We start from the raw sequence: 144,179 nt of genomic DNA, 5'->3' as shown, positions 1-144,179 counted from the left end.
TCTTTACACATCACCGTGCACGTCGATCTGCACACTTCTAAAAAAGAACTTGACATGCTCCTGGTCAATCCGAATGACGTCTTCTCTCCTGATTTATTGAAACTGGACGGCGGACACTTCACATTTGTGCTGATTAGTGGAGAAAATGTTAGCGCTAAATGTGTTAGCGCTGCGAAGGAACTATTGCTGTACGCGATGTACAGGCGTGGACAGAGGACAGCAGGAGGGAGGGTGACAGGGGTTAGTATGCGTCCTGGGCCGACTTCAGGGCTAAGTGAGCCGACATTCATCAGGAAAGTCCGACGGAAAACCCAGGGAAAACCTCAGAGAGCACACCTGGTGACAGGATTCGAACCTGTGTCACGTTGTATCAACGAACGTGAAATTGATTGCGGTGTATTCCCTACGAGAAATCGCAAGTGAAAGTAGGTCGAGCTTTCAAAGTAAAAACCCTTAGTAGGTGGTTAGGAATTTTAGTATTTATTTTGAGCCGGAGGACATGAAAACCTCCAATATCGCAACCGGGAATTTCGCAAAAATTCCACGCGTACCAAGAGTGGATGTTTCTCGAGGAGACATTTTTTCCGGGGGACATATTTTTCAGGGAACATTTCTTCCGGGAACATTTTTTCCGGGGACATTTTTTCGGGAACTTTTTTTCCGGTTCCCTTACAACATACATGTATCCTTCGAAACCTAGACAAGATATCAGGAGGTCGAAACTTAAAAGGCCGAAAAATTAAAACATCGAACGATCAGAAGGCTGAGAATTCAGAAAACCGAACTATCACCAGGCCGGAAAGCCAGAAAACCGAATTACCGTAAGGTCGAAAAGTAAGGAAGCCAAGATACGGAAATTGTTATTCAACTGCGATAAAAAATGAGCTCTACAAAGTAAGTAGGATAGAATTGTTGAAAATTAATACAGGGAATAAATCGTTTCATCAAACTTCCCTTTAGATAACGTACTTTCGATCACTTAGGCAGAAAACGAAAAGTAAAAGTAGAGATGACTGTGTTATTGCAAGTGTTTATTGTACACGACGACAATCACGTTCGGGTTGCCAAATATATAGAGCGACACCATCTCCTCTAAAATTCATTGAGTGGGTAGTACAAGTCATTCACTGGCAATCACCCACCAGGCACTTTCTTTTTGTAAACATGTCCCCAAGAGTCTAGGCAGCTAAGACGCTCAGACTTGCAAGTGCAGGTTGCAGTACATCAGTGCAAATAGTGTTCCGTGAATTTTGGGAGCAAGCCTTTTTCTTTTCAGAACTTGCCATTTTTTGAGTCGATACACCCAATAAGCACCCTTCTGTTGGGTGTAATATGTGACACCCCTGTTACACCCATCATTGGACCCCGAGCCCGAGAACTGGGAAGACTGAACTATCGAAAGCCAGAGGCCACCAAGAAAGGAAAAATATATATTCGAAAAGTTACATCTGCTACATCAGGTACATCCACAACGCTGTGCTCAGGACAGGCATTGGGAATTAATGTGCTAAATGCTTTTTATGCATTTAAAATAACTTTGTATGACCTTGTCCAGCGCATGCCACTTTTTGGCAGCATCCCTCGTGTACTGGGGTTGATCTTACAGCTGTGGATAGAGAAAGAGCTTCTTTTGAAAAAGTTCTGTTAAAAAGTGAATTTCTACGTGGAGTCTTTTTCAACGTTTTATTCATAAATTATTTATTTCGCAGGCATCCTCTTGGAATTCCTTATTTTTCGGCCTTTCCATAATCCAGTCTTTGACTGTTTGATATTACCTCATAAAAAAAGAAAAAAAAACTGTCTTCTGTCAACACATCGGGAGAGCGAATGATAACACCACTCGGTCTCACTGTGCCTCACCTCCCCTAACCCTACCGTTCTTTTTACGTGCATGCGATGCGAGACGAATATTGTGTGGCTGTGTAGCAAAGCATTTCCTGGTCTATGCCGCCTATTCTCCCTATTCTCACTCATGGCCTTCCCATTATTTTGCGACGACCTACTCAACGTGTATCTCTTCAGACAGGTTTCACGACCTCAATTTCGCGCTTCCGCTGCCGGGGAAACCCCTTCTGGGATAGGGTGCCAGAACAGTGACTGCATTCCGCGGAACGATATGAAGTTCTCTTCTGACCAGCAATGTGGCGCTACTGTACGATGGCAAGACGGGGCAGTTCACGGAGCCGTACATACCTTAAGTTTTTTCAATATTGTGAACAACCGGTGGCATGGACAGACATAACATGGACACGTAAATATTCAAGAAAGAATTCCGCGTAAATGCTACTGACTACATTTCACATATGTGCTACAGTAAACGAGCTACGAACTTCCAAAAGCGAGAGACCGAACTTACAAATTTTTTGCAGCTTTCGTAAGGTTTTTAAAAACTTCTGCAAAAAAAATTGCAAATGTCTCAATGCGAATTTTTTGAAATTCTAAAATCTATCGAACAAGGCCATTTTGGTCCAAATCGGTTCAGTATTAGCTGCAAAAGATCGCATTGTTTCGCCCATAGAGAATACATGGGGCCGCCGGAGGTCGTATCCCCTCTTAAGACTTTTCGGCCTTCTAGGTATTCGGCCTTGTAATTTGTCGGCCTTTCAGCATTCGGCCTTTTGACCCTTCGGCTTTCTGACTTTTCGGCCTTTTGACCCTTCGGCCTTTCATTTTTTCGGCCTCTTGAACAATCGGTCTTTTGAGTTTTCGGCGTTTTGATCATTCGGCCTTTTGATTTTTCGGCCTTTTGAGCGTCGGCCTTTTGATAGTTCGGCCTTCTGATTTCGGCCTTTTTGATAGGGACCCAAGCCTGTGGATACCAAGAAAGAAATTTTGCCATGGTACAACAAAACATATTAAATTAACAGCATGTAAAGCATTAGTCCTGAGTGGCTCGGCACTAACATCTCCATTTTTTTCTTTTACAAACCAATCAATCAAAACATTAGTTCCACCTCATTTAGAGTATGCATCTGCAGTCTTGGATCTCTGCACATCCACGCTATCCGTGAAAAAACAAAGAAAGAAGACAAAATGCAAAGGTCCGCTGGCACGGCTTATCTTGTCTAGGTTTCGAAGGACTTATTCAGTTAATGTTTGTAGCGACTAATAAATTTCGATTCACTTGCACACAGACGCAAAGTAAATACACTAAAACTGAATAGTCAGTTAAATACAAACATTGCGTCATATATACATTCCGTCCGCAAAATGTTCTAGTGTGAGAACTCAGCGCCAAAGAAAAATCGGCAGGTGAATATAAATAAGGGAAGGCCAACGAAATATAACATTAGGACCTCCTGCGCTGTGTCGAGAAAGTCAGACAAGCTAAGATAGCATAACACCAAGAAGTCACCAGATGCAGTCCACAAAGGGACAAAAGAGAAGAATTGGCGTTCGTCGGGACCTCCTTCCTTCTTTCTTTCCTTCTTTTTCTGTAGCTGAGTTGACCTTGACAACCCAAACATGACGTGAAATCCCTGCATCTTAATAGTCAAGGAGGTCACACGTGTTTATGGAACTACACAATCCCGCGGAGGAGTGAGTTATTTGTACTAAGGGTAATGGATACAGCTGCCTTCAGGCTGAGACCCGTATGTTCGTGTGCCGCCATCTACATGCGAAAAAATCGTGAATCGGAGATGCCGCCTCACTCGTATCCCCTCTTAAGAGGGCATACCAGCTCTCCGTCCCAATGTATTTCCTATGGGACAGTTTTTATGCTTTCTCTCGGTAACCGCAGCGCAGATTTTGACGCGGGTGCTTTCATCACAAAGAGGAAGACGAGATGAAGAGAATTACACGACAGGATCTCTCATATATGTCGTATGTATTTTACGGCGACGTCACGAATGCGAAAAAAAATACACAATTTTTCTCCTCCCTCTTTGAAAAGGTTTTATTAAACTTCTATAGCCATTTCGAAAAAAACTTTTCCATTACTCTCTCTGGAATTATTTCAGGAATCGATAGACATCAAATTTATATGTCTACCACTTATAGTTTTTATAAAAAAGCATGAAACGTGAGTACGCAAAATCGCCCACTCAAAGCCCCGTGAACGGCGTCATTCTGTGTTGCCATCTGGTGACGCGACAGCAAAACCGCGCGGATCGTATTCTTCCGCCGAGCAAGCGTGCGCGTGCGCACCTGACCGTCCTGTTGGCTCCTCTGTCCTCTGTACTTTCCCGGACCGCTGACTTAGGGCATGACCTTGGAGACCAGAACAAAAGGTTACTTAGCTGCTCGTAAAGGGATTATTGCCTGAGCCTGAGGCATTGTCGCCAACAACCAGAGACCAACAACCGTCTTCTTTTTTCGGTGCGCGTATAGAGAATTGAGATGAGTTTATTAGCTTCACATGAAACATCAATTTGCCCGATTTTGACGTTTCGGGTTTGTGCTTACTCAGTCAACTGTCTCATAAGGCTTACGAGAATCTGTCGTATTTACGATTAGTGGAAGGCCGACTTTACAAACATTCCAGTGACGTTCAACAGGACTGCCCTGTAATGTTCGTAATGTTGAAACAGCGATCAAGCGGATTACACACAGATAAATGTTCCTCAGGATAACTGCATTTAGAACTGCAGCTCTCTTTGTTCTTCTCTTTCTTTTATTGATCGATTTATTTTTATGTTCATCTTATTATTTTCTTCTTTTTTTTCGTCAACGCTCCACGTGAACCAATAAGAAAAATCGATCAAGCGACTGCTGCACAATTATTTCCGCCCACGCAATGGGCAACCGTCTTTTCCGGAACCCAAATTCACGTTCGCGAAAAAAGGAAAACCAATGACAATGCTCGATTGCTTCGAACGGTGATATGCCATGTTTAAAAGTCCGACATCACTATTTACCACACAAACTCAACAAATTCCGATGAAAAAATGGCTAGGAAGCAAGCGAGCTGCTGAAGATGATGCATGATGTCAAACCCCGAGACTAGGGAACACGAAGGGACAGACACGAACAGGTGTTTTTGAGACTTCGTGTTTGTGTCTGTCCCTTCGTGTTCCCTAGTCTCGGGGTTTTACATCATGCATCAAATTTCGCTATCTGTCCAAGTCATTTTAGCGAACGAGATCCACATTTTTGGCTCTTAGGCTTAGCGGGGCGGACGCGACGGAACAGCACGTTAGGTCGGTGTTTGCATTTTCATGTTCATGTTGTTTATTTTTCAACGGCGACTTCGATCACGTTATTTTGAGATACGGCCAATTTTTCGATACCGGTTCCCTGGATTTTCCATCTTTCGACACTTCTTGCTGGTTGCGCGTTGGATGACCCAAAACCTGTACCCGTCGTTCTTTGCACCGCAAACAAAGGGAAGCCTTCTGAGGAAGATAAGGAACTCTGGGTCACTGGGGATTCTCAACTGAACTAGTGACGAAACTAGTAACGAAAGGTCTGGTGTAATGTGAAGTACCCTGTGAAAACCAAGGAGTGTCTAACAATATAGTACTGAAGTTTCCGGGTAATAATCAGTTCATTATGAGACGTAATTTGTGCTCCGAGACCTCCTCGCGTACATAAAGACGGAGTTCAAAGAGTTTTAGGAGCTTCCCTTCTCCTTTTCTTATTTCTTTTTTTTCTAAATAGCTGTTGCTAAATGCAATGCATTTATTTAGGCTGACTGAGTGTAAGTATTGAGCCTATCAAAAGGCCGAAAATCATAACGTCGAACTATCAGAAGGCCGGAAGCCAAAAGACCAAAAAATCATAACGTCGAACTGTCAGAAGGCCGAAAATAAGAAGGCTGAAAATGGAAAGGCCAAAGAGACACGGGGTGAGCACTCCAGTGAATGACCACTGAATGGGATGATGTTGATTATGAAAAAGTTTTGTGGCTATTGTATTAGAAATCAAATAACTGGAATGCATAGCATTTGGTGGTCGCAAATAGATTAGCCAGCGAAGATGAAAAACACACCGATCACATTATAACCGAAATTATATTCCGAAATCCTAAGCTGTTATTTGAAGAAAAGTAATTGATAACAGTACAAACATGAGTAAGAAACATCATAAACAGCATAACAGCATTTGATCGAACGCCGTTTGGTCGAACGCCGCTTGGTCGAAAGCCGTTTGATCGCAAGCCGGTTGATCGACGCCGTTTGTTCGAAAGATGTTTCTTCGAAGGGAGTTCGAAGCTCGCAGCGTGTCCCTTAGCACCTCTTTTTCTGTAACTTTTGACTCGAACATATGGAGCAGGCAATCAGTGTCCTCTCCTTTTTTGTTTGTTTGTTTCTTGCTTCTTTTTTTTTTCAGCTAAAGACCCCACTGGTTATTTGCAGACCTTTGTCATTCACGAACAGCACAGCCTTCTGGCTTTTTACTCTCTCCCATCTGAAAATAAAATAAAATTGAATAGAACAATGTGGAAGTATCCCGCGAAATTGTAACGGGACCCATTACTTCAATCCCCCGGCGATGAACTCCCTACCCATCATCCTGAAATAAAGTTATTGTTGTATCCCGCGAACCAGTGGGACACATACCGAAGAAAATGTCTTCACGATCGTACGATCGTATGGTTTCTTTTTTTTTTTTCTTTTTTTGGGGGGGGTAGCAGAATTCGCTTGCGCGAATTCAACCTCCCCTTGTTATTTATTTATGTAACCAACCAACAACAACAACAAAATGTCTTCAAGTTGGGAGCAGCCAATAGTCTGTGCTTCTTCTGGGCATGGCACGAAAAACTGTCCGAAAACTGGCCGAACCGAAATCGGGACCGAACTTTTTCTGTGCATCACCGCGTGCTACCGAAATGCACCCCAAATTTCGGCCGAAGACTTCTGGCCTTGGGGAACATCGCCTTTCAACAATCCAGCTCAATGAGATAATCCCTGTATTCATAGAAGTAGAAATCGCACACACGGCAACAGTCGACCCGACTGCTACGTCATCGTTGCTATGGTTCTCCTTCCGGCTGAATAGCCATTGGATGCTTCTCTTTTTTCGGTTGGCGTCACTTCCCATTTCGGAGGAGAAATCTGGCTTGGTCAGATCGGGCCGACTTCGGCCCGAAATTCTGTTCCCCGAAAAAAGTCCGGTCCCGAATTCGGTTTCGGAAAGAATTCGGACGCTTTTCGGCCATGTGGTTCACGCTAAATGGGATAGTGATATGTGGACGAAAGGCACTCGAAGTCTGAATGCTAAGAAGGAAATTTCGCCATAGTATAAAATAAAGATATTGTATTAACAGCCATATAAAACTAGTTCAATCTTGTTTAGAGTATGTATCTGCTTCGAACGTGTTGCCCTACAAGAACTGTGTTGCCCTACAAGAATGGTGATTTTCCTGTCCCACATGATAAGGAGACCGAGCTGCACTTTTTGCAACACTCAAACAAGAACCTGTTATGTTGTCAGGTGACCATTGTTAATATTTTTCTATTGTGTGCCCTTTTATTTTTTGTCGAATCGTTCCTCTTGGCGTCCAGAAAAAAAAGTATATGTTGGGAATATCGCGACTCCCGCTGCGAGGTCTCGCCGCTCGACCTTTCCGTATCTTCCTTGGTTGGGTCGACCCGAAGCCTTTATCGCCCTTCATGTTCTTTGTACGGTTTTGCAAAGTGGCACACCAAGGCGAGAAGAAGGGAGTCTTCTGTCACTGGGGGTTGTCGACCGACATCATTTTTCTGAGCCGATGTGAAAGAAAAAGGAGAGGCAACATGGGGGAAAGGATTACTGTAGTTTTCTGGTAAAGAAGTCTATTCTGCGATGAAAATTTTGAAAAGTATTTTGCACCAACGCCCTGTAAATGAAGTCAAATATTTGATAATGCTTACTTACCAGAAATATACATACCAAAATGTCATTTTTGCATGAATAATAGAGTTATTATCAAGGTAAATTGCGTGTAAGCGTGTGCAGAAAAAAAAAGAAAAAGGGAATACTGTTTTGAGCACTAGATTTTCCTGACTGGCATTGTAAGTGTTTATAGCCTAATTTACAGCCGCCGGTACATCCAGTTGAGAGCCTCCGTGATACCGACATCTCGGGCGAGCTTTGATAGCATATGAGGTTACCTTTCCTTGGCCATTTCCTGATTTCTTAATTGGCAATCGCCTTGTGCTCAGACTCACTGCTGGCAACATTCGTTTATAATACCATCTGTGTGTGTGCCCATATTGCCATCCATACTATCCGATCACACCTATACGTCGGCATACACTAAGTATGCACTAGTAAAACAATACGAAGAGCAACGTAATGTTCAACGTTCGTAATGTTGAAACAGCCAGCAAGCGGATTACACACAGATAAATGTTTCTTAGGATAACGGTACTTAGAACTGCAGCTTTATTTGTTGTTTCTCTTTCTTTCTTTTATTGATCGATTTATTTTTATCTTTATTATTTTCTTTTTTTTTCATGGACGCTCCACGTGAACCAATAAGAAAAATCGATCAAGCGGCCGCTTGCACAATTATTTCCGCCCACGCAATGAGCAACAGTCTTTTCCGGAACCCAAATTCACGTTCGCGTAGCAAGGAAAACCAACGACAACCAACGACAGCGACGGGGGAGGGGAATATATTTATTAGACGAAAAGGACTTTGTCGCAGGCAATGCTATGTACCTCGTATCTTTAATGAGCTCCCCTTCGACAATCGAAGTACAAACTAAAAAAAGCGCTACGGCAACTTTATCATAGGATGTAGTACCTTTATATGTTCATGTACTGTCAAACTGTATGCCGCTGACTGCTTCAGGCCCAGTGCCACAAGCTTTTCCGCTTAGACGGGCCTGTTTTATTATATTTGTAGTTTGCTTTCTTGAGTAAAATTATTATCATTATTATTATGTAAGCGAGTGCAAAAAAAAAAAAAAAAAGGAATACCGTTTCGAGCAGATTTTCCAGACTGGCATTGTAAGCGCTGTGTGTAGGCAATGTTTATAGCCTAATTTACAGCCGCTGGTAGATCCAATTGAGAGCCTCCGAGATACCGGCATCCGTACTATCCGATCACACTTGTATATCGGCATACAGTAAGTATGCACTAGTAAAACAATACGAAGAGCAGCTAAAAATTCCATAATCAGTCAGTACAGGCGGTAGTGACTTGTGAAAACAACAATTGTAGCATGAATATATAAGAACAAAAAAAATAAAAATAAAGTACTCATGTAGCAATAGGAGACAAGCAAAAAGACGTGAATGTCTCGAATCGAACTGCGGACCTTTCGTGGCAGAGTCCGACACATTACCACTCTACAAACAGCGCAGAGGGCGCGGGCCGCCTTAATCTCGCGAGGTCAACCATGCGCAATGGGGATTATTTCGTGAGTCGGAGGCGAACGGCGTGATAAGGATCGGCGAGCTTGGCGCCATCTAGAATCGGGAAAATCGTGAATCGGAGTTGCTCCCCGACTGGTATGGCCTCTTAATCTCTGTTAATATTCGACGGATTTTCACCCGGTTTTTGTTTTGTTTTGTTTGTTTTTGTTTTGTACGATAGCTTGTCCAATGCTGCATTTGAGCTTCATTACCGATTTTTGATTTTCGCTCTTGACATTTTTCTAGGCGTTGCGAAAGCACGGGAAAAATTGAATGCAACTTTGAAGCGCTCTTGTTAAAAACTAAGAAGAGGAATGAAAAATCTGCATTGAAATTCGGATGCAGAATTCTTTCCAGTGTATTTTGATACCATAATCATTGAAATCCGCTCACCCGTTATCAAGATTAAGGGCAAAATGCAGAGGTACCTAGAGCCGTGGGAGATGGTCCTGTCTTCCCCCTCCATGGTAGCGCCATGCCGTGAATTAGAAGGTAGAAGTACCACTCCGCGTAAGGAAGCCCCCGTATTCCAAACCCCTATCCTTTCTTCTCGTGGTGTGAGTCAGAAGGGATCAGAAGCCCATTGTAGGAGACCCACTTGGTGCCTTCAAAGCGGATTAACTGATGGCCAAGGTCGATAATACCGGCCCTTGGTAGGCTCTCCGAAGTGAAAACGGGTAGCAGCCTTTTGGTCGGGGACGTCTCCATCAACGAAGGAAACGAAAAGGAGCTCACATGTTATATTATCAATTTCGCTTTAGTAGGGGAAAAGATAAAATAAAGCACATCAAAAACTGAAAACACAAAAGGTTATTTAGAGATTCCCGTAAAGATTCCAATAATTCGTGCGTTGTCAGGAATGCTTGTTCAATAAAAACCGATAGATACATGACATGTCACATTGCCTCATAACAGAGATTCATGTCCACTTTTATCGAATGATTTCTTGTTATCTCTCGCCGGAAAGGTGTATGCGAACGTTTCACGAGTATTTATACAAATTAGAAGCATGTGTGTATGGCTCAAGATGAAAAAAATGGCCCCGGAAGAAATGGTCCCGGCTGCGAGGGCGGAAAAAATGGTCCCGTTGACTTTTTTCTTTTTTTAGGATGCAGCTTCACTGTGAACGTACGTCATTTATGCAATTTGTAATTTTCGGTTTTCAAAAAGTGTCCAGTTGGGGTGTTTTGAGTATGATAATTTGGAACACAGTGAAACGTGTGCACATAATTTTTCGCCATTATTACAGTAAAATTGTAAGCAAACACATGGCCGCTTTTTGCGCATGCAGGTAAAAGGACCATTGATAATTAATAAGAGCCTGATAACCATCGCTAAATATCCTGACTTTTCAGGCATTTTGTGCGTTGGTCATTCACTCCATGCACAAAACGCACCGTTCCAGCTGACACGCATCTCTCTGTGTGGTCGTTTGTCGCCGCGTACTGTCGTAGCAGTCAGCTACTCATTTCTTATAGGTTCGAAGCACTCCCGTCTTAGTTATGTGAACGCGACGTGAAAATGTAGGTTACAATATTCTGGTACGCGCACCCAACAGCATTACAGCCACTCAGCCCCGCGCAGAGAGAAAAAAAAAAGAATAAAAGATCTCACAAAGAACGTCGACTGTTGAATTGGAAAATCCAGAAGCAAGGCGCGAGGACCGCATAGCAGGGCTGAGCTTGCTGCGGGTATGAATCACTTCTGTTCTTAGTCTTGTACGTTGACTCTAGGCTTTCGACCTTAAGTGCGTCCCTTCGGGGTTTCTGTTCCGCTGGCCTTGACTCTGAGTGTCAGGTCACTGACCCTGCTTGGACCCGTAAAATGTGCTGGTGGAAGGGCCAAGGAAGGATTTTTATTTTATTTTCAACAATACTGCAGGCCTTAAAGGGCCCATGCAGGAGTGAATACAAGAGATTGAAGGTATACATTGGCAACATCGAACTACATTATAACACAGTATATAGGCTCTGCAATTCAACTTTTAAAATGTAGCACTGATTGCTGTTGAGAAGGCATCATCAGAGGCGAACGCGCAAGGCGGTAAATTGTTCCAGTCCTCAATAGTCCGGGGAAAGAAAGAGTATTTATATCTATTAGTGCGGGCAAAGATAGGTGTTAATGAATGTTGATGGGAATGTCTTGTTGTCCTCGAGGTCAATGCACAAATATAACTGGATGGACTAATGCCTAATCTCCCGAAATAGAGAGACCGCATAAACATAAGCCGAGCAAGTTTACGTCGGTGCTTCAGTACTGGAAGTCTAGACCTACGCAAGAGATCAGTTACCGAGACTCCTCTCTCGTATCAGTTATATATAAATCTAAGCGCTAGTTTCTGTACCTTTTCGAGTTTATCCACATCCTTTTTCACATAGGGATCCCATACAATATTAGCATAGTCTAGGGATGGAAGAATAATTGTCTTATAAGCTAATAGCTTTAAATCCACAGTTGTATGCTTCAGACGCCTTCTAATGACACCAAGTTTTTGGCGAGCTATCGAAGTTATATTGTCTATGTGTCGAGACCACTTTAAATCACTGGTAATTGTGACCCCTAGATATTTGTAGTGATTTACTTTAGCAAGGACAGTTCCATCAATTGCGTATGCGAACTCCAAGGGATACTTTTTACTCGTAATGGTCATGGAGACAGTTTTGTCAATGTTAATCATCATGTCCCACGTGTCACACCATGATTTCACCATAGATAATGCATGGTTCAACCGTTGTTGATCACTACTGGAATCAATTGCAGTGTATAGGACACAATCGTCCGCAAACATGCGCAGCGATACTTCTGAACCTAGGAAGTCTGCCAGATCATTGATATAAATCAAGAACAACAATGGGCCCAAAACTGACCCTTGTGGGACCCCTGAAGTCACATCTAATATTTCGGATCGGTTCTTTTCAATTTCTACATATTGTCTACGACGAGATAAGTAGGCCTCAATCCAGCGTAAGAGGCTTACTTGGATACCAAGGCGCTGTAACTTTAGCAGAAGTTTACCATGAGACACCTTATCAAAAGCTTTTGCATAATCTAGATATATCACGTCAACCTGTCCCGCTTTGTCTAGAATCTTTGCGAAATCATGAACAGTAATTACTAATTGAGTAATTGTAGACAAGCCCCGTCGAAAACCGTGCTGACATGGTGTAAGGATATTATTTGCCTCAAGAAAACTTATCAAGTTTCGGGACACTACATGTTCTATAAGTTTACAGGGGATGCAGGTCAGCGATATAGGACGTTGCTCACAAGTGACCGGTCACCCTTTTTAAAAACTGGAACAACACGCGAAGTCCTCCACTCATCAGGAATGTTACAACCGGACAGTGATACTCTGAAGATTTCAGTTAAAAATTTTGCCACGCACTCCGCGTACCTTCTCAAAAAGGCGAGGGGTATTCCATCTGGTCCAACTGATTTTTTTACACTCAAATTCAATAACATAGATAGCACACCCTGGTATGTTATCTCAATATCAGTAACTTCATTTTCTTTATCAGGCACAAACACTGTTCCCGACCCCGACGTGAAAACACTTTGGAAGTACTGGTTAAAATGCTCAGCTATACTCTTAAGGTCCGTAATTACCGTGCCATCATGTTTAATTTCGCTGACCGAGTGCTTTCCTTGTGCCAAGTAATTCCAAAATTTTTGTGGAGACTCCCTCGCGAACCTTGGTAAGGTATTCGAGTAAAAGAACTGCTTAGCACCGCTAAGCTTTTCGTATAGGGTCGTTTTAAGATGCCTAATGACGTCGCTATCACAATTTGGTCGTCGGCTCAGACGTTTCAGTTTACGCTTCAAATGAATTATTTCACGGCTAATCCAGGGATTGTTTCTGCCAACTATTTTGTTCCTGCTAGGTATAAATCTCTCTAAGCAAAAATAACATGACTCCTTAAATCTCTTCCATAATTAAGCCATTCACGTCAGTGTCAGTAAAGGTGAGAAACACTTCATTCAGGTACTGTGTCACTGCAATATCATCTGCGTTGTTATAATCTTTAATAGTTACATATCTCTTTCGATTTGACGTCTCCAAACGCTGCAACTGATAAGTAGAGTGAACTAATTCATGGTCAGATATACCAGGACAAACCCTCGCCGAACAATCACCTATATCGTTAGTGCAAAATATGAGGTCAAGAATGGAGGATATCGTATTAGTCACCCGTGTAGGATGCTGAACTAGTTGATTTAAGTTACAAGCAAACATCATATCAAAAAGGATTTCAGAATCTAAAGCGTTACCACCAGTCGACGTTAACGATAACCAGTCTATGTTTCCCATGTTAAAATCGCCCGCAACCACAAGTTTGTGATGCTGATGTTGACAGACGTAATCATACAAATCTTGTAAAAATTTAGACCCTGCCCCTGGTGGCCTATACACCCCTATCAATACCAAGGCATGTCCCCGGAATTTTATCTTACAGCACACACTCTCGTGATTATCAATACAATCTAACGCAATTCTAGGTATGTCATTTTTGACCAGGATTGCAACACCACCGCCCCTTGACTGTCTATCCCGTCTGTAAACAGTGTACGAAGGTGGAAAAACATCCTTATCTTGTATTTCTGGCTTTAACCAAGTTTCAGTGATAATAGCTACATGCGGGTCATAGCACAACAGAACATGTTCCAACTGTGTAACTTTATTTACAATACTTTGTGAATTTAGGCAAACAACGCTAAATTCTTCACTATTTACCTCGTGTCACTTGCCGACCGTATTCTTTGTCTTAAGTAAGGTCATTTCATTTTCATCATCATTCCAGTAATATACTTCACCATTTATCTTCACCTTGTCATTAATAAGCCTTTCTTGTGCCCCATTTTTTCTTTGTTCCACGGTATTGTCCCAGAGGCATTTTCTTTTACGCAAAGTGTCCCGCGAGAGGTCACTTCGCACAAAGATGTTTGTACCTTTCAATTTTTTCGCATTCCTGAGTACTTCCTCTTTCTCAGTATAATCTTGAAAGAATAATATTACGGGTCTCAATTTGCCAGGTCTACCTAAGCGATGTATATGTGCAACGGACTTACAGTGGACTCCCAACCTCTCACTAAAGACTTCATGTATAACCTTGGTTTTTAACTCGTCCACACTTTCACCAGTCACTTCAGGTATACCATGAACTATAAGGTTAGATCGCCTGCTGTAGTCTTCAATGTCGTTAAGCCTTTCTTGTTGTTTCTTGACTGTCTCTTTCAATTGCTTAATTGTTTCCTGCAGTGCATTGCATTTCCTATGTTCGCTGTCTATACTCTCAAGAGATTTCTCGCAACGTGTAAGCCGGTCATTAATCAAGCTCACTCTTTTTTCAAGCACTTCGTGTGATTTCCGGAGTTCAACGATTTCATTTTTAATTTCACCTTGGCCGCGAAGCAGCTTCTCGAGCATCTCCTCCACAATGGGGCCAGGGTTTGTCTCAACATCACCACAGATCAATAACTTAAATACATGATAACAATCATAGACAATAGTACGACATCCCCTTGGGCACGGCAACACTACAAGGCACAGACTATTACTACAGATAGAGGAAGGAGCATTACCAACCTGAATTACAAAGAAGAATCGTTTGATTAATGCCATGTTCGTTGCCGTGTCGCCGTGCCCACTGAAGATACAGTCCCGTGGATCCCCTTTTATAGGAAGTGAATAAGATAATGTCGATGACGGTGACGTACTCGGAAAAGAGCCTTCCAGTGCAGTGTAACGCCATCAATCGTCGTTCACACCCGCTGCTGGGACCACCAACAAATTCACGTCGACAGGTGGTAAGACTGTTGTTGGCGTATGTCGAAAAACAGGAACTTGTTCCCACTTCGCTGTTACGTATCCGCCACCCGGCTTATCGTCTACCGGAATGCACGCGTGGCACGAACGTAATGCCAGGTATGAAGAGACCTGAATTACAAAGAAGAATCGTTTGATTAATGCCATGTTCGTTGCCGTGTCGCCGTGCCCACTGACTATACGTCGTGCCCACTTTGGACATACGTATTCGCCCTCAGCTCACGCTTTGGAGCAGTCACACTCGCGGAGCGTTGACGAAACGTCGTTTCACGTCCGGTGCAACTGGTAAGTATGATTCGCCATGATGACATATTATTTCTGATTACAGAATTCCTTCATGCGTTACGGAACTTGTTGACATGCACAGAGACAGTTAATTCACAATTTATTTGTGTATTTATTCATGGTGTTTCCAGCCCGGCGCGACGGTCGTTTGAATGAATGGCGGTTTTTGTAATAGGCGCGTACTTCGAACGCGCCTACCTAGTAAACTATTCGCATTAGGGCAAAAATATTTTGTGGCGTTGCATTACATGTGCTAAGGAACCGCTGTGAATTTTTTCGATGAAATCTGCGATGGTCGAGCGCACACGCTGAATCGCTGTATTCTTCTTTGATTTTCTTTTTCTAATGCAATTTTCTTGCATCATTTGATGACTGTCGGATTCTAGCAATCATTTATTGCTATCTTGCATGCATCTGCAGGCTTCTGACCCGTTTTTCCAACGATGGTAATGATAAAATCCAACAAAGGAGGCGACAAAAGGTGCGTGGATGGATACATGTACACGAGACACAAGCAGTTGGCCTCGGGAACCCGCTGGCGGTGTATCAAGAGACGCGACGGATGCAAAGGAGCTATGGTGTGCAATGGAGACGAGCACATTGTTCCCACGACAGCGGCGCCGTCAACGTTGCGAAGGCATTGTACAGGATGAAAAATATGGCCACATCGACGACAGAGAAGCCAGCAGCTATTCTTGGGGAAAAAGCTTCGCTTAGATCCGAGGAGAGCATGAAGCGTTGCATACGCGCCCAAATATCTTCGCTTTATCCTCCAGAGCCAGCGTCCCTTCGTGACCTTATAATCGATGGTGACTGGACATTAACACACGGCACCACCCCGGAACCATTCTTAAAGGTGGTGTCCGCGAAAAAACAAGTTTCTCGGACTTGGTGTCACATTGAATTCAGGAAGCCTTCCATCACGATAAAACAGCAAAAGTTTCGCGAAATACGTTCAGGTTTCGTTGCAAAACACGAAAAACGCCACTTCTGAAAGCAGACGTCTACTTCCTGTTCAAACGGCGCTCCCTCGCTTCGCCTTGCTCCTGTCTTCCGGTGACGTCACTGGCTTCTCGTCCGTGGTGGGTGGTGTCGCGTTGTGTCACTTGTTCAGCTGCGATCGCGCCGCATCCGAAACTGTCTATAGCTATGCCGACGGACGTTTCTGTAGGGATTTCATCCAGTCTTTGCGAGTCCGATGAGGATGAAATTATTATTTCTCACGGAGAATCGCCGACCCTTTGTGACCGACCCTTTGCCGCGCGACGTGAGCGTCAGCGACGCGTCGAGCGACGAATGCGCAGAGGACGCTTCACAGGGCTCCACAGATGGGTAAAAGACGTTTCCAGCTTCCCCTATACCCTTTCTGTGCAGTTTAGGCCGTAATAAAGTTTATCACTAGGTGCCTGTGTGGCCGCTGCCGAATGGTCGAAGCAGACGAGTGGCTGTGTTGCCTCTACATTGACCAAACGGCAGTTGTGTGTGACGAAGAAGGCGTCGACTGCGTCATGGACCATTCGCTGTTCGAGCCGATGTGTATGGATAGGCGGCAGCTACAAGTGCATTCGAGGATGCAGAGGTTTTATTGTCCAACATATATGGGAGAATGCAGCGACGAAAACAGGTGCGTACTCGTAGAATGTATTGAGCGTTACAGATTGCGTTTTCAAATCGTTCCTTGGTTATTTTTCAAACTGGTTCCTTTTTATTCCCTGTATGTACAGTTCACTCAGGTACACAGCCTATCGGATTTTTGTCTGGTGGGTGTGGGGTCACCTTGGACGTGGCAACCGCCAAAACATCCCGGGGTGTGTCCTGCGCAGAATTAGGGACGCCTTCCCATCGCAATGTTATCGGCTTCATAGAAACAGCTAAGTATGGTTATTATTTTGCCCTATATTGTTATAGAACTTGTCAGCAAAGCAGTGTACTATTGGATATTGTACCACGTGTTATCAAAAGCTTGGAAAAATTTTACATGAAGAAATACACCCTCCAACAGCATGACAATGTTGCAATGGCTCAGCTGCATTTTGTTTCATTGAAATCTTGTATGCAGAACGTTATCAAAAGGGCTTGTGCAAAGAGTCATTCATGGTAAGCAAGTAAATGTGATGATGATGATCAATTTTAGAAGGAAGCGTCTCCCGTGCGATATCCCCCAGTTGTACAAAAGTATTAAAGTAAGGTAAGCTGAAGTACAAAGTATTGCAGAAACCAGGCTGATGAGTAGCACCACTGCTAGCTTCCAAATGCGGTGCTGGGAAGGGGTGCCTATGACATGTTCGTTATAATCTAGTAGGCCGTGGATCAGGCATGAAGTAGTACTATGTATGCTGCAATGAACAGTAATTTCTGCTAGGAAATGCTGTGTAGCACATGCACACATAAGAAAGGGATGATGATGGAAAGATGTAGTACAACACATTTATTGATGTGTGTATTCAGGATTTTGGATTCAAAGGGGTACAATGTCCCAGTCTTGTACACACAGTCTTCTTTCTGTACAGGTGAACACGCAGCTTCATCTCCGCCATGGTGGTCAAGGCAATGGCCAACAGTTCTAGCAAGCATTAAGGATAGCACAGTGATCTCAAAACTGGTGTGCTCCACTCACCTGGGGCACCATCCTGCATAGTCAGGCATCCATAATCGATTTATCCACGAGCACACACTGCCTATAGCCGTCACTGTCACCAAGCCACATTCTTCACAATGTGCCATTTTCTCTTTGTCTGTGATAATGTATAACCATATCAATCTTAGCCTTTGTAATATCTTAGAAGGAAGTGTCTAAAGGTCCGTTGGACGGACACGATTGTTTATACATCGGGGTCCGTCGGCTCAACATTATGTCGTGTTAGGTCAAGTTAGGTTAGTGTTAGGTTAGTTTATTCTAGTCAGGTTAGTGCAAGTTAGCTTCGTGCAGCTCTAGGTTAGGTTAGGTTAGGAAACAGTCTAGGTCCTCATACCACGGACCATCCGACGGACCTCTACACACAGCCATTTTAGAATATATCATGCGCATGAGCTCTTACGAGTATCCTTACAGACTGCCACGGCATTACTTCTTCTGAAGCTACAAAGTTACACCAGTGTGTTCATCTAGCTTTTCAAGCTGTTCTAAAATATTATACTTGGTGATGTCAATTCACAATTTGCAACAGTTCCAAAATTAGTCTGCTAATTTCTCTGGAATTCCTCAAGGTGCTCAAACCTTGTGAAGCAGCAGGTTAATTGCGAACCTTATGTCCATAAAAGTGACGTCACTAATAATATGTTGAAAATTTCATGATGTGTGCAAATGTGATACTTATCTTGTGTGGGAAGGAATCCATATTTCATGGAACAGAAGTTCATTCCACTCTTGTCATTCTTTGCATAGATGTGCCATTCTTGCTTCATCTGTGATCACATCCAACTATATCTATGTTTGCTCAGTTTGCCTTCATAATGTACCTGCAACAGATAATTATACCAATGTCACACTGTGTTGTTTCTCAAGTCATTGTAACCTACTATATTTTATATGTATTAGATTGTATGTATGTGCAATACTTATCTTCAGTGAGAAGGCAGCCACAATTAAAAACAGACCATTCTTCGCATTGCACCATTTTGTCGTCGTCTGTGATAACGAATTATACTGACGTTTCCTCAGTTTGCCTACATAACATATGCAATGATATATCACATACTGGCTTCCCAGTGGTATCCTACCTGGCAATCGCGGTCATAATTTTCATCTGTTGCCCCTGTCGTGGTGTGCATGAGCTGTCATATCCCACTTGTCTTGTATCTTGTTACATGCATGTAGGATTAAGGTTCACGAAAGAGATTTTCTAGAAACATCCTATACATGCATATAATTTTGCAGATTACAATGCCTACAATCAAATAAAACCTAACCTGCAGTCCACATTTTGTCACGAGTTTGTCAAGGTCAGTTCAGGAGCACAGACACTACCATCATCACTACAGCTGATCCAGCTCACCTGCTACAAGCAACCTGCAATTATGCGAGTGTCACACACCACAATATAAATGCTAGCTAGTGCGTAAATTAGGGCCTTGTGCTGGGTGTTAGACTTATGAAAATCAGGGTGAAAATTGCATTGATTGCATTATTTTTGTTTCTCTCAGTGCTTTACGTCTAAAAGAGGCACCTTTACGTTTTGTGTGAAGTGTGATACACATCCAAAGCATCAGCTACAAGGGCATTCCTTTCATTCTTCTCTGTGTGCAGTCTCCCTTCAACTGTGATAATGCATGGTCATATCGAATCACATTACAAGATGTGATTGCACCAGCGGCCCACCTTGCATACGGGTGTATGCAAGGTGGGCCGCTCTATCTAGGTGGGCATCTATCTTTGGAATCGACTCCAATGATTCTGCCTAACTTCTTCGATGCTTGGCTTCTCTCCATAGGAGCTGCACAGTGTTGGCCGCTGCACACGTGGATTTGCCCTCTCGGCACTTTCATATGTTGGCCACTTGCTCAAACATCTGAAGAGCTCCGCGAATAGCTTGTCCACGTAGCCTGAAATGTATAGTATTTTTTTGAAACTGTGTGTAGCATGTGACACATACAACATGAAGTGTTTATAAGTGTACTTACCATATGACACATTTTCCTTCAGTGGAATGACAACCCACTGTTTCTTTGGTTTAGACCCTTTCAGGATATACTTGTCAGTTCCGTCGTCAATTTTGAGCACTATCCTGGCACTGTTGAAGTTATAGTGCAGTGCAGCAATCTGGGTCCTGGAGAATATAGTATGTCACCTTCATTATTGTTCAAGGTATACATGCAGTTAGTGGAACATCACTACTCCTGTGAACTCATGAACTGAGCTGATAAAATGAATGAACTCATTAAAGCTGAAATGCTGTAAGATGTCAGAGATTTGCAGCACATGTCAAAGGAACCCCAGATGGTCGGAATTATCCACAGTCCTACACTGTGGCATGTGCAGCATGTCGTCACACATATAGGCTGGCTCACCTTATGTGTAAACCTAATCCCTATTTGAATTTCTTTTGTTATAAACTAAGCAGTACCTTGCCAGCATGCCTTCAAATGTGTAGCTGTGCGACTTTGGTGCAAAATGGATGAGGAGGCTATGGTAGGCTTCAAGTCCATAGGTCTGGTCGCGTGGAGACAGCTTCGGGATGTCAACTAACAAGTACTTTGACATGAGAATGCTGTGAAGCTTCATGAATGGTTCTGTGCCTACAAAGCATACCAATGTTTAGTATGTCAGTCATTCACTAATTTGGCAACAAGGAAAACCTGGAATATGCTTATGGCACAACAAGGGAAGGCTCGTACACAATTTGCACTACTGCACTGCAACTCACCTTCGTGAAGCCACAGCCTTTCTCCGGGGTCATCATGAAAGCATCTTGGGTGCAATGCATTGGGGTGCGTGTGGACATTGATGACATGACGCATGACAGAAGTCCACTTGGCCAGTAGCTCCTCTCCATTGTCGGAACTTGTTTTTGCACACCAGTACAAGTGCCTTATGATGCTCTCACACCACAGGCCTAGTAGTTGGTGTGCCTTTGTTTGTGCTGCTGCAGCAATTTTCTTCTTGATGCCTTGAAGTAGAGGGTTCATATATTCAAATTTGGTGTGCGTTACGAAGAAAACATTATAGAATGCCAAATTCTACACTGATGAGGGGATTTCATTGTATTACTTCAATGCCTTGTTCGCAAACTTGCCTTTAGCTGCATGCCACACATCAAATCGATGTTTAATGGGCTTGGTCTTCATGAGTGCTTTAATCCCAGTATGCCTGTCAGTGATCAGCATGTCAACCGTCATTTCTTGTTGTTCGAGGTAGCCCAAGACCCGCTCAAGGCCAATCTTTTCCATTTGGTTGCTGGAGGATACCTCTGGTGACTGTAATATATGAAACACAGAAGCAAAGTTCATCGCACACATAATTAATCTCCGATGCACTGAATTACCATAATCTGCTCAAAGTGAAGAATCTTATTGGCTGATGTCTCCAGGACTGTGTATGTCCCCATTAGTGCGCAATGCCCCGGAGAATCACACCTGGCGTCGCCTGCAAGTGTTAGAGGTGTTTCCTTGAGGGCGCACACCAATGCTTCTTGCTCCAACTTCCATGCCTTGGAAGAGCAAATTTTTAAAAAGTTAGATAAGGGGAGTCCATCATGCTTTCTGTAAATAGGAAATTACTTGTGCTTTACCTCCTTGACTGCGGGAAAAAGGTAGCAATGCTGCATTCTGAAGTACTGGGTCTTCTTTACGCTGGCAAGCTTCATGAACTGGAAAAGTCGCAGCACCTTTGTAGGGCTACATCCCGAAAAAAGTATGGCGGCGCTCATTATGATGTTTCCGACTGGCTTTCCACCAAGCGAAGGCTGACTGTACCAAACCCTTGTGTGATTGTTTTGGCATGTCACAGTTACACGTAGGCACGAGCCCTTGCAGTTGAGTTCTGTCACAGTTTTTGTCGTCACACATTCTGGACAAGTCTTGAGCAGCTGAAGAAGGCAGGTTTCCGAAACCATGTACATTGCCTCTCGGTGTTGGTGAGTGTCGCTGGTTTCGTGCCTGCAATAAGGGATACCGATAACCATAACGTAGCATGACAGAACTGGAAGAAAACAAGAAAGGAGACAAGCACAGAGGGGCAAGATACAAGTGCTGAATGTTCGTGAGGGTTCGATACAGCGCTTGTATCGTGCCCCTCTGTCCTCGTCTTCATGCACTGTTTTCTTCTGGTTATTTTGTACCAGCCACCCTATCTCTACACCATTGTCAAGTAGCAGGACAGCTTAGGAACATAGGTGTACCCGTCATCTTTAGTAGGGTGCTCAGTAACGCTGCTACTTTCTGTGTGGCTGTGGACAGTATCACAGTGGTTGATGAACGACCTTTCACAGAGGGAGGTATCCTGTGTCCTATTATAAGGATGTGAACAGTGATAAGCTCATATGCAGGAGCAACACAAAATGAACAACTGGAGATTAACATACAAGTTTAGGTCACTTTGGTTGGGGTCATACGTAGTGTCGTGAGGATCACGTATCCTGAAATGAACCATGACAACCTCTTAGTGTCTGCAGCAAATAGATGAGCATGTGATGAATTTTTCTGCTCATGCAATCATAAACACTCACTCTGTTTCACTGTCACTTTCACTCCACACTTGTGATTCATTTGTTGGTACTGGAGTTGAAGAACGGGGTACAGGTTCAGATGGAATATAGCATGTCTGCATACCCGTCTGATGTGTGCGCATCTTAGTTTGAACACGTGAAACGTAATCATGAACAAATAATAAAATTAGGTACAACCAAAATATACGTCTGCTTGACAGGGGCATACCTGGGAAGAGGAACAATAGTGTGACTACAAATTTAGTAATGTTTAAAGTTGAACACTCACCTGTGCTTCTCTTCTTGGAATCTGTCTGAGTTCCTTTGTCACATCTGTGTATGGGAGATGGTGCTTGGGGGGGCTGAGGCATCTGAGGGGATAGACATGTTACTCAACAGAACTCCAAGCAAAACAACGTGACACGTGAAGCATGTTGTGACTGACCTCCGTAAACTGTTCTTGCCAGCTCAGGTCAACAGGCACTGTCACAGAGCAGGATGGCAAAGCTGTCTCACTATCTGTAGAAACGGAGATGTGAAGTGCCTGTGGCTGGATAGCTTCTGTAGGAACATGCAGAAACATATTGGAAACTGCATAATATTGAGCAAATGTTGGGAAGCACGCACTAAAAGCAAAAAGCACACGCACTAAACACAAATAGCGTACGTTCGCTTTGTTCGTGCGTTTTTAGCTAAACGACTCAGTCACGGGTCACATATGAAAAATAGAGTGTAAAAAACGAAATGCATGAAAAATGTTGGGTTCCCTGGAATTCCATGATGCTATGGAAGTTTCAACACACTCTTCGGACATTTCCATGTCAGCGCTGTGCAACTCATACTCCCTCACAGCGTCTTCAACGATCTGCAAACACAGCTGTTGCAGTTTACCAATAAAGAGATATAAAATTCTGAAATTACCCCCTTTCGTCGTCGTTTCGTGAGCTCCGCGCATTCGTCTGCTGGCGATAGCTCGTCACAGCCAAGAGGAACAGCCCCACGCTTCAAAGTCCTCCGAGATTTCGCCAGACCGAACTCCAACTTGAAGCGATCACTTATCTCAAAGCTACAGCTGGAGAAATGCGCGGAACAAACTCTGGCCGCTTTCGCCGGCTTCCAGCCCGGTGGTTTGCCCAAGGCGTCTATCCATGCCTTCCGTAATTTCGGCTCTCTCGGAAAACGAAAAAACGAGAGCGTCGGATCTTTCACTGAAGTCCGCGTATAGTAGTCCGAAGCACAACTCATACCAACCATGATGTAGATCAAAGTGGATGAGAACGGATAACGCAGGATAGCTATACGGTCACAATCGTCATGCCAACGTGATCAACAGCAAACAGACATTCCGTCCATGTGCGCGATCATGTGACCAAAACAGACGCCAGTGACGTTGTTACGCACATTATTGCCCGAATCCATGGTGCTGCTGGGAGCAGACGGCGCTTTTCTGTTAAATTAAGTTTGCAAATGTTTTTCAGCGTTTCTGAAGAGAATTTTTCGGTGACATTCATTTTAAGCTACCGCGATTCCACACACACCACCAGCTCAACTATGTTTTTGTTCCGGACACCACCTTTAATACACGACAACGGACCAGATGCCGAAAACCGCATCGTTGTATTTGCCGCAGCAAGTGGGCTCAGGCATCTAAGCGAGAGCACGTTATGGCTCATGGATGGCAACTTTGATGCTGCTCCAAAGCTATTCAAGCAGCTCTATTTTATTTTAGCACCTCTCGGAGACAGCACCGTATCAGTTGTCTATGCATTTAAGACTTCAAAAACCCAGGAAGCGTATGAGGAACTTTTTCAAGCAATCGTCGATGCTTGCGCTGCCCAGGGTATGATGCCTTCACCTGATGTTGTCATCACGGACTTCGAAAAAGGCGCCATGAACGCCGTGAAGTTGGTCTTCGGTGAAGAAGTACAGGCACGAGGCTGCTTCTTTCACCTGTGCCAGAGTACATGGGCAAAAATTCAGCAGCTGGGACTAAGTACAAGGTAGAAAGAAGAAGAGGAGTTGAGCTTGAGTTTATTATAGAACTCAAAGAAGAGGAGTTTCGCCACTATATTGGCATGCTAGATGACCTCGCATTCCTTCCCCATCGTGACGTAGAAGCGGGGATGTTGTTTCTTAAAGCTGTCGCTCCAGGAGAAGCGGAAGCTGTGGTCGCCTACTTCGACGAAACATACGTGAATGGAACGTACCGTCACGTTGGAAGACTCGACGAGAACCCACGGATTCGTCGCACACCAGCAAGGTTTCCCCCCAAAAGTATGGAATGTCCACGACGTCACCCTGGACGGGGGAGATCGAACAAACAACCATTGCGAAGCATGGAACAGAAGATTCGGCAGCTTGATCGGCCACTCCCACCCCACCGTATGGCGTGCAATAGATGCACTCCGCCTGGAGCATTCAACGGTAGAAGGGAAGTTAGCACAGTCACTCGCGGGAGTTCCGCTCGCGAAGAGGCAGAAGGCTTCCACCTTACAGCTGCAGGAGAGGCTCCGTCGCCTCTGTCAAGATTATGCAGACGAAAGGAGGACACTCGAGAGCTTTCTACGGGGCATCGGGCACGCAGTTCGCTTGCGAACGTGAATCACATGTAACCTTGTTGACGCAGTTAGTTGGTTAGTTAATAAAATGAAACTATGGTGATGTCAAAGCAATAAACAGGCGAATTCGAAGTTTTTGGCCCTGAGTTTGAATATAGGATATCACACATCGCTTCAAACTCATAACGTATACTAAATAATTAAGATTAATAAATAATAACGAATATAAATAATAATAAACAGATATAAGTAATTAATAACTTAACGAATATATAAGCGTATAATCAATCATTTCCAATGGTACGTAGTAGGTGAGGCAGGGAAACAAACAGGACGACGAATACAGCCTCAACAACGCCTGAAGCAATTGTTTCATTGAAGTCATTTCGTATGGTACATGCAGAGCTTTACTGTTGAGCGCCCAAAATGCTTTGTTGTAATTAACTAACTTTGTTGTAATTAATTTAAGGGCCGAGTCCTCGTTTGAACCTCTTTCCACTGCCATAGGGTTGTTGGGCTGGGCCAGAGGGCGCTCCTGATTACGGCATTCAGCGCCACTTGTGGCGATAGTGCTAAGTTTTCCAAAGTAGCGTGTTCTCTGATCACGCACATGGTATGTGCTGTGTCAAAACGGCCAAGCTGTGTTGCGATTTTTATAAGGCAAAAGAGACCGGGGATTGTTTACCCATCAAGTCGGAAGAAGGGAAACCATCAAAAGCGGCGCGTTTTTGGCGCATTGCAGGATATTCGGACAGGCTCGAAATACGAGTAAAATGCCGGTGCTCCCCAGGTGCCGTAGATCTACTAGCTCTGAGCGAAACCTAACTGAAGAATAAAGCATGAATGCATACAGTTGGATATCTCTGATTTCAAATGTTTTACTCGGGTTTACGAAGAAGGTGTGAGCGCCGGTGGAGTAATTATTTAAAAAATGAACGGATCGAGCACTATGCATACTTGTCCGTAGCCAGTAGTTGGGTCTTTTTATGAGCGTTACATTCCCTCTTTGCTTACTCGAAACCATGCTACCACTTATCACATATCCGTGACTGTTTCAAAAGGGAAGAATATGGGAGTCAGATCAGAACAGTCATCAGAACAAAAATTTAAATGTCTTTGTGGCTGGGATTATTGACTTTGAGGCACTAACTTAATGAGAGACATGTCTCGAGTGCAATACAACTTTCATAATCCAATGACCAATTGCAATGACTCCCGGTGGATCCTGCACAGGTATGATCATTTCGAGATTTACATGCGTTCGTGACATCTCATACTTGTCCTATGCTTGCCACGCACTCGCTGCCTAGGAATTTGTTCCACCTATATCTGTAGAATATGTAATTAAGAATTTAAAAAATAAATGAATGCGTAATCCACATTACTCATGATTTTCACATAGTACTACGCAGCCCCAGACATATGTCTATGCATGGCTATATACGTCTACGACAGAATGGCGTAGACGCAGACGAGCTGATGGACGAAATTCATTATTTAAAAAAACCTGAGCGTGGAGCACGAAGCAGATACAAAGGACCGAACAGTTCAAGTTTATAAGCTTGCAGAATCACACAGCTATCAGCTTGAGTTTGAATGCAAAAAATAACAGAAGAACAGATATGATACAGGTACGCTCCGGTGTTCTTTGTGCAGTTCGTACATTTTATAACAGTAACGTGGTCCAGACTTTTATTTTTCCCGTTCCACGGGCTGTACATTCCCAGATATTGCAAGGAAGGAGGTGGAAGGTCGTGCACAGCGCATGTAATCACATTCGTCGCCCGACGCGTCTACTTTGAAACTTTGCCTCCCCGTACCACCAGGGGAGAAACGCGGCGCTAGTGTCGCGCTGCCAAACTCCAGGCGAACGTCCCTATGCGGCAAACACAAAAAAGCAAAACACGGGACCATTTTTTCCGCCCCTGCCGGCCGGGACCATTTCTTCCGGAACCCTACTGTACATTACTCTATAAGAAACAAAAAAAGAAGGACAAGGAACGACGAAGCGAAGTCAATGTGGACGAAGGGCGGAGCATAATGGAAACGGAAATAAAGAATGTAGCAACCTGAAGCTTATCCGAGTTTGTGTGAAGTCACGTGATTTCCTAGTTTTGCAAACAAATTCCTCTTCTGCCAAAGAAATCCTTTTATTGCGACACTCGTGAAGAAAAATTTAAAAAGGGGAAAAAAGAAGAGGACACACAATATATGCAATTGTGTATTTCGTTGTTGCTTCCTCGCGTCTATCGCCATATTCAAATATGCCGCCGGTGTTCCATTGTATGTTTTCCTGCTCCATCGCCGTTCAGGTTAGCCGTTGCTGTGCGTCGCGTATTCCTTGTATCACAGTTCGTTAGTTTCATCCACCTGTCCATTTCCTCCGTTTTCAATTTTTCACGTTTTGCGCTCCTACCTCATTTCATGCCATGATGCATTTTCCTTTTATTGCTCAAGTTGTGAAGAGTTATGTTTATAAAAATAAAATAAAAATACCCTGTATACATTTTACACGCTAGGCAGCACACTTTATATACAGGGAGCAATGGCTGTGTCAGAAAGAAAAAGGCAATCCAGAGGCAACTTCTTGATGCCACCAGAACCAGTTTATTTTATGAAATCAATGAATTATCGGGCCTCCTTGAAGCGCGTAACACATATAGCTGTTGTGTCGAAGATCATCATGATATTCGCACCAATAATTGAATCAGCGGTTATGTTCACGAACCCTGAGCATAATAAATAAACTTTACTTCCGTGTGTCTTCTATGCCTTAGTGCAAACTCAAACACAAAGAATGTTTCTCCTTTTGGACATAGGAGAACGCCGGAATACACAGACACTGTACACATGACGTCACACGAAAGGATTTCTTTTCTGTGGGGTCTTTTAGTGCACACTGCTTCTCGCCTATTCTAATTGAAGTCTGCATGAACATTAAAAAAAATCGATCAAACGGCGTTCGACCAAATGTCCCGCGTTCAATCAAGCGACCTTCCACCAAACTGTGTCCAATCAAATGTCCCGGGACCTGAAAACACTGCAGATGATTTTCTATCGACGCACCTTTTGTTTCTGCTGCTGCTAAATTATCGAAATAAATAAGGTACTCTCTCTAAATGGCGGGATTAGGCTTTAGATCTTTTCACCAAACACTTTTCGAACGAACGCATCGATCAAGTGTCTTTCGATTAGACCAAGTGGCGTTCGATCAAACGTCTTCAATCAAACAGCGTTCGACCGAATGGGCATTCGACCAAATTGGCAGACCACGCGCTAGCCGTGTTAGCCACCACATGCCGATTTCTGATTGTCGCTAAAATGTAGTTCCGGAAGGTGTTCTTTCATTGGGTAGACGCTCGGAGACCGTCGCATGCGAAATTCATAAGTTAATTTTTATTTAATTGGCGAGAGCATGCAAATGAACGTTACACGGCATATCTTGTAGCCGGTGCATCACTAATAGCACGGTCTTTCAATACTCTCTCTGGTCTGGAAACTCCGCGAAAAGTTTCCGTAGGGCGCCGCGCCTCCGCGTGGCGGCGCCACCGATAGTCTGAGGGCGACCTTCGGATGTTCTTTGGGTTGCTGCAGCCAGTGTTGCCACATCTACAGATTTGTATGGAAATCTGCAGATTTCCGGCAAAATCTACAGATCTACAGATTATTTTTTAAATCTACAGATTTTTGACTCCTTGATGAAAACAATGAGAATGAAATACACGAACACACACGAAGATCGTTAACATGCTCAGGCTCGTTTCATGGATTTCATGCACCAGCCAGCCTGCGTTTACACTATATTGTCATATCTTCGAACAATCGTTAAAAAGTGGTGACGAGAAGCCCGATTCACCATGTTCCATTCTGGGGTGAAAAAAAAAAAAGAAAGAACAATGAATTTTTAATTTCCTGTTTGCTTCGTGGTGTGTCGGTATATGACTGTCAGTATATAATCGTTGATATCACTCGTGGCACTGAGGCTGTTTGCACTTAATTTCACCATGTAGTTACTAATCATCATGGTTAGATCGCTTATGTATTGATTTGTCTGTTGATGATACTTGGTCTTTTCCTATTCTTGATGCCTCCACTGGAAGCAAATAGATCTCACGCAGTCACCGACCCATTGGCAGCGGCCATAGCACCGACAATCAGGTGGTGGTAGTGGTGGTGTGCTAATTCAGAGTGATTTGGCTAACGGCTTGTTGCTCGGTTCTTCCCAGACAGTACAGCCGGCACCAGGATTTGAACCCGGGAGAGTCAATCCATCCTGCGCAGCTCTCCAATATAACATTTACCATCACATATTTCCGTTGTTTCGATTCGAAGAGCGAAATCCAAAATGTCAGACGACGAAACGGACTGAATCGTGGCCTAAAAATTGTGTTAATTAAGCAAATTCTATGTTTTACTGCAATCTACAGATCTTTACGGAAATATCCATACTTTTTAACAAGTGATCTCCATACTTTTCCTCCGACTGGTGTGGCAACACTGGCTGCAGCGGGCGAAGCCGCTCCTGGCCGCGTTTCTCTGATTGTATTTAAGAATACACGACTTAAAGAGTGTGTTCCAGGTGAGGTGCCGATGCACAACTTAACAAATGTACATGATAAAACCTCCTTTGCGTTAATCACGATTGATTTTACAGCGATTTCGTCGTATGCCCGCTGGCACTCTGCGAGTCGAAGCACACTTGCGTTCCAGAGAGCACTGCTTGGGGATCATATCGCACCCTCTACTCAGTCCATAGCTCGATGCGATCATGATCGCGGCAGTCTTACCAGTGCTTCGTGGTCCGCACTCATGATCGCGGTCATATAGCTTGGACAAGGCATGGCGATCATGGTCGCGCCGATCACGAACCGAGCTAGCAGCCTGTCACGTTGCGATGATTGAACTCTGACAACGACGGACAGGGAGCGGTAAGCAAAACTTCCCCCATTGACGGACAATGTTCGATGCTAACGCAGCGCTTATATTTTAGATATCTGTCCCGTACATGAACTGCGTAATTATGGTGGAGCCTCGGATATTGTGATGCGCTCGACGGGAGGAGTGCTTAACGTGTGTGCCGTAAATCGCATGGGTGAACTTGTTGAAAAGAGGCACTTCTGCCAGAAGACAGGTGAGTTACAAAATTAGGGGAGTTGGAGAGGGGTACCCTTGTACAGTATTTTAAGTGGAGTTTGTGGTGTGTACTTGGTGATTTACTAAAGTACATTTACATAGTACAAGTACATACAAAGTACTTTACTCATGAAAGAACTAACGTTCTGAGGCTGGAACAACATAGAATGGACAAATACATACAAAGCCTCAATTTGCCCTTCAGATGACGCACCCTGGAAGTCGCCGAGAAGGCGTGTTAGCTTAGCTCAATTGGTAGAGCCCTGGACCGACAATCCAGAAGATGTGGGTTCGAGTCCTACAGCTGGCTAACCTTTTCAGTGACTTTCATCTTTCATCGTTACTTTACTCATGACTGATAGAGGTGTATGCCCTTTGTGGAAACCATAGGGGTTGGCCCTGAAAAGGGCCTTTTTTGTCTTTGGCTTGCGCTTGTATATCAGAGCAACGATGTCTTCAACCATTCAGTTTGATCCTTCATGAGGTTTCTTTTGCTTTGTTTCTTCCCTCCGCCAGCTGGTGCAGTCCTTCGTACTGCCTCGTTGAATGTTGATTTTTTTGTTCTTCTCTCGTGTGAAGAAATGTAGACGGCATCGCAGGAAGAAGTGCAACACCTCTGCTGTTTTCGCAACATAGTGTTCGCTGCACCCAACTGCAGCACTTTGTAAGTCGTCATCCATAAGAACAGCCTCGATTATGTCTGCATACATGGAAAATTTGACGTGTCCTTGGGTGGATTCCTCCACGTGCAATGCCGCCAACTTGAGTAACTTCATGAGCCCTGGTGATGGCCTTTTAAGGCCTCCATGGGTCTTTAAGGTAATCAGGTCCCGCGCAGTTTCTTGCTCTTGGCTTTCTAACGATGCAAGGCATGGTACGCAATCTCCTCCACGAAATTTGTGCACAAGGCATCCGCCGAGGTACTGCAAGATGGCATCCCTGGTTCCACTTTCAGCCTCCTGGTGCAGATCCGTATCCCTTGCACATTCTGGATCGAGCAGGACATTGTCTAGCTGTTCCACCAGGGCACTGACCTAGAAGTGTAAAAATAGATAAAAGTGTAAACATATATGTTGTACAATTAGTTCCTGTAGTTCCAGTGCTGTAGTTTCCCTTACGTGGTTACTTGAAGGCGACTTCTGATCAAACAGGCTCTGGAGTGTCAGTAGGAGTTGTGGTCCCTGGGCCTGGACGTTCATGCGTTGTGGAGGTTTCACAATATTGTTCACGGACAGCATACGGTAGATATACGAGAACTGCACAGCTGTCGGGTGCCCACCATCTCCAGTGACGTGTCTGATGATACCGAAAAATTTCTGCAAGACACATATTTTAGGGTTAGCTGTGCTTTGCTGGCTTTCAACATAAGGTTCTGGTCATGGCCAGCAACACAGAACACTGTTTTTACCTCAAGGGGGTCTTGACCGAGCTTTCCCGTGAGCACATACTTGTACCCAGAGGCCCTTAGTGATTCGACTAAGTCAACAGTGCTCTTCAGAGTTATCCTTAAGGCTGCACAGGTTTGCCTGCTGAGAAAGCAAGCTTGCTGCTGTTGGTTCAGCGTTTTCCTATAATTGCACCAGTCCTCCAGCCACGTGATGCTCTCTTTGATGACCTGAATAAGAGGTATTCAGTTTGCTGTAAGCAAATGCATTGAAACTGCAACACTGAGTGTCCACTGCATTTTCAAAACCTACATTGAGCTGTCCCGGCCCAGCCTTAGCAACATCTTCCGGTCGCTGTAGGTTCAAGCAGTCATACAGGGTATTGAGCCTCCGCGTGAAAGACACTGTCCCTTCACAGTCATGCAGCTTGGTACACTCTTGTCGAGTACTGTAGAACTCCATGGATGTAGCAACCGATTCACTGAAAAGCTTAAAAAGAAAACGAATTGGTATTCTTCCTTGAAGTGAAACCCATTTCAGCGTAATGATGCCCTATGCTGACATCATACAAATATTAAAAGTTTAGCAGCAAGTATGAATGGCTGAGACTCTATTTTATTTATTTATTTATTTTATTTATTTATAAAATACTACAAACCCTGAAAGGGTCCAAGTAGGAGGGGCACAGAGAGTCCAAACTAATTTACAACAAGACACATATGTCACATCATGTAACTGCGTTTAAGCCTTTCACAAATGCCGTGACAGAGCGGTGTGAGACCTGTGCAGATGACAGAGAATTCCATTCTTCGACGGTTCGAGGAAAGAACGAATATTTAAAGCAGTCAGTCCTGCACTGGAATGGTTTGAGTGTGCGCTGATGGCTTAGCCGTGTTGATCTGGGTGCGTGTGGAGTGATGTAGTCCTGATGATTGATTCGAAATTGACCATTGAGTAACTGAAAAAGAAACTTGAGCCTATGAGTCTTTCTACGCTCTTCCAGCGGTATTAAGCCACTCCGTGCGTAAAGAGGAGTAACTGAGGTGAGACGATGGTATGACTTAAAAAAAAAACGTAACGCTCTCCTTTGTACGGATTCAAGAAGTCGAATATTCGCAATGGTGTACGGGTCCCAAACAATATCACTATATTCCAGAATAGGACGGACTAATGCTTTGAATGCCGTCAACTTAGTATGAGCTGTGCATTCACGAAAATGACGCTTTAAGAACCATAATTTCTTGTTAGCCTTCTTTGTTATGTATTGGATGTGCTTATTCCAGCGCAGGTCTGATGTAAGAAAAACGCCCAGGTATTTGTATTCGGAGACCCTTGAGAGATTCACTGAGTTAATACAATAATTGAAGGTGAGCGGTTTCCTTTTGCGAGTGACACTCATGACCACACACTTATTTATGTTAAGAGGTAACTGCCATGTCTCACACCAGTCAGCTATTTTCTGCAAACAATTATTTAAACATGCATAGTCATCACCGCCATTGATCTCCTTATGCAATACACAGTCATCGGCAAAAAAGTTCATTTTAACATCGATACCCATACCAACATCATTTATAAAAATTAAAAACAACAAAGGACCCAAGACCGAGCCCTGGGGAACACCGGATGTAACTGGTACGAAGGACGAGTCGGCGTTATTCGTATGGACAAGTTGTTTTCTATTGTCAAGGTAGTTGGAAAGCCAGGTAAAGAGTTCATCGCTTACAATTTCCTTCAATTTTAATAATAATTTTCTGTGAGAGACTCTGTCGAATGCTTTAGCGAAATCCAGAAAAATAACGTCGACTTGTCCACGAGCGTCTACAACTTTGGCAAGGTCATGGGTAATGTTCACAAGCTGTGTCACTGTGCTTAGACCGTGGCGAAAGCCATGTTGACTGGTGGAGAAGAAATTCTTACTTTCCAGATATTTTGAAATATGCTTATATACGATATGTTCTAATACTTTACTACATGTGCTCAGAAGGGATATCGGCCGGTAATTTGCAATATTTAGTTTGGAACCTGTTTTAGGAATAGGAACAACCTTGGCTATCTTCCAATCGTCCGGAAGCTCCCCACGGGACAAAGATACGTTAAAAATAAGAAAAAGGTACTTGGTGCACCACTCGGCGTACCGAGTTAGAAAAGCATTTGGGATGCCGTCTGGGCCTATGGCCTTCTTGCCGTTTAAGTTAAGAAGTAGAGTAAGGATTCCTTGCTCGCTAATGCTAAGTCGTGGCACTGGTTCTGTGGGAAAACTGGGCATGGATGGAAAGAAAAGAAAAAAGCTCACCTGGACAGCAAGCTTTACGTTCATCTTTTGGAACGCATTTGGGAACACGTGCGCCTTCGTAAGTTTTGCGACTGAGCGGAGACCAGCTTGCTGCTCTTCGTACTCGAGCAGGGCGTGGTAATGACTGTGATACACTTCTTTTCCACCAGGAAGCTAGAATTGCAGATAAAGTAGCAGTTGGAATTGGTGTTATGTAGCTATATGTATCGCATGAACTTACAATGAATTTCCCAACTTTCAGCAGGTTATTCCGAATGCACTTAAAGATGTGTGGAACATCGATGATGCAGAAAATTCGCCTGTCTGGAATACTGGGATGCTCAAATGATGTACTGGGGTCACCTCCTGATATCCCTGAAGAAAAAGACAGTTTCAGTGCAACGTCATCTTCAGCAAGGCGCTCAGTATGAGTCTCTGGTGCAGTAATGTCCAAAGTATTAAACAATGAATGTAAAACAATAGCCTTAATATATAGGAGTTACTTAATAAAAATCCCATAGCAAGTTCCTTCCCTGCTTCTATTCACAAGAACCTTTAAAATGAGAGTAAAGTTGAGTGTTATGTATACCAAGATTCCTTAGTGCAGCCTGGTTTGTAGTCGAATTGTCGCATGTGATGCTCTCTACCAGGACTGACGCATTAGAAAGGTGGACGATGCACTACAGAATGAGTTTTGCGAGAACATGGCCAGGTGTCGCTCCCGCAGTACAGAAGGTACCAATGGTTTGGGACCATCCACCAAGGAACGGTCTGAATAGGAAAACCAATACGTGGTCTGCATCTTTAACTTCGTCTTTCGGGGTCGTTTGGTCACCGTGATCCACCTTGCCAAGTAGAACCACGTCCGACTGCCGCAGATGTAGCCCTTTTCTCACGCTCATCTGGTCGAACATAAGAACTCCTGATATTGTATCAGTGTTGGTTAGATATGCTCACTCTGGATGGCGACAGGTGAATTACACAAAGTTCGAAATATGTCGGCACTTACCTTTACGCTCCCTTTCCGGCGTATCCTTCAGCTTTTCCTTTAAAAGTCCGAAGAGATTAGGACTGAACCCAAAGTTAGCATCCAGTTTCCCAATGTATGTGCGTAGTGTCCGTGGATCCGGGAGAGGCAGGTAATCATTTTCCATGAGGAAGGTGTACACGGCTGTGGACTTTATTTTCAGGAGCAGTGCATCGTATATCCACTCCAAGCTGTATCTGTAGCAGAAATTAGTACAGAGATTATTAGTCACATAGCCATGTTTTACTATTGTAAGAGTGCATTATCACTGGCCAACTGTGATTTCAGTCACGTTTTAGTGCACACCTGGGGAATCTGAACCATACCTCATTCCTTTCGAGGACTTTGCAGCAACCTTCTTGACACATTGGTCCAGTATCAGTTTCTGGCGCTCTGGCAGCATCTTCTGCTTCGAGGGTTCCTTTCTGTTTACATGGGACGTACGGCACTGTGCTGTCCTCTGAGCAAGCTTCCGCTGGAGACTGCGTAGTGCATTTTGTGCATGCCAGAGCTTGCATTTTGTCCTTTGCAACTCAGCTTTTGTGGCGTCTACTTCTTCTGTTTGGCAGGACTTGTCAGCCACTGAAGACTGACCCCTGTCAGCGTTGTACGCGGGGTCCTCGTTCTCCTTTTCGTCGCCATCATCACCTAGAGGACACACGTTCTCATTCACGTGCAGCCTCAGAATTTTGCGTAGGGGCGTAGATTTCGAGCATTGGACCTCCTGGGTGGGGGTGGTTGTAGGCAGTTTCCGCTTTGCCCCACGTCTTTCCTCGTTGGGCGAGCACTCCAGCACGCGCGCCTGACGCACGCGGCTCCGTGGCTTCGGCTTCGTCAAGTACGACGGGCAATTCGGAAAGTTCCGTGGAACAGCCCCGGGACGCAGTTTTGGCACGACGCGGTCGTGGGACACCACCTGGGAGTTTAGGACGAAGTCGTCCGTCCTGATAATGTCCGTCGGGTCAAAGTGCAGGGCGCATACTCTTGTATGCGGCGAGTCAAACCTGAAGGTTGCAGTCTCCACACATGGGATCGCACGTTTCCACCTTTCGCGCCCAGCTGGGTCCGCCGGGAAGCTAAAAAGCGACGCTTTAACCTTGCAGGTGCGCTTTCCTATATCACAACCGGTGACACAACATGTCATCGACATTCTCACACGCAATTGCGAACACACAATAACGCAAATGAACTGTCGATGCCGTCAAACAGATGTTCCGCTTGTCAACTGAACACGTGTAACGCTATGGCCGCGTCGTCTGCAAGACGAGGAAGACGCCCTCAGATCGACACGGCCGGCCCCTCGCGACGGCTCCGGACCCTACGGAAACTGTTCTATTGTACTCCGGCGGAGTTTCCAGACCAGAAAGAGTATTGAAAGACCGTGCTAATAGCAACCCAAAAGAAATTATTTCGCCAGCATGAACCGTTTTCGAGTCGTCCAGCCCGGAGATTTTAGTGAGGAGCACGGTGTAAGTCAAAAGCAGCAAGACGATACACAAGTCGGACAGAGTGCGAACCAAGGAAGAAACCACAGACACAATTGTCCCACAAAGCTGTATTCCCTTCAAGAAGATTCCGTGTTACCTCATCCACCGTGCCAGGCCATCCACCATGCCAACTCATCCACTGGTGGATGAGATGGCACGTTGGATGAAACAACTCGGTGGATGAGATGGCACAGTATGGATATTTCAGCTCTGTGGATGTCTTAACCCGATGGATAACCCAGCTCGGTGGATGAGAGGGCACGGTGGATAAGAATACTATCACGACCCTCTTTAGCTCCTTAACTGACCCAGTAAGCGACCGATCCCAAGGCGGGGAGTATGTCGAGTATGATGGATGCACATCTCCCCACTTTCCCCGATTCGATAAGTTGAGATGTGAAATGTATTTTTTTTTTTTTCAATTAACAATATGTTTCGACTACATCAGTGTCTTGTCGTGAAAGGGACTTGATTGGCAGATGTATCGTGTGGGACGGTGCAGGACAAATCATTACAGGCATAACCGCCGCGCTTATTTATAACGCATTCTAGCTCTCAAGGACAGAGGGCTGTGACACGAACGACGAGATTTGCGTTTAAGGTCTCAAATGTGCATGTGTTGTGTGAGCCCGTGCCTAGACTGAATTCGTCCAAGAGGCTTTCATTACAATTGTGTCAGGGAGCTTTATTTACCAGAGCGGAAATATGTGACAAATTTTCTGAACTGTAGAACAAACTCAACACTGGAATTGTGATGTTTGCGATAGAAATGTTTCAACATGTGGCCGCAGATTGAACAAAAAAGCTGCTCTGCAGCAGTGGGGTCAGGTAGATTTAAACGGAAGACAGCAAAAATTGTATTGTAGCAATTGGGTAAATTTAAATTGGGTGAAAAGTAAAATTGTCAGCAGTGTTTGGATAGCTGAGGATAATAGGGTGCACAGTGTTGAACCAGACATTTATGGGGACGTAGATCGAAGACCCTGCTCCACCTGAAGGACCACCAACAACACTTCGACTGCTTCCGTTCGTTGGCACTGCATCCTCAGGACGTCACCACCAGTCCCTAGATGTATATGCAGTGATTATATTTATATTATCTGCGATCCTCGGCCGTGCATATCCAGGAACGAAATATACAAAACATGCAAATCCGCAATCTGGCCATCAACTATTTTAAATATAGTAGTAAAATACAAAGGAAGTGGCACACCACCCCAAGCAGTAACATACACACAAATTCAGCTTATCTTGTTGACAACAAAAATATTTTATTGCTCAGTGCAATGTGAAAATCATGAGCTGCCACATCTGTGCACGGATACGCAAAAACAGCAAACCAATTCAGGAAGAAGGCAGTGCTCCGATCATTTGAATCCTATCAACATAATTTGTGACGTCCTGAAAATTGACAGCGTGGTACGTATAATGGGCCCTGAACAGCTCCATTTCACGTCCGAGCTAAAAGTTCCGTAGTACCACCTGCTGGTCGGAAGGTCTTGCAACAGCCATGGGGTCGCGTTGAAGTACCTGAAGTCGCAATCCCGAGCAGTTCTGCTATTTCCTCAATAATTCTATGAGCACCCGGAGCTGCGGATGCCTGTTGGGGAGTTGGTCCCGAACTCCATTATGCCATCCTTCAACGACATTTGTCGTTCGAGGACCAACTTCCCCGAACTGACTCATTATCAATCCAGAAGTTCTGGAAGTATGCAGAAAAACATTTCAGTTAACGGCCTTCCGGTCCTGGGAGGTGCTCTGATCAAGTCACTAGCGTAGTGCAACCTGAATTCATTTGGCACGAACAAAAGATGCCGTACGCGTGAGAACCACAACTTCACATCTGAATTTGCTTGAGACAGTGTTCTGAGTCCAAGGCTGTCCCTCTTTTCATTCAGTGCCTTAGCAACATGGAATGCACAACCACGAACTGTGATAGGTTGTCGGACAGGGTCCACACTGAACACAGCAATAGCTGCCTGAATTGCAGCAAGCTCAAAGTCAAACAGCCAGGTTGCAGCATGCTGTAGCGTCCTGAGATGTCCACAAAGTGCGGTCGCGGTGTTCTTCATGATTTTTTAAAAGTACCTCATATGCCTGCTGGTGGCGCCGTTTCATTAGGCAATACACCACTGGGTGGGACTCTCAGTTGACAATCACATGCAGAGTGTAGAGCTGTCTAGGATTGGTAAACTCCGGTGGGGAATACGCGAAGTTGCCATCGCCTAGGACGCAGTCTGCAACTAGCATAACCCGCAGATCTTCATCAGTGAAAAATACCAGCATTTCTTTACCTGGTGTGCAATCTTCGTGCCTGAGGAAGTCTTGGTTCGTGATGGATTTCTGCAGCTCATTTGGGACACTCCCAATTGTCATATTTCTCATGGTATGAATGTTCCGGTTATAGGACAGAGCACGACGCTTAGAGGCGTATCCATATCCAGAAACAAGCTTTGATTTTATGTCCACTCGCACGTCATCGTCGTATCCGTCGAAGTGACTGTCTACGGCCGAAAGAGCAGTGTTATAAGCATCACGGGGTCTCTTGTTTATTCTCCGGATTTCAGTCCGTACTTCACACATATATCGTTTCGAGAGAACTTCTGCAGCTGACTGCTTCCAGGATGTTGGATCGCACGAGTGGGCAGTGGTTGGATTATCCGGGTCGGTAGCTATGATGCCATTTCGCAGTGTCAGATGAGCTACAGCCAACCGCTCACCGTCTTTCCGAAGCTTTGCACTCAGCACAAACTAGGAGGTACAGCGATAATACTGTAGAGAAGGGTCCCTCGAGTTTGATAACTTGTAGGAAAATTCCAGCACGCACCCTGGCCATCGGCGACTGTCGTGTTGCAGTACGGGCTTTCCGGACCTCTGCACGGATGGCACAAACAAGCACATGTACTTGTGCACACTGCAAAGAGCGGATGGAAAAAAAGGAACGAAGATAGTTGATTTGGACGTTCAAAATACGATTACATGTACAGGCTGTCATGACCAATGAGGTAGTGTCACGAGATTTGAAAAGCTCATACTTTGAAAACCATTCAAGAGTGCTGCTTAGATAGACGCCATGAACTGCAAGAGCTTTCGCGATCGTCACTCTGGCCCCCCTCCCACCGCCATATATTATGTTCTCCTCGGATTTGCACGATTTGCCCCGGGTCGGTCCGTGGCAGGTAGGGAGGGCTCGAGCCCCCCCTAGCCCCCTCGTGGCTACGCCACTGCATGGCACAATGGATGACCTTGCACGGTGGATGAGGCGGCACGTTGGATGACCTGGCATGTCATCTAATCAGCTCAGAATGGATGAGGCAGCTCGATGGACAAAACGACACGATTGATGACATGACACGGTGGATGAGGTGGCACGAAATTGGATGAGGCGGCACGGTGGATGAGATGGCACGTTGGATGAGGCGGCCACAAGCGCTTCAGAAACCCCTCTTTTCTTAGGAGATTAGCCGTACATTCTTGTCGATCCGAACAAATGCAACAAGATCACGCGTGTTGTTGGAACTACATGCTCCAGCGGTGTATTGCGCACTTCCTGGACAACGGTACTGGTTACGGCACCCAGCGCCCCTAGCGCCATCTGGTGGCTGTCTAGACCCCGGCGCCATCTCGTGCCGAGAGTCGGCGAAACGGAGCGGCTGGTATCCCCTCTTAAAGCCTGCTTGTTGCAGAAGAGACAGGGTCTGGTCCAGGATGTGCAAAAATTCTTCAAAATTGGTAGCAAACACCAAAACATTGTCGAGATATACGCGTACACCACATTTGGGGTGACCTGTTACAAGTTTGCTGAAAATGGTGTTCATGGCTCGCTGGAAGGTTGAGGGCGCATTCTTAAGGCCAAAAGGCATACGGGTCCACTAATAAGTACCTTTCTGTGTGACAAATTATGTTTTCATCTGATCTTCCGGGCGAAGAGCAATTTGCCAGAAGGCAAATTTGAGGTCTAGGGAAGCAAAGATGCATGCGCCAGAGATGTCATCAATAATATCATCAATAGACCTCTACCTGTTTGTAAACAAATGACGTCATGATGTTCGACAGCGCCACGAGTTTGGTAGAGTTGAACTACGTTCAAAGCTAGTGGCGAACACGGTCGCGCCCGAAAGTCACCGTCTTGAGAGGATTACGATGGTTTCTGAAAATGACGCGACCTTCTGTCCTACTTTTCTTTCAATGGGAGGCAGCGAACAAATGCCCATTCGTGGAACCCAGCTCTCCCCTTCCGATCTGTTTTGGTTTCGGTGTGTCTACCAACGTCATGATGACGTTTCTCAGGTAGAGGTTTATTCTGGGAAGCGGTTGCACGTCGATCACTGACGTATGGGTTCTGCCCCATCAGATCACTGACGGTCTGCTTGTTTAATGGCACGTAGTTCACGCATAGTCGCTTTTTCTGTTCGTGTGAGACGACAACAACCGGGAACGCCCAAGGGACAGAGGCTGGTGCAATTATGCCCTTGTCAAGCAATACACTTGTTTGTTCCTCCAGAAACGCTCGATCTGTATAGCGGTAAGGCTGCCTCTTGTATGGCGTAGCATCAGGTAGCAAACGTAAGGGAACTCCTGATGAAGTAATGGCTTGGTCTGAAGTCCGCCTTGCTCGAATGCGGCTTGCGCTTTTGCAAGAGATGAATTGTGCACAAACATTGCATGAGAGAACAGTGGAAGGAAGTGTTCAACACAAGTTATTGTGACTCCCGTGGGGCGATGGTAGAGTTCTGTGGCGAATGGTGGCTTCACATGGAGTTCCATATGGGCTGTGGCCAACCAATCCTCACCCAGGATGGGGGGCACAGCATTCCTTGGAAGGACTGCCTAGTGTACAGGGGCGCTGACATCCTGTATCGATATCTGAAGCACAATCTGTCCCGATGGGCACACTTTTTCTCCACCGGCGACGACTAACGGAGCTTGGGTCCATGGGGAAAGTTGAAGATGTGATACGAGAGACTCCGAGATGATAGAGAGCTTTGATCCACTATCGGGGAAGGCCACTACTGAGCCAACGTCTTCAACTTGTGCTTGAATGACATTACACGAAATAAGAGATTCAGTGGTGGACTCTGAAGAGTGCAGACACGAGAAAGGATGGCTGTACAGGTGGTCCGCCTGGCGGGGACGATGACGCCAATTTTGGTTGTGTGTGTGTGGGGGGGGGGGCAATGCACGGCGAGGTGACCTTTTCCTTTGCATTTGTAACAGACAGCGTCTGTAAGGTCTTGGCCAGGACGATATGCAGGTGCACCATACTTATTCGCGACAGCCTGGTAGCGTTCTTCTTTCTCAGCAGCTGTTCGAGGGGTGGCCCGGTTACGCGAAGCAAGACTTTGATGTTGGGATGCTGGTGGTGGAGGTTGGTGAGGATCTCGTGGAACTGGTGTTGGCAATGGCACCACAGGGTCTTTAGTATGTGTACTCTGCATATGAACGAAAGTTTTGTCCAGGTCTGTGCAGATTCTCAAAAATACTTCCGCTGTCGAAGGCCGCTTGGCTGCGATAGTCGTTGCTACGTTGCAGAAGGTACTCGATTTCTTGTATGTCTGAGAGCTGAAGCGGCCAGCGTTTGATAAAGCGAAGCTTTGCGAACGCATAATTGCAAAGTGTCTGGTCCTTCAATTGTACGACAGTCACCACCTTGGTTTGCCATTGAAAAAGTGAAAGGTCCACGTCGAACTGTCGTAGAAAGGCTTGTTTCCAAGCAGGCCATGTTGAATGCGCATCGCCGGTTGCAAAATGCCAGTTTTTAGGAGTGCCGCGAAGCTTTCCAATGGCGATAAGACGTAAAGTAGCGTCGCTCCATGATGGCAAGCTGCGAGTGCGTTCCAAGTCTTCGATCCATGCGCGGGCCGGGATCCCTTTAGTGTCATCGAAAACGGGGACTGCGGCCGATAGATCAGTCAGAGTAGTCACTTTCACCGGAACTGACAACCCAGGTACAGCAGAGGTCGGGGCTGATGAGTCGCGTAGAGTCTGTTGTGCGTCTTGCATGCTCTGTGACGCAGCACTTGTTAGCGCGATGTTGGTTAGAAGGCGATTGATGAGGTCTTCTTTCGACCCGGACGTGTCTAATAGGGTTTATTCACATGACGTCATCCGCAGGAGACCGCCACTGTCGCTTGCAGGCAGATGTGCTGCATCGGCCGCCATATTGTAGGTCCCATCCAAGCCGCTACCCATATCGTACTCACCGTATATTTGGTGTTTCAAAGTTATTGTGCTGTGTGATTTGTAGCATATCCAAACAATTTCCATGTTTTCGACGTTAACAGTCATCCAAAAAGCATATGGCAGCGAACGAATGCGGGAACATAACTTCGAGGGACCTACAGTATGGCGGCGAGGTGACGTCAGTGAATAAACCCTATTGACGCCGGACAAGTTCTTCGCGGAGGAAGTCCGCAGTAAAGCCCACTAGCTCACCGGGCGATGCTTCCGACCAGTTGATAAGTGGCATATTGGCGGGAAGAGAAAGTAGGCTTAGCTGTGGTGATGGCCTAGTTGGTGAAGGCTGAGGTGAAGGGCTTACGGGTTCTTGAACAGGCTCTGAATCGACTGCGCCATATGTGAAGGCTGGCTGGCTGGATTACGAGGTGACATAACGAGAGAATGACTTTATTTTGTAGGAGGCATGACTCTTCACGGTAACGCGCCATGGTTACACTATGGTTACACCATAGCACGGAGTAGAAGTAAGGAGGCCGATCTCCCCCCGAGCGGTGTTAGGAGAGTTTCGTACCTAATTCATCAAATATTTGTGGCCGTGTGGCGGCGCTCGCGAACTGACGGAGGCTGGCACCGCGGCCCCTCCCGTAGTTACGCCTTGGTTAGCGCCATTTATTCCGGTTACGAAAAAAACCTTCGAAACAAGAGCTCAAGGATAGCTTGATGAAGAAACACGTCCATCTTGTGTCCATGCAATTTTCAATCTAAGCCTTTTGTCTCGAGATGCATTTTATTTAACTCGCAATACCTTTTTCTGTGCACCTTGTGGGAAAGCCGCCGTTATGGGACTCGCAGAGGTGTACAGTGTGTAGAACAGCCAAGGGGAGCCCCGGCTGTTGAACGGCTGTATACAACGGCAGGTTTTCTTATGTTGGTCGCTTTCTTTCTTTTAATGTAGTGTTACAGCATTACTGTTATCCGCAGCAGATATTAAGCCACAGCTCTACGGGCGCCTTTACATGCAAAATGTCGAACGAGAAATACCCGTGATGGAAGGTTGTTCTCAGGCTCCCTTTACAGACATACCCACCATACTTCGTACTAAAATGACTCATGAACACAGGTACGGATAAAACGTAAGTTTTTTCGTTTCATTTCCATCTGTTTTCATAGATCGTTAGCATTTGAAGATAGACCAAAAGCCAGGGGACATCATGAGAAAAATTTACACACATTGGCTTGACGTATGAAACAAAATGTAATATGACGTTTCGATGCCTGTTCGGGCATCATCATCAGAATTCAGAATTCAATCAACCATTCTGATGATGATGCCCGAACAGGCATCGAAACGTCATATTACATTTTGTTTCATTTTTACGTCAAGCCAGTGTGTGTAAGTTTTTCTCGTGATGTCCCCTGGCTTTTGGTCTATCTTCAATCGTTAGCATTTGCCTGTCACATCAAATACAATCGCAGTGTGACCGTGATTCAATATGGGGGAAAGACAGTGCAGTCGTTCACTCAGTCTCTGACTTTTGCTTTTTCTTTCATCGCAGTTTTTATCAGTTCCCAGTCGAACTCTGTCATTGTAACTTTGATTGCTTTTGCAGCAGTTTTGTCTTCCTTGCCTTGTCTCCGTGTCGTCTGTTTTCCATCTTACATCCTCATCACCGTGTAATAAGATATGACAGATCTTGTTAGGTCATCCTTGTGTTCTTCACAGCCAACCGCTGGCACAAGAGTCTGTTCCATGTCGTCAACAATGCAAAAGAGCATATCCTCATGCATCCTCCCACTCAGTCTCTTCATTATTATGTTTTCGAGAAATGTTAGCAGGTTCAACAGCTGGCCTGATGGGAACGTTAGCCTCCCCCTACTCTTTAAAACTATCAGCCTGTACTGTTCATCAAGCTGTTCGTCTGCTGTTGCGGTGAGAGCCTGTTTGCAATCTTCGCAGCTGCTAAGAGTTGCAACTTTCCTTGCGACAAATCCGCCGACATAGGCCAACACGTCCAAATTAGTGTCCGTTATGTTGTAGCTGTGCTCGTCGGCAGTTGCTTGGCTGACCGCCTCACTTTGTGATGTGTGGCCTGTGATGCCTGCTAGTCGTTCCCTGATATCTGCCTGTCCAGAGGTGGAACTTTGTGGACACTCAAAGTCTGCCAGAGCCGTCAGGATCCCCCCCCCCCTGTAATATTTGACCCCTTTGGTGGCTTCCTCAGTGAATAAGCAGTGAGCAGTCGGAACATCTGGGCGAACATTGCAGAATCTGGGTGTTGGGTTTGGCCGCAGCTGTTCCGCATCATACCAAAGAATCGCTGAAAAAGGAAACAGTATTGTGTTTGCATCATGGCATAATGCCACACTTTTGTGCGCAGTAACATCAGGTACCTCCAAAGCATCCTGGTTCAGGCGTGCTGTCATCAGGTAATTGAATCCACACTCAGAAGTCAGGTAATCCACAATCTGCAACGTCGCCTTGATCGTAACCTTTAACCCAACTGATGTCTGAGTCGTCATGTAGTTCTCCTCAGCTGTTCCCCATGGCTGGTTGTTGCTCATGGCCTCCCATTCGTTGATGAATGCCAGAAATTCCTCAAGCACCTATGAACATAGCAAAACGGAGGAAATATTGCCTTTTCCCTTTTATGTTGTTAGCCGATTATTAATGAGCTGTTTACTTCAGGGCCTGGAACATTCTTGCTTGCTTTGTGCTTGTTTGTTATATGTCAGCATGAGTTGTGTATAGAAAAGTATTTTAGGCAAAAAGCTATGGAGCTAATACAAGGCAATTCATGACACTAATGTAACAAAATGCTGTGATAGGGAAGGGAGGAAAGACCCAGTGACATCCTTTCTTTTTAGAAAGCTGCTGTGTCCACAGTCTTGGCCATGTTTATTATTTCTGTATTACTTCGTCTGTTCTTTGCTATTAGGCACTGTTGCAGGTTCCCCATAAACATGCTTCGATATGAAAGCACTAGAGCTTTTGTCTATACTGTTCCTGCACACACTGATATATAGTAAGCTCTGTTTCCATGACGTCAGTCCCTTTCTTGCCTCCGCCAGGTACTTTCCATCCTAGGGCATTACTTTAATTATATGTTTAATAAAGAGTACTGATGCAACCAGTACTCATCATCACAGGTCATCACAGGTACAAGGCTTGTACTGTATTAAGTTTATGCTTGCTGTCACTAGACACTATTGCATATTTTTTTATGAAAGTGCTGGTTTTTACCGCTTGTTGTCGCTGGCCGTTGCCCAGTGCCTGGCTCGGTGTCCTTGAGTTCATTACGTCGACAAGGCTGTCCACCTGCTCTACAAACTGGATGGTTCCGTCTGAGTCTGTTAGGTCTGGGTGCTGTGGCATGTACAGTTTCATTGCCTTTGCAACGCTGTTGCTAAAGAACTGAAAAAATCCGCAGAACGTTTCATTGTCATTTGTATTTGCATTTTGTGGATTGCTGGGTCAGCTAAACAAAAAAAACAGAGTTGTGCTAAGGGCAAGTGTAAATTCACCTGAAATGCCATTGCAACGTTCATCTTCTGAAATAGCCGTGGGTTCACATGGTCAGGTGTTAGCTTTGGACAGGCTTTTAATGTTAGGGCCTTGTGCTGGTCCATCTGAACCACTGCTTCCCTGCTTCATGCTTACAGTTCCACATGGGGTCTGCAGTATTGAGGCGGAATCACTACATTATTCACAGATATAATAGTGTAAGTTTGAAGTAGTGACGTACCAATAGCTCCCTCTTTTTCAGGATGGCATTTCTTAAGCATTTGATGAGGTGTGGGAAGTCGGAGGTGAACCACAGCCTCCTGGAAAAATCACTTGGGTGGGTGCAGCTGACGTCATCAACGTTGATGCCAAAGTGATTCCACATGTTCCTGTTCCAGGAGGCGCCGTCCGTAGTTACTGCATCTACTCTGAGACCCGCCCCTTCCAAGAGCATGACACACTCAAGTACAAGATTGTGTAGGATATTGCCTGGTGCACTTCCCTTGCTGAGGAAGCAGGCTAGAGCCTGTACCCGTTTCCCCTTGAAGGGTTGAAACATGAAGACCAGCGCATGGTGTCCCTTCTGGGCCTTCTGCTCCACCGTGGTGTATTTTCCAAGGTCGATGAAGCCATGGACCTTTAGTGCTGATTTGTCAACTGAAACAGCCTCGGTGAGCTTCATTTCATCCACGAGTAAAGCACCTGTAATTTTTTGGGTTAATGATTTTTTTTTTCTTTTTGTTGCTGGCTTATTTGTTGTTTTTAATTTGTGGTAGGTTGCCCTGTATCAAGGCAGTCATCTTTAGATGTTGCTTCACTTCACATTGGATACGTCAAAACAAACTGTATTTTTAGAGTCTCCAATTGCTACAGTAGGTGTGGTCCAAGCCATACTGAGCACCGGAAGAATGGGTTTAAGTGACAAAGTTGAAATAACAAGCAGAACTGCTACAAACTGGATAGTCTTCAGTATCATTTTAGTTACTGGAAGCTTGAGCATAATGTTTGCTCCAGTTCATGGTGTTATTTATCACTGGAACACATATGCCACGTAACACATGGTCAGTGGCACTTTTTTGAATACACAAATAGCTTCGTGAAAAACGAGTAACATACCGTGCTTTTCTTCTGAGGCCATACTGCTTGCTTTCACTCTGATGCACTCAAAAATTCTATCTTGAAAGCCATAGATGCCTTTAAGCTTGCTGATATAGGCATTAATTGTATCTACACAAGGCAGGGGAAGGATTTCACGAGCCCTCAAATGCTTGTAGAGTTTTGGGCTTTTGATTCTCATCAAAAGGCATTCATTGATCCATTCTACTGTATAGCGATGTTCATTAGGGCCCTTTCTCCTTGCAGCATCAAAGCACTGTCTTACTGCTTCTTTCTGTGCTTCAGGAAGGTCACGGAGCAATTCTTCGATAGCCTGGGCCTTCATTTCGCCACATTTTGCTTTTATTTTGTTGACGTTCTGCTTCAGCTTGAGTACCTTCAGGGCAAAAAGAACGAGGAGAGAGAGCTGTTTATATTAAACATACACAGGGGTCGTGCTCAGGGGTCGTGCTCTTGCATATGATTACCGTTTTTCTGAGGTAGTGCCTGCTCCTAACTACATTCCTTTTACTGTGCTTTTCAGGCCTCCCTTTTTTTGCACCCTTTGCGTGGCTCCTTTGGCGTGCTCTGTCGCGGCTCCGTTTGCCGTTTTGCCTGCAGTAGAAGCACCTTGATATCTTGGGTCCAGGTATCTTATCATCTTTCTCCGTGTAGAAGCCAAGGCATTGTTCTGAACGGCTGTGAATGAACAAAATTGGTACACAATTCCACTGTTCGGCTTAGCGATGTACAGTGGTGTTCAGCCTAGAGCTGTTGCTTTACCTTGTACTGTTGCGTATTCCTGGGCATGGAAGAAGGCCATCCATACACTGCAGAATTGTCACAATGTCATGTTTAGACTGGGGAGGGATGACTAGATGTGTTGGCAGTTGCACAAGCTTATCTTCTATGAATACTTTCACTTCAAGCTGATCTGTGATTATCAGACGTTTTGTCACGTTATAGTCCCTGGCTATGTACACAAAAGCTACAAAGTGTTTTTCAGCATCTACTGAGGCAGCCCACTGACTGTTTGGCCTCTGTATGCTTTCCACATCACTCAAGAGCACATTAAACAGTGGTTCTTCGTGCCTTGGGTCGTCGTCATCGTCTGGCATTTCCTCAAAGTCTCCTAAGGTATATGGCATATCCTCAAAGTCTCGTAAGTTGACGGAATCAGGATCATCATGTGAGCAGCTGGGTATTGGCTCATCGCCTGACTTGAGAGCTGTGGTCGACTTCCTCTTTGCTGCACTTTTCTCTGCAGCTGCATCTCGGTCAGTAGGGGCTTTTCGCTTTTTCGTAGAGGTGCTTAGGTAGGATGGAAGACCAGGAAATATGGATGGGATAGCACTTGGCTTTTAAATGGGCCGTGTCCTTTCAATCCTTTCCACGGTCCCGTCTTTAAGAGTGATGGTATAGAACCGTTCAATATCGTCCTCTTGGAAGTGCTGCTCACACACTTTGTCCTTTTCTGTGAACTCCCTGTCCTTCCGTGGGATTTTCTGTCGCCATTTTACAAGGACATTGGGGTCCTGTGAAGCCAATATTAATATTTAGAATGTGCTCCTTACTGATAATGATGTCACTTCAGCTTCAGCAACTGTTCATGTGTCAAGTTCTGTTTTAGCCAACGGGAGGCAGAGTCAAAGCAGTAAGCACACGCCATAAAAATTATATTTCGTACTCTTGTCAGGTGTCTGCACTATACTTTTTCCAACAACAAATAGTTAACTGCTGAGTACACATACAACAGTGAAATAAGAAAGAGAGAAGGGTGCACTGACATCGGTGGTGGGAGTAAAAAGGGAGGTTCGGGGGCCGGGACGTTTTGAGCACCAAGCTCTTATTCGTACGGGAAACGAATAAAGAAAGGGAGTGAGGACGGCACGGTCTGCTAAGGGGCCAGGACTTGTGGTTGTGCCGCCATGCACCGCGATCCTCCAAAGGAAAAAGAAACTGATCACAAACCAAAAAGTAACCTATCGTTGAGTCCCCAGGATGAATAGAGCCAGGAAGGTAGATAAGACGACTGTCGTTTGATTATTGATTCCTGATCTAATCGCAACTTTAAACAGCGGGGAGCCTCACAGGGGAATGTACCACTTTGCTGTAACCAGTCTGGCGTCTGCAGTCGGCTATGGACCAGAAGGGGCCTTAGGATCTGAGGTTGTGTAAAGGTTATAGCAGCAAGTATAGAGACATGCCCGGCAGCAGCAAGATCTGACACACAATGTAATTTGTCTGAGCAATGGGAGGGTGGAGGGGTGGAACTCTGCTACAAGAGGAAGGGTAGCACCCCTGTCTATGGAAGACGGGTTTTTCATCCTTTTTTTTTTCTTAGGACTGGAACGCATGCTTTCAGAACCGCACATGCAAGTGCTGGCCCCCTAGCCGACCATGCTGTCGCCATCCTCACACCTTTCTTTATTCGTTTCCCGTCCGAAGGAGAGCTTGGTGCTTGAAACGTCAAGGCCCTGATCCCCCCTTTTTACTCCCACCACCCATGTTAGTACACCCTTCTCTCCTTTTTATTCCACTATATTTTTTCCACCAGTGTTCCATCACTTACTGATCTCCAACATACTGGAAGGAAATAAAATGGGGGGATATGTTTATTAAAGAAGAAAAAGGGAAAAAAATAAAATGGTCAAAGCACATTATAGCCGTAATTGAAACTCCATTAACAATTCGGTTTAACAACAGTCGCTCCTGAACACCGCGATGCATCCATGACCCCCACTAACCTTACGTATTATTGTTGCCTTCATTCATTACTTTATCACTATGTGTACAGCAGCGTTTTCACCTAACTGCGTCCGTATCGTCAAGGGTCTGAACGGACGTGTGAAATGGATAATCTGGTATTGCGGTTCTTTACGTTCTCCCAACAACAATAAGCTGATTTGGAAACTGATGCTGTCAACTAGAAGGCAACATCAGCGACAGTTGTTCCCGAACACGAAGTGTAACAGTACTGCTTACCTTTGGTGCTCCGAAAAGGTACGGATTTCTCACTCCTTTCGCCTTGTTTTCCCGCTTCGAAGCTGAGTACCCAGTTTTGCAGGCAGGTATGAAGCAGTTTTTGCTCATAATTTACACAAAATCACGCGTCTGCTGTGCAGCAGACACGGCGCGCTAAACACTGGCGACTTTCGCTTTCTCTGAATTGCAGTGGAGTTGCGCAGTCAGCAAAACAACAGCGGCGTCATATCCTTGAAGTTGGCTTCACACCACAACATTCCAACTTAGATTATCATGATAACAAAAGGTATAGAGTTAAAACAGACTCAAAAGACAACTTCATTCGTTTGTAGTGTTTTATTACAGAAGACATTGCCCCTCACAGGCTTAAAGTCAGTCAGTGCTTCTTAGATGTCACTGGAAAACACATAAAGAAACATCGCTTCCAAGTTCTTCACTAAGTGCTTCTGCTGCATTTACACTGACAGTCTCATGCTAGAAGCTTCGACGGCACTAAAATAAAAACAAGCAATTGGGAAGATCATTTTTCGGCGTTCGCGTTCATCTCTGCGGAAACTTTGCTTTCGCTGTCGGTATCCCTTTGAGGTGGCTTCTCCTCATCACTGCTAGTGCCGTCAAGAAGGCTTTCCCACTAAGCTTGGAAACGAAAGCGTTTCTTGCTTCCCCGGATCATACTGTAGGGGCACAATTGACTAATGACAGTTGATACTCCCTCCAGTGAACGCGTTTATTTATCAAACCCAGTTTTAATCCCAGTATTTGACATGTTATATAAGTTCGCACGAAGCGCATTTCTAAGGCATAACTCCGGGAGGCGTATTTCCAAAACATGTCGCGCACAGCCAGCGCGTAGAGTCACTGTGTACAGTGACTCTACCAGCGCGGCCTTCCTTCTCGCACATCGCTCCTCTTGCCGCAGTGCGCATGCTCTTTGTAACCATGGAGACGACGCCGCCAAGTGGTCGCGTCAGCGCAGCAACAACTCCGCCGTCCACGCTTGACCCGCGCGCATGCGCAGTGTAAACGGCAGTGCTCACAGAAATTCCGCGCGCTTTTTAACGCCCTCGCGTAGACTGCGTATCTGATATCCGACTCCTCTGCCTCAGATAAACAAACAAGCCGAAGTGCTAGCCCCTGGCGCTGGCACTCATTGGCTTTTTCGTGAATTACTTGTAGACTTCGTCTGCCTCTGCGCACCAAATCTTTGCTTTTTCCGGTGAAAACACCTCAATCATCGAACAATACTGGGTCATGTCATGTAGGAAAGAGACAAACCCTCGATGGACGAGTTGAAGGTGATTCGTGCCGACTTGTGCTTATGTTTTTGTTGGACACGGTTTTGTATGTGGTGCTATCGATGATAACTGAAGCTAGGAAAAAATGGGGATGTACGGTCTTGTGTCTAAACAATGAACAAACACGTGTGTTCTTTGTTTGTCACCAACTACAAATGTTTTATAGTATTTATAATAATGAATTTCCTCTGGTGTGCAATATTACGCATGAAAACCCTCAATAGTGCACGCTTCTTCGGAGTGTCAGCTCGCCTTACGTTTCAGAAAATGTCGTCGCTCCTATTGCCATCTTTTTTGCTCAATGTAATAGCATCACTTCTTAATCTGGCACTTACGCACCACTTAACTCAGTGTGTGTGTTGGTGTTGTCTAGTGCTTTTTTTTTTTTCTAGCCGCACTTGACAGAGCTTTCCCGTACAAACTAAGCAATGCTACATTCTGACACCGAAGACCGAACCCTCTTCGCACAGGTCGGATGACTAAACGCGAACGTGGCAAAGGACAGCGGACATCAAGTGTTACCCCGTCAATACTTTGCCATGTGATACTGCAGAAGCCTTTGTATCTTGTGCTATTGTACTAACGTTCCGTTATTTTGCTGTGTAACTCTTCATAAAACACGCTCTTTTTTGTTTTTCCAATTATGCATTTTATGAATTGTTGTCACAACGAGCTGCTGCCCATTTTGAATATCCTACCTGGGTGGGACTAACAGCTCCATTTTTTTTCTTTTACAAATCAATCAATGTCCTACCTTTTTCTTACTTTGATTTATGAAGGTGGTGAATGCCATCAGTCACATCACTAACAGTTATATGTCACTTTGGAGGAGCACTTTGAAATAGGGGCACAGCGAAAAGGGCAAACGAGAAAAAGATGCGTCTTCCCTAAAAGAAAACAGTTCTGATGATAGCCCTCAATGTGATTCATGAATAGCATGTTAGAGCTGGATCTGTGTGGAATCGTGTCCAGAGTACAGTTAGTAGCCCTCGGACAATTTAATTGAGCTTTCGACAGGAACGAAGAGGTAGAGCTGCACTACTAACATTGAGCAAGACAGGCAAGGGCGAATCAATTTTAGAACATCATTGGAAACTATATATATATATATATATATATATATATATATAAAGACGTTAACTGACTAAATTAAATGCATGTCATCACATGTTAAGGGGCATCTCGTGTTATTTTACTGCATGTCTACTCTTGCAATTATTCCAAACGTGAATTCCTCGATAGCAATAATATAATGCTCACGGTTCGCAAATTGTGGGTTGACTGCACTGCCTGTTGATATGGACAGCCATTATAACGTGTTTTGCCGCTGACGTTTATTACATGTCGCGCAATTAGCTGTGTCATATATGACAGCAAGAGTGATATTGGTGAGTCCATTCTTGATTTGTTTTGTAACTTGCACTACGACTACAAAGAAGTGCATTGCAGGAACGTTTGAATAGACCCTTTATTATGTGTTCAAAATAGCAAACCATGAGACAGCATATATGCAGCTCGAATGGTGCAAAATGTGCCAAAGAATTAAGTCAACTGCAACGTTGCAGAAATGATTTGGTCTGTGTTACACCACAGGTGCACCATTCACGTGTTGCTACAGCATCAGCGCGTAACTTGACTATTCATTCGCGAGCTATTCCATAGCTTCGATGCCACAAAGGACGGCACAAACAGCAAGAGGTGTTCTCATCTTTCGGATGCACTCGGCCGTGCCACTCAAACACATGAATCGCCGTGCGAACAGGCGCATGCGCCTTGTGATCCCGGCGCAGCAGAGGGTGAGGAGGAGCCTCGCCGGCTGTGCGCGATATGTTTTGGAAATACGCCTCCGGGAGAGGCCTCCGACCCAGCCTCCGGCTAGAGTCACTGGCCGTGTATGCCAAAGGGAGTCTGGCCATTAATGGGACCTGCCTATACCTGGAGCTCCACCCACTTTTTGAGCTCTCTGGCCAATCACGAGGCAAAATACAGTTCGCAATTAATCCCAGGCTATCCAAGCTATAAATTATCTGTATACACTGGGTGCCGACATTTTCGGGAAACTGGATTGGATTGGATTGAATAGGATATTCCCTGACGACCAAGCAACATTATGGATTTTGCGTCCACTTTTAACGGCGCCATCTGGATGGAGAGGGGCATGTCGGGAAGACGCAGAATAGCAGAAGGCAGAAGGGCAGAAGTCCATGCTAGCAGAACTGATTGGTCGGTAGAACCGCTAGTTGTAACAGACTGCCTGTATTATACGTATTTTAACTATAAAACACAATATGATTGAATCGAGAATGGTCAAAGGTGCGTACATGAATAAAACTATGTCATAAAATGCAAATTTTTGGCAATCCATAGCGTTTTTCTCGCTACTTGCCTATGATTGCTGTCGTTACTAGGCCTAACAAGGACGACGAAACATGTTATTTTCAGGCAAACATCGACACTGGAGCGTAATTTAAAGGTGACTTGCAAGATAATTGCAATAGAATCTACACTTAGGGAATACAATTCATGTATTTTGTGAAAAAAATTGGTCATGAAATCCTCGCTTCGCCGTTCCAAGCTACGCCGCCATTTTCGGGAAAATTTTGGTGTCATGGCGGCCCGCATAGAAAACAGCAGCCAATGAAAAACGCTGAATTTGATTGACAGGTCGAGCCTCTTTTTTAGGCTCCTCCTAATGGCCAGACTCCCCTCCACGCGGCCACAAAGATTCGGTGAATTATGTACGAAACTTTCCGGCAGAGTTCGGCCTCCTTACTTCTACTCCGTGCACCATAGTTGCACACACTGATCTCTATAGTATATGGCTGGATCGCGCATAGGGTGGTCCACAGCGTGGAACCGGCCGCCATATTGGTGGACCCAACACGTACTGTCGTCTGCATTTAGTTAAGCGCGGCTGCCCGCAATTTTTTTGTTTCCTTTAAATTAGAGGGCATGCCATGCCAGCTTGTTGCAGTTTTCAGTGCACTTCACGCACGGACAGACGAAAGGGGTTAACTTTTCACAGGTAAGCTATTTATTTTGAGGAAAAACAGTGTTTATTCGTATCGCATGTATGTGACACTCGCGCTTGCTCCCACTGCTACTTCGCTGGTGCCGTTAGGTACTAAGAAATTATGTTTGGCTGCTCTATTTATGTATTTTCTACACAATGTGCTTGTGCTATACAGGTTCCCTCACAGTCGCCCAGCCGTGCTGAAGAAGTGGGTGCAGAAGATGCATCGCAAAAATTGGACCCCATCTACCACTGATCTCTATGTATAAAGGCTGGATTGCGCATAGGAGAGGGGCTCGTGGGAGAGAGGTGAGGCAACCGGCCGCCATGTTGGAGGGCCCAATGGCGCCGGCTGCTCCCATAGGAAGCAATGGGAAGCGATTCGATTTTGAGCATTTGTTACTCTTTAAAAGCTCCTCATTGTTGATTAGCACGCATCTTTCTTAGGAATCAGTGTGCTGGTGTATTCCTACCGTGCTTCGGCGGTGTGTCTGTAGTTTTCATGGTAATTACGTTATTTTTCTTCTCCGCTTCCTGTACTCCGAATATGGTGTCGTTAGTTACGTGCACGGGAAGCATAAAAATAGAGGAATTTGGTGAATGACAACTTATAAATTTAATTCCTTTTGCTTAGAAAGGGTTTGCACTGTTTGTTATTGTAAGGTAGTTTCGTTTGTGTGTGGTTTTCGTTTGTTATTGTGTGGTTCGTTAGGCGCTGGTTCTCGTTTGGCCTTTTCCATAATCCATTGGCATTCGTATTGTGTTCTACGAGTGTGTTGCAGTTGTTCAGCTGTCAGCGCAGTTCGTACAGAAATTCGAAGCGCTGTGCACGAAGAGCGCATGACGTAACAAGTGTTGCAAGAGTGATTGCACTTGCGAGGTTAACGCCGCAGTTTACTTCCACCCTACCTCACAAACGGCTTGTTTAAAGTGATACCCAGTAGAATTGGATAAAATGGCACAGTAACATCACTGCGAACATGACATGTAGAATTTATAAATTAATATTACAACACTCGACTTCTACGGCCATTAGTCATTGTCATTGATTGTTGAATACTATGATTCTTGAGAGCTTCTTTCGTAGTCGTGGTCTGTCATTCACGTTTTCTGTGTGCTCCTTTGCAAGATGGTGAAGTGGAATCTTGCCATAGCAGTTAGCTATAAGCTTTATGAGGCGAATGACGTGGTTTTCTTCAGGAGAGCACTCGAACATGTGCTCGTAGAGGGTAGGGAAAACGTTGTGTCTCAGAGATGTGGACCTAGAACCTTGAGTGCATCAAAGGCTTCCTGTGTGAAACCTGGTTCGCCGTGTATAGAGCTGTACCACGACATAAGTGTCGCCTGGTGTGGAAGCGAAAGGTTAAATGTCTTCCTGACGTACTCGTATGCCTTTGCTGAATAAAACTGGAGAGTGAGCGCAAAGCTACGCAGTGACTGGGGATACTGCTCTCTGCTTACTTTTCCAGCTTTGTTCTGTAGGGTGCGCAGTACTAAATCTAGCTGCACATCAGACAAGGTGCCACGAAGCATGTCAGTGCATTGACTTGATACGAGAGATTTCTTCTCGAGTTCTTCTATAACACTTTCCGCAGTGAGTACCTTCTTCTTCAGTCTTCGGGCATTTTCTTCAGAGCGTTTCAGCTTCTTCACGTTGTCCAGTGCTTCAACTGTGATGTCTATCTTCCTTTTTAAGGTCCGTGGACTCTCTTGCACTGTGTATGTGTGGTCAGCAGCAAGGTTATGTGAGGATCGGACTGGCTGAGGTGACAAGACCCCTGGACCTGCAGCCCATGATGGTCCTGGCTGTGAAATCTCATGGTTGACGTCCTGCTCTACCTCTATGTTATGTCTTGTTGGAGGTGGTTTTCTTGGCTGTACCCTCTGTGATGGAAAGATTAATTAATTGTTTTTAGAAGCTGTTGTTCATGTGGGATAAATGACAACATTTGTTAAATTCAGCATTTATTTCCACATTTCTTGCACATGCCAGGAACTGAGGTCATGATGCAGGTCAGTGGACACTGCAGTGAAAACCTAGAAATTATTATTTTTCCTTCATTATTATTTATTTATTTATTTTTGCATTGCATGAGAAATACCTAACGAGCTAGTATATGTATTGGTTCCTACACGCTCGAATATTACGCCACAGGACCCTGACCTTATACTAGGACTGTCTTGAATAATCAAATCAGGGACATGACTCTGCATTTCTAGGTAGTGAATGTAAAATTACATTGCGAAGAACCATAAAAGCAAAAAGTAGTAGTGTCAGTTCAGTCCTGTTGCAAATAGTCCTGTTGCAACTTGAAGACCATATGTGGAGCTGCATTTTTTGGAACATGCTCCACATAACAAGCATGACAAAGTCAGCACTGGATAGCAGGACCCCGTCCCCAAGCAGCTTTTCTCACACTGCAGTTGTATTCAACAAAAGCATATGTGAGTGCTGGAGAAGGACATTCAGTTTGGCACAACCGCGCCTGCAAATAATCAGAACAAATGAAGAAGCAAACAAACATAGAAGGGCTGTACTTCAAAAAGAGATAAGTCCTGTGTCTCAAGGAGGTGTTACCACTTTCTAAGTAACTTAATTGATTAAGCTTACATCACTACCTGATTAACTGTCCTAACGAGTGTGATCTAATTGCGTGAAGTAATTATTTGCGCTGCTTCGGAGTGTCCATATTTGCGAGGCAAAGCACCGCTGTCGTTTACTAAAAGGCTCTTTCTAAGGCGATGCTTGATATAAATCATACTAAACGCATACACGGCTAAAACAACGGCTGTGATTCTACAGAACGATCTCTTTCTGCCATGCGAGTATATCTTTTCCCGGACCGTTCTTTATGGAATAATTTCTGTTCAGAACGCAGTACGGGATATTATATACATGGTCGTTGTTAACCTCAAGTCGTTTCTTATTGAAATATTGGCTGGGAAACGTGCTGAGTACAATCCCCAGCGCTGCACTGCGGTGACGGTCTAGTTTCGGAATGCAAAACATAACGTAATTAAGAATCGAACGGCAGGACACCTGTGAAACACTGCTAGGATACATCAGTATACTGACACCTTACAAAATTGTGTGATGACAAACAACGATCAATGCTAGCAGCGCAATAAATACCCACAATCTCCGTTGCCTCCCATTGTTTTCTATGGGCACACACAGCACTTTAGGGCCCACCAACATGGCGGCCCGAAGGCACGCCTCTCCCCCACGAGCCGCGAGTCGGAGTTGTGACGTATGAGAGTCATCGTACGTCATCGACTCCAACGACTCGCATCGAGAGTCGCTGGAAGCCGACTACCGAGCACCGCTAGTGTTGATTCCTCGAATTTTAGAACGGGAGTCACTGCCAGGGCGATGACGTCACGAGAGCCGCACCAGGGAATTTTCGCCCAGCAAGAGTCGACTCGTCGACTCTCGAGTTCTTGGAGTCCAATAAACGAACACAACCATGGAGATCAGTGTTTACAACAATGGCGGGTTTGTGTCACCCCCTGTGGGTTACACGGTTACACAGAGAACACACAAGGCCGCGCACACTGATCTCTATGTATAAAGGCTGGATCGCGCATGGGAGAGGGGCTCGTGGGGGAGAGGCGTGCATTCGGGCCGCCATGTTGGGAGGCCCTAAAACGCAGTGTGCGCCCATAGAAAACAATGGGAGGCAACGGAGATTGTGAGTATTTATTGCGCTGCAGGCGTTGATCGTTGTTTGTCATCACACAATTTTGTAAGGTGCCAGTATACTGATGTATCCTAACAGTGTTTCACAGGTGTCCTGTCGTTCGATTCTTAATTACGTTATGTTTTGAATTCCGAAACTAGACCGTCACGGCAGTGCAGCGCTGGGGATTGTACTACAGTACGTTTCCCAGCCAATATTTCAATAAGAAACAATGTGAGGTTAACAACAACCATGTATGTAATATCCCGTGCTGCGTTCTGGACAAAAATTGTTCCATAAAGAACGGTCCGGGATGATATATACTCGCATGGCAGAAAGAGATCGTACTGTAGAATCACAGCCGTTGTCTTAGTCGTGTATGGGTTTAGTATGATTTATATCAAGCATCGCAGTCTTCTAGTAAACGACAGCGGTGCTTTGCCTCGCAAATATGGACACACCGAAGCAGCCCTAAATACTTCACGCAATTAGATCACGCTCGTTAGGACAGTTAATCAGGTAGTGATGCAAGCTTAATCAATTAAGTTACTTAGAAAGTGGTAACACCTCCTTGAGACACAGGACTTATCTCTTTTTGAAGTACAGCCCTTCTATGTTTGTTTGCTTCTTCCTTTATTTGTTCTGATTATTAGCAGGCGCGGTTGTGCCAAACTGAATGTCCTTCTCCAGCACTCACATGCTTTTGTTGAATACAACTGCAGCGTGAGAAAAGCTACTTGGGGACGGGGTCCTGCTATCCAGTGCTGACTTTGTCATGCTTGTTATGTAGAGCATGTTCCAAACAATGCAGCTCCACGTATGGTCTTCAAATTGCAACAGGACTATTTGGACGTTGAAACAGTTGTGATTTTGTCATTTTGGCCCTCGTGTACCCAGTCTGTGAAACGCAAACAAAAAAGTCTAACACGATATGCTTTTGTAATGAAGATCACTGATGATGAGTAAAGAGAATATACGAGTTCAAGTTTATTCAATATTTTATATCATTCATTATATTATTCAACATTTTATGTCAAGTTTATACAACATCAAGTTTATTCAAGTTCAAGGTTTATTTCTAGCACTTATGCGTTTCAGGATACAATGAACGTGCAGGGAGGTCGCAAAAGGCTACATTTATTGTTTTGTGACCTTGCTACAATGACAATATATATTTTAGGAATGACAATGGTCAGGTACGCTCTCTAAATTTGTAGCACTCAATTTTAGGTTGGAATGAGCAATGGATAGCAACTTCCCCACTGATATTTTCTCATTAATGCTAAATTTTAAATTTAATGTGATCGAATATGTGATAAATGAATGTGATCAACAGTAGATGTAAACAACATGCGTAGCCAGAGAAGTGCATTCTCAATAAATAATTGTCTTCTTATAGCGTATATGTGCATGCCTATTAACTGAAACAATTATCACAGTTCCCTGACAAGTTTTAATTTCTGAGAGTGTACTGTAGAAGCTGCTTAGATCTACAACAGTTCATACAAGGTATTATCTGTGAATGCCTTTAAAAATCCCATGTGACATATATCCCTTTACTTTCTGGAGATGCTGTGGTAGTCAAAGTTTGCGGGCATTACGCAGGTTCTGCACCCATTTCTTGAGTATGTCGAGGCAGCTGTGAAGTAACCTGCATTGATGATGATTATTCCAACTTTTATGGTGCATCGACAACAAAGGAAATAATACATCAGAACATTGGTTTGGGTGCAACCAGTTAAAAATGAATATGTTGTTTAATAAATGCATTGGACAAATGTTAAAACATCAGTTTAAAACATGGTTTACAATCCCTGTATCTTCTAATAATTAAAAAGATTAAAAACTATTCTAAAAAGAATATGGGGAACTCTTCTAAAAAGAGCCTAAAGTGTAAGGTGTGTTTCTGATGTGAACATGTAAGAAAATATGCAAAACTGAGAGAGGCTAACCACAGTGCGTGCACTGAGGTTGTTCCTTCCTGCCAGTGGATGAGGAACGTGATACTTACCTGTACACTCAGCCGTATCACACTGCACAGATTGTTCACTGGGCAGCCCTCATGACAAAACCTGTATTGAGAGACCACTTTTGCCTTAAAACTGCTACAAATAGCACGACGCGCTACAAATTATTACTATCGTAACAAGCTGACGATACAGCTCAGACACAAAGGCGTCATTCAAGTCGCGCCACACCACCGTTACGTAGGATTCTTTGTCACAAATCAAACCAAGGCACAAAACAATACCAATACATGAAAAAATGTGACAATCGTGGTCTTATTATGACGTAATACCGAACTTGTGCGCGAAGGTAATTCAAAGAAATGAATGTGGCACTTGCTTCCGCAGAGAACACCGTGTACCATGCTAGCAATGCATGCAAAAAAGCGCTCGAGTGCTCGCACATATATTGATGACAACACTACCTGTGTAGTGTAACATGTTCTTTCAAGCATATTATGCACTCAAACTGTATTTGTCGCCGGGTAAAATGCAAGTGTGCTCGATTGAACGTCGGAAGAGCGACCAAGCAACCTGCATCCAGTGCTCGTTTTGGGCAAAAAAACACTTCATAATGGTCAAATAAATGTACAGAATGGACGCCTATTTATTCCTTGATGAAGAGTGACTCACCTGTATAAGTTTAGGCCCTGTAACCTTGCCAGTACGGTTGGTACGACCGTAATTGCAAGAAGTTGCCATGATCGCTGCGGCGACTGTTGTGGGCACCGTAAGATGGCGGCCGGTTTCTTCACGCTCGCGCTCCCTATCCGCGATCCAGCCTTTTACAATCGAGATCAGTGGCCGCGCACATATAGTTGCCAGGCACTCTTAAGAGAAAGGGTTAAAAGGAGCGCTTGCTCACACAATAGGTGGCAGCGAGCAAGTGGCCATTCGTGGAACCCAGCCATCCCCTTTTTTCAGCCATTTTTTCATTATCCCCTTCAGATTTGTTTCGGTTTCAGTCTGTCTACCAACGTCATGATGACACAGGTGGTAGTGGTGACGAACTGCTTGCCGTAGTCGGCCACGCTTAGGACGGCGATGTCACGACTATCACATTTGGGGGGGACCGTGTGTCCTGGGCCGACTTCACAAGAAGCTGTGCCGACATTTGTCTGAAACCCAGGGAAAACACCCAAACAAAACAGCCGGCGCGCCTGGATTCGAACCCGGGAAAGCTATGCCGAGCCATTTACCATCACATATTTGCGTCGTTTCGGTGCAAGAAGTGAAATATAAAGTGTCAAACGATGACATGCATAAAATCCTGGCTTAAAAACGATGTTCATTCGGAAAATTATATTTTACGGCGGTCTACTGATTTTTACGGAAATCTCCATACATCTTCTCTGACTGGTGTGTGGCAACACTGCACTGGCGGCACTAGCGGAAGGAAGACGCGATTGGGCGTGATCCGCAACGAGGCAATGGGATACTAAAACGAAACTATAAAGCCGTCAATTTTGCTATTTAACGAGCGGTAAGTGCATGTACGACGCATTCTCAGTCGCGCACAAGTGCCGCTGTGATGTGTGGAACGTCCGTAATGCGTATGTCTGTATGTTTTTGGCCGAATTGGACAATCAGCAAGTGTTCCAGCAGGCTTCGGTGCGTTCCTGGCACTACTGTTGGTCACCTCGTTGTATTGTAGGTCGAGTTACGCCTTCAAAAGATGATGGTTTTGCTTGAGGTTAGTATGAAGCTTACAATGCTGCATGGTTGTGCGCCCGTCACTATCTTAATAACCTTTTGAAGGCATACTCTTCCAGTTGTAGTTGAAATCAAACCGCGTAGCTCATGTAAAGTCTGTTGTTCCATTCTCAGAGTACACGGAGTTGGCGGAGATGACCTCCAAGCTCAAGTACAAACCAAGTGAGGTTATGGTGAAGTTCTTGAAAGAGCGCGTCGAATCGAACCAAGGTATCTCCCTTCAGAAGCTAACTGGTCACTTGTCGCAATTGCCCCCAGACGTGAGAAATAAATATGGCTGCTCAGTGAAATCCCTCAAGAGTTTCTTGCAGCAGCACCCACAGACATTTAGAATTGTGAATGATAACAATGTATGTGTGACGAATGGTGAAAAGAGATCTAGCCTCAAGTCGTCTCTTAACGGAAGTGTGGAAAGTATTCCAACCTCAACGTCAGACCACGGCGGAGGCAGTAGTGATGGTCCTGCCGAATCTGCCGATGAAGTCACCACCCTAAGCAATGTAAAAGGCAAAGTATATCGCCTCTTCAATGTGTTTGGCTTCATTTCGGTGACCTATCCCATCAAAACAAGTGTTTACTTTGATGTTCAGGCATTTGAAAATGGGGAATATGCAAACTTGAGTGCTTCCGGACTACAGCTTGGAGAATGTGTGGTGCTCGATGCCAAAGTTGGTCCTCGTGATTGTGAGGCCAAGTTTCGTGCTAGCAAAGTAGCAAGACTCGAGAACGCGTCTAATGAGAGCTCAACACAATCAATGCCACAGAACGTAGACACCACAGGGACTGTCCAGAAGGTCCAGGAGAAGTATGGATTTATCAAGTTTGGCCGCAATAACAGGGAGAGGGCATTCTTTCACCTGAATAACATCCACCGGCCACCTGGTGTGGAGATTACTGCCCTTCCAGATATTCTCACTGTAGATGACAAGGTTCGCTTTAAGGCTAAACCCAGCAAAAAGTCAACTGAACAGGTGAAGTGGGAGGCGACAGTTGTCTATGTGCCGCAGTTCTCAAAGAAAGGAGAGATGACGCCCGGTGATTCCTACTCTGACGATGAGAGTGGCAATGAAGTATTCATGTCTGATGATGAGTCAGATATTGCACAATTCTTGCAACAGAAATTGGAAGATAGTCATCACGATGAAAGTAGCCCAGCAGCCACCTATGACTGGGACAGGGCATCTGTGGAAGAAGATCCGCAGGTGGAGTGCAGCAATATGTCATTTGTTGGTGACTCCGATGAGTGGGATCAGTTGCCTAAACGTAGTGGGGAAAAAGGTCAATTTGTTCCCAAGACAGACACTGAGGGTGAGATCATATTTAGAGAGGAAGTAGTAAGGGCATCATCTGATGTGACATTTTGCAATGGAGAGCCAGTCGGAAGCCTTCTTTGGGAAATACGTGACAAAGAAGAAGTATTGTTTGATGCTGTTAGATCCCAAGATGGTATTTGGATTGCTACATTGGTGTGGACTGGAACAAGGCCTACGGTGCCCCCCGTGAGCAAAGACACTTTCTACAAGAGGCTTCGTGCTCTCGAGGGGGACAAAGTGAGCAACGACAATTCCTGGGATGATGGCCTTCAAGAGCAAAAATCCTCCACCAAAGGACAGCCATGCATTTCAGTTCATTCTGATGTCAAGGGGAAAGTAGTGAAAGTCATGGAATATGTGGGATACTGTGAGTTTCAGGTAATTGATGACCTTTGAATATCAAGCTTCTCATCACTTGTTCTGTAGCAGGGGTAACGCCTGACATAGCCCCAGGCATGTTCATGGTATTGGCCCTTCTATAGAATTCTCTTGGGTTCGTTAAAATTATATGCACATGACTCCCCTTTCATTGCAGTTTGCCCATGTTTTCAACTGCTTTTAAATTTCTGTATCTCATGCTTTGTTGGCACGGGCACAAGCTCCAGCTAATGGGTTAACAAAGCTAAGGTGAAACAAAAAAATTACTGTAGTCATCACAGCCACAAGTTAAGTTTTTGTACACAGAGTATAACTTAACTTAGAAATAGGAATATTCGTTTCTATTTCACTGGTTTTAGTACTGTATTTGCTTGCCTAATCCCCCCCAAAGTTTATCTTGTGGAAAAAAGAACTGAGTCTTATCTGCTGATGCAACGAGGTGTAATGCAATAGCATTGCTTCTAAATTGCTGAACTGTTAGGAAATTATTTGGATTATTTATCCATTGAACTCGCATCTTACATCATCAGCGAACCACAAACAATGACATATTGAACACAGAGTTTTGGTTGGATTGCTCATGAATTGCTTTTGAAACTGAAGATGTGCTCCAACATATGAGACTGGATTGTCTCTGCTTGGTCTCCACTTTTGTGCAGCAACATGTCTGACACGTCCTCGCCGATGGGCCAGCAATTAAGCAAGACGTCTTTTCACTTGCTGCTTAGGAGTTTCTCTCCCTGCACATTTTTTCTCTTCTGATTAATCAGCGCAAAGCAATTTTCTTAGTTGTCCCATGACAGTCTGTTCTAGGAAAACGTGGCACAGGTCACTGAACCCACAACTACCTGGTCTGACACTATTGTGCCAGCATAGAGCCCTCCAGTGAGTTTGCAGGCTACTTTAATTTGGTACACATCAACATTCTTCGAGTAGGTCAGTTTCACAGCTCCGCTCATGAGGTTGCCACAGTGGCGGTCGCGCAAACTAACGGCGCTACGTTTGGATCTTCCTTCACTTGCTGGGGCACTCCATTGCGTTGTCAGCAGCTGGTATCACCTTTGCATCGATGCTGCATGAAATGCGGTGTCCTTTTAATTAAAAAATTATCTGTTGTCGTCTGTGCCTTAGGTGACTGCGGGATAATCAAGTTTTATGCCGCCATGCAGATGCGTGCGTGAAAATAGAATGGTTAAATATTGGTCACAGAACAAGTGCAATTAGATAAGTATTTAAAGAGATTGAAACATTTAAATAATTTATTTTACTAAAGAACAAACTTTCGGATGGAGTCCGTCCTTCATCAGGTGCGATGAAGGACGAACTCCGTCCGAAAGCTTGTTCTTTAGTTTCAATCTCTTTAAATACTTATTTTATTCACTTGCGAGTGCGAGTACTTTTCCCATTTTTGCTTGTTAACAAGTGCAATTAGCGAGAAAAAAATGCCGAACTACTTGAGCCACTATTAGCCTTTCTGTAAATAGTGTAAACAAAGGAATTTTGCAATGATGGTCTTGTTTGCCCCATATCAGAGTACTTTTTTGTTATCATGAAGACACTGCTGTTCATTTTCTTGTTCCCCAGCCAAATAAACGCATCCCATAGAACCTGTCTTACTGCTAACAGTATTGTATATGGTGAGGAGGAAATGGCTAGATATGTGATAGCAGAATCATCATTATTGTCGCACCATCTTCTAGTTTGCAGCTGCATGAGCCTGTTTCTATCCACTAGTTATCATTATTTCTTCCCCGATATGCGAGATATACACTGTGCTTTTTTTTTTGTTTGTTACAGGTTTGTATTAAAAAGATATGAGAGCAGCACAGATGCCGTTTTTGCGACCCGATTATACGGTCAGGCGAACATTCTGACAGAGATGGTGTACATCCTAATTGCTGACTATCTAAAATACAGTCAACCCTCGGTTTAGGAACGTTCAATCTGTGAATTCCCTCGCTTTATGAACACTTCGTTGTGAAACCAACCGTATTCTTCTAGTTATGTAAGACCTCGATTTATGAATTCCCTCGTTTCGTGAATGTTTTTTCGAGAAACATTTGCTGTTCATATATCGAGTTTTGACTGTACATTTAATTAATCTTTGGCATAAATGTTTTTCGGGAAATATGAGGTAGCAGAATTGCTTCTAGTCTTCTTTAATGCCACATTATTTTTTAGAAATCCCAAAATTGTATCACACCAATGTACAACTTGGCGCAGGATACATCAAAGTGTACCCAGCGCCAAATTTTATCATGCAAATGAACCAAAATATGGTGATGAATATTTCAATGTATTTGCTTGTTTCAAGATTTCTTAAAAATAGTGTGACTTTGGATAACGACTGGCTCTGATTTTGCTATTTCACATCGCTTTCTTTGACAACCTATAATGAAAAAGATAATTAATGGATCTTAGGGAATTAGTCAGCTTGTAGTTACATAATGTTGTTGACAGAATGTCCGCCTAGCCAAAAATCGACCTACAAGACCGGCATTTATGCTGCTCTCATAGCATTTTTATTAAATATAGGCAACGAACAAAAAAAAGGTGCATGTAGAGGGTATGTCATTGGAAGTGGACCAATATTTTTGTAAGTCTAAATTGTGTTTTTCCTTTAAAATTGCATCGCATTTACCTGTTTGTGATCTGAGCTACCATTGCAATTTCGACGGATAGTGCTAGTCTAAATGAGTTTACGAATCAGTCTTGTTAGCTAAAAAAAAATGTGTTGGTGGTTTAAATTACAAAATGGTCAACCAAAGCCCTCTGAGGTCTCTAATTCACAAAAATGGAAACCGCAGGACTTTATTCTACAGCTTTCTAAGTGAAACCACTGGCACATTTTCATTAATTAATGCGATTAATTTCATAAACTCATTAAGGCTAGCTCTGGATGTTCAAATTATATTACATATACGTAGCCAATGTTGCAAATAGGTGTATGTGGTGCAGTTTTGGAAGCAAATTACAACTTGGATTAATAAAAATGTTAAGACCTCTCTGGTTGATTTACTGTGCAATCGTGTTTCAATACCCCTCACATGACTGCAGGTTGTAAATCAGGGACTTGATCGATGACCATCACAATCGCAGTGCACGCGTTCAGTTACCAGTTCCGTTCATCATGCAAATGCACGGCAGCGCAGTGCGAACAGATTTCATGTTAAAGTACAGGCCCAACTGAAGTACCATTGATTTACTCTCGGTGTACCCGAATTGCAATGCTGTGACAGGCAATACGCAATAATTAAGTGCGGATAGGTGTACGACACAGCATTGTTTCCTATACCTGTAGCAGACGACGTACAGGACACGGAGAAAGACACGACCGCAGCGCCGTTAGTTCCTGCACCTCTCACTGCGGCCACGAAATTGCACAGGCGGCTATGGGGAGCTTCGAAGCTGACCTACTCTAAGAACGTTGGTATGCATCGCACAATCTATTGCAGCGGAGTGCTACCAGTGAGTCACAAAACCCAGAGAATCCTGCGGGCTATTACCATAATGCTGTCGCACTAAAAACATGGTAGTTACGCAAGTAAATGTACGCTCATTGGATGTTTGGTTACAGTTCTATAATATGAGTCATTTACAGTAGAGTGGTCCATATTGGTGAGGTGCAACTTGAAAAACTGATGATTCACTGTGTGGTTTTTAGGTGAACAACACGACGAGAAAAGAACAGTTTATGAGTGATCGCTTCTACCAAGATGGCAAGCCATGCAGTGATCTGACAAAAGTGTTGCGGGTTGGGGATGAAATTTGGTTGGAGTATATATTGGGAGTGGATGGAACAGAAGAAAAACTCCACTTGGACCTTTGCTGGCAAGGGCCTCGTCCCCCGAGAGTGGAACCGCAGATGACCCCTGAGCAGTTTGCACAGGCTCTTGGCAATTTTGGTACTTCCTTGGAGGATGATGATGATGATGATGAAGACCTGGCTCCCTTCCAAGGCATTTCTCAAGAGGAAGAACCAGGGTACATGTCGGTTTTCTCCAGTTTTGGCCCCTTTGTTGCATTGTGCAGTGGTATGAATGAGCTGAGTTTGAGTGAAATAACATTTTTTTATTATTCAAAACCCATGATGATCAGGAGCGATCACACAGAATATTTTCCCCAAGTGTTGTCTTATCAATTTAATTCTATAAAAATACCTTGAGGAACTGCCGACATGACCTCTGAGCAAGCCACCTGGTCCTGTGGTGTTCATCACGGAGTGACACTCTTATGGGCTCTCAGAAGGAGTTTCAGATCAGACACTACAGGCATGCTCCAAGTCAGGCACGGTTATTGTCGTTTGCAGGAATGCTTGTTTTTTGTGCAGCCATAAATATTTGTGTAATGCAATGCTATGTAGGAATGCATGACGTACATGAGGGAATACAGCAAAAAGAAATTGTTGTGTTGAACGCTGTATTTATTGTAAACCTAAGACAGTGCCTATGATAAGCCTGCCTTTCAGGCACCTAAGAAAAATGTCACCCCTAATTAGGGTTGCCACCCGACCAGCTCTGCCTGTTGCCAATTGAAAGATTATGCCGTCAGCCTTTTGCCCGTATTTGCAGCTCAAAGCCCTTCATAGAGGCTTTTCCAACAGCAGCTCCAACTTAGTGCTTAGATCCAACTCTGCCTTCACCAGATAAGGAAACTGGGCCATGGACACGGGGTCGGCAACCATGGTCTTTTCAGTACCCACACTGGTCTGTCAACTTGTGTCCATGTTTCTGACCTCCTGACAGCCTTCTCAAAACACTGGTACAATGGTCTCCTGGAACTTTTTTCTCCAGATGTTCATTATATTCTTTGGTTTGGGGGGACAGAAACAGCCTTTTATTTCCCTCACCATTTCTCCTCTCCCTTGGCTGCTACTCTTCGTGCCAAAAGGTGGCAACCCTAACCCCTAAGGCCCCGCATGCCCTGTCATGCATTGAATAGCTTATTTGTCAGGTGTCTCTTTGCACTGTTCTCTTCATGCTCTCTAGCTCTGGTGCAGCTCAACTCTAACCGTAGAGGTAGATGTAGAGCATAGGTTCCCAAATGTCCTTCAACAACTTTCGAAAAGTCCCAAGGAACCTGCTTGCTCTTACTGCGACAAGAATAAAGCTGCCATAAGCAATTCGAAAGTGCACTTACGCAAATGCAGAGACATCTACCGTCAAGGAAGAGAGGAGCTGAAGCTCCAACCCTCACTCATGACCAGACAAAGTACCCAAAACTGAGCAGAGAACAGCATGCATTGAACCAGACATCATCATAACGGCTGGAGTGTCTACGACTGCAGACGAAGGAACGGACCAGGCAACACTCACCTTGAAACTAGAATTAACGTTTTTTCTCACGGGTACACGCTGATGATGAAGATGGAAGCAGCTAGTTGCGCTACAGATGTTGTTGCGAGACAAAAGGCAGATCAGGTGAGGATGTCCAAGATGATTGAGACTGTGCTGATGCTGAGTCGAAGGAGAAGAGTGCTGATGAGTTGTGCGGAAGATCAAGGAAGGCGGGCTTGAGGCTGTCAACAGGCACAGTTTGATGGCCTCCATTGACATCTATTATGATGTTAGATTCGCGTCAATGTAGTGTGCCATACCTGAACCAGAACTGAACCAGAGCCAAAAACCGTTTTTTTTTTCTTTTTTTCTTTTTTTCTGAATCAGAATTGAACTGAAACAGATCTGAAGTGGTTACCGGTTTGCAAAACTGTTCAGGTGAAATGTTTCTTGGGCAAGCCAGTCCCCAGTGTTCCCACTGCAAACCGTGTAGCAGAGTTTCAATGGTTCCACTGCATTTTGAAAACCTTATTTTGAGACAAGCCAAAACGCACATGAACGAGGGTTCAATGTGGTGCTGATATCCTTACAGCATATGAAGTTTCTTGTGGCCGCTTGAAGTGGTAGGTTAGAGATGGCAGTATGTCGTGGTTTAGATTTTTTGGGGCACCTCGAGCACAGCTTTTGTTTCAATAAGTAGTATTCATCATTCATCAAATGTTGCTGTAGTGCTTTGGGCAAGTGAGCTCTCTTCGAAGGAGAGTACAATATACCATTTCGCCAGGTATCACAGTCTGCCCTTTCACTTTTGTCCTGTAACTTACATGTCGAGGCTATCTACAACACACTGAACGCTTTGTTGCTGTGCTACAGTTGTCAGTCAAATTTCTTCATGCAGGATACAGTCAAGCCTGTAAATTTTGAATTATTGCCTATATCAAACAATCAAAATATCCCATTGAAGATTACATTTAAAAGTATAGCACAGAAATACGCTTTTATCGAACTTCCATCCTTCTATACCGGGTGATACACGATAAATGACAGTATGTTACCTCACAGAGAAAAAAAAAGCAACACAGTAAAAGAGAGGAAGTGGCTGTACTGGTGCGGCACGTCCCCCCCCCCCCCCCCCAATCCGTCGCGTCACCCGGTGCGAACCACACCCCCGAGTGACACCGCCGACTATGCGTAAGGTGCCTTGGGACTTTTTGAGAGTTGTTGAGTTCCCCGAGATGAAAAACTTTGAGAACCTATGCCGTACAGCATACTATGGTGAAAAACGTAAGCATCACACTACACTATCTGGTTTCTTTGTCTTCTTTTTAGGGCACAGTTGGAGCAATTACAACTACCAGACTGCCGAACGTATAATGCAAAGGAGCCTGAGAACTTTGTGGAATCCTTGTTGCCAGAGAACCGCAAGAGGGTATCACAAGTGACACACAAGCAGGAGGAGGTGGCTGCTTTTCCATCTACAGCAGTGGTGCACACCTGTGGCTGCACCATGTACAATGCTGGTACATGCTCTTTTCGTGTTGTATTTCTCAGCATATAATGTTAAGTTTCCTACCGGGCAAGAAGCCCTTCAAAATAGGGTTATAGTTGTATTAGATGCACACTCATTCTATGCTCGAGGTGCACTCCTGGGGCCCTATTCTCGTCAAAAGCAATCCATCTGATTCCTTTCTCTGTAAGTTGTCATTGGTCACCAAACAAAGGAGGCACGAACAATAAGAATGGAATGCCACATGCTGTGAACCAATGTTCAAGCATGCAATTGGTTGTTCTAGCAGGGAATCGTCTCACGAGAACGCCCTGTTGTGACTGGTCCGGAGCCAGTCATCTTGAAATAGCAATCGTGCAGAACTTTGAAATTAATATTTAATCATATCTGTGATGCGCTTTTGCGAAGGTCTTTCACCGGTTCTGCAAGGAGACAAGATCGTTGACATAATGGCACACAAATGATACTAGTGCAGACGTTTATGAGATGGCGCTTGCGTTCCCAAGTGGGAAATAAAACCATCAATATCATCAGTTTAACCACGGTCACTCAATACTCTTTCTGGTCTGGAAACTCCGCTTGAATACAATAGACAAGGTCACTTAGGGACAATTTCTCCCGCATGGGGTGGTCGCGTCGTTCGGGAGGAGACACCCTCGTGGAGCAGACGACGTTTCCATAGCGCTGTGTGTTTTTAGGGAAGATTTGATCAACTACTTTTTAAAGTTCATTTCGGGTTTAGAGCAGAAATAATTCTCGAATAGGTTCACGAGTTCAGCCCTCACATTTTAGTTCAGTTAGCGTAAATTTGCAGATTTTCCGCGTAGATTGCAACTTTCGTTGTTGTGAAAAAATTTGGAACCCGAGAAAAGGACAGAGGAGGGACGACACGACACGTTCTCGAACACAGCAAACCCTTTAATAACAGCAACACCTACGTACCCAACAACTTCCGAATTGGTGGCGAGGGAGCAACCGACGCCACACTTACACAATTTCCCCTCGTGACAATCTCTTTGTACTCCTTTAACAGTCTGTTGCTCCCTCGCCACCAATTCGGAAGTTGTAGGTGTTGCTGTTATTAAAGGGTTTGCTGTGTTCGAGAACGTGTCGTGTCGTCCCTCCTCTGTCCTTTTCTCGGGTTCCAAATTTTTTCACCATGTACCAGCTGGCCTGCACCCTTGCCCTTTTGCCATTTCGTTGTTGTCTTTTTCTGACACGGAAAATGTTGACTTTACTCTCACTCATATCTCTCAATGACGGTTGAGAAACATATTAATTCATTCTGTTACACAATCACACAAACTAGTGATGTGTTATAAAGTAATTCCGCTTTCAGTAGGTATTTCGTGGGGGAGAAGCTTTCCAAATGCGTGGTTTCCTCGTAGCATGCAGTTTGTTGCAATCTGAGCAGAGATAAAATTAGGAGGTGATTCTATTTCACAGAAGACATAAGACTTCAGAAGACGTACTTATAGAAATCCTGCGTTGTAATCATGATCATCTGAAAGTCGTCTCTGGTGGTATGAGAGACGGGAGGTACACATGCTATAAATCGCATGACTCGATCGTTTTCGGTGAAGAAAAAAACTTATGTTGTTTTTCGATGTGGTTGACAATAACTGATCTATATTACACTATTAACGTACTGTAGATATCTTTACACACTTTGGGAAGATGTATCGACTTAAGATAGCGATGGCTCTCATGCGTTCCCTTTAAACATAACGCACGTGATCATCCCACGATAATATTTCTGAAGAACCCTTCAAGTATTCCTACTATTTTTGCGGCTTGAACTGACTGACCAACCAGTTCTAATAAGGAGATTTCAACATGATTTAAGCCGGGTTACTAAATTAACAAAATAGAATTTCTGCTTACTGAAGTGTGGCCCTAATAGCACTTTTCAGCTATAGAAAGTGGCTGACGAGATTCAGGTGTCAAATTCATCGCATTGGAGATAGCCTCGGCGTATCAGTCAGATCAGTTCCAGGACGTTCCAATGCACAAACTATTTAAAATGATAAAATTGTAGCGGCGTGTGCTGCTACAGAATGAAGTTTTATGTGGGAACGGCCACTGTTCTCATAGCTCGGAAATAAATTTTAGGACTGGCCAAGAACTACATTTACAAGAAAAACGTTGCAGTGTCTGGTGACAAATAAATATAATAACCGGAAAGAGATAAGTAAAGAGAAATGCAGAAAAATTTAATGAGTCAGTCTTTCGCTTGAAAGTTATGATGAAGCCAAAGAAACAATATTTTGTAGCACTATACACGGCCATGAATGAGCTCTAGAGTCTGTTGTGTATAGACCGCAGAAAATTTTCACGTATTGCAGATCAGAAAGGAAAAAGAAAAATGAAAACGTAAAAAGTGAAAACATCATCCCTCCCTCTCCCCGCTTTCGATTCAGCAAAGACGAATATATGAGCCGGTATGTAAATGGGTGCGTAAACGAGTAAACAGGCCTGCTGAGCATGGCCAACCTCTCTTTTTCCTCATAAACAAACAAGCAAACAAACAAACGGGTATAAGCTAACTTCGTTTACTGCTGCATCATTCCTCGCAAGTTGTTCCATAAGAAATGTTATTGTATTGATATCATGTTGAAAGACCTATCATTTGAAAATTTTACGGTTCTTATAGTGTTTATTGATGCTCCACAAATCACGCTCATCGCAGTACACCTCCAATAAGTCTATTAGCGAATGATTTGTATTTATTCCTGTATACCAAGTCATCGCTGTTTTGTAGACAAAGAAAAAAATACTTTCATTCACTTCTGGTAAAGTTAAGGCTCCGAGGAATATAGACATTCCAAAATGGTGTGTGCTCGTATCAGTCTCCATCATCTGTGTAGATCATTCTTACACACGAACAGAGTGCAAAGATCGCAGTAAATTTCATGGATATTTGAAAAATTAACCTCTGTTTACGCACGCAAAACGCAAGCACCAAAAAAGAAAAAGTTCTCACTTCCAAACACCCGCAGAAACACATGCAATCGATACGCACAGGCAGCGGCGGACACGAAAGTCTCCTTCCGAGCGACGATGCGCCGCCACGTGTCGTCGGGGCGCCCTAAGCGAACTTTTCGCGGGAGTTTCCTGACCAGAAAGAGTATTGAGGGACCGTGGTTTAACTGAAAATGGAATTGTTGGACTTGCACTTTTATATGTGCTTATGATTACAACATGCAGATACAGTCAACCCTCGTTAATATGACCAAGGCTGTTCTCGTGGATTTTGGTCATAAAGCGAATTGTCATGTTAACGAGCAACATGGATGATGCTCCAGGTAATCCCTTCGTATAGGAAGTCTGTTTGACTCTGTCTCATTTATTCAAGATGCAGATATTGCAGCCACAGTATTTTAACTCAATTTATTTTATTTTACCAACACAATTTATTATTTGCATCCTTACAATTTATTTACAATTTATCAACGAAATAAGTCAGTTACAAGCATCTACTCTGTCAACATGTAGCATATCCGCTGACTCAATTTCACGGGCGATGGTGAATACATACCGCACGTACGTCATCCCTGGACCACTGGACTTGTGGGTCAGGAGGATGACTCGGTAGAAGCAAGGTCATGACTTTGGCATTCACAGCATGTACGCTTTCCCGAGGCCACTGGACTCTTGGGTGAGGAGGATGACTTGGTCTGTGGTGGACGGGCACAATAACTGGGGAAGAATACACATGTTCCGCTCAGTTCGTCCCCGAAATGTTGGTCATAGTCAGATTATCGAGTTGGCATAATAACGAGGGGTCTTTACACAGGTCCTCCATCAGGAACAAATGGTTCCTCGGAAAAGTGGTCATAAAGTGAGGATATCATATTAACGAGTGTCATATTAATGCATGTCGACTGTATACGTCAGTAAAACCTCAAAACAAACACGGATCATTATATCTTTCCGTTGTAGTGTGCGCTGCCGCTATTTTGTCTATTGCTTCAACGTAGTCATGCTCATAGCAGTTGATTACTTTTCGCTGTTTAAAGGGACGGTCTCGTACACCCTGGCCCATCCACAAAGCGTACCGTTCGATTCCTCATTGCTGAAAACGTAATACTGTGAATTCGCTCGTCCAGAATCTGTCGACCGTCACGCATTCAACTGTTAGCGGCAACGGTGGCCAAAGAACTGGATAAGCAGTATTGAAAGGCTTTGTTGATAATAGCCAAAAGTGATGTGTACAGAAATTGTCGGCACCGCACGAAACGGCAGTCCCGCGTACCTCGGTAGTATTGCGAGAAGGAAGTGCTTGACCCAGCAGGCTACATCAGTTTGCTTTGCATATATAGCCTCTCTAAGGTATTATCCCTACCGGAGCAGTATACCGCCAAACTATGCTCAATAATGTTGTCTTGTACCCCTTCAGTAGCTGACACTAACTGGTGAGAGTGGCACTCCTTCCTGTGCCAGAATTAACACCTATTAATGGGTCACAAATATAACAACTCAAATTTGCAGGCTTCACAGCTCTATTTAATTTTTCCCTGCACATTGCTGATGTGAGAAAAGTATTGCATAATATAAATATGTAAGTTATATCCACGAATCAGTGCTGTGATTATATGATGTTCAAGCTGCAAAAAACAAGACAACCTTGTTGACAGGACAGAATAACAGGTTGCTCAGAGCTTGCTGCTTGAACATCATTATGACTACCCGATACCAATTTTAACACAATTGGTCAGTGCTGTGGACGTACATTGCAATAAGGTACAATAGAAGATGACTACATAAACACTCAACTTCCACAACCTTTATAATCAACGTGCTGGAATATGTTAGCTTGCAACAGCTGACAGCGAATCAAAATCTGAGTCAGCATTGGCTCATGAACACACCGGTGTAACATGAGCCAAAATAAGACTGACGACATGTCTGCAAGTTGCAAACCGCTGTTCCATCTTACAAATTTTGCGTGCACGTCTAGGTGTTTTTCATATTTTGTAAACATTTCCACATCTTTCATATTCAACGTGCTGGACATGTTAGTGTGCAACCCCCGATATCGAATCAAAATCTGAGTCAGCATTGGCTCATGAACACACCGGTGTAATATGAGCCAAAATAAGACTGACGACATGTCTGCAAGTTGCGAACCGCTGTTCCATCTTACAAATTTTGCGTGCACGTCTAGGTATTTTTCATATTTTGTAAACATTTCCACATCTTTCATATTCAACGTGCTGGACATGTTAGTGTGTAACCCCTGATATCGAATCAAAATCTGAGCCAGTATGGGCTCATGAACACACCGGTATAATGTGAGCAAAAATAAGACTGACGACATGTCGACAAGTTGCAAACCGCTGTTCCATCTTACAAATTTTGCGTGCACGTCTAGGTATTTTTCATATTTTGTAAACATTTCCACATCTTTCATATTCAACATGCTGGACATGTTAGTGTGCAACCCCTGATATTGAATCAAAATATTAGCCAGTTTGAGCTAATGAACACACCGGTGTACTATATGCAAAAATAAGACTGACGACATGTCGACAAGTTGCCAACCGCTGTTCCATCTTACAAATTTGTTGTGCATGTCTAGGTATTTTTCATATTTGTTAAGCATTTCCACATCTTTCATATTCAACGTCCTGGACATGTTAGTGTGCAACCCAATATTGAATCTTAATCTGAGCCAGTATGAGCTCATGAACACACCCGTGTAACATGAGCAAAAATAAGACTGACGACATGTCGACAAGTTGCAAACCGCTGTTCCATCTTGCAAATTTGTATGCATGTCTAGGTATTTTTGATATTTTTTAAACATTTCCACATCTTTCACATTCAACGTGCTGGACATGTTATACCCCTGTCAGACGTACTAATTTAGTGTCACTTTCAGCGAGTACACTTGCAGTAAGTGTCATTCTTTCGGAGTCACACGGCATCTTTTAGTGACACTAAATGCAAAGTACACTTACGATGAAGTGAGTTTGCCAAACTCACTTCACTTTGCCTGCGACAATCAAGTACGTAGCCTCCACTGCAGGGATTGCGTAACAAAAAGCTTATTTTTGGAAAAGGAAAGAAACAACCCAATCGGAATTTATTTTTGGACAAATTTGTTAAGACAGCGCTGATTTGTATAAGAAAGACGTAAGGATTTTTGGCGTGATTTACCGGTACTCTCGTTCACAGACTGCCCAGTAGAGTTCGTAATCCACTTCGCGGCAGCCATATTTGTTGACATTGCACGGTGGTTAAGCGTTGCCGGCGAAATCGCGAAATACTCGCAGTGAAGCACTGAATAATGGAAGACAAAAAAGACAGGGCATCGTGGTCTGAGATAGAAACCTATGCTATCAGAACATGAGAGGACCAAGCGAAACGCGAAAGTGTATGCTGACATCGCGGGCCAGTTGCACGCGCAAGACATAGTAAACACCACCAAAGAGGTGAAGAAGAAGAATGAAAATTTTGTCAAATAAATATACTTGTGTTGGTTCGCAAGAATTATATTTATGACGTTCAATCGACTTCAACTGCGAAGAAAATCTTTATGAAATGTTTCTGGACGTAAGAAAAATGATTTTACCAAGAAAGCATGGATCGCCCATCGTCATCACCATGACTGCTTAGTGACACTTACTTATGCCGTGTAGCAGGAGCCTAGTGAAAGTGACATTACAGGACGGAGTGCACTTCAAATAAGTGACACTAAATTAGTACGTCTGACAGGGGTATTAGTGTGCAACCCCTGATATCGAATCAAAATGTGAGCCATTATGGACTCATGAACACACCGGTGTAACATGAGCACAAATAAGACTGACGACATGTCGACAAGTTGCAAACCGCTGTTCCATCTTACAAATTTGTCGTGCACATCTAGGTATTTTTAATATTTTTTAAACATTTCGACATCTTTCATATTCAACGTGCTGGACATGTTAGTGTGCAACCCTTGACACAATCAAAATCTGAGCCAGTACATGGGCTCATGAACACACCGGTGTAACATGAGCAACAATAAGGCAGACGACATGAAGTTGCAAACCGCTGTTCAATCTTACAAATTTGTCATGGATGTCTAGGTATTTTTGATATTTTGAAAGTTTTTAAACCTTTCCAGATCTTTTATATTCAACGTGCTGGACATCTTAGTGTGCAACCCCTGACACAATCAAAATCTGAGCCAGTATGGGCTCATGAACACACCGCCATAACATTAGCAAAAATAAGGCTGTTCCATCTTGCACATTCGTAATGCATGTCTAGGTATTTTTGATATGAAATATTATAATCATCAATGATGATAAGGGCTTATTCGATGTAGAAGCATGGTCATTGATGCAGACATGTGGGATGGTCCTGAAAAGGGCTTTTTTTTTTCGTAGGCCATGGGTAATTGAAGACGTTGACGTAGATCAGCTTATCCTTGATTTTGTCATTTGCTCCAGGTGTATGGACATGAATGGAAAGCCTTCACTTATCACGTTGATAACCTCCTGCCGCTTGCGGGAATGGATAGAGAGAGCAGCTTCCTTCAGAAGACTATCCAAGTTGTGATACATATGACGTCCTCCATAGCTTTATGTTTTCCCAACTTTTATGCTGTGCGTGTCCAAAAAGTAGCGGGACTGGTGACGGGGACGGGGTGCAGGATGGCTTCCCTAGGCAGGGACATTGGTGGGCGATTCTAGGTTGCTCTCAGTTATACTCAGTTGCCACTGAGCCTTTGCAGAGCATGGATTGCAAAATTACAAATTGGACAAGCAGACGAAATTATTGTTGGCTATGTATGTATCTGGACATGTAAAGCACATTTCTTAATATTTCCTGTACTAAACTGTCTGTCATAGTATCATCGGCATCCTCACTTGAAGTTGAAGATGGCGCTTCAGTATTTCCGATACTCAGATACTCCTAGTCGAAGACATGCATATTCTCACAACAGATCTGAAGTGGAGCATACATTTTGGTTTCGGTCGTGTGCAAATAAGAGCTGCCTTCCTGCTTGTACATGCTTCATGTCGGGAATGGTCTTTGTCTTAGTACAATACACCCACCATTGCTCCACAGCGCTAACACAGGTTAAAGTAAAGATCTTAGTACAATACGGAATGTTGGGCAGGTCTAGCACTCGGGAGACGGTAAGTACCAAAGACCATGCAGGTATGATGCAAGATATGTACTGTCTGAATTATTGGATGCAGAAATACACTGGCTCTATGGGGTGTTTGACAGTTCCAGCAGTTTCGTCCGGAAAATGGTAAAGACCGATTTATCAGTCTGCGACTGTATTTTCACTGCGAAGACATTATGTGCAGCACATTTGAAGTAATTCATGTTCAGGAAGCGTCCAGTGGTGGGCAGTGTCTGTGAATAGGCAACCCAAGCGGATAAAGTGTTGTTTTGTGCACTCTTTTTACGTGTTTGCGCCTGGTTCATGGTGCCCCAAGAAATGGCATAACCAACCAAAAACAGGAACTTTGTGGGCTTCGTTTCGCCGCTTCCTGCGGGCATATACACTTCACGAGCGAACGAAAGTTGAATTTTAAGAGAAGGCAGCATTCAAACTAATGAGATTATCATTACATCAAAAATATATTGGTGAAAAAAAAATCAATGTCTAAATTAACCGGAAGTACGATATATGAGGTTTTGAAAAACATGAGTCTACGTATTCCAGCTTTGCTGGCCAACTGTTGTATGTATGTGCAATGCAATCCAATAGAAACCAAATTTGTATTCCAGAAGGACATGGAAGTGGCACAGCACCCCCAAGCATGGCAGAATTGAGTGTGAGTACCATTTCCAGGAGTTAGGAACATCCAGGTTGGCGATGGTGCGCTGTTGTGAGCAGGGGCTTGTGCCCTCTAGCTGAGGATGCGGATGGGTACTTGAGTGACAGGGACTTTAATCTAAAAAACAACATGCACAGCATACAAACACATGATTAATGCAAGAATACTGAGTGTCCAACACGTTTTATATTCTTTTGCCACTATTTGATATGTTATTAAAGGGACCATGAAGAGATCCATGAAAATTGTGCGTTCTCGGTCGAGAATAGCTCTGAAGGAAGACTTATTTTTGCCATATGGCATTAAACGCGGGTGCAATGCACTCAAAACACCCCCCCGCAGGCGGCCAGACATCACTTGCATCACTCCAAGGTTGCACCAAGGCAGTCCGTCACCTGCTTCAGGTGTTACATCTAGTTTCTCTGTCACGCCGACAACGGTGGGGTCGCAGCAGTCACCTTCTTTTGTCATTGTTTTTATTTAGTGTCTCCATTATTCTAACCAATGCTTGGTTTATACTCCGCATGGTGAATATATTAGCGTACAGGAATGCATTACATGGTGCATGCATTACATCATATGCTTAAAGAGGTATTGAGCATCTCTTCATGGTCCTTTTAAAGTGGGACTCCGCAACAAAATCACCACAAAGGTTGTGGTATATCCGTAACCTTTGGGATGTCAGGAACATGTGTACGAAATATCTAATTCCAAAACTGCGCAGATTTTATTCAAACAAATTTATTACGAAGTGAGTGCTTCACCTCTGTGGAGCGAGAGGGCACTGAAAGCAACTGCTGACATCATCTGCCATCCAGCAAGGGAGAATGCAGGTTTTGAAGCAGACTACAATGCTGGATGACGTCACAGTATCTTGCTCCGGACTAACCGCCGCACTTGGCATTTCGGTTTCGTTTTGCTATTGTCATAATTTACGAATGAATTACTCAGGCAAAATGAATGCGAACGTTGTATTCAGTATCAAGGAGGTGGTTCGTGTTCAGTATCATGCTCACGAAATCTTTTTTGAATTCCTTGCGAAGTCTCCCTTCAAGTACTCTGGCTTGTTCTGATCAGGGACCATTGAGCATATAGCTGATTGAAAGAGATATAGGTGCCAAAGCAGGATGACGAAATATCAGTCATTTATTTTGATTCCTAAGCTGTCTATTTTTTTAGGTACTTTATCAGTGTGTGTGTGTGTTTCTTTTCTTTTCTTTTTTTTTTTTGCATTTTCTAGAGTAGAGCCAAGGTTCAGTCAGGTTCCAGTGGTAGCTGTTCGGATGTCAGCTGTTTGATGTGTCATGATCATCTTCAGATGAAGGAAAATAATTATATTGATGATCGGCATTGTCACCCTCAGAAAACTTGCACAAAGTTTATTGAAACCAACGTGGCCAAATACAGCCGCTACGCACCTTGTTGCCATTATGCATGAATCACATGATTTTGCATGAGTACAGAAGGAGGGAGCTTTACTAAGAAGGGCTCGTAAGCAAAGATATACAACAAATAAAATAATACCCCTGTCAGATGGACTAATTTAGTCTCATTTGTGTGCTGTCACACGACATCTTTTAGTGACACTCTGGAGGAAATGTACTAACGATTTAGTGACTTCCCAAAACTCACTTCACTTCTCTTCGCCTGACAGAGTGTGTAGCCTCGATGGCAGGCTTTGTGGTACAGCTTGGGACAAAAGTTTACGGAACACGGCACCTGTGTATTTCTTCATCGGAGCGCTTCCCTGCTAGCTATCACGAGGCGATCGAATAGGAAACGGGTGGCGGGCTATTCTATCCATCTCTCAGTACGTATGTCCACTCCTTTGCTGCTAGGTTTCGCGCCATTGGAGGAATGCGACACCTCAGTGTTCCGTAAACTTTTGTCCCAAGCTGTACAGGTAGAAATATTGAGATAAAGCAAGGGACCCTGACACCACAATATTTTTAAACAAGCATTTTCAACAGCGTGTTTATTTTATTTTAGTACAGTGTGACATTGTGCCGAAAAAACATGTCATTATTCTCCATAACAGCCTATGAGAACTTCACGTTCTCTGCGATCCGGCGGCAGCCATTTTTGTTGTGTCACATGTTTGAGGCCAATGTGTTTAATGTTGGAAGAAGATCCAAGAGGTGTTTCTAAATAACAGAAAAACATTCTGAGGAAGGTATTGTGGCGCACACCTAAAAATTTTGCAGCCGTTTGTTCTTATCTATCGTAATTGCCATCATTGCTTAAGTGACACTTAAGCTATGTAGCAAGCAGGTAGTGAAAGTGACATTCGCTTTGTTGGAGTGCACTTGACGAAAATGACACTAAATTAGCCCGTGTGACAGCAGTATAACTATAATAAATGCCATGTAAGTGGGGGAAAGAGACTTGTATGGACGGTTTTAGTCACCAGCTTTGTCCTCGAAATATGCGTAGAGGAGATGGTGTCCCTCTATGCGAGGCTGACCAACAGCTTGGGAGCTTCTCAAACCTTGGCCTCACTCGAAAGAATTCAAGCTCCTCCTGATGTTCACAGCAGGGCAAATTCTTTGGTGTGCATGGACAGGCACAAGTGTTTTTCAAAGCCTTTAGTGCATACAAGAAAGTGCTGGGAAAATTCAAAATTATCGACAACAGAGAGAGGGCGCAGACAAGCTGGTTCATGATGACAAGGATGCAACCCGAGACAGGCAAATAAACAACAGACAACAATTTTCAGAAAATTGTTGTCTGTTGTTTATTTCCCTGTCTCGGGTTGCATCCTTGTCATCAAAATTATATCTTTCTCAAATGCTTCCGAATTAATCATCTCAGCAACATGTGGAACACATAGTTGCTAACTGATTTTTCAGATGTCTATGATCCACTAATCATGTCAGAATTATCATCTGCCCAAGCTTTTAGTGAAAAGCAAAGATGGAAATTTTTAGAAAGTTACCATCTTCAGTCTGGAAAACAGTCTGCTTTGCAGCAGAAGCGGAGCACTTGTACCAAATTTGTGCGAGTGTGGCAATATATTGATCCATGTTCAAGGTAGCAACAGTTGCTGTTGTTAATGGAGGGACTGTCTACATCACCACCAGGCTAGGGTGACCAGTTCTAGAAGGTGACAGAAACTGGTAAAAAGTGTGCAGCCAATTTATGCCTATTTGTTTAGGCTTATTATGTAGAGGTAGCACTACAGTCATGCTCTTGGTCTTTGATACTTTGACAACTATTGGCAACTATTGGAGGGTTTGCACGCCTGCTTCAGTGAAAATTCAAAATCGAAACTACTCAGGAGTATCAATGGAGGCATGTTTGCATGCTTTAATATGTAGCAGTTCAAAACATGCGTATAGGGACGACACACTTAGTCTTTGAGAGTACCACTAGTGCCATGGAGTGGCACCAGCGAGCGTAACCAACCTGTAAGAACGGCACCACAGTGTTTTACGGTCAGGTTGTGTAACACTTGTGCAAAGTGGGGCTACTTAGAATGGGTAAGCGAAGGATTCCAGTGGCTGCAGAGTAGTCTCGCACATGTTATCTCAAATGCCTTGGTTTAATCACAGCACTTTCGAGTGTCACTGAGCACTGCTGATTTGAAACAAGGCAAACGCAAAGGGTGTTCTCCGCACACTTTGCAGACATGTTTGCAACAGTTGAAAAGTTGGAAGATTTGTCATGCCGACAGAAGATATTTAAAGCAAACGACGTCCAGTTACACAAATATCCTAACATGATCAAACAGTAAAAAATCTGATCATTTTCTGGAGTATAGATCACTTAAAGGGACCATGAAAGGATATTTGACAAGCCCACGATCATTTTTAATCTGTTCCCCTGTACTAAAGCATTCACTCTGTGAAATATGAAGTTGAAAATCATTCAAATAGCGAAGCTATTCTATATTAACCACGGGTGTGAACGGCAGCTGCTACGGCCCGCCTCCGAGGCGAACTGGCCGTGACATCATACACAGAACATGTTGCTGATTCGTGGACGGGCTTTTGCGAGCAAACTGCAAAGCTTGCAAACAAGCTTGCATACTTCGCCATGAAATATGTTTTAATTTGACCTGGAGACAAGATTGTATCTAACCGTTGACACAGAATTCTACGAAAAATGTAATATAGCCGTTGTCTGTCATCATGGTTACCGGAGCACGTTTTCCTCTTTGAATTTCTTCGTCAGAACATACCTCCGTCGGTGACATTTTACGAGCTGCTGAGTACCGAACGATCCATAGACGCTGTGTGTGTCGCATAATCTCTTCCTCCATTGCTGACAATTTGCCTTTCACCATATTTCAAGTGATTTCGACAGCAGATATACGACGTCGTTGTTGTCCAAACCGAAACCATGCACCCACGTGGTCGCGCGGGGTGTGTCCTCCTCGTCATTCATAGTTGGCTGAGAGAATTGGATGGCGATGACATAAGCCCGCTTCGAAGACATATATCCAGCGGTTACGCCCCGCTATTTTTGTCTGATAGCTGCGCCCCTGTTGTACTGAATACAGTTAAAAGTCGATATGTGTACGATAGTGAGGGATCATGAGAACGGTTTCCTGCAGAGTACTCGGAATTCGCGAAAATAATTTCATGGTCCCTTTACGTTCGCTATGATTGGGCCGTGGTTTTAGGTTCCACCAGGTAACCAGCACAACAAACGAAGGTATGAGTGTAAATGTCCTTCATGTTTATTAATTCCATTACTTCATTACCAGCTTCAATTCAAAATGTTCGACACAAACATAGTCCTTCGAAAGCAGAATACAGTCTTATGTGGAATCGCGCCAAACCTTTACATGGTCCTCTTACTTGACAGCTGCAAAATGGACACCTACCCCGTGCATGTCTTGTATCCAGAATTACACCACGGGACAAAGCAGTTCTTCTCGACTGCTGTAGCCATTGTCATCGAGTAAAAGCAGAACCGAATCACAATACAAAGCATTGCCGCATTGCACATGTGATAGATGCGCCATTGAGACAGGTGCCACGCCCTAGTGGCAAGAGAAACAAGCATGTGCTGATCTTCGACATGATGGCTGTAGGACAGAAGAGCAGCACAACAGAGTTACTACACATAAAAGGCACCATGATTGGCACTTGGCTTTAGCTTGACTCCATACCAGTGGGATGAAGAAGTCCAACCCCCTCCCCCAAAGTGGTACCGTTGTCATAATACAATAATTGCTGCTGCAAAGCAGCAGTCATTCTATTATGTCTATGTACCAACTACCCCAATACAGCCCTTTCATTTGGTACTTTTGGTAGTGTATTTGGGAGAGGGAAATGAGGGGGAGGTCCTCCCCACCATGCCATAGAACCACTCCCGAAATATTGTTCTGGCCATGCCACTGATGCTTTGTACTCACTAAGCTTCAAGTCCCGATCCTTTTCCAGGACAAAATGTATATATACCCTATATGTACCCCAAGGGCCCTGGAAGAGGGCAAAATAACAGTGGCCCTAGGGTAGAGCCTTGTGGTACACTGGAGGTTACGGAAGCAATGTCAGATGTGGAGTGACACGAGAACTGACTGCGAACGATTGGAGAGAAACGCCTGGATCCAGGCCAATGTTGTTGAACCTGTTATACAAGTTTAAGTATATAAGCCAATTGTGGGGTATGCGACCAAATGTTTTGGAGAATCAAGGAATATGGCATTACTTGGGTATTTTTTGTCAAGGTTAGAATGGAGCAAGGGCACATAGTTGAGTCTTGCACGAGTTACCCTTTGGAAAGCTGTATTGGTTTGAGTGTTTCGTTTGGTTTGTGAGTTGTTCACTAGGAACTTGATTATCTTGAATGATAGTATGTGTTCCAACAGCTTACATGAGACACTATTGAGTACTAATGAGTTGAACGGTAGTTAACTGATGAGTGCTTGATGCCTGATTTATGAAAGGGAATTACTTGAGCTATGCGCCAGTCAAAGGGTACAGATGAGTGATCAAGTGATTGCTGGAAGCTGACAGAAAGAAACATAGCTGAAGTGAACTTTGCGCCTATGGAGTTGACATTGTTAAACCCTGCAGAAGCTGAGTTTTTTAGTGAATCTAATGTTTTACAAATGGCAGATGTGTAAGTGTATTATTATTCGCGGATTATATTAAATTTCGCGAATTTTGCGAAGCCAGTAAAATTACGAAACATTGTACTCTCAGATAAAGGTGTACTAGCCATAAAAAAAAAGCACACTACTGCCAGCTGTGCTATCGCAACAACAACGAAAAATACCCTTCCTTGTTTCCCTCAAACAGCCAGTGAATCAGCCTTCGTGGACGTAGAAATTGGCGGTTGAAACAGTTCTGCAGATGGCCGCAAAGGAGAATGGTGCGTGTTGCGCTGGATCTGTAGGCTCCAAGTATCGAAGCAGTGACATCGTCGCGGGTCTGGTCGCTATGGATTAGCACTACTTACGACTGACGTGTTTCCCAACTCTTTCGCGAACTTGCTCTGGGACCACTGACCACTAGTGGCCTTGTGGTATACAATGACCGACCAGGAATTTGCTAATCCCTTTGTCCTCTCGTGACGTCAGTGAACTGGGGTGCCCGTGTTCTCCCCAAATACAAATCTAGTGCAGAGTGCAGAGCCCCATTCTGGGAAGCTTCCTTTTCAGGTCACAACAGCCTTCTGATGCGGCCTATGTGCTGTCCCCAGGAAATGAGGGAGTGTCCTCAAAACACAAAATTAAGTACACGCAAATATGTCTGAAAATGAGAGATTTCTTTATTTGTGAAAATTAATACATTGCGAATACTACTACGCTTACAGTTTGGTATACGATTATTGTTGCCATCAGTGCGGTGTCATAGGGTATGAGACACAGGATGCAACTGGTGTCTTCTGTCGTAAACGTGTTGGAAGAGGCACTATCAGACATAGGGTCACCAAGAGTTGGAGGTCGTTGCGCTGCTTAGGGCTAAGAATTTTCCAGAACCTTTTTGGGTCTGCTTTAAGAAGTGCAGGAAGTTTTGTCTGTAGAAATGTATCTTTGTGATGCGAAACAATCTCTTGTAAGAGTCCGAACAACTAGAGTAGTTGCTCGATGCGAGTTCCATGTCTGAGTATTTTGCAGGTCTAGAAAGACTTTCTTTCTTTTCTTCTTTTTTGCATTTGAGGCAGGACTTATAGTGAGCAAGAGTACCACGATGAACTGGCAGAGGAAATTATGGACATTGTTGGAACGTATTGACCGGCCAGTTGTGTTGGTTTATTTTTTAAAAGAATCCAGTTCTGTTCAACTGTGTGTGAGTGGTAGTGATATGAATTGGCCTTGTATGAAATGAAATCATTAACCACATTAAATTACAGCAGTTCTGTGTCAAGCCATAGGCTCCTAAACATCCGGCACGACTAATGTGCATACTATGATGGTAAATGATTCAAAGTTTTTAGTCTCTTAAGTAACTGATTAAGCTGTGCTCTTAATTGTAATACCTAAGGTGATATTGCACCGTAGCATTCAGTAGGTAACTTAGGCATTGCAAGAATAATGTTGGAAAATTTGTGCTCACAAGTTTTCAAAACTGAGAGACAAGTTGGAGTCTGTACAAAGTTGGAATTATCCAAAGCAGCGATATGGCTCTGGCCCATTTAAAGGGAGACTTTGCAGTAATCCGAAAAAAAAAAAAAGAAAGACAAAACATTGTACACAAATCACTCCTTGATACTGAAAACAGCATTCATATATATATATGAAATAATGAATTCGTAAATGATGACAATAGTTAACTGGAAGGCAGTGAAAGAAACCAGAGTGACAATGTTTGCACAGCTGCTTGCAATGCTACAGGCAGTGTTTGCACAGGTTTCCCACAAGGGGTGCCACCTGCGAAACATACTGTTCCTATAAGCTCCACTTAATGCACTTGCAATTTATTCGTGCATCTACTGGCAACATAGTCCAACATAGACAACTTGCAGAAATCCAAAAAGATTTTGTGATGCCATGTGTTTGATTTGTGTTCTTAGGTGCTCTGCAGCCTGGCATACCTTTGACAAGTTTCATACGCAATTTCGTGAGCTAGCATGTAGCACTTTTGCATTTAACTATGGTGCACCGCAGTGAAAGGAACTACAGTTTTTCAGTAGACTGTATGGCTTTTGTAAGCCTAGCATCAAACATTTCTGGTGTTAGTATCTATACTTTCTATATAGAATATGACACAATATTCAATACGATACAAAATTCAACTACGTATTGGCGCCAAAGACACAGAACCGTCACGTCACGGGTAGGATTCAGAGCACATGACATTGCTGGAGATCCACATCATCTTCAGCAAGACAATGATTTCTCTCTATATCTGCGGATTTGTCTTGTTCTCACTAACTAGCTCACTAATTTGGGAATATCATATTGAGAAGCAAGGACAAGAAATGCTACATTTTCTCACTCTTGTGTCGCTAATTTGTTAACACAGTTTACTATCTGTGGCCTCTTCATATTATCTCTCACATTTGCGAGAAGCCGACTTGGAAACAAATGGGAAGCGCAGAAATAAATGTAAATAATAATAAAAATTTCATAATAACAAAACTTTTATGTGCGGTACATAAATAACACAACATAACCATGTTTGCCCGAGGGAGAAGTTTTGAAAACCGGACACGTCATCGAGTGTACCATTGCACCCGACGACAATGTGCTCACGGCTTTCGTTGCACTTGTAATCCATACATCAGCAGTGAACCAGGACACTGGCGAAGTGCGTGCAGTAATTGAGGATAGAAAGGTTGACGTGTCATACACGTGCAAAGAACGTGAGCTTCGACATTGCAAAATAAGCTGGTGTGGCTCTGGCATTTGGAAACGTGGGGCATCCCTGATATTCGTGCCCTCTCAAAGACTCGCGATTATGCGTTCATTGATTAATTTGCTGTTGATGAAGCAGACTGCATTTTTTTGTGTGTACCAGCGTACCCGTGAAATCAGTAACCTCTGTTGGGCCCTGGTACCAGATCTTAATTTTGATTTACTGCAACAGTGGAACAGGCAGGAAGCAACAATTTGGAGGCAGTGCATAGTAATGTGGTTGCCATACACCATCTCGCCAACTGGTAACAGAAGGTTTGGTTGTGCATGGCGATGTTTGAGCTTAATTAGATAGATAGATAATAGAGGTTAGCCCATAGTTGCCCTCTGCTTCCCTAGAACTTAGAGATGCAAAAACATAGTTGCTGTTCTGCACATCCACCATGCAAAGTGTTTGTGGAGCTGTCTAAACATATGGATGCCAACAGGATACTGGAAATCAAGTGCTTGCTGCTCCTTTCCCATGTTTAATTTGACTAGCCCCGACATGTTTTCTTTTTGTGTGTGTGTGCATGTGTTCCCACACACATAATGAAAACTCCATGATTCCCACTGGTTCTTGATACCCTTGAATACCCTGGCATTTGAAAATTATATTTTCAGGTTCTGAAAAAACCTGAAGTTTTTGGCAGTCCTCTAAAACCCTTGATTTTGCATCTTTTTCTTCTCATGGAGCTGCTAGTGCAAATTCGGCTTATCCAGAGTACTTTTGTAACTGTAGTAGTAACTGTAGTTTTGAAACCACAGGAGCTAGCACTTTTTGCAACAGGAATCTAAGAAATTAACGGCACCCTCCGTTATTTCTCTTGGTTTGTCCTCCGTCCCTGTGTTGTAGGTTGCTCCTCAAACTCTAGGAGATGTTGCCATCTCATCGTACACACCAGCTTGCTTGCCTCCTGCTCCTACATTCTATATTAATCAGCTTTCTCTTCTGTCCTACAGTCTTTAACATTCAGGAGTCACCAATCACGTTTCCTCTCGTGTGATATCTGTAGCTTAAAAGTGTTTGCAAAATATTCAAGTCCTGCTCATAAACTGTGTTCTACATCCCAGACAAAATGATGCCTTAAAAGGTGCTTGAAAGTCTCTTGAATTTTTGTTCCTAATTTTAGTGGGAAGCATGAAACACTCGTCATTTTCCCCAAAATCGGTTTTACATTGCGGAAGAGCAAAATACCACCATTGCCAAACCACTCTACAATGCTCCACACCAATCCTACCATTGACGTGACAGCTTTGCTATTGCAGTGCCACAAGTGGTCTTACACGTCGCAAGTAGAATTTCCTATTGAATTTGGAATGTGAATCAAATACAAAATTATTCACTTCGGTATTTGAAAAACCCAAATATTCACATAACCCAACATTGTAGTAGAGCTTCATCGTGAACCAGTGCAAACACCACAAATCGAAAATGCTTAGGAGCAGCCGTTTGATGAGCGTTGTTAGCGGTCCTGGGATTCCCCGGGACTACTAATGGCAAGACGACATTCGTCCACACACGTGGTGAAGGGCTGCATAAAAGTTAAAAGTTAATCATAGTGGCTGAGTGAAGTGGTACGGTAATCATATTAAGCAGTTCTTTTTATTCATTTATTTATTTAGCCTATAGGACACCGAGCAATCATCTGCACTTTGGTAGAAGTGCAAGGGTGCAGGCGAGCTGGTACATTGTAAAACGATGATAAAACCGTAAAACGATGATAAAACCGGACACGGAACAGAAAAAAGAAGACAACACGACACGTTCTGCACTTTGTTCATCATATCCGAGAAAGTAGATAGAGGGAGCACACTTATACCCTTCTCTTTTGAGGTTTCATGTTTTTTTTTTCAAAATCGGGGGTAAAAAATCTGGTTCTATTTGAGGAGCTGTTAAATGGCAAAATAGGGCGATATCGGATGGAAAGCTGATTTTTGGGTGGAAAATAGAAAAACAGTGCTTCTCATATTTCATATTGCACATGAGATGCCAAGCGGCTGTCCTGTACGTGTAGCGTCTGACTTTTTCGGGTTAAATGTCTTTCTCAGATTTGGGGAGGGATCGGGTGCTATTTTGAAATCTCAAATTCGGGTGCTATTGTTACAATGAGGTGTTATCGGGTTAATTTTTTGTTCCTGTCCAGCAAGCAGCCTGTAGTTACAGTTGCACATATTGATCTAACAGGCTGTCATGGACACGAACATGTAAGCCTCCAAAGCTCATTCATGCTGTCATAAGTTGGTGCCCAGAGACAGTGTGGGCGGATGATTTTTCTGAGAGGGGGTCCAGTTCGGTCAGCATGGTAGATACACGATCTTGGTCAATTAAACACTATATTAAGACAGAGATTGAGGAGGGGGTCAGGACATCCACATCTGCCCCTGGGTATCGGGTCAGCAGCATCGACAATGCATCGAGCTGGAAGAGAGATCTTGGATCTGACACACTGTTACCAGTGGACATCATGAACATCACCTGCTGCAGACCTTTCCTGACTGCTTCATTCAGGCATTCTTTGCCCCCACTCTTTCAAGCCTTGCCTAGTGGTAACAGCCTGTCAGGTCCAAGATCCCTCCCGTCTGCTTCAGAATCTCCTGGCGAGAAATGATCTATGTTCTCTTCCAGCTCGATGCACGTATCGATGCTGCTGACCAATGTACCCGCACTGTGTCTTGGCACCTACTCCTGACATGTGCATTCCTTGCGATTTATAGCCACAAACACTGCATGATGTAACATTAAATGTGCTTAGCATAGTTGATTGTTGCAGTCGGGTAATATTTTCATCAGGTGTGTGCACAGATTGCCACGTGATACATGATACAAATTAATATGTGATTACAATTGGAGGAGAGATCGTGTTTAACCCGAAGTTGTCCAAAACTGATTCGTGAGGGACCAGCCAGGCGGGTTTAACCAGAAAAAGTCGGGGCCCTATGTATATGCTGTGCTTATCTCTCTACAGGTAACTGAATTATCACTTTTAGGTTTTACCCAATGTGACAATGATGCAAATTAGAGTGTAAAGCTAGATTTTACCAGGTTTAACCCTACAATGCAATGCTCTAGGCCTACTGTACTTAATATGACATCAAAACAGCTCTGGCAACAACCGCTACCAAGCTGGGTGACATTCAGTGAATAGTGATATGCAGACAAATACACGAAAAGTGTAATATCACATCAGTATGAGACTAAATGTGATAAACAACAATACTGCTTTGTGAAAGAACTGTCCTTAGCTCAGAAAAACCACATACTTTTTATTTCTTATGATTTCCAGAGACCTTTCAAAGTGCCCTGCAGGTGCAGATCATGGTTTAGATGTTGCTTGTGTCAGGATCTGATATGCATTGCCTGTCAGGTTTGCCCTAAAATATGTACAAAAGATTAGGCACTTAAGGACTGGTCTAAATATTGGAAAAGCAAAAATTCTATGCTGTTTTGCTATATATGAAAATGTCTGAATTTCTGGAAGCATCTGTTCATCACCGTACCTCTTTTCATCCAGTTCAATTGCTCATAATTGCAGGAGGATGCACTGAGGAGAATAGCTGCGATTTTGGCAGAGGAACTAAAGAGCCTAGTAGCACAACGTGTAGTTGTGCAAGATGCAGCAACACAAGTCAGCTTCCCTATCCAGGACATCAAGGGATCGACAGAGTGCTCCAACACGCTGGCTGAAAGTGGCACACAGACTATCTCAACTGGTGCTATCAAGTCAGAAGAGCTCTTTGTTGATTGAACTGTTCTCTTTATTTTTATCTGTCACATTATACATTCATTTTCTTCCTAGACAAGGTGTGAATATGGAGATGTGCCTTGAAAGGAAAGTAGGTTGGGAAACTTGTATACTTATGTATATATATTGTTATGGCACCTTGCCTTGGCCTTTAACAATATATGTATGTGCATGGAATTAAATATGCGTACTGTACAGATGCTTTGCAGTATGGGTGCTTATGATTGCAGAGCAAATGTGTCAATTACACACAGCTTGCTCAGGTTGTTGTACTTGCTGTTTCTGCCAGTGGGGATGCTGGCTCTGTTGTCAAATAGGGTTCCTCTTTCTTATGATCAAAATTGCATGAATAGGCAAAAGAGAACACATCATGTATAACTTTGTAACACATGAATGTAATATTTGCTCCTAGTCATATTGAGTAAGTTGCACAGTTACTGTATTGTTGAACACAATTCAGTTATTCACAAACATTTGATCTAGCACCAACAAATGTGGCAACTCTTTTAGTGGCGTTCTTAAACGCAAGTTGCACTTGACTGAGTGTGACAAAATTAAAATGTGTCATTGTTAATTTTGAATAAGACTGCAGAATGTTCATTTTTTACATTTTCCAAACTAGAATAGGTTCAGCATCCCCTTTGTATGTGAAAGAAAACATAATCCAAGCAGCTGTCATGGAACAGTGTGAAATGCATTAGGTGCCCTGACATAGCTTCCATTTATTGTTTATTGTGGACAGCTAGTCTTTCTTATCAAGGCACACCATAGCCATGTTCATTTTGCATCCTTTGTATGTGTCAAATACGGTTCATAGGTGATGAAAGATGTGTACATGTCTCTTTGGCATATTCAGTGTAGCTTCTAAAGCTACACCTAAGTTTCTGTAGAGTGCCTCAAAGGCTTAGTCCTTTGTCATTCAATATCGATCCCAATATTGCTGTGATGTTTTGGGGGCAAAAATTGTGTGCCCCAAATCACTTGAAAGGGTTGTCTCAATTTTTGGACACCTCATGCTTGCAGTAGCGACTGATGACCTGTTGTAGATGCTTTCTGTAGTTTTTTTTATAGGCTGCATCTAGTCTTGGAAATACTTTACCAAAAGCCATTGTGAAGGGCTTGGTAGACATAACGCACTGCGAACTCAGTGCAGTGGCTTTTTATAGGTGGAGGCGGACTTTCCAGCGAGGTTGCGTCATATTCCTGATGCTTCTGGCTCGCAGACAGGTCCTATAAATCGTATACTCTCTTGTGTCGTTATGTACCACAGTTAGGTACTAGATATGAATAAGTGCATAAAACCAGTACGGTTATAAAGTATAAATGCGGTACATAGTATTGTAAGAGTACCCCTACTGCATAGACACTTGAGCTGTTTGAGTTCCTTGGCACTTTTGTCTGTCATTTATGTATATTCAACTAGTATAGTAGGAGGTCATGTACGTATGTGTGACAGGTTGTATTTCTGACAGTTGTCCTTTTTCCTGCTTTTGTTTGCTGTAGAGGATCAAATTTGTGTAACAAAGCTGCCTAAAGGTGTATATTTCTGTACTAGCTTTCCACCTATTGCAGTATGTTATCCCTGCATGGATTGTGAAGCAGTAATGTATCTAAAAGTTGAAAATAAACTTGTGGTACCTTGTTACCTTCTGGTTGTTCAGTAAAGCATCCATCACAAGAGTGACCCCCAGCTGTGGGCCAAAGCTGGGAAGCACAGCTATTGCAGAAATGCTGGTAGTCCTACTGCTGGTGTTATGTGAGTATCTATGAAATCTTTATTTTTTAATGTATAATGTTATGAGAATGACCTGGTAGATAACACAAGTTTTAACAAAGGAAAGGAAGGCCAACCAATGGCCTAATCATGCTGCAGACTCAAGACTATGCAACATTCTACCAGTCAGGTAACAGCAGAAGGTAAAATGCACGATCTTACCACACAAGCACATGTTAGTGAATGTTACAAACACACAATTCCAGTCACAGCAATTGCTGCTTGCATGAAAGCGCCATCCCCCAATTCAGGCATCCTTGCTATGGATGTTCATGTGCATCTACCAATAACTCGTTATGTTGCAATAATTCTGCAAGTCACTGGCTGCATTCTTTGCTGTGTTTCAAATGTGTTCTACAAATTACTTATATACAGAAAAGCACAAGTGCAAAAAAGGAAAAAGTTGCACGTTTCATATAGAAGTAAACCGACGAAAGACCTGAGACAAGGGGCAAAAAGGAACACTCGCAACATGTTCTCACATTTTTGTTCCTTGTCTCAGGTTTTTAGTCGTTGCTCGCCTGCACCCTAGCACTTTTACCATTCATATAGAAGCCCTTGCTGCTGAGTTTCATGTGCAAGTTGAAAACTAAATGTTCAGCCCTTGTGCATACCACTATGCAGTTGTGCAAATAATTTATCACAGTTAAAAATTGCCCTTGCACTGAGACATATTTTGAAAGCACACATGATAAGGAAATCCAAAGATTTTGCGGCACTACAGCCATAATAGTGGAATAACGTCACAAATAAGCTTAGGTAGGAACACTGCAGCATATTAACACTTCTAAATGCACCCTACATGCAACAATAAAGTCAAATAGCTGAAACTTTGCAGTAGCAAGAAAAAAAGCATCGATGTCAGTTGCAGAGCTCTTGATTACATGTATCATGGCACTTCTGCAAGTGGGTCCGAAACAATGCCTGCTTTTTTAAATATTCATGCTCCTTGTATCCTCTCACCTTTTTTGATTACCATGACATTACTCTGAGTAATGTCATAGAATAGTTCTTTCCAACCTTTATTTGCCCTCGATGGAATATTTCTTCCAACAGGCCATAACTGAAGCCCTTTTTCGAGCTGGAACTAAAACGTGTACACAACTCAGTTGGAACAGTGAGTATTCATTACAGCATTTTAATCTTAGCATAGATTCAGGATAACATTTGAATGTGTCAGTTTACTGAGTGAAAGCAAAAAACGCACACTCCATTTGAAACATTGAAAAGAGAGACAACATGTAGTGATAATAATTTAATTCTTTTGCATCACCTGTCACTCTTCCCCAGATTAATGGGTATGTCAAAGCATTCCTAAAAGGGACTGAAAATGGAGGTTAGTGCAGTACGGATTTAAAAAAAAAAAAAAAGTCTTGCGTGAACTGCCCCTAAGTCTCGATCCGCTGGTGAGCATGTCTTGCACTTTACCCAAAGTCATGATCGAACCGATCGAACCTAAGCTTGTTAGATGAGTCTGAAGCAAAGAACACTGTTATGCCACATGGGACCTGCCTTTTGCAGAGTTAAAAGTAAGGTTATGTAATGTACACATGATGGTGGTAGGCAGGGGTGCCCAACATACGTGTGCTGGCACGCACAATACACCAAGGTAGTAGGAAACGCCCCTGTCTCTGATGAGTTTTTCTCAATCACTTAAAGTTCCATGTCTTTTGTCTCATCATCTGAAAAGTCGCTCATAGAGCTCTCGCTGCTGGAGTCTTCCTCCTCTTGTTCTCGAAGGGCTTCTTCTGTAGCGTACTTCTTCACATACTCTGTCATGGGAGAATTGAGACATAAGGAAAAGCATCTTTGATTCCTTGATTCCGTGCCTCAACTAGCATTAAGGGCATCCTACTGGTGAGTAGGGGAAATTCAGCTGTAATAGTGGATGCATGGAAGGGTTAAAAAAAATATTTAAGAAGGAGCAGCAATTAGAATTCGCACAAAAAGTACAAGAGCAGCATGCTATTCTCAATCTTGTGGGTTACAAATAGTCACCGAATAGTTCTCTTTCTCGTTCTTTCGTGACTGCCTGTCCTGCATTTAAAGCAGGGCAGTCAACCTGTCACCTTGCATCCTTCCATGCCAATAGAAGTGGTCTGACATTACAACATGTCAGAAGAAGTGGATGCCGTGTACACTCTAATTTTCTCACCAATTCATCATCTTCAAGTTAGTATTCATATCATATGGTAATATATACCGGGTGTCTCAGTTAAATCCCCGGGCTAAATCATTCGCGAACGGGTGCACCAATCGACAAACTTTCTTTTTAACAAGTATCCGTCCGATACCACCTACAAGCTGCGCACTGTGTGAATGAGTGGGAGGTGCTCATTATTTAAATAAAAAATTTGAAGATTTTCATTAAAAAACAACTTCTAAAGCAGGGTGCTTAAAATGGGTACTACCCCTTTTGCTCTTTTGCCCTTTTTAGGGAAAAATCTGCCACTGCATTTGCTGCAGTAATTAATTGGTTTTGGTTTACATATTTTTGTCACGGATGGTCACGGTGAAATGCAAAAGGACGCTTTTCCACTCCCTTATCCACCAATGAATTATGTCCTTACACCAATCAATTACGTCCTTTTGCGCTTCACCGCGACAAAATATGTAAACCAAAACCAATTAATTACTGCAACAAATGGCCCACTTCTGTGGCAGATTTTTCTCTAAAAGGTGTCCACTGAAGGTCCCAAAAGGGGTAGTACCCATTTAATGCCGACAGCTCCCTGCTTTAGAAGTTATGTTTTTGTACGAAACTCATTTGAATTTTGATTTAAATAATGAGCACCTCCCACTCATTCACACGGTGCGCAGCTTGTAGGTGGTATTTGACGGATACTTGTAAAAAAGAAAGTTCGTCGATTGGTGCACTCGTTCGGAGATTTAGCCCGAGGATTTAACTGAGACACCCTGTACATTTATATGCTGAAAGAAATGAGTTCGAGCAACCGCAAAATTAAATGGTAATAGGTACTTATTCTTATTTCCTATACCTTTGTTTTCTCCCTCTCATTTTTTCTATATATATATATATATATATATGTCCAGTGCTGTTATGACGACGTTTGAGCAATTATAAACTTTATGTACCGTATTTTCCGGTGTATAAGTCGTATCTTTTTTCTCAAGTTTTTGGTGGTGCGACTTATACAGCGGTGCGACTTATACGCGACTTTTTTTTTGGAAACCGGAATTCCCATCGCCATTGACAGCGCGCGCTATCTCCCGCCGTGCTACCGTCGCGTAATAGCGTCTTCCACTTCCGGCATCCCCGTTCACCACGTGGGAACAACAAGCGACACCCTTTACTTCAGTGGAGTCAGGTTCCCGACATAGCGCCAGCTGGTATCTGGAGGAGTTATGATGCGAAGTTTAAGTTATCGGTTGTTAACTACGCAGTCGAGCATGGCAACCGGGCTGCCGGGAGGCACTTCGTCGTTAGTGAAAAGTTGCAGCGAAATGAAAAACCAAGTCCAAGAACTGTGTTCCCGTAATCATCCCTGGAAGGATGACAAAAATGCTACAGCCCTTGGACATATCTGTCAATCGGAGTTTTAAAGCCGTTCTGCGACGTTTGTGGGAGTCGTGGATGACTGAAGGTGAACACAGTTTCACGAAGACGGGACGCGACTCGGAGGACGAATCCTTTGACGGCTTTTAGCTAGTAGTTCTTGTATATAATAAAGCATGTGTGCGTCTTATACAAAGGTGCGACTTATATACGATTTTCTACGAAAAAATGCACAGTTTAGTGCATTTTTTAGGGGATGCGACTTATACAAAGGTGCGACCTATAGTCCGGAAAATACGGTATACAGTCAGCCCTCGATTTATGAACACCCTCGGTTCCCTGAAAAATCGTTCATAAATCGAGGAATTCATAAATCGAAAATTCAGTTAACTGAGTACTATCGAGCAAATGCAACAGTATTTCCGAGTTGGGATTGTGTTTATAATGCCATATATTGTGTAATTTTGCTTTTGACTATGCCTTCTGCTGTACCAATATCACAAAGAACAGACGTTAGCGCATTCACACTCTGTTTATTATGCAATACTAAATTGTTTAATTTTGCTTTGGACCATGCCTTCCGCTGTGTCAATCTTGGAAATAAGAGATGTCACCACATTCGCACTGGACTGGTCTCGGATTTCCTCTGGGATTTTTAACCTCCGTTTATTAATCTCCGGGTGACAGCGACCACCTTATTCATCAACTGAGGTCAGGACCCCGGAAAACCCGTTTGTTGTTCGGATTTCGAGGGGTTAAGAACCGAGGGTGGCAATACCTGGAAAACGTTTTGTCCGTTCAGGCGTCATTCATAAGACCACAGAATTATCCCTTTGAAGGTTTCTGTTGACCTCGGAACGATCCGTTCATAAATTGAGGGCAAGAATGCTGGGCAACTCCTAGTTGGTTCCCAGAAATTCCGTTCATTATTCGAATATCGAGGTTCATAAAACGAGAGAAAAATGAATGGAAAAAGTTTGGTTCCCGGTGCTCGTGTTCATAAAACGAAGGAATTCATAAATCGAAGGTTCATAAATCGAGGGTTGACTGTATAGGAAAAATCGGAAGACGATGAAGAGCTTACAGGAAAATACAAAGGGGAGTTTATTAACACTTAGGGACGGGGGTCGCTGTTTCGGCAGTCAGCGGTGCCTTCGATGGGCAGTCCCATCGAAGGCAGCACTGCCTGCCGAAACGGCTAGGCATGTTTTCAATGTGAAATTATCATTTGAGATTCCAGCTTTGTTAATAAACATGTAATTTTCTGGCAAAGGTACTCCCATTTTAAGCTCTTTCCTTCTTTGTGCATGTACAACAAAAGAAAATACAATGAACCCTCGTTACTATGACCACTGCCGTACCCATGTATTTTGGTCATAAAGCAAACTGTCACACAAACGAGAAACGCACCCTTTGGACAGACCGCTATGCAGGACAGAGTCCTACGTAGTTATGATGATTTATTTTCTGAAAAAGTCCGTTACCAGTGTTTACTTGGAGCAGTTATTGTTAAGTCGTGCTTGCCAGAAGAATCATATCTCCCCAGGTGATAGATGATACACCACCTTTATTCCAGCAAATTCCTTGTTTTAAAGGATCCGTCGACGGAAGACACCTTGCGGCTATCAGAGTAGATATCTAAAATCATGAGTATCCGATGACGGAATATCAGGAGAATTCGTGGTTACATCATCTCTCCCCCCTTAAATTAATTAGTTAGGTTAGTAATGTTAGTTATCAAAGCAAGAGTCATATTGCAACAACTTACAACATTCCAGAAGACTCAAGCCTTGAGTCAAACTAAAAAAAACGCAATTGCTAACAAGTCAACCATTACTATGTGGAATAGTCCCGGAGATAAGCCGGCGTCAAACGAGTTCTTTGTGGTCTTGCCTGCACGGTGTCGCGAGGCTTGGTGCTTCCTGGATGTGGAACCTCGGCGGGTTGTTCTTCGGTGGACGGTGTTAGCTCTGTACCAGCATCTGTTATGCCACACGATGATCAGGTAACCTTCGCGGTCGTTCTGGCTATGATGAGGAAACCTTGTCATTGTCAGCGAGTCCCGTGCTGGCCTCGGATAACTCCTCCAACTGCAATGAAGGTTCTTCACCGGCATCACCGGAACCCCTTTCTACATCAGATACAGGCCACCACACCGGACAGTTCTCGGAAACATCAGGACGAGAACCAGAGTACCGCACCAATTTAGAACTTTTCCACACCCGTCGATCCTGAAGCAGGAAAAGATCCACTTCTACATTCTTTTAGCACTTTCACAGGCTTCAAAATCGAGGCATCACTTTGCCTTTTGCTTTCAGTTTGATACGCACAAGATCACCTGGGATAAAATCCTGGGGCTTAGCACGTCGACGATGGTCAGTGTATTGCTTCATCTTCTCCTGACGAACAGTCACTCGCCCACGGAAATGAGTCATATCAGGTGGAGGCACCGGTTACCCGACCACATTGACCGTTGCACATGGTAGTCGGCCGTGTAACAGTACGGATGGAGCACAGCCCGCCGTGGCATGGGGAGTGCACCTGAACACAAAAAGTGCTTGCTCAACCACTTGGAATACTGGCTTCCTCTGCAAAATTGCCAGCTGAACTTGATCCTTGTGAACACGGTTGAACCTCTCAATAAGGCCACTGGCCTGCAGGTAACAAACAGAAGAAAACAGGTGCTTGATGCCTCTTTCATCCAAAAACTGCTTAAATACAGCAGATGTGAATTGTGCACCATGGTCTGAAACCAGTTCGTCTAGCAAACCCTCACGGCTGAACATCCGACGAAGGAATCGGATGACCTCCTTTGATGTCAAGCGTGCTACAAAAGCGACTTCCAGCCATCGGCTATAATAATCCATGAGAGAAATGGCAAATCTGCATCCATAGGGTGCATTTTCAAATGGCCCCACGATATCGATAGCCAGCTTCTCCCGGGGTTCTTCCAGTAGAGGAATAGGTTGCAACGGCGCAGGAACGGTTTTGGACGACGTGTCTGTTGCCTAACAAACACCACAGTCCTTGACGTAATGTTCGACTTCCCGATCCAGGCCCTTCCACCGATACACTTCGCATATTCTTTATTTAGTCCTAACTATACCTGGATGTGACTCGTGTGCTTGTACGACCACTCTTGCCATCAACGATTTGGGGATGACCAGCCTCTCCTCCCTGAAGAGCAACCCGTCCATAATGGAGAGTTCATCCTGCACGTGGTAAAATGGGATCTCGTCCTCTTGCAGACGTCGTTTGGGAGGCAAAAACGTTTTCACGTAGGTCATAACAGCTTGTAGCAGATCATATTCCTCCGTTGTTCGTTGTATTTCAGCCTTGGTCAGGTATGTAGAAATCCAGGACACAATTTCTTCGACAATTTTTTAGCTGTGGCAATCTTGACAGTGTATCGGCAATAATGTTTTCCGAACCCTTCTGATGTTGGACGGTGAAGTCGTAGTTAAGTCATCGTGCCGTCCAGCGCACAATACGTAGTGGTCGCTGACCCTGTCCTTGAGTTGCAAGAACTGTGGTTAGTGCTCTATGGTCGGTGCGCAGTGTGAAGCGCCTGCCCCAAAGATACACATGCCATTTTTTGCATGCCCACACACATGCAAGTGCTTCTCGTTCTCCCGTGAAGTAATTTCGTTCTGCGCTAGACAGGGTCCTTGATGCAAATGCTACAGTATATCGGCCATTCTTCTTTTCTTGCTGTAGTACTGCCCCAATTCCATAGCTCGATGCATCCGTGGTCACAATAATAGGTAACCGTGTGTCAAATGGAGGCAATAAGCGAGCTGTTCCAAGAAGTCTTTTGATATCTTTGAACGCATCATTAGCTTCTTTGTTCCACTCGAAGATAATTCCTTTTTTTAGGAGCTTCCGCAGTGGTTCAACGACGTGCGCATATCGTGGAACGAAGCGCGCATAATCCCCAACTAGTCTAAGGAATGAACGAAGTGCTTGTACAATCGAGGCGCTGGTGCTTGAGTGACAGCATCAATCTTCGATTGCTGAGGCAAAATTCCCCCGGAACACAGCCGATGTCCGAGAAACTGAATCTCCTGTGCATCAAATACGCATTTTTTGTTCAGGGTCAATCCCGCGGATGCTATTCGTTCCAAAACAATTTGCAGGTTCTGCCGGTACTCCATTCTGGTTTTGCTGAAGACCACGATGACATCTAAATATACAACAACTGCAGGACAATCCCGTTGCACCTTCAACACATGCTAAAAACATGCTGTACAAGATAAGACCTGGACTACCCAATAACGGAATATCAGGAGAATCCGTGGTTACAACAGTTATCAGAAACAAGTTTTCTAAATGGACCATAGCACCATCAATTACGCACTCGTTATAAACATCCTTCTGCTGCTCAAATAATAACATTGCAACCTTCAGCGCTTCACTTGCCTCCTTCACAGTGACGTGCGGGGCCCACTCAGTTCACCATCGGGCACCCCATCCACAGCATTATCGGGCGACCTCTGGGCAGACCCGACATGTTACTCTAGGAAAACACTGTGTGCCTTGGTCCTGTTGTCACTGCCTTTTTAAGCACTTCGGCGCTTTGACGTTTGAAAAGCGCCACGCATAATCCCGAGGTCAACAACATCAGGAGTCATGCCAAACCTTGTCGGCTTATTTTAACGCGTGTCGCCCTCTGCCCGAGGTACTGCTCGCGACACGGTTGTCTGAAATCGCCTGTCAGTAGTTCTGCAGCCCATATTTTTTTGATTGCCCTCGAAAATGTTGTTCCAATATTTTATTTAAAGGTGGACCATATGCTGCACGTGTTTCTTACTCGAATCTTGCCAAACCTCGAGATTTGAGATGGGATAAACCACGGGGTGCTCATTTCAGACAACAGTGTCGCAAGCAGTACATGGTAGTCTCTCCTTGCGGCTAGTCTGAGGGTTAAGTGCCACGGTCATAATAACAAGAGGATAATACATGTGCTTGACCTCACTCGTGACATAAATCTCAGTCATTGTCCGATAAGCTAATTGTCATACTAAGGAGGTGTATCTACACGGTGGCAAAATGGCTCCCAAGAAAAATGGTCATAAAGCGAGTATGTCAGATTAACGGGACCATACTAACGAGGGCTCACAGTACTCAGAAACAAAAAAGCCAACACATGTTTGGTGTTCTGGCAATGGTTTTCTAATAACGAATCCACAGGTAAAACACTTTGATGCTGTATTGCCTGTGAGGACTTCATCGTGGGGTCAGTTGTGGGAACAACATGCTTACCGGGCAAAAGCACGATGGTACATTGTTTCACGCCACGCCAGGTGCTTTCGTTATAATTATGTTGATATAATATCAGATGGTACAACACACAAGGCAGTCCAAACGAGTGGCAGGGTGGATTAAAACATCTTGAAATGAAAGCTACCTACATTACAAGCAAGATTAGAGGATCAACTTTTTTTTTCGAATTAAATGTGCACATGCAGCTGACCAAATTGAAATTCTTAAAAGAACTGTGGAGCCTACCACAGGGACTAAATAAGGGCTTGGAGGGCTAGGAACGCAGCCTTCTCAACTCCAAAGAGCTTGCTCAACATGTGTGCAGTATCTGCAACCTGCCTGGAACTGACAACTCAACATAAGAGGAATTTTCACTTTTCGCTCGCGTGGAAGGGCCAAACAACTTCATCAGGAACGAAATAGCACTCGAATCACCTTGGGCGTTGTACCATCCAATATTACATATATGTATCAACATAATTCTCACCAATGCACATGAGTGGTGCGAAACTATGAACTTTCGCACAATGAGGGCATTGGAGCTGCCACACAAAATCCCACGATGAACAGTCCTGACAGACAATGCAGCACCAAAGTGTTTTACTTCTGCATTCACTATTAGAAAATCAACAAGATGCCATAACTAGAGATGTGAGTTTCCTGGAAAAAAAATGGAAAATGTGGACAACAGAATGCTTTTTCTTTTTTTTTTTAGCCACAGGGTAGGAAGAAATGCCCAAAATTTGCAATTCTAAAAATAAAAAATGTAAAGTTCTGGAAAATATAATGCAGGGCCAAGATTGCCTGTTTAGTCATTCTAGTCAGCTACTGGACTGGTTTCTTTTGACATAAGCTGGTCGCTATACCCTACATTTTTCAGTTAGACCAAGTAAAAGATATTCCACTTTTTTCTCATGCCGTGAATCCTCATACACTCATAAATCTTAGTCACTGAACAATGAGAAGTTAATGGCAAGAAGGTGTGGGCAAGCTGGTACTGGCAATTATTTCTCTCTTTTTTTTTCAAGGCTTCCTGAAAAGAAAAGAGATATAATATCTCTCTCTCTATATAAAGAAATATAAGTCACTCTTCTATTTCAGCAGCTCAAAATTACCGGGAATTGTGCATCTAGACATGTTGCATCTAGATAGAGTAGTGGTGTGTCATCTGTCCCTTTTTCTGTGTTTCTTCTGCACTAGGGTTTTAGTGGTTTTATGTGTTTGCCGGTTCTAGTCAAGCCTTGTGGTAATGGTTGCACCAAGCTAACCCTGCTATATTTTGTATTTGTGCACAGCCAGAATAAAAATTTTGTTCTTTTTCAATTTAAAATAAAAATAAAAGCAAAGCTAACTTTTTTGTTTTGAGCAACTCAAATTTGCTGGAAACTCTGCACCTCTAATCGGTACCCCAACTTCGTGTATGAAATGCCTTTTTCGTTGCCAATCTAATTGCCAATAGATTGCTTTCTTGTGTACTAAAATAAATACATAAATAAAATTGATGATGATCATGCTTTGAGTTTTCATGTTGCACAGACAATTAGGATAAACAAAATTGGAAACTGTCGTAAAATACTTTAACAAAAGGAAGAAAGAGCTCAAAATGGAGCACTTGACCTTTGGCAGAAAATTACAAAACAATAATTTCACATTAAAACTTGGCTTCATCTATTGTTTCCGTGTCAGCAAGCGCAGTTGGACGGACGGTCGCTGCACTTGCAAACTAGACTTCTCTCTCTGGAGTTATAGGCAATAATTCCTGGGATCACAAGTCAACCTTTCCCATCTAAGTGACAACGGTATCAGAGAAGTCACAAGAAATATGGGAAAGAAACCTTGGAGTCATGAAAGAAGGAAGCTACACCAATTTAAAGGGGCACTAAAATGCAAAAACAAGTTCACTTTAAATCACGTTCCACACTATGTTAATTTCGTACTTGTTATAATAATTCAAAACTTTGATTCTGCAGCTACAATCGAAATTATACCGGGTTCTTTCTTGCTTCTGCGCTAAGCAGTGAACGTCGTTTCAGCTCGTGCATCGGTGTTTTTAGTCCGTGCTGCGCGTGCCACGCCATGGAGCAGTCCCGGTGAAAAACATAGTGCGCGTTGCGAAGGCGTCGCTGTCCGAAGGACATGAAAATAAATGTTGTCGGCGGAACATTCGCGAGAACTGTTGTAGGCTACAATGCAGTGAATCGGTGTTGAAATGAAGCAGTGCGCATCATGCCGCACATATTCAGAACACTATGATCGGACCCGTTCCAAATCCACACGGCCACGATAGGTAAGCGCGCGCTTATCCTGCTGTCTCATTGGATGCCGCCAATCTTTGCTTCCTGGGGATCCCATTCGTTGCCGCCAAAGATGGCTCTGTTTTCACTGCGTTTTTCTTCTAAACTATAGCGTTGTGAGAACTAATTTTGCTTGTATTATACTAATTGAAACACGGACTTTCATTTGAGAGCAAGTTGTTTTTGCATTTTAGTGCCCCTTTAAGTACGCTTGCTATCTGTGTCTCTCACTTATACATTCATGTGATGTAAAAGTCTCATCTCTCTGTGTCAATCTGCCTCTGTGTCTCTGCTTAGGAATTTTACAATACGCTATGGCAGTAAGTCTCTGCGCATGAGAGAAAGGAAAGGTTGGAGAAAGCACGTGGCAAAGCCTCTGTCCACTCAGAAAGCAGCAATACGGGAGCATTCACAGACGGGCCACAACAGTATGGTGTAAAAGATAACGCAACGTGGTGGTACCTCATTTGAGAGTGAGCCAATGAGACTATTCATCGTGCACGAGGGGGAAGAGGAAAGGCTGACTACTACTAGCATAGCGTATTGGCATCTCCATCACACTGGTGGTTTGCGACATGCCATTCTCCAAAAGAAAAGCTCCCTGAGATGGTTTACCTTGAACTTTCTTCTTGTATTCCTCTGGCTTGTGAAGGTACATGGCTGCTGCATCCCCATTCAGAGGATCGATTGGGTTGGGGTACGTCAACAGCTGAGGCAGGAAGGACTCAAAGATATTTGAAAGGTCTGCATGCACAATGGTACATTCTCTTGTAGTAAACGCTTTTATTTAATTCTCCAATTCAGTTAGGGAGAGAATATAACTTACCATAAAGAGCTGTCCAGGCTTGGTTTATGACATCTAGGCAAACTGTGCCAGACCTACATGCACATTAGTTTAATTACTCCTACAATAACCTATGACATAATGTAAAATACTGCTCCGACTTACATAGAAGTATAAAACAAATCAGTAAACGTTTCACCACCTATGCAGGCAGCATCATCAGTACAAATGGCCAATAAGGGGGCACGTCAACCTATTTATTCAGGAGGGCGTTGTACACAAATAACCTAGGAGTTCCTGACACATACTTATGGCACAAATATAAATATACTACTTGCCAACCAATACAAATATAAGGGCCAGCATTCCATGCTAGCAGAATATGTTCCCTGCATTAACGAGGGTTCCTCCAGTGGGCTGTACGAAAGTAATGGACTCCACAGTGCTCTTCTAGGAGCTAAAATGCCCCATATTCCTTTGCTGTTTTAAACGGATAGTTCGCTCTCCAACCATTGATTCGTTGATTTCTGGTGCACAAGGGTAGTGTATTTCGAACTTTATCAGGTCCGTGCATTAGTTTCCGGCAGCTTAAGCAGTATGATATATTTTAGTCATCTGAAAGCAACGAGATCCATGCAAGTAGGCTTTCCTGCAAAGAAGGACATGTGCACGACGTCTGTCTGAGAACAGTGTGACAAGAGGGCGTTCCTGTTTCCCTGGCATCGAGATGTGGCTTCCTATTACTGGCCCTAAAGCAATGTCACGAAATGTCACACGAGCTGGTCACAGCCTCCCATAATATGCTTCTCCCCCGGCTCCAACTTGCACTGTTGGTGCCCATAGGAAAATACTGAAAACTCTGCAAACACATCGATTTTGAACAAAAGGGATTGAAGGGAATTTGTTCATTGTATATTGCTAGGGCCTGACTTTTTAGGGTTAAACCCGTATCCGCCCGATATTTACCCCCCGAACGAAATCTGTAAAATTCGGGTTTAACCCGAATCTACCCGAAAACATCCGGGTCGCGTGGCACACTCATAAGCGTGCATTAAAATAAAGTTTGATAACATTGCTAAACATTAGTTCCATGTTAAGACAAATTTTTATTAAACAAAAAAAATCATCCGAATACACCCGAATTCCTGACGACAGAATATGCCGTAACGGGATTTAACCCGAATACACCCGAATTTTCAAATAAAAAATATCACCCGATATTTACCCCCCGAATTTGGCCAAAAATAAAACCCGAAAAAGTCAGGCCCTATATATTGCGCATGTCTAGCAGGTTTTTTCCAGTTTCTTTAGGGAGTGAACTATCTCTTTAAAAGCGAAACAGAACTGCATTAGCAGTATCAGGCATCAGAGGTGGGATCTGAACTTTCAAAGTCTGATTCTGAGGCAGGATTAGCAGTAAGGAACACATTACTTGCTGCAGCAACCGTGATGTTTTGGGCGTCTAGCTTGAATTTTTTGTCCAGTTCAGATGAAGTTTAAAAAAGGGTTTAAAAAAAGTTTATCAAACTTGAAGTTTTCCCAAAGTCCAAAACACAGCAACAGCAGCAAATCCATTGTGTGTCATTTGCAAGCTATGCTTAGAAATATCAAGCATTTAGGGCACTTTTTTTTTTCTTTGATCTTGCCAGTTAAGCTTTTATTACACCTGGTCCATCATGATAGAGGCTCAAGCTCGTGGAGTGCATCTTTGGCACATACACCAGTGCTTCTCTAAATTGCAACATCTAAAATTGCAACAACAAATTTAGTGTTGCTGGAATAGGCTTCAAATCTTATCTAAGGCTTCTAATGTTGCTTGTTGGAAACAATGTAGGAAAGCTTTTTCCTACCCTATTGGAAGTTGTTTTGCTACTACTTAGTCCAGAAGCATCGCGAGATAAAGTTGTGTAGCAACGTTGCCTTATGTGTGGGAAATGGAATTCACAACAATCGATAATGCATAGATACTTTCGCTTTTGGTGTGCTTTCTTGCACTTTAGTTCAAGATAAAGAATTCTTTGTTTTGAAAGCTGACTGATGCCAGTTCTGTTTCTGTGTGCTTGCAACATGTTTCTTTAATATAGTGTGACGCATCACAAGCATCATGTTTGAAGCAACATACCACCACACACATAATGTGAGCACATGTTTTTAATCATTTGTGGTGAGGCAACTGTGATCATGAGCCCAGTGACATGATCACAGTGGTCAGTCTGTGGATTACTTTTGCCCATCAGAGGGCTCTTTAACATGCACCATATTTAACGACCAGCACAGGGTGTGTCAAAGCAACTTGTACCCTGCCACCAAATTGCTGGCGCCCTTGATTGGATTTGAACCTGCAACCTTGGGATCAGTAGGCGAACACACTACCAACTGAGCCACTGTGACCTGTTCTCTTTACACTTTGTTGACAACACAGTGCAATTGTGTTTAAAAATGCTATTGGAAAAAAGATAGTCTTAGATTCGAGAAAATACGATAATCACACAAAGACAGGAAGCTGTTTGAGGGACGGTTATGTTATGGCATGGCAAAGATTATAGATGGTTTATAACAGCTTTTAAAGTCATGATGTCGTAATCCAGGGAGGGCCTGGTGCAGTTCTGGAATGTTCAAATGAAGTTAAGGGCCTCAGTGTCACTGGCCTTTGGTTAGGAGCAATCATATACATACAGGGCATCCAGCAAGAAATGTTTTTGCAACACACTATTGTACATTGTATTATCGTTACATATTGAGCCAATTTTGTTAATACAACTTCAAAATTAGCTAAGCAAAGGTAGCATTTGCCTCCTGGAATTCCAAAGCCTGCGGCCATAACATACTATTGCAATCAAAACTACGAGGTTCTGCATAAGACTTCTACAAAAATTTGACAGCTGAAGTCCGTTGCTCGCCAAGTGTTTTGCTGATAGTACACAGATATGTGTTTGAGAAACTGCCCCGTCCAAAGGCACTACTTCCTACTACAGTTATAAATGGTACAGTGTATGTATAAATACATACAGGGTGTCTCAGTTAAATCTCCGGGCTAAATAATTCACGAACGGGTGCACCAATCCAAGAACTTTCTTTTTTACAAGTATCTGTCCGATACCACCTAGCTGCGCACTGTGTGAATGAGTGGGAGGCGCTCATTATTTAAATAAAAATTCAAATGAGTTTCTTGAAAAACGTAATTTCCAAAGCAGGGTGCCGTCGGCATTAAAATGGGTACTACTACCCCTTTTGGGACCTTCAGTGGACACTTTTTAGAGAAAAATCTGCAACCAAAGCAGGTCATTTGTTGCAGCAATTAATTGGTTTTGGTTTACATAATTTTGTCGTGGCTAGTAGCCGTGAAGCGCAAAAGGACGCTCTTCCACTCCCTTATCCACCAATGAATTATGTGTTCTTGAGCTTACTTCACAACGGGGAGTGCTGAAGAAAAAGTAACAGCGTCAGACGGGCTACGCCAGTCCCCACCCGGCTTATCTGACTGATATGCGCACTTTCTCTGTTATGGTCCACAGACGAAACACAGTTAATCACATAGTACATGATCTTCGTCTTTCTTCCAAACCATCAGGCTATAGCATTATGGTCTCTAACAGATAAACAAACATCATTGATACTCCATCTTCTCGCACTCACAGAATGTGTTTTCACTCACTCTTGCTTATTATTGTATGCTATGCTGAGAAGATGACTGAGGAAAACTAGTAAACAGCCATGAGGGCGTAGAGGATATCAACAAGGCAGCTAAATTGGCTTGCTTGACAAACATTTAATTGCATTGCATGTGCAACTGTAGTTTCCAATACCTAATGCGCAGTAGCTATATAACATAAAAGTGGCGAGAACAAGGGTGTGTTTGCTAAAAGAATGACTGCCCAGCAGCTGAAGACCTTTTGGCACAGTCTTGTTGCCCAGGGCACAAGTTGCCTCAGCGCTTCCACCCTCGATGCATGGAATACAGTCGCCTTCCGATTTTCCGGACTCGGCGGGAATCGCGCAAAAGTCTGAATAATCGAGCAGTCCGGAAAAAACCCATTTTGCTTCAAAAGTCAACTTTATTAAGCACTAACAGACCAGAAAAAGTTGTTGATGCGTTCTTGATGGGCAGTCGTCCATCTCTGCCTGATAACATTGGCTTCTATTTCCTAAAGTGATATTTCGTCACTGTATATGAATGAAAGCACCGCAAGCGTCTTCATTAGTTCCAAGTTTGACAGTTGCACTGCGAGACGGCAAGTTGTCGATATCCCGAATACGTGGAAAGAAGGGAACATGCTCCTGACAACATTAGTCTTCACCTAATGCCTGTATGCTTCAGGAGAAGCTTGCTTTATGGCGCTGTCGGGTGACTTGCGGCTGGAAAGCACGTGCTAAACCATTGCGAATTTCGGCAGCGTTGGCAAAAACAAAGATGCAAAAGCGCTACAACAGGCCTCCTTCACTCAGAGTAATGGAAAATGAACAGTCACTGCCTATTTTCTTGCCTCAATTCTTATATTTGGTTTAATTCTTTTCTTACGAATTTCGGATGATAAGAACATTTTCCGGCATCCCGAGTATTCGTATGATCGTGATTGTACCGACGAAGCTATTGGGTGCATTCAGTAGGCACCCCTGAGCACGAATGTTTCTAACTCTACTCACTTAATGCAACACAAGCGGCCCTCGCACACCCAAGAGTGTGAGACTCTGTGCCGCTTTTCGAGCTCCTGTTTCAAATAAGTGCATGGAAGCAGACGCCAAGCGCCTGGGTGCAACCCTCTCGCATTCTTTTTGCCATAGACCTCGTATGTGTTAAAGAATTGGTGCAGCACTTTTCTTTTGAAAAGAATGAACCTAGACATTTTCGTGACAGCCTGTTCCGCGGCGGCAGGACGACCTTCGAAGTGTGTGTTCGGAAGCAAAAATACAGACTTTCTATGTTACTAATGTTCCGATTTCAGCATACTGCAATATTTTTGTAACTGTTATCATGCCTTCTTATCAGTGAACAACTTCCACACGGACATCGGTAGTTATTCGCATGAAATGCAGTGCCTTAACGCAGACACCTTCACGCCACGCAGTAATCTTCACAGTAAACAGCTCCTATGGCGTCTGTTACGAATTCTTATATTTTCCATTTAATCCGCTGTTAAGGAAGTCTTCACAACCGCAGTCTTCTCTTCCAATATTGCTATAGGTTCAAACTAACCCAACGTGTCCTCCATCTGTACACCGCATGAGCAGACAACAGGAAGAGGCATCAGCGAGCGAGCAGTGTAGCACTCCAAAGTTACTTTTCGCTGTTTAGTGGCTGCTCCGAGTGTCTCATACTCCTGATTTGAGTGCGCGAAAAGAGGGGCGCCTACTTAACACACCCATTGTTGCAGTGGTTGCCCGTTACCCGATGTGGAAAGGGGGACCTGGTGCCCTTTAGACATGTTTCACTCCTTATTCTAGGTCCAGTTAGGAAGAAAGGAAGGAAGAAATGACTAACGTGCTAATGTAATGGTTCCTTGACCTTCGCATTGCGTCGTACACATGTGGTGAGCTGGTAACCGCTCGTGAAGCTCACTGGCTGGGCAAACCATGTCCGAAATATCGAGTAACGGGGCTGTACGGCGTCCAAATGTTGGACGCTGTTATACATTAACTCTATGGGGCCCGTGGCCGTTCCGAGAACGCGTCAGAATAATCAAGCTTGTCTGAAAAATCGGGGTCCAAAAAATCAGTCGGCAACTGTAGGTCACCTCTGTCAACCTTATCCAATATATAGGGCATCCAATATATACTGTCTGTTCTGGTGATATCATAGGGAACATGTAGGAACAGGGAGAATTCTTCTCGCCTGTGTAGGCAACAAGAAATGTTGCAGTCCTATTTGAAATAGCTTTACCTCCGATGAACCTGAAGGCTTCTACATACTAATACAGTGAAACCTCCCTATGTTGGACACCCGCGGAGCAGCCGAAGCGTGTCCTACTTATAGAGGTGTCCGAGATACAGAATATGAGGGAAACAAAAAATTGAAAAGATCACAGCTGTGTTGCCAGAAATGTCCCCTTTCTTCAATTCATGATCATTAGTGGTACCTGGTGGTGGTGCCTAGTGGTAGTGGTACCTCTACCCACTCTTCACTGATAATTATTACTGATTTTGGTAGATTCAATTCCGTTCAGATTCCACTTAATGGCATTACCTCTGGAGCTTTTCGAGCAGCGACGACTTCTCTCTGAAACGTCAGCCCGCTTTTCATTGCTTTGGTGCGGTGCGCATTCAAAGGCTCTAGACAAACCGAAGACAAGTGCTCACACAAAGAATTACAATGTAAACTGACAGCACTTGTTTTTCGACTCGAAAAACTAAAACAACAAAATGCTGAGACCAGTATAGCGGAAAAAAGGGGGGCGGAAGTCAAGGGCACTGGCTCATTTTGGGTGTTTTTGGTGCAAAGATGGGCCGAGATTGAGGTAATTTGGCCAGGGTTTTGACCGACGTAGCAGGGAAAACCCTGTCCTACTTCCAGGATAGGGAGGTGTCCGACATAGAGAATTTCGTCCCCATGTAGTTTCAGTGGAAGCCTGCCGGTGCAATGAAATCTTGTCCGACATGGGGAGTTGTCCGAGGTAGGGAGGTGTCTGACTTTGGAGGTTTTACTGTAAATAATTTCCAAAGAATGAAAGGAGCAATGCACCCTATTCTTATTACTAGAGTGCTGATCTTCATGCAAATAACTTTTTTTTTCCACAATATGGTTTTGTGTCTGGACAATGAGAAAAACGCTTATGGTCTTGGCGTAGGCCGATTAGAAGATATGTATGGTGCATATCAATGCATGTGTCGCATGTATGTCATGATATTTGGAATGAAAATGCATGCATGCATAGTGCATATTTTACCATATTTTCGTACGGTCAGGTGTGAGAGCTTCAGTCTTCTTTCCTTTCATGCAAGGTTTTGCTGATTTCGGGAAGGCTTTGGGGCTTCTTTCATGAAAATTCCGGTGAGAATAAAAAAAATTTTCACGTATCAGAGGGGTGCGGTGTTGAGCTTCCACCTTACTGCTTGGTGCTCAAAGGCTTGCAGCCTCGCCTGGCATCGTAGTACGATTTGCACATGCATGGCCAAATGGCCATACTTCGGCACTTTCTTTACCGTTATGAAGGCGGCTAGCATCCGCAATTTAACCAGTGGTGCAGTGCCAAAAGGATAGCTTTCAGCTGCATGATTTACATCTGTCGTGCAAGTCTTCTTTCTTGTTTGCTCCTAACAAAGGCTTATTTATTTTACCTTGTTATCCCTAATAAAATGCTCAAATTTTGTCAAATATGCATTCGACGCACTGCTTTCATACCAAGAACAAGGAAAAACATTGCATATATTCAGGATTTTTAGTGCATAGTTGCATGCATATCAGCAGTTTTTAGTGCATATTTATCTGCACCATAGTTACTACAAAGTATGCTTCCAGGAAATATGAAAAATAGAGAAAGCACATAACTTTCCAGTGGCCCTGAAACACTGCAAGTGTAAGGCATGATAAACTGAGTAAGAAGTAAGTTGCCAGTTCCATAAATTATGACAAGGCCCTACTCTTTCCTGGCTAATCCCAAAAATGTAAAAAAATCCACTGCGCTGGCGCAATTCTTGATTTCTCCCTGTTGCTTCAGTCGTTTGCTTACGTTACATGAAACCGCCATGCGCCACTAAACTGTTGCCGCATTCAGTGGCAAAAGCGCTAACTTTGCCTTTAGACTTTTAAACGCAGCAGAGTGATGAGGCCATGACAGTGATAAATGCATCTGGCACTGACAACCATAACACGTGGTATCTGTCGTGCCGCGCTATTGGCCCGCTCCTGCTTCTTTCCTGACCTCCTTGTGATAAATCTAGGACGACTCCAGACTTTGGAACACGGGGTTTTGGAAAAAAGATAGTCTTAGATTCGAGAAAATACGATAATCACACAAAGACAGGAAGCTGTTTGAGGGACGGTTATGTTATGGCATGGCAAAGATTATAGATGGTTTATAACAGCTTTTAAAGTCATGATGTCGTAATCCAGGGAGGGCCTGGTGCAGTTCTGGAATGTTCAAATGAAGTTAAGGGCCTCAGTGTCACTGGCCTTTGGTTAGGAGCAATCATATACATACAGGGCATCCAGCAAGAAATGTTTTTGCAACACACTATTGTACATTGTATTATCGTTACATATTGAGCCAATTTTGTTAATACAACTTCAAAATTAGCTAAGCAAAGGTAGCATTTGCCTCCTGGAATTCCAAAGCCTGCGGCCATAACATACTATTGCAATCAAAACTACGAGGTTCTGCATAAGACTTCTACAAAAATTTGACAGCTGAAGTCCGTTGCTCGCCAAGTGTTTTGCTGATAGTACACAGATATGTGTTTGAGAAACTGCCCCGTCCAAAGGCACTACTTCCTACTACAGTTATAAATGGTACAGTGTATGTATAAATACATACAGGGTGTCTCAGTTAAATCTCCGGGCTAAATAATTCACGAACGGGTGCACCAATCCAAGAACTTTCTTTTTTACAAGTATCTGTCCGATACCACCTAGCTGCGCACTGTGTGAATGAGTGGGAGGCGCTCATTATTTAAATAAAAATTCAAATGAGTTTCTTGAAAAACGTAATTTCCAAAGCAGGGTGCCGTCGGCATTAAAATGGGTACTACCCCTTTTGGGACCTTCAGTGGACACTTTTTAGAGAAAAATCTGCAACCAAAGCAGGTCATTTGTTGCAGCAATTAATTGGTTTTGGTTTACATAATTTTGTCGTGGCTAGTAGCCGTGAAGCGCAAAAGGACGCTCTTCCACTCCCTTATCCACCAATGAATTATGTGTTCTTGAGCTTACTTCACAACGGGGAGTGCTGAAGAAAAAGTAACAGCGTCAGACGGGCTACGCCAGTCCCCACCCGGCTTATCTGACTGATATGCGCACTTTCTCTGTTATGGTCCACAGACGAAACACAGTTAATCACATAGTATCTTGATATCACATGCTTTCCATTTTTTCTTCAGCACTCCCCATTGCGAAGTAAGCTCAAAAACACGCAATTCATTGGTGGATAAAGGAGTGGAAGAGCACACTTTTGTGCTTCACCGCGACCAGCCACTACAAAAACTTGTAAACCGAAACCAATTAGTTACTGGAACAAATGACCCGCTTCGGTAGCACATTTTTCGTTAAAAGGTGTCCGCCAAAAGTCCCAAAAGGGGTAGTACCCATTTTAATGCTGACGGCATCCTGCTTTACAAATCATGTTTTTCACAAAACTTATTTGAATTTTTATTTAAATAATGAGCCCCTCACACTCATTCACACAGTGTGCAGTTTGTAGGCGGTATCGGACAGATACTTGTAAAAAAGAAAGTTCTTCAAGTGGTGTACCCGTTCACAAATTATTTAGGCCGGGGGTTTAACTGAGACACCCAGTATATAGTATATATGCATGTACACGTATAAGATGCTGAAGAAAAGGCAGAGCCAGCTTGCCTCAGCCTCTCGCACATGCAGGATACGTTGCTAGTAGTTGACATATCAGTCTTTGGTTCCGTGTATCGCCATGTCAGTGTTACCTGTTCCCTCTGTCACATATACTACAACGTATTGAAAAGTCTACTTGCCTGAAAGTCATGCGGTCAATGCTATTTATCTCGGGGGAGTTTTTGCCATGACTTCCAAGCATTTCTATCAATTTTAAGTCACGAGAAATTGAGCTTTAAAAATTAAACTGTGAACTTCGTGAAGCCAACCTCAAGTTTGCTTTTGCCAGGAACAAAATGCGTATACAGTCAAACTCCTTTATAGCGAACACCTTTTTAACGAAAATACCACTACAGCAAATTTTTTTGCGGTCCCGCTGGAGCCTTATAGGTCCAATAATGGACATCCTTTTTAACGAAAATACCTTTACTGCAAATTTTTTTTGCTGTCCCCTGAGTTTCGTTGTAAAGGAGTTTGACTGTATCGGATTACCCCATTTTGTTGCAAAATACATGCCCTACTACAGTGGTAATAGCTATAAAGAAAATTGCAAAAAAATGTTGTTTCAAGGCCCACATACTGTCAGCTCACATCCCCAGAAGAAGCGATGGCGAGGAGGCCATGCAAAGGCCCTTTCACTTTTCCTTTTCCACACTTCTGATGATGGTGGCAGCATGGTACAAATCCCGACAAAAGTTTAAAGAACACCAGTGTGACATATTTCTTGATCGGAGCGATATTCTAGCAGTGAACGAGAGTGGACACACTTACTAAGAAGTGAATGGAATACCCAGTCACCTTTGTGTAAGTTTATCTGCTCCCGTTTGCTGCAACAGTATCGCTCCAATGATAATGTGCAGTGCCAGACAAAAGTTTACAGAACATGCTCTGGCACATTCCTTCCTCAGAGTGCCATGCTAGCAGCGAATGGTACTGTACAGACTTGTAAACAGGTGACTGGGCTGCTTATGCACATATCTGTAAGCCTATACGGTCCCATGCGCTGCTAGCGTGTTACTCTAAGGAAGGAATATGCCGGAACGTGTTACGTAAACTTTTGTCCATCACTGTACACCACTCTGGTATTCCGTAAACTTTTGTCGGGACCAGTAGAATGCAAGGTTATTTGGTAGAGGCGAGTCACCATTTTCTTCCGCCACATCACCGAACCGAGCTCAGCTGGCAATCTGCACGCCCCTAAACGACGTTGTTTTGTTTCTTTCCTTTTATTTGTTTTGTTTTTGTTTTGTTTTGTAGTATGGAATGATGTTTGTGCATTGCAGAGTTGAGAAAAAGTGCAGGGAATTAATGATAATGTTCTGAGAAGGAAATATGCTACTCATATTGTGGCCCACCTCTATTCCACTTGAACCACATTTAGAATATCTGGAGCTTAATTCATGAAACACTTGACCAGAACCAACTATGTCATGAAAGCAGTGCATGAAATGGCCACAAACTCCCACTGGTGTTTCAACACTTTGCCAAAGGCATCTCTAAAAACTTGAGCCCAAGTTTATATGCAGGCATCTATGCTGCCTAACCACTGAAATGACTGTACAAGCTCACATGAACCTGCAACTGACCTTGCACTAAACCTGCTCCTGGATGCACAAGAGTACACCCGCACTGAGCTAAAAAATGCCTGCAGTGCAACGAGCGCAACTGGCATGGAATGGGTACCCATATGTGTTTCTTGCATCATACATGGTAAATGCGTTGCAATTCATGCCAAACTTGTAGGCAAAAAAATGTCACGCATGTAAAACACTTTTGCGATGCAACTGTGCAATTCAACACTGAGTGCGAGATAAAATAACATATCAGAAGCAAGCACCCTGATTGAGTGATGCTGACTGCATGCTATCATGCAGTGACAGTATCTGTTTCACTGCATACAAACATTGCTGCAGATGGCCATCAAACACGTGTATTCATTATTTCTTTCCGTGGAAACTGCCTCAACAACTTCGAGCTGAATACCCATTTAAGACAGAATTTCCAACGAGACAATGTGTCTTGAAGAATTGCATAATAAAGAGACACTTACACTTCATCGATGTTTGGATGATAGATTTTGTTCATGAATCCTGCAACAGGAAAGTTGAAACTATGCAGTGCATTTCACAATTAAGCGGCACAAATAAAGGATGCTGGCATGGAAGGTGGCAATGTGCCTTCAATAAATAAGCAAAGAAAGAAAAAAGGCTGCCCAATTGTTACTGTAGGATATACCCAACACTCAATATGTCATTGCCCCGCTATTACGGCTGAAACCCGTTTAGAAACTTACGATTTAGAACAGTGTTGTTACTTTTGACTTCCAGTAACTTCTTGAGGAACTCTTTCCTTTTTTAGGTGAACTTGGATTAGTTGAGAGATCTTTTAATTAAGTTCTTGTGCACAGATAATGCAAGCTCTGTCCTCCCTCTCTAATGAGATGACAGCCATGTGTGCGTTGGTGCATAACACATCTGACCCCACTCCCTATAGTTGTTGTGTGGTAAATGCTACAAATTATGTTTTGGCTGTGGATTTGGAGACTTAGGTGGCATTCGCCATAGCGACAGGTAGTGTATTTATAATGGTGGAGGGCACTATTGTGGTGTCTTACACCATATTGTTGCGCAGCCATGAACCACCCAGCCTCATTCCCTCATTCCTAGATTTTATTATCTTTTCTCACGTGCCGTGATGACCACAACTGTGTAGCTATATTAAATGCTGCGCTTGGCGTGTTTCTACCAAATATTTGACTCAACTTGAAATTGTGATCAACACTGTGCGTCCCATTAATTTTTTTAAATTAAGACGTCATGAAATGCCAGCGTAGGAAAGCACATCAAGGCTCGGCTTCTTTCATCATATCCAAGAGTGGTATGATCTTGATGTACCAAAACTATTCAGAAACGTCTTGCACCACACATTGTGACATCAAGATCTGAATTAATTCCACCAAGGTCAACAACTAAAAGGTGCATATTACAAAACGAGTAACTTGAGAGCAGTGATGGGCAGTACTTGAAGTACTCTATAGATATGTAGTACTTAAGGTAATTTGGGGGGAGTACTTCAAGTAATCCTGCTGAATAATACTTTCTACATTACTTAAAGTACATTTGTTGTAGCTTCGATTGAAGTACTTCACGTATCCTTCTGTGAGCTTTGCTAGCTCGATGCGCCACAGCCTGTACCGCATCCAGCCTGCCACCGCGGTGTTCGTGGCACTGTGCCTCGGCCTATTTTAGTCAGTTTGCAATCCTATCGGAGCTGATAAATTGGCATGTCTCAACATGATCCGACGTGTTGTTTACTAATGCATATAGTGTCTGCATCTGGTTTGTCTGAGAGGTTGTATTTGAACGTATGTATGTGCATATTAGCTTCCGTAAGGCGCTAAAAGGTGTGTGATGAATACAGCACGCTGTATTTGAGGGTACTTAACCAGGACTTCAAGTATATTTCTCACTACATACTTTACTTTTTTTTACTTTAGTTAAAGTACATGTTTTTGCAAGTACTCAATACTTTTCTTGAAGTATGTTTCCCATTGCCCATCACTGGTTGAGACTAACTCGTTACACTTCCAAAGTACTTCGTTTCCATTAGTTCAGTTTGTTGTCATAGCTAGTAACTCAGTTACATTTTGTAAACATTAGCTCCCTTTTCTCTAGTAACTTCTTCGTTTCCATTTGGCATCAACAGGGTTGTCTGATATAGATATATTCCGGACATAGCCTACCTCTTCAGCATTTTCTCAGAAAGAAGTGTTTCTGTGTTTGTACACATTATGTGGCTCAACCACACCCTAATTGTTGACAAGAAATGCATGAGGTTCTCCCAATGTGCGTTAACATGTATAGTTGGGAAGCCCCAAACACAAGGACAAACTAAACGTAACATTAGCCCTAACACATGGACAAACTCCACAGCAAAAGTTTCAGTTCTGTGGGTTTTCCACAGTTGCTTGCACGGGCATAGCGAGAGGGGGGGCAAGGGCCTCCCACCAGAGCTTCAAAGTACTTTGAAGCTCTGGTGGGAGGCTAAACCCAATTTTTCACCAAAATATCTTTCAGTTTGAAGATCCCAGAGCACTACAGCAGCTACACAAACGCTATAACCAACAGTGGTGTTTGGGACACACATGCATCTAGTATGTTCGCAACAAGTCCTACTATCGACGTACAGCACTGTCAATTCCTGATTGGGGTAGAACTGTGGTAATTTGCATCCAGTCACGGTAAATGCGATAATAATACTCTCGTTCCCATACATCGTTTGATGTTCCCTACTTCCTGTTTAGGCTTGTAAATAAGTCGTGTACAACGTCTCTGTGTAACCTTATCATTGCTCATTAAAATTCGGCACACACCTTAGGCATTTCTCTCATGGCATGTTGTGTTGCAGTGTTCTGGAGTTGTCACTTAACAAGGCAGTTTATGTTGTTGTTCCTGTAGTTTGTTGCATATTCTATTTTTCATTATGGCAGTGAAAATTACATTATTAAAATGACGCATCCTAAAGAGTGAAATAATGCTTTTTTTTTGTTATTTGGTTCTGGAATATTTAACAGAACGGCATTACACCAAATTGTTCTTGAAGATTTGCAGTCTTTACGTTATGTGATAACAATGACACCCCAATTAACTTTGACAAAAACAAGTGCCAAGTCATAGCTGTGAAAAGTTAAGTACATCTCAGGAAGAACGCAGAGGTTTTGCTTTGAAAGACCTGCAGAGATGAGATCGGCAACAATTACAAAATTTAAAACAAGGACTGATGTTGCTCCGAAGTTCATCTTCAAGGTGGTAAATCCATATTTATCAGTACTATACAACTGTTCATTTCCAGAATACATTCGATGCGATGTCCCAGCCAAGGTGGCCAGGGTGCTTCTGGGACTTTCCGTTGAATTGTTTCTCATTTTATCAAGATCATTTAGTTCCATAAAGATGGGTTCCGCTACCCCACAGAAACTGTAGCTGAATGGATAGCTATTACCCCAACTAAAAGGGCAACAAATGAAAAGTTGTCTGGCACCGATAAATATGCACTTATCGCCATGAAGATGAACTTTTGAGCAATGTCAAAGCGACATTTGCTTTGTAATAGTTACGGACCTCATCTCTGCAGGTGTTTCAAGGGAATACTGCACGTTTCTCATGAGACATACTTCACTTTTTGTAGTTATAAATCCGAACAAATACAAAACGAATAGTTGTGTAACCAGACCGGATACACATGCAGCACATGTACAGATATAAACATACGTACAGCATCTATTCATACAAATCAGAATATGAAGCAGCTCTCGCTTTGTTTAGTGCCCTCTTTTGTGCGGTTTTCGCCCTTACTTGTGCAGCTTCGGAGCTAATTGAATATATTGGGCTTGGAACAAACAGATTCCATTTGACTATAAAATTCCGTATCACATTGAATATAGAATTGGTATGTGAAAAATGGTATTCAAGAAAATTGAATATTTCTACATGCCTACACAAAAGAGATGGCAGGAAATTGCAAGCATCGTCCTAAAATCTATACCACCAGCTCCCACAGCTCATGAACTGTGCCACACAATGCTGCGTTGCACAGCTCTACGCTTTATTCCAGCTCCAATGCTACTGCCGCACACAATACATGAAGTAGCTACCCCACTACAAACTCAAGAACCTCACATGTGGAACAAACTGTGAATCGGGCAAAAACTGGCTTCAACCCACGGTGGACAGCGTGCTTGCGAGCCAACAGAAGAATGTCACGCTTATGTCACAGCGGTGCGGAGTCTATGGTCACTATAGAATAGCCGTACTGGCCTAGCTTTATTGCTGATATGGGTGATCAGTGGCTTGTTTGGTGTACATTAAATTTTTGCAAGGCACTATTTTTTAGTAGCAGTTCTTACACACCCGCAAGTGCTGTAACAGGCCACCGAATGACAAAACATCTCAACAACTTACAAGATGACATGTTTATATTGGGTCACATGGGTTGGATTTCATCTCTACAAATCACATTGTACACTGCACGCTCATGAGGTGCCGACCAATAAGACATATCATCAAATAGAAATACGAGCCAAGCGTGTAGCAAATTTAAATGACTAAAACAAATCTAAAATACAAATAAAAGTGAATGAAGTCGCCACAAGAAATCTACAACTTAAGCTTCCTTGTGTTCACTGCAGCTGATTTGTTTAAACCTCTTTCTACACCAGTGGCACAGCCAGTGGGGGGTTTGGGGGGTTCAACGTCCCGCCCCAAGCCGTACCTTTGGTAGTGCAATTGGAAGAGGGAAATGAGGGGAAATCCTCCTACCCCATGTCATATCAATCCCCATAGAACAGAGGTCGAGAACCCGCAGCCCAGTTGCGCTGCTGTTACGGCCCAGCGCAAGCACCAAGCACGCGACAAACATTCCGGTGCTTAGGAGCTGTTGCTTATAAGTAGGGCTCTTCGTTTTCAGGTTAAAGTCAATTTTTCACGAGAGTTCCCCCACCTCGAACAAGTTTTCAAGAATTCATGTAAAACCCAATATCTATCCAAAATCCTTGCTGTCCTTCAACTTGTCGTTCTAGGTAAACTGTCAGAAAAGTGAATCATAATAACAGCAAAGAGAGCTATTTGTGGCAACCTACGAGGGGTGTTCAAGTCAAACCAGGACTTTCTGTCTCCTGAGCAGAGAGTCGAACCGAAACGTTTAACGGTCCGGTTCGGGTTTAAGTTCGGCGATAAGGGTTCGGATCCGGTTCAGGTCCAGAAGGCAATTATAATGGTTCAAACCAGTTCTTTCCAAACGGCTCGGTTCCCGAACCGGTTCAGGAACGACGGGTGCGAATGAAGCACAACAGGCAGGTTAAAAGAAGCTTCTGTGTGTGTGTGTTACAGTGGTTGAAGTGGGCAGGAAGGCTTCAGTGGTCATTCAGGATTTTGAAAGAGTTTGTGCGACATGAAAGACAAGATTAGTAGCGGTTACAAGAAGAGCATACCCATGAATTAGTGGTTTGGGTTGACTTTCCCGCACGTAGCTCAGGTCGCGGGGTTGTTAGCGGAATCTCACCGGGAATATCTGTCAACCAAGCCTGCTAGCTTGGCCTAAGTCATTTAAGTAATTGAAATTATTCGTTACCAGTCAGGATCGCGAATACACGTTAATCAAATAACGACGCTTCGCTTCGTGGTATGTAGTTGGATTGGAATGGTGCGATCGTGAGCTCAGGGATTTTATGTGTAAAGGGCACGTTATTGTGTCAGCACTGACCGCCGCCGTGCTCGGCGTTAGCGTGAAGTGTCTGTGGAACAAAGACAAAGCAAGTGCAAACAGAGAGCTCGACTCATTTTACACCCACTGGCGAGAGATCCTCTTCGCGGCCTTGCTTTCAGACCTTTTGTTTATCTTAATCCGCTCACAAGCAATACAGACGCATGTTCGAGCAATAAATGAGAGGGAGAACAGTACGGTCTCACGACTGCGCCACAACGCACAGGCCCACACGCAGTGCTTGGATAGGGTACACGGGAATGGCCGCGCTTCACCTCCGGCTGCTTTATGGCAAATTTTGATCGTCAGATATGGATGATGACACATTGGCCTAGCATGGTGAGCAATTTCAACGAAATCGAAGTGGGTGTTTTTGAGAACGAGGCGCCTCAAACTTATGAACTTTCGCTGAGTGGCTCCGTTAGGAGCGTCCCAGGTGCAGAGACCTTTTTGTTCAGCGAAGGGGAAGACATATGAGCAGAATGAGCCTGTTCCCCTGAACAAAATGATACCTAACACATCCATAAACTCCAAACGTGTTCAGAGAAATTAAATGTCAAACTTAAGAGAAAAACTCAATTTTCTCGAAGTTTGCAAATTTATGTAGAGTTACCTGCTAGATCTGCAGCGATTAAAATTCACATAAAGAGGGAGAAGGTGGGTGTCTTCTATCCTACTAATTTTCACTCTCTTACCACGACAAGTCTCTGCGATACGGGGGCCTAAAGTTGCCAAAAAATGCTAAACTTGGAAAGTGCACGGCATACCTTCTTAGCTTTTGCGCTTTCGAGGAAACGAAATATCAAATATTTTGAACTAATCTTGGTATGAATGCACTAAATAGGTGTTGGGGCATAGTGTGTCGTGTTCTCAGAAAAATCGGAGATGTGGCCCAGACCACCCTGGCTCATCTGACGTGAAAACACCCAGGGCACGACTTTTTCGGCAAGAAAGACGATGTCTACGAAGCTAATAAATGAAGAAAAAATATTAAAAATAGTTTTTGTGTTCATGCACAACATCCAAAGTTTCGCACTTAATTCCGTGTGAACCGTTATTTGAACCGGAAACCGGTATTTTTTTACCGGTTTAGTTCTGGTTCAGCTCCAAGATGGCGTCGACTCTTTCGGTTCGGTTCAGTTCCGGTTCGGCCAAAAATAACGGTTAATAACGGTTTCCGGTTCGGGTTCAGGTTTGGTTCGACTCTCTGCTCCTGAGTGTACAAATGACTCGCACTACTTCTTCTTCGTCATTTTCACACGCGACAGGCCTCCGCGTTCACCACGTGGTGGTCCAAAGTTTGTGCAAAACAGAAGAGATGTGCTGGACAAGATGGTCGACAACGAGGTGAGAACACACATCAAACAGAGATTTTGTCATGAAGTTTCTCGTGAATAAAGGCGTAAAGTCATCTGAAATTCACAGAAGACTTCAGGCTCAGTATGGTCACGATACACTTAGCCGCAGCAAAGCGTTTGAGTGGTGCAAACGGTTCCGAGATGGCCGTACATCAGTGCAGGACGATCCCGGCAGAGGCGGTTCAGAGCCCAGTGTCAGAGTTCCTGAGAACATCCAACTTGTGGAGCGCCTGATCCTCAAGGACCGACGGATAACATGTCTCCAATTGGCTCAAAAGACGGACCTTTCTGTGGGAACGTCGAACACTATCATTCATGAACACCTCCAGTTTCGGAAAGTTAGTGCCCGTTGGGTCCCGAGGTAGCTCTCCGTGTCTGACAGGCAGAGAAGACTGGAAATCTCCCAAGAGCTAAGGTACCGTTTCGACAATGGAGGACAGCCGTTCCTTGATCGATCATCACGTGCGATGATATGTGGGTGCACCATTTCACTCCTGAGTCTAAACGTGCATCAAAACAGTGGAAGCATCCGGGCTCGCCAGCTCCCAAGAAGTTCCGAAGCACCCTGTCTGCGGGTAAGGTCATGGCCACGGTTTTCTGGGACAAGGCTGGCGTTGTTCATGTTGATTTTCTGCCCAGTGGTACCACCATCAATAGTGCAAATTACTGCCAGGTTCTCAGGGATGTGCATAAGGCGCTGAAGCAAAAGCGGCCGGGCCTCATTACCAAAGGAGTCCTCCTCCTACAGGACAATGCACGCCCGCATACCGCACATCTCACGACACGCACCTTACAGGAACTTGGCTGGGAGTTGCTGCCACATCCCCCTTACAGTCCAGACCTCGCCCCCAGCGATTTCCATCTCTTCGGGCCACTGAAGGCGTTCCTTGGGGGCCGCCACTTCAGCTGCGACGACGAGGTCAAGAATGCGGTTCGATCACGGCTGCTACGCGCCGGTAAGGATTTCTACGCTGCTGGCATTCAAGCCCTTGTGAAACGCTGGGACAAACGTATTAGTGCAGCTGGAGATTCCGTTGAAAAATAAAACTAATTTCTCGCTTGTAAGCTCATTTTACTTTTGCGAAAAATGAAAAGCCCGGTTTGACTTGAACACCCCTCGTATTTGTCCTCCTTTTATAACCCCTTGTAAAGAAAAGGAAGAGGAACATCGCGGGCACTACCCACTGCCATCTTCATCAGTTTACGTTCTCTTTTGGCAGACATTAAACCTCCATTTACCCCTTACGGACATCTCCCGCTTCTCTTTTGTTACATTGGTGCCGAAACCCGGGACCCCGGTCCACATACGAAGTAAAGAGGGCAGGAGCTACAGGGCGTGAGGGCCTCATTACCCGCAATATCATGGAGGCCTTACAGCAACTGGAGGTAATACGTAAGCATCGCCATTCCATAAGTTTGAACGTCTTAGGCCTGATCGCGCGCATCGATGCGCTCTTACACAAAAGTTCTGGTGGCAAGTGTCTGGTGGAAAACCTGAGGCTACTGGATCGATGGTACTCAGAACTGCAGCACCTGGATGAGGATATTTTGGCTGTAGTCGACCTAGATGAAATAGACAACGAAATGTCAGACTGCGATGTTTATCTCGAGATGGTCATTTCTGCGAAAGTAAGTGCAAGCGATCATCTGGAACGCTGCGGCATGGTTTTACCGACATCAATGCCATACAGCTTGACCGTAAGTCAAGCCGAGCGAAGCAGCCTTCACCGATCAAACATTCAACCAATGCCAATGCCTCTCTCACACCAGGCACCTTCCGAAATCTCGTCCTTGTGTACCAGCACAATATGAAGGCCCCAAGAAGGAAATGCAGAGCCTGGTGTACAGATCTCAACTGATAGCATTGCTGGAGAAGGGCACGAAGTGCTTGACGGCTCGGGCCGGAATTCTGAGAACGCCGGAACTTCCGAGCCTGGCTTTGTGGTTTCGGTGCACTTTGCTACGCTGGAACCACAAATTCCGTCTGCTTCAAGCTCTGGACCATGAGAGGACCAAGGACTAGGAAAGCGCCCAATTCCTTCAACGGAGATCCCCACGAAGAGCCCATCTGACCCCAGCTACTCTGTACGTGACCCATCAGAAGATTTCAAGGGTACGGCCATAAGAATCCTTGCCAGTCGCAGACCAGCCGATGGCTCGAGGGTTTGCTGCGCTGCACCTGAGAGTTCTGCACTTGCCCACACTGCCCATACTGGCTGCGCCCGCGATGACGGTCCCAGTGGGCTAATGTGTAAGACGTTTGTCGCTGTGCGAGTATCTGTGTTCGTCTTCGAGCCGGACTGAGGCTCACCGTGCTCCACGCCATTTCAGGACACTGTGAACCTCACCCTCATCTGACCTTACTTCTACGCATTGTCTGTGGTAGGGGAGTGTAAAGAAAAGAAAGAGGAACATCGCGGGCACTATCCACTGCCATCTTCATCAGTTTACGTTCTCTTTTGGCAGACATTAAACTTTCATCCACCCCTTACGGACGTCTCCTGCTTCTCTTTTGTTACACCCCTCCTGCAGGAGTCAAAGGCGAGCTTTTGTGGAGCTCAGCCAGGTGTGACACTTGCCCTTTTTTGTGCCACTTATGCTGTTCATAATTGTCGCAAAAAAGGCGTCCGCCTCCCATTTTAAAAAAATCAGGGCAGATAACAATATCATTCGAGATGATGGTTGGCTAGAAGCGTGCTATGCGGTGAAGTTAATTTTTCAGAGTACAGTGTCACAGCAGTGGCTTGTTTCATATGCCTTTCGTTTCACCCGAAAATTCCCCGATCGCATATCAAACAGAGATCGTAGCGCCCGATTTCTCCCTGAATTCTCGTGTGTAAATACCACCCGATTTTTCCCCCTTGAATTTCAAAAATCATAAAACATGAAAACTAAGAACTCCAGCTATAAGCTTGAGGAGAGATTATCCAAGACTGAGCTGGCTTGGCAGAGGGTGCAGCACGGCAACTGAATTTCTCAGGCAAAAGCGTGCTCTCTGTGTTGGCTTTCCTGCTCGTAATAAAGTTAACAAAAGGTGTTTGTTGTACTCTTACCATAACTTTGTGAATGCAACAAGCCATGGAAAATGCGAGCTTTCAGTACATTATGCTTAAAAAGTAATAGTTAAAGGAATTTTCGGTTTGTTTGACAGCTTAATAATTGAGGCAGGCTAATTTAGGCTTCCTTTGAAATGGTTTCAAATATGTTTTGCGGCCCCTGGAAAAAAATTGACGAGGGGAGATGAAATGTGGACCTAAGGATTGCAAAGGTTCCTGACCCCCCAAAGAACCTCTCCCAAAAAAAGTTTTCTGGCTATGCCACTGTTCCATATCCAGGAGAGCAAGGTCAGTGTTGTATGCATGTGTGCCTTTTTGTCCCTCATCTTGGGGGTTCTGCTAATATGGATACAAGGTGACAGAGCTTGTCATGGCCCATGGAGAACCTCAGACATGAAATGTTTGCTCAATTAGATCTCACAGCTGGCGATGGAAACTGCAATGGAATCGTTGCACTTGAAACTGATCTGCTTTTCTAGTACGCTTGTAAAACTTCTGCAATCTACACTTGTACGAGATCTGGAGGCTCTTTGTACATTTAGTCTCAAAGTACAACCTTCTAACGTGTTATCCTAACGTGTTATGTAGATACATCTCTGATGCTCATCAGCGGTCACTCAACAAAAATGCAAATGTTTTCTATAAAACAACTTTTGTGAAACAGTTAATATGAGTACCATCCTGGAGATTGCTACACAACCACGAGTTTCACAACAAGGCAGGACTCACCTATGGAAGGTGACTTGAAAGGGTACTTCTCAGGAAGGTCGACACGCACTTTCCAAACTCCACCTTCATATGGGGCTATGGGATACACGAATGTTGTCTCATGTGACACAGTGATGACAATAATGGAAAGAAATAAACAGATGGGGAATCACACTTTGCATGGTGTAACATTCTTCACTGTCTCAATATAGCTACGTCAACTACACAATTTCATTTTTGTGTTAAGATCAGATATTCATGAAAATTGGCACCACAATGTATCATGTTTAAAAACATAGCCTTTTGACTAATCATCAAAAATGAAATACCACAAGGAATGGTTAAGAAGACAAACTTGGCTACGTACTGGCTTTGGGACCATAAAACTTCACACAGAATTCATTGAGACCTCCCAGAATGGTCACCTCATGCTTGCTCTCAATTCTGACATTCACAGTTAAGGCAGTTGTTCCGTCCAGATTACACATTGACATATTCCCAAGATTCACACGGTAACAAAATGTTTGTCTATACACATCTCCATGATCGAATAAAGTGTGCACTCTTTGAAGGAATACTGCTAAGTACTTACAACTAAGTACTAAGTAAGTACTTGTGACTGTGAACAAAAAATTTTTCACAGACACCTTCATGAGTTGAGTGTCTTGCTAATTTCCTTTCTGGTAGTGTTGTCAACATTTCTGCCACGTTATTGCCTACAAAGAGATATACGGGATACTTTTGCACAAATATCTAGATACAAACAGTATATCTTACACAAAAGTTCATAAAACAAATTCCGGAGAAAATGAACTTTTTTTGCTGCTTTAGATATGGTTATTGTCATTCTCACTTGTTGTTGAGAACTGTAATTTCTTGTCTGTAATGTCTCTGCAGGAAAATGTTATGGTACCTATGACTACACACATTTCGTGTCGTGAAAATAGCAGATTACATCCCACAAACTTTGTGATCTATTTCCATAAATTTGTCCAAATAGAACATTCATTTTGCAGACATGGGCAGCATGCATTCCTAGTATTCATATTCCTGGTACATTGAGAGGCCTCTCACCTATTTCCTGCAAGCTACTGGAACATGTTTTATTTTCTGTTATGATAAAACATGTAGTTTGTCATAATTATCTGAATGTCAGTCAACACAGGTTTAGGGGTGTTTTTCTTGCAAAACACCTTTTCGAGTTTAAAGAGATAGATTCATTTCATTTCATTACAGTGGGAATGTAGACACAACTTTCATAGATTTGGGTAAAGCCTTAGATCTTGTGCCTCATCAGCACTTGATGAGTAAAGTAAACACCCTTAATTTCCATCAGAGTAGCAGCGTTGTTTTTTCATTATACAAACTCATTTTCAGGGCATTCTATAGTCAGGGTTTGGTTATACGTTCACTTTTGTTCTTGATTTATATTAACGGCTTGCCCTCCACGATTCAGTCATATGTCAGGTGACCTCGTTCTTTACTGTCCAATGTCTACAGACTATGATAGTGTAACATTACAAGCTTATTTCAATGTTATTGAAAATTGGTGCAAGAAATGGCAAATGGAGGGGAATGTAACAAAACTAAACATGTTACATTCTCAGGGACGAGGCAGATTGCATATACTAATTACTCTTTCAATAATAGCATCATGAAAAAAGTATTGTGTTTTAAGGACTTGGGTGTCCACCTTACACGCAATGTCATATGGAATCATCTGGTACAGTTTTCAATACCGTCCAGCACTCAAGGACACAGCCCTGCTGCTTCTGCCCACTTGCAAATGCCCTCTTGGAAGCGCAGACGGTCCGAGTGGGTCGGCGCAGGAACACGGCAGTGAAGTACTTCCGACCGTGCTTGCTTGCAAGAGAAGCACAGGACGTTTGGCAAGGGGAACTTTTTAAATGTGACATGTTTTATTCACTAAGTGGTGCATCAGTTTCGTTAGAATGTGAAATTATGCTTCATTCACAAGAGATTTTGAATTGGGACATGAATTTGATCAACACGGACCAGGCGATATCAAGGCCTGAATGTCAAGTTGTTTCATTTACTAAACTGTAATGCCAAATCGAGATACCAGTTTTATTAACAAAGGCATAATTTTACAACAGCGCTGATACTGTATCATCATTTCGTTTCTTGTGCATGAACAACAGCACTGTTGAAGTTGTTGACATCACATTCCTGAATTTGGATTTGACAACTTCCCCTTTCATAGTTCCTTTCCTCATTTTCATAGAGTGTCTCCAATCTACTAAAACTTGCCAACAGAATGTTTCATGGAAGCACTTGAGTGGGCTGTAATGTTGTGCCATCGCACATTCAGTCAATAAGTCTGTTCAAGTTGTTCGCATTAAAAGCAAATTTTGATTTTTCTCATGTTACCAATCCTCCAATCAAGTATTACAACAGACACCAAGGTGAAGATAGTGATCAGGCGATGCAGCATGAAAATGTTGTACGCATGCATTCAGTATTAGAAAATCATCAGGGTACCTCAACATCTCATATCGCAAGTCCAATTAAAAATCACCACTCGGTGAATAACACATAATTTCAGATACAAAACTCTGCCCCTGCAAGCACACAGGCAGAGGACTTCACTGCTGAACCCCCCCGCCGTGTTCAACACCTCAGCTCGTGCAGTCAGCAAGTGTAGTTGGAAGAACTGCACTGCCCTCTCATGAACTGAATTTCATTCCCACCCCTCCGCAGGGCGTTTGTGAGTGATCATTTCCCTTGAAGACACCTGTTTGATCTCTGTGCATGAAAGGGAGCTGACCCCCCTGCAGCCTCAAGTCCATGAGCCCTATGCCTGCAAAACAGTATGTATTTCAATGTACCTACAAGTAATTTGTCAGTAATATGCAGCCCCCATTAGGCAGATTGAAAACCCTTCACCAATGCTTTACCAAAAGCATGTAATAAGTTTGTAAACAGTTGTGAAAGTGATTACCTCCTGTAACTTCCCCCCTTCATGAAATGCCCTGAAGGAGTTTAAGGTATCTGAATTAAACAGTCTCCAAGATAACAGCATTCCCAGAAAGTTTGTAAGCAAATACATTAAAATGGATACCAGAAAGTTTGAGTACAGTAAAAAAATTCACCTTTACATCATTGTGAGAGAATCGAAATGTGCCATGTTTCAGTGAACCACGTTCTGTAGCAGATAGAATTGCATATATGCAGAAAAGCTGGTGGACAAGATCCCTCAAGACCAAGCTTAAGCTTGAGCGCAACGACAACAACTTTCAGTCAAAATCAGGTATTGCCATTGATGACTTTGTGAACTTGCTGCAGTTTTAGCTACGGCCTACAGTCACATGTATACAGGATGTCCCAGAAAATGTGTCATTGAATTATAATTTTAAAAAATTACATCACCTAGACTCATGCAGTCAACAGCAAAGCCGAAAATGACAAAATGCACAAAATGCCAAAACTGATATAATAAAACTCAAGTTCGATGACATTCACATCAAGAGGTTGCAAAAACCTGGTAAAAACAAATGACATTGACCACATGATTCTATAGTCAGTGACAACTTATGTCCTACAATTGGGATCGCCCACTCATCCATGGAAGGCTCCTGCGATTGGCTACCAGCCTTTGCACAACGCCCCCTCTTCGCGATGCAGTGCCAGCGCTCTGTCCCCCAGTCCCCACTTGGCCGCGCCGCACTACACTTGTGCGCACGAAGCGATTCTTGTGTGGGGGCGGGGTCAAGTGTATGACTTATGTTGTCACTGACTATAGATGGCATAGTTTTTTTTTATTATAATTCAATGGCACGTTTTCTGGGACACCCTGTTGATTATGCGTTTTATGTGCAAAGAGACAGTGTTTTCATTGGCTCGTCTATTGTGCCAGTGTTGTCTGAAATGTATTTAAATGTATTAGACACTGCTGTTATTTTGTGTCCTGTTCTGCTGGTTCTGCTTTAATATACAGATATGTCGATGACATTGTTTTTTCTCGCTGTCGGCGTTTGCTTGGTGTCCTAGGATGGAAAATTGCATCCTCCATACCTGAGCTTGTTTTTACCTTGGAGCAACCTAGTCAAGGGAAGTTGAATTTTTTGGATGTGACCTTACGTGTTGAGCACGGTCTGCGTCAGGAGCAGGGGCAGATCCAGGATTTTTCTGAGAGAGGGGTTTAGCCTTGGCCAGCATGGTAGATACCACAATCTAGGTCAATTAAACAAAACGCGAAGACAGAAATTAAGGAGGGCCCCCATAGATCTGCCCTTGGTCACAAGTACGGGAACGTTAACCTTAATCCGCTTCTCCCGTCAGGAAGCTGTCATTCGAAACTAGTTAAGAAAGGTGGGGTAAAGTCATTGATACATAATGTTATGTAATGATATACGAGGAGTGTTCAAGTCAAACCGGGACTTTCTGTCTCCTGAGTGTACAAATGCCTCGCGCTACTTCTTTTTCATCATTTTCACACGCGACAGGCCTCCGCGTTCACCACGTGGTGGTCCAAAGTTTGTGCAAAACAGAAGACACGTGCTGGACAAGATGGCCGACAACGACGTGAGCGCTCACATCGAACAGAATGTCATGAAGTTTCTCGTGAATGAAGGCGTAAAGTCATCTGAAATTCACAGAAGACTTCAGGCTCAGTATGGCCACGATACACTTAGCCGCAGCAAAGCGTTTGGGTGGTGCAAACGGTTCCGAGACGGCCGTACATCAGTGCAGGACGATCAAAGCCGGGGCGGCTCAGAGCCCAGTGTCAGAGTTCCTGAGAACATCCAACTTGTGGAGCGCCTGATCCTCAACGACCGACGGATAACATGTCTCGAACTGGCTTGAAAGACGGACCTTTCTCTGCGAATGTTGAACACTATCATTCATGAACACCTCCAGTTTTGGAAAGTTAGTGCCCGCTGGGTCCTGAGGCAGCTCTCTGTGTCTGACAGGCAGAGAAGACAGGAAATCTCCCAAGAGCTAAGGTACCGTTTCAACACAGAAGGACAGCCGTTCCTTGATCGGATCATCACGTGCGATGAAATGTGGGTGCACCATTTCACTCCTGAGTCTAAACGCGCATCAAAACAGTGGAAGCATCCGGGCTCGCCAGCTCCCAAGAAGCTCCGAAGCACCCCGTCTGTGGGTAAGGTCATGGCCACGGTTTTCTGGGACAAGGCTGGCATTGTTCATGTTGATTTTCTGCCCAGTGGTACCACCATCAATAGTGCATATTACTGCCAGGTTCTCAGGGATGTGCATAAGGCGCTGAAGCAAAAGCGGCTGGGCCTCATCACCAAAGGAGTCCTCCTCCTACAGGACAATGGACGCCCGCATACCGCGCACCTCATGACACGCACCTTACAGGAACTTGGCTGGGAGTTGCTGCCACATCCCCCTTACAGTCCAGACCTCGCCCCCAGCGATTTCCATCTCTTCGGGCCACTGAAAGCGTTCCTTGGGGGCCGCCACTTCAACTGCGACAACGAGGTCAAGAATGCGGTTCGATCATGGCTGCTACTCACCGGTAAGGATTTCTACGCTGCTGGCATCCAAGCCCTCGTGAAACGCTGGGACAAGTGAATTAGTGCAGCTGGAGATTACGTTGAAAAATAAAAAAATTCTCGCCTGTAAGTTCATTTTACTTTTGAGAAAAACGAAAAGTCCCCGTTTGACTTGAACACCCCTCGTATAATGCTATGTTCAAGTCATGTTTTCATTTTGCAGCTGATGCCCTATCAACTCAAATGGAAAGACTGGCAACAGCAAGGTATCCTCAAAAGTTGCTTATCACTTCCCTGAATACCCCATTTTTCCCTCGTTTATACAATTGTCCAGATTAAATACTAAGGTAGTGGTACATGGTTTTTACCATAAATTCTCGCATAACCTGAAAGCTATATCCGTATATCGTATAAGCATGACATCAGACTTGTGTTCAAGAAGAGGCTTTCGTCTTGACTGCCTCACACCTTTTTCAAAATCTAGGGCTACTTGCGGTAAGAATCACAAGACACTCACGTTGGTACCTTGTACTAAAAATGCACTGTACTGACTTCCTCTAAAATGTGGGTTCATCTCAATGCTTGACTGAAAGACTAGGGCAGAACAAAATTCTAATTTGGCTGGGCATCTAAAGCTCTGTTGGAATTGCAAACCCCTGTGGGGAGAAACAACCCAGTTTTTAACGCTTATCGAAAAAAAGAAAAACAGTCATACCACGTGAACCACTGATGAGGAAAAGCTTTCTCAGGGAAGCAATGGCCTTACAGTCCTTCAGTGATAATACATCCGAACTCGTCTCGTTGGGTCGGCATAACCCTGTTCCCACACTGTTGTCCCTTTCTAATCCATCTTAGGTTATAACCTAGTTTTAGTGTGTCTGTGGGTGACTTATGTATATATTGCAATGTCTGTGTGAATGCTATACATTTTTGCTGGTTTGAGCTCGTTCGTGTTGTGTTGTTATGTAATGTAGTAGGGGATGAGACCATAGAATGCCCAGTTGCATACTTCGACTGAATACGTTGTCGTGCTCAGGCTTCATCATTATGCACCATCTGTAGTCGTGTTCTACCCAAGAGCCCTGCAACACAATTGTCCATACACAATCGCCACAAGTAATGTGCAGACACAAAAAAATTATAGGAGCCTTATAACACGTTACTATAGTTACTTTGCATTCCAGCAAACTGTGCATGTAAACATAATGGGCGATAGGACATGCTCATAATATGGAGCATTACATTTTACAAGCAAGTTCTGACAATATGCACAGTGAAAGCTACCAAAATATGCAATCAGTGAGGACCAGACGAGAACTTTGAGAAACATTGTGTTGGTCAATCTTGTATGAGGAAATATCAATTGCAACCATATGAGAGCAAACACAGATAGCAACATCCTCAAATGCAAATACAGAATGCGAAGCAACAGGGAGGTGCAAAAGAATCATTCCTCTGGTGTTTACAATTAATATCCTGTGTTGAAAACTGAGTGGGAACACTGACAATATTTCCTTAGATTTCAGGGCATGTGCCACATTTAATGCAAGCCCTGGATCCAATGCACTACTATTATATGAGAAAAACCAGCAAACCCAAGTGAAGACTGTTGTTAAAGCAAAGCCTGTTTTGTTTTTGTTTTTTTTCTTAACTCGTTTTTTTATGGATGCGTAAAAACTGAAAAAAGAAATAATTCAAGAAATGAATGGAAGCACGTTTTGATCTAAAAGCCACACGTTCACTTAACCTTCGCATGCATCGAAAGGGTAAAACAGAATGATTATCCAGCATTAGATCGAACAAAAAGAAAAAGAAAAAACACACAAACAAGTAACGTTTCCGTTAGTTGGTTTCCGTTTAGTTGGTGACACCGCGAAGAAATCAAACCGAGGGAGACGATATGGCAAAGTGGACTGCAGTGGCCATTCAGGCGTTACGTACAGCTGCTGGGTTGAGTGAAAAAAAAGGAAAGAGACAGGTCGCACAAGGTTTCAAGAACCATTGAGAGCAGAAAGCTTGATAAAACTACAAAAGGAGAGTAATATAGTGAGTCCAGTACATGCGAAAAAATTCCCTAAGGTTTTGTAGAACCTGCAAGGCCAGGTGATCAAACTGCTCAGGAGAAGGCAACCTCTAGAAATTGAACAACATTCACCACATTTGCCAATCAATAATGTAGTAGGGTAACGGTAATCCTGAAATGCGTGCAAAACGATGTCACTCAACGCTTGTGATGATCTGAATCATAACCGACAATATGCTTTATCTAGTGTCACTAGACGTGCCATTTCTGGCGTGCCTAACGAAGTGCATAATCGCATCTCGACAGAGGCTTCACGTCTACAATGAGGAAAAGAAAAGAAAAGAGGAAAGACGCACAGTTATTTGAGTCACAGTAATAGCTGATGGCTCAAAAATGTGTTGATACCGAGCCAATAATAATGACTTTAGCGTTAAAAAGGATACAGTTTAATAACATCGGTGTCCATACGCCTCTTCCCAGCGCTTGGAGAAGACATTCTTGTCCCACCTCACGTCAGGAGTCAGCGTGAAAAAACGGATTTTACTTCGCACAAACTGTAGAGGAACCACCAATCTGTATCACAATGGCGAACTCACTGACTGACTGCCTGCAACTGCTGCAAGTCTGCAATGCATGTGACGTACTGATCACGTGATTGTAGTAACCAAGAATATTTCCAATTGCTAAGACATAAATTTAGTTCTGTATTCATCTAAAACGGACCTCCTGGTCTTATTTCTTGTTTTCTGTTTTTCGAAGCGTATTTTCTCGTCCTCCGTGTTGGCCACGTTTTCGATCAGCTGACACATGTAAACAAATCCTCACGTGACTTTCTTGGTCCATTTGTTGTGTAACAACGGAACAACCACGGTGACAACTTTTGAGAAGCCGCAGTTCCTGTCGCACATATATCCTCGGATTGTCGTGCCCTGTCATGCAGGACAAACGTTGGAAGAACAGCGCGTTGGTTGCTGGGTGGCATGCATTACGTACATTATCACTTGCAAGCAAACCCGCCTAGCAACACTGCATGTGTCGAAGATTCGAAGATTTCAATAGGAAAATGGTACTTTTGTTGCTGCCTGTTCAGCGGGAAAAACGAGAGTTTAGTTATCTTGTAGATATACTCCTGCAGGTTTAGTTGCCTGCAAGTTCATTACACAAGCTCGCCTGTTCCTCTTTGCTCAGTACCACAGTGCAGTTATGTACGACAGGTTCAAGGTCGACGAGTTCGTTTTCCGTCGTTCTATTTCTTTCTTTCTTTCTTTCTTTTTTGGTGTGTGTGTGCAACCCGAGGGAAGTTACGGTATGGTTACGGTGTGCCGGGGTAGCGGACAATGTTAAGTAGCTGCTCTCTTTTACTCCTTCTCGGGATAGTTCTCGGGCGCTCCGAGATTCGTGCTCCTCGAGCATCGAGCATGGACGCTTGAAGGCTTGAAAACGCTCGCGCGCTGTGCTACGAAAGGTATATATAGACGGGTACCGAAACTCGCATAGGCGTCTTCAGAATGAAGCCATGATAGAAACCGTAATCGCCATCCATCCGTTGCGCAAACTATACAATATTATTCAACCTATATAAATATATGTGACGAAGGAGACAACAGACGAGAGAGTCACCAGGAGAATACGTGTTTATTCTCTCGCACTCAAGAAGCAACTGCTCTTCCCATCCGTTCTTGGGATCCCCTGCTCTTCCCATCAGTTCTTGGGATCCCCGAGCTTCAGTTTATGACCCTCTCCCCCTTCGGGGTTAGACGGGATGCAGGAGGGGCCACCCGGTCGGCCAGCACATCTGGACGGGAGCCTCAGGCGTTACATATATTTTGCCAATTCCGAACGATGCGCAGCTACCCAGAGCTGACGAGCCGAAAACACGGCGAAACACGTGTCCTCTGGTGCTGTCGCATCGTTCCATGAGTATCTGTTTCTCTGCGTGCAGCCATAGAAGCCATCTTAATCTGTAATTTTGAATTTCAAAATCATCTAGTGTCATTTACTTGTTTCTTTAATGGCTTTCCCCCCCTCATTATATATATATATATATATATATACATATATATGTGTGTGTGTGTTTGTAAGTCAAACGTCGCCGTGCCAGTACTGGACAGCTGTTTCGGCCTTCATGGGCCTCATCAGCAGTACGCAAGCAGGCAACGTTTGAGCGGATGGCGTCAGAAGGTCACGTGGCACGTGATGTCTCCCGTCAGGGTGTCCTAAGACACCTCTGAAAGCCCAGTGCAAAGCCAGTCAAGTGTATAAAGGGGGAAAAAATTAGCAGCAGGTCTCTGGCTGCACGTAAGCATATGTTTGTAAGTCAAACGTCGCCATGCCAGTACTGGACAGCTGTTTCGGCCTTCTTGGGCCTCATCAGCAGTACGCAGGCAGGCAACCTTTGAGCGGATGGCGTCAGGAGGTCATGTGATGCCTCCCGTCAGAGTGTCCTAAGACACCTCTGAAAGCCCAGTGCAAAGCCACTCAAGTGTATATATAAAAAAAATTAGCAGGAGCTCTTTGGCTGCACGTATAGCATGTTTGTAAGTCAAACGTCGCCATGCCAGTACTGGACAGCTGTTTCGGCCTTCTTGGGCCTCATCAGCAATACGCAGGCAGGCAACCTTTGAGCGGATGGCGTCAGAAGGTCACGTGATGCCTCCCGTCAGGGTGTCCTAAGACACCTCTGAAAGCCGAGTGCAAAGCCACTCAAGTGTATATATAAAAAAATTAGCAGGAGCTCTTTGGCTGCACGTATAGCATGTTTTTAAGTCAAACGTCGCCATGCCAGTACTCGACAGCTGCTTCGGCCTTCTTGGGCCGCATCAGCAGTACGCAGGCAGGCAACCTTTGAGCGGATGGCGTCAGAAGCTCACGTGATGCCTCCCGTCAGGGTGTCCCAAGACACCTCTGAAAGCCCAGTGGAAAGCCACTCAAGTGTATATATAAAAAAAATTAGCGGGAGCTCTTTGGTTGCACGTATAGCATATGTTTGTAAGTCAAACCTCGCCATGCCAGTACTGGACAGCTGTTTCGGCCTTCTTGGGCCTCATCAGCAGTACGCAGGCAGGCAACCTTTGAGCGGATGGCGTCAGAAGGTCACGTGATGCCTCCCGTCAGGGTGTCCTAAGACACCTCTGAAAGCGCAGTGCAAAGCCACTCAAGTGCATATATAAAAAAATTAGCAGGAGCTCTTTGGCTGCACGTATAGCATATATTTGTAAGTCAAACGTCGCCATGCCAGTACTGGACAGCTGTTTCGGCCTTCTTGGGCCTCCTCAGCAGTACGCAGGCAGGCAACCTTTGAGCGGATGGCGTCAGAAGGTCACGTGATGCCTCCCGTCAGGGTGTCCTAAGACACCTCTAACCGCCCAGTGCAAAGCCACTCAAGTGTATATATAAAAAAAACTAGCAGGAGCTCTTTGCCTGCACGTATAGCATAGGTTTGTAAGTCAAACGTCGCCATGCCAGTACTGGACAGCTGTTTCGGCCTTCTTGGGCCTCATCAGCAGTACGCAAGCAGGCAACGTTTGAGCGGATGGCGTCAGAAGGTTACGTGGCACGTGATGTCTCCCGTCAGGGTGTCCTAAGACACCTCTGAAAGCCCAGTGCAAAGCCAGTCAAGTGTATAAATGGAAAAAAATTAGCAGGAGGTCTTTAGCTGCACGTAAGCATATGTTTGTAAGTAAAACGTCGCCATGCCAGTACTGGACAGCTGTTTCGGCCTTCTTGGGCCTCATCAGCAGTACGCAGGCAGGCAACCTTTGAGCGGATGCCGTCAGAAGGTCACGTGATGCCTCCCGTCAGGGTGTCCTAAGACACCTCTGAAAGCCCAGTGCAAAGCCACTCAAGTGTATATAAAAAAATTAGCAGGAGCTTTTGGCTGCACGTATAGCATATGTTTGTAAGTCAAACGTCGCCATGCCAGTACTGGACAGCTGTTTCGGCCTTCTTGGGCCTCATCAGCAGTACGCAGGCAGGCAACCTTTGAGCGGATGGCGTCAGAAGGTCACGTGATGCCTCCCGTCAGGGTGTCCTAAGACACCTCTGAAAGCCCAGTGCAAAGCCCCTCAAGTGTATATATAAAAAAAATTAGCAGGAGCTCTTTGGCTGCACGTATAGCATATGTTTGTAAGTCAAACGTCGCCATGCCAGTACTGGACAGCTGTTTCGGCCTTCTTGGGCCTCATCAGCAGTACGCAGGCAGGCAACCTTTGAGCGGATGGCGTCAGAAGGTCACGTGATGCCTCCCGTTAGGGTGTCCTAAGACACCTCTGAAAGCCCAGTGCAAAGCCCCTCAAGTGTATATATAAAAAAAATTAGCAGGAGCTCTTTGGCTGCATGTATAGCATATGTTTGTAAGTCAAACGTCTCCATGTCAGTACTGGACAGCTGTTTCGGCCTTCTTGGGCCTCATCAGCAGTACGCAGGCAGGCAACCTTTGAGCGGATGGCGTCAGAAGGTCACGTGATGCCTCCCGTCAGGGTGTCCTAAGACACCTCTGAAACCCCAGTGCAAAGCCACTCAAGTGCATCTATAAAAAATTAGCAGGAGCTCTTTGGCTGCACGTATAGCATATGTTTGTAAGTCAAACGTCGCCATGCCAGTACTGGACAGCTGTTTCGGCCTTCTTGGGCCTCATCAGCAGTACGCAAGCAGGCAACGTTTGAGCGGATGGCGTCAGAAGGTTACGTGGCACGTGATGTCTCCCGTCAGGGTGTCCTAAGACACCTCTGAAAGCCCAGTGCAAAGCCAGTCAAGTGTGTAAAGGGAAAAAGATTAGCAGGAGGTCTTTGGCTGCACGTAAGCATATGTCTGTAAGTCAAACGTCGCCATGCCAGTACTAGACAGCTGTTTCGGCCTTCTTGGGCCTCATCAGCAGTACGCAGGCAGGCAACCTTTGAGCGGATGGCGTCAGAAGGTCACGTGATGCCTCCCGTCAGGGTGTCCTAAGACACCTCTGAAAGTGCAGTGCAAAGCCACTCAAGTGCATATATAAAAAAATTAGCAGGAGCTCTTTGGCTGCACGTATAGCATATATTTGTAAGTCAAACGTCGCCATGCCAGTACTGGACAGCTGTTTCGACCTTCTTGGGCCTCATCAGCAGTACGCAGGCAGGCAACCTTTGAGCGGATGGCGTCAGAAGGTCACGTGATGCCTCCCGTCAGGGTGTCCTAAGACACCTCTGAAAGCCCAGTGCAAAGCCACTCAAGTGTATATATAAAAAAATTAGCAGGAGCTCTTTGGCTGCACGTATAGCATACGTTTGTAAGTCAACCGTCGCCATGCCAGTACTGGACAGCTGTTTCGGCCTTCTTGGGCCTCATCAGCAGTACGCAGGCAGGCAACCTTTGAGCGGATGGCGTCAGAAGGTCACGTGATGCCTCCCGTCAGGGTGTCCTAAGACACCTCTGAACGCCCAGTGCAAAGCCACTCAAGTGTATATATAAAAAAAACTAGCAGGAGCTCTTTGGCTGCACGTATAGCATAGGTTTGTAAGTCAAACGTCGCCATGCCAGTACTGGACAGCTGTTTTCGGCCTTCTTGGGCCTCATCAGCAGTACGCAGGCAGGCAACCTTTGAGTGGATGGCGTCAGAAGCTCACGTGATGCCTCCCGTCAGGGTGTCCTAAGACACCTCTGAAAGCCCAGTGCAAAGCCACTCAAGTGTATATATAATAAAATTAGCAGGAGCTCTTTGGCTGCACGTATAGCATATGTTTGTAAGTCAAATGTCGCCATGCCAGTACTGGACAGCTGTTTCGGCCTTCTTGGGCCTCATCAGCAGTACGCAGGCAGGCAACCTGTGAGCGGATGGCGTCAGAAGGTCACGTGATGCCTCCCGTCAGGGTGTCCTAAGACACCTCTGAACGCCCAGTGCAAAGCCACTCAAGTGTATATATAAAAAAATTAGCAGGAGCTCTTTGGCTGCACGTATACCATATGTTTGTAAGTCAAACGTCGCCATGCCAGTACTGGACAGCTGTTTCGGCCTTCTTGGGCCTCATCAGCAGTACGCAGGCAGGCAACCTTTGAGCGGATGGCGTCAGAAGGTCACGTGATGCCTCCCGTCAGGGTGTCCTAAGACACCTCTGAACGCTCAGTGCAAAGCCACTCAAGTGTATATATATAAAAAATTAGCAGGAGCTCTTTGGCTGCACGTATAGCATATGTTTGTAAGTCAAACGTCGCCATGCCAATACTGGACAGCTGTTTCGGCCTTCTTGGGCCTCATCAGCAGTACGCAGGCAGGCAACCTTTGAGTGGATGGCGTCAGAAGGTCACGTGATGCCTCCCTTCAGGGTGTCCTAAGACACCTCTGAAAGCCCAGTGCAAAGCCACTCAAGTGTATATATATAAGAAAAAGTAGCAGGAGCTCTTTGGATGCACGGATAGCATATGTTTGTAAGTCAAACGTCGCCATGCCAATACTGGACAGCTGTTTCGGCCTTCTTGGGCCTCATCATCAGTACGCAGGCAGGCAACGTTTGAGCGGATGGCGTCAGAAGGTCACGTGATGCCTCCCGTCAGCGTGTCCTAAGACACCTCTAAAAGCCAAGTGCAAAGCCAGTCAAGTGTATAAAGAAAAAAAATTAGCAGGAGCTCTTTGGCTGCACGTATAGCATGTTTGTAAGTCAAACGTCGCCATGCCGTACTGGACAGCTGTTTCGGCCTTCTTGGGCCTCATCAGCAGTACGCAGGCAGGCAACCTTTGAGCGGATGGCGTCAGAAGGTCACGTGATGCCTCCCGTCAGGGTGTCCTAAGACACCTCTGAAAGCCCAGTGCAAAGCCACTCAAGTGTATATATAAAAAAATTAGCAGGAGCTCTTTGGCTGCACGTATAGCATATGTTTGTAAGTCAAACGTCGCCATGCCAGTACTGGACAGCTGTTTCGGCCTTCTGGGCCTCATCAGCAGTACGCAGGCAGGCAACCTTTGAGCGGATGGCGTCAGAAGGTCGCGTGATGCCTCCCGTCAGGGTGTCCTAAGACACCTCTGAAAGCCCAGTGCAAAGCCACTCAAGTGTATATATATAAAAAATTAGCAGGAGCTCTTTGGCTGCACGTATAGCGTATGTTTCTAAGTCAAACGTCGCCATGCCAGTACTGGACAGCTGTTTCGGCCTTCTTGGGCCTCATCAGCAGTACGCAGGCAGGTAACGTTTGAGCGGATGGCGTCAGAAGGTCACGTGATGCCTCCCGTCAGGGTGTCCTAAGACACCTCTGAAAGCCCAGTGCAAAGCCACTCAAGTGTATATATATAAAAAAAGTAGCAGGAGCTCTTTGGATGCACGGATAGCATATGTTTGTAAGTCAAACGTCGCCATGCCAGTACTGGACAGCTGTTTCGGCCTTCTTGGGCCTCATCAGCAGTACGCAAGCAGGCAACGTTTGAGCGGATGGCGTCAGAAGGTTACGTGCACGTGATGTCTCCCGTCAGGGTGTCCTAAGACACCTCTGAAAGCCCAGTGCAAAGCCAGTCAAGTGTGTAAAGGAAAAAAATTAGCAGGAGGTCTTTGGCTGCACGTAAGCATATGTTTGTAAGTCAAACGTCGCCATGCCAGTACTGGACAGCTGTTTCGGCCTTCTTGGGCCTCATCAGCAGTACGCAGGCAGGCAACCTTTGAGCGGATGGCGTCAGAAGGTCACGTGATGCCTCCCGTCAGGGTGTCCTAAGACACCTCTGAAAGCCCAGTGCAAAGCCACTCAAGTGTATTTATTTATTTTATTTATGAGAATACCTCACGTGCCCTCGGGGAGCGTTGAGTGAGGGGGGGGGGTTACACCAGCAAGTCAGAACAGAACAGATCAGAATCATCAGAACAGAAGCAATTGAACACTTTGCAAAAAAAAAAAAAAAAAACACTTATGTGAAAACGTTAAGAAAACATATGCGATGATAATGAAATTAGACACCAAAACTGGCAGCTAGCTGGCTGCGAAAAACTGAAAAGTCGGAGTTAGCTACGATAGACTGGGGAAGGTCGTTCCAAGCACTGATGGTTTTGGGGAAGAAAGAAAATTGGAAATGAGATGTACGACATGGAATGTGGTCGATTTTATGGGCATGATCGATCCTAGAGGAGATGTAGTGGGCCATAGTGATGTACCCTGGACGGATGGTTGTGGTGTAGTAGAATTTGTGGAATAAACACAGACAAAAGTATTTCCTACGGTGTGCAAGAGGAGGAAGATTGATAGAGACCTTTAAAGATGTAATACTGGACGGAAAAGAATAGTCTGATAAAATAAAGCGAGCTGCCCGATTCTGTAAGGATTCAAGAAGGTCCACAAGTGTTGACTGGTAAGGATCCCAGATACTACATGCATATTCCAACTTCGGCCTGACTAGTGTTTTATATGCAAGACGTTTCACTTCAGGTGGAGCAAGTTTAAGGTGGCGACGGATGAAACCAAGTTTGCGATTTGCATCGCGAACAATGGTATGAATATGATCTGACCAAGAGAGGTTTGAGGAGAAATGAAGCCCCAAGTACTTGTAAGTATGAGACTCACGGATGACATCCTGGCCTATGTGATACTGATGTGTTAGCGGTGACCTAGACCGTGAAAAGGGAATATAACAACACTTGGAAGCATTAAGAGGAAGACCCCAAGTAACACACCAGTTAAAGAGAGCCACAAGGTCCTGCTGGAGTGCTACTTGGTCAGAGGATGACAGTATGGGGCGGTACAATAGACAGTCGTCAGCGAAGAGCCTGATAGAGGATGAGATGGAATGCGGGAGATCATTAATGAAAATAAGAAATAGCAGGGGCCCGAGGACAGATCCCTGTGGGACGCCTGAAGTAACAGGAAGGAAGTCAGAAAGGGAATCATTCACAATGGTAGCCTGTGTTCGATTAGAGAGGTAACACACAATCCAGTTGTACACGTGGGGATCAAGGTTTAGTAACGAAAGCTTGTAGATGAGGCCAGGATGAGAAACAGAATCGAAAGCCTTTTTAAAGTCGAGAAAAATGGCATCGGTTTGGATACCTCTGTCCATGTTAGAGCTAATATCAATAAATATAGTAAGTATAGTATAGTAAGTAAGTATAATAAGTATGTAAGTATGTAATAAGTATGTAAGTAATATAGTAAGTAAGTATATATAAAAAAATTAGCAGGAGCTCTTTGGCTGCACGTATAGCATATGTTTGTAAGTCAAACGTCGCCATGCCAGTACTGGACAGCTGTTTCGGCCTTCTTGGGCCTCATCAGCAGTACGCAGGCAGGCAACCTTTGAGCGGATGGCGTCAGAAGGTCACGTGATGCCTCCCGTCAGGGTGTCCTGAGACACCTCTGAAAGCCCAGTGCAAAGCCACTCAAGTGTATATATAAAAAAATTAGCAGGAGCTCTTTGGCTGCACGTATAGCATATGTTTGTAAGTCAAACGTCGCCATGCCAGTACTGGACAGCTGTTTCGGCCTTCTCTGGCCTCATCAGCAGTACGCAGGCAGGCAACCTTTGAGCGGATGGCGTCAGAAGG

The 144,179-nt window shown here is 44.0% G+C and overlaps 3 protein-coding genes, 1 long non-coding RNA gene and 1 other non-coding gene across 12 annotated transcripts; 3 read left to right on the top strand and 2 right to left on the bottom strand.

Moving 5' to 3' along the window:
- Positions 1–17,802: 17,802 nt before the first annotated feature.
- Positions 17,803–23,512, bottom strand: LOC135397853 (uncharacterized). 4 transcript variants are annotated; one of them, XM_064629398.1, is made up of 16 exons: positions 23,461–23,512; positions 22,985–23,100; positions 22,829–22,910; positions 22,561–22,682; positions 22,417–22,470; positions 22,234–22,341; positions 21,625–21,991; positions 21,379–21,543; positions 21,130–21,310; positions 20,761–21,003; positions 20,461–20,632; positions 20,018–20,163; positions 19,307–19,939; positions 19,118–19,196; positions 18,011–19,063; positions 17,803–17,960 (listed from the first exon to the last, which is right to left on the bottom strand). In XM_064629398.1, exons 4-13 carry the CDS (start codon positions 22,680–22,682, stop codon positions 19,764–19,766), a joined length of 1,734 nt encoding a protein of 577 aa, XP_064485468.1. In that variant the 5' UTR covers positions 22,829–22,910; positions 22,985–23,100; positions 23,461–23,512; the 3' UTR covers positions 17,803–17,960; positions 18,011–19,063; positions 19,118–19,196; positions 19,307–19,763. The 4 variants fall into 4 exon arrangements, with proteins under 4 accessions (XP_064485468.1, XP_064485469.1, XP_064485467.1 ...); XM_064629399.1 differs by having other exon boundaries at positions 18,015–19,063; XM_064629397.1 differs by having other exon boundaries at positions 17,803–19,063.
- A 6,346-nt stretch (positions 23,513–29,858) lies between these two features.
- Positions 29,859–34,237, top strand: LOC135397852 (uncharacterized). Its single transcript, XR_010423805.1, has 3 exons — positions 29,859–30,025; positions 30,088–30,228; positions 34,153–34,237. It is a non-coding gene; the product is annotated as an uncharacterized LOC135397852 (long non-coding RNA).
- On the top strand, positions 30,468–30,540 carry Trnav-gac (transfer RNA valine (anticodon GAC)). The gene has a single exon. It is a non-coding gene; the product is annotated as a tRNA-Val (tRNA).
- Positions 34,238–61,531: 27,294 nt separating the features above from the next.
- On the top strand, positions 61,532–93,318 carry LOC135396539 (uncharacterized). 4 transcript variants are annotated; one of them, XM_064627575.1, is made up of 7 exons: positions 61,533–61,643; positions 61,751–61,853; positions 61,988–63,564; positions 67,229–67,548; positions 70,170–70,360; positions 79,087–79,133; positions 91,464–93,318. In XM_064627575.1, the coding sequence occupies exons 3-7, from the start codon at positions 62,008–62,010 to the stop codon at positions 91,674–91,676; spliced, it is 2,328 nt and encodes a 775-aa protein (XP_064483645.1). In that variant the 5' UTR covers positions 61,533–61,643; positions 61,751–61,853; positions 61,988–62,007; the 3' UTR covers positions 91,677–93,318. The 4 variants fall into 4 exon arrangements, with proteins under 4 accessions (XP_064483644.1, XP_064483647.1, XP_064483645.1 ...); XM_064627574.1 differs by having other exon boundaries at positions 61,532–61,853; XM_064627576.1 differs by lacking the exon at positions 61,751–61,853.
- Positions 93,319–94,569: 1,251 nt separating this feature from the next.
- Positions 94,570–135,460, bottom strand: LOC135396540 (ubiquitin-conjugating enzyme E2 H). Of its 2 annotated transcripts, none has more exons than XM_064627578.1 (7): positions 135,135–135,406; positions 127,550–127,626; positions 127,204–127,278; positions 116,851–116,890; positions 105,347–105,399; positions 105,136–105,264; positions 94,570–95,219 (listed from the first exon to the last, which is right to left on the bottom strand). In XM_064627578.1, the coding sequence occupies exons 1-7, from the start codon at positions 135,185–135,187 to the stop codon at positions 95,101–95,103; spliced, it is 546 nt and encodes a 181-aa protein (XP_064483648.1). In that variant the 5' UTR covers positions 135,188–135,406; the 3' UTR covers positions 94,570–95,100. The 2 variants fall into 2 exon arrangements, with proteins under 2 accessions (XP_064483648.1, XP_064483649.1); XM_064627579.1 differs by lacking the exon at positions 94,570–95,219 and adding an exon at positions 102,923–103,259 and having other exon boundaries at positions 135,135–135,460.
- Positions 135,461–144,179: the final 8,719 nt, after the last annotated feature.

The sequence above is a fragment of the Ornithodoros turicata genome, chromosome 6 (genome assembly GCF_037126465.1).
Source record: "Ornithodoros turicata isolate Travis chromosome 6, ASM3712646v1, whole genome shotgun sequence".
Taxonomy (NCBI): Eukaryota; Metazoa; Arthropoda; class Arachnida; order Ixodida; family Argasidae; genus Ornithodoros; species Ornithodoros turicata.
Note: the sequence above shows the minus strand (reverse complement) of the source record. Positions and strands in the feature narration are given on the sequence as shown.

What these genes read in the sequence shown, in the direction of transcription:
- LOC135397853 (XM_064629397.1), bottom strand. Translation starts at nt 22,682, where the DNA reads ATGCGCACACATCAGACGGGTATGCAGACATGCTATATTCCATCTGAA. An exon ending in GAAAGTGACAGTGAAACAGA is followed by an intron (nt 22,471 to 22,560) that starts GTGAGTGTTTAT and finishes GGTTCATTTCAG; the next exon opens with GATACGTGATCCTCACGACA. An exon ending in TTTGAAGGCATGCTGGCAAG is followed by an intron (nt 20,164 to 20,460) that starts GTACTGCTTAGT and finishes TATATTCTCCAG; the next exon opens with GACCCAGATTGCTGCACTGC.
- LOC135396539 (XM_064627574.1), top strand. Translation starts at nt 62,008, where the DNA reads ATGACCTCCAAGCTCAAGTACAAACCAAGTGAGGTTATGGTGAAGTTC. An exon ending in CTGCACCATGTACAATGCTG is followed by an intron (nt 70,361 to 79,086) that starts GTACATGCTCTT and finishes TTTGTATTCCAG; the next exon opens with AAGGACATGGAAGTGGCACA. An exon ending in CAAGCATGGCAGAATTGAGT is followed by an intron (nt 79,134 to 91,463) that starts GTGAGTACCATT and finishes TCATAATTGCAG; the next exon opens with GAGGATGCACTGAGGAGAAT.
- LOC135396540 (XM_064627578.1), bottom strand. Translation starts at nt 135,187, where the DNA reads ATGTCTTCTCCAAGCGCTGGGAAGAGGCGTATGGACACCGATGTTATT. An exon ending in TTTCAAGTCACCTTCCATAG is followed by an intron (nt 116,891 to 127,203) that starts GTGAGTCCTGCC and finishes TTCCTGTTGCAG; the next exon opens with GATTCATGAACAAAATCTAT. An exon ending in CATCCAAACATCGATGAAGT is followed by an intron (nt 105,400 to 116,850) that starts GTAAGTGTCTCT and finishes ATGTGCATGTAG; the next exon opens with GTCTGGCACAGTTTGCCTAG.